Source organism: Bubalus kerabau, chromosome 17, assembly GCF_029407905.1.
Source record: "Bubalus kerabau isolate K-KA32 ecotype Philippines breed swamp buffalo chromosome 17, PCC_UOA_SB_1v2, whole genome shotgun sequence".
Taxonomy (NCBI): Eukaryota; Metazoa; Chordata; class Mammalia; order Artiodactyla; family Bovidae; genus Bubalus; species Bubalus kerabau.
Window position 1 is genome coordinate 56,268,503 of NC_073640.1, and position 104,347 is coordinate 56,372,849.

Here is a 104,347-nt window from a genome sequence, read left to right on the forward strand (position 1 = left end):
CCCTCTAAACATAATTGCAGAAAGAAATGGTGAGTCAGGAATCAACGGGGGAAAGAAAGCTGAGCAAAGGTCCATCACTGTAACCAGGCTGCATCAGCAGGAGTCAATGTCAGGGTTAGGGACTCTGAGGTGGAGCAGTGACAAGTGTTTATGGCTATTCCCCCTTTGTACATATCACCAGGTTTGATTCAGAAGGGAATCCGGGAATAGAAGAATCCGGGAATCCAGAGACTCTCGACAGCTTGAATGGAGGCAGACGTGGTGGGTAGACATAAATCCTCGGAGCCAAGGGTAGGCAGTCATACCTGTGTCGATTAAGAAATCCATGGAAGACTTCCCCAGTGGTCCAGTGGATAAGAATCCGCCTGCCCAGTGCAAGAGACACGGGTTCAGCCCCTGGTCCAGGAAGATTCTCCATGCAGCGGAACAACTAAGCACGTGTGCCACAACTGCTGAGCCACGTGGTGTGACCACTGAAGCCCGTGGGCCTGGAATCCGCGCTCTGCAGCAAGAAAGCAGCCCCCACTCTCTGCAACTAGGGAAAAGCCTGAGAGCCGCAGTGAAGACGCAGTGCAACCAAATAATAATAATAAACAAATAAGTAAATTAAAAAATAAATCCAGGGAGACTTCCCCAATGGTCCAGTAGTTAAGAATCCACCTTTCAATGCAGGGGACCCGGATTTGATCCACATGCCTCGACGCAACTAAGCCCATGCGCCACAACTAGGGAGCTGGCGCTGCAGCTACTGAGTCTGTGCCCTCTAGAGCCCAAGCTCTGCAATAAGAGAAGCCCAAATGCCAAAATTAAAAAAAATTTTTTCTTAATTAAGAAATGGAATTTAAGGCGTTGGCTCTTGCCCTCTGCGGTGGTCCCCACTCTGCCTGTGGAGTGTGTTTCTCTCTGAATAAATCTACTTCTTCATATCAAAAAAAAAAAAAATGGAATTTAAGAAATCCAATTCCTGATCCTCTATCTTAAGTTCAATGGTGGGTGCCAGGGTGTGACTCAGGATAGGACTGACCTTGTCCTTGAAGGGGAATTGCCCCCGAAGGAGGAGAACTTGACCCTCTGTGGGCTCAGGGTTCTAGGATGATTGCTTTGTAAGCTTTCCTTTATTTGACGTACAGGACCACTGTTTTTCCAATGTCCCAGACTTTTACAGAATGTACAATTGTCTTGGGACAAAGGCAGGGACCATTGATTTTAACTGCCTTTTCCTCCTGCTTTCCTGAAGGCTATTGTAAAAGAACCGAGAAGCAATTTCTGTAATACCATTGAGAGCCTGTCCATCCTGGCCAATTACGCTATTTTGGATTTGCTCAGACAGTAAAGAACCTGCCCATCCCTAGGTAGGGAAGGTCCCCAGGAGGAGGGCATGGCAACCCACTCCAGTATTCTTGCCTGGAGAATTCCATGGACAGATGAGCCTGGCGGGCTACCGTCCAGAGGGTCGCAAAGAGTCGGACAAGACTGAGTACACACACATGTGTGCTAACACACACACGTTAGGGAGATTTCCAACTGAAGCAGACGTGTTCTGGGGCATCTGAGTTTGATACAGTGTGTCTTTGAAAAGTCTGTGTAACACCTTTCATGGAGATTTGGGGACACTCTTCTTTCTGAGCACACAGTTCAACCTGGGACCAGTTGACCTTTGGAGGAAAGCCCTTTAGCATCACTCCTATGAGACCTGGAACATCAGGCTCCACTTGGGTCATTTCCTGGCCATTTGCTGAAGCACCTGGGAAGGGTTCTGGCCACCCGTTTCCCCGGTGTGGGGAGTTTCCTGCAGGAGCTCTTGGCATATGGCTTTAGTATCATCAGAGGGCCTTCCCTGGAAGCTCAGTGGGTAAAGAATCTGCCTGCAGTGCAGGAGACACAGGTTCATTTCCTGAGTTGGAAAGATCCCCTGGAGAAGGAAATGGCAAACCACTCCAGTATTCTTGCCTGAAAACTGCCACGGACAGAGGAGCCTGACGGGCTATCGTCCACCAAATTGCAAGAGTCAGACATGACTGAGCGACTGAACCACCACCACAGTATCATCACCAATGGAAAGAACACATCTTACAAGCTGCCTCTATGAGCAGGGTTATATATATGGCCACTAACGTTTCTAGCTCCTCTCTGCATTTGGCAGGATCTTCTGGAAGTGGAAGTTTAAAAGATCTGCTGGTATCCAGGGAACATGGATGCTTTCCAGTGGAATCCAGGATACTTCTTTCTTTTTTTTGGCCGAGACAGGTCTTAGTTTCAGCATGTGAGATCTAGTTCCCTGACCAGGGATCGAACCCTCACCCCTGCGTTGGGAGCATGGAGTCTTGGCCACCGGACCACCAGGGACATCCCCATCCCGGATACGTTTATTTATTTATTAGCTCTGGTTTACCCCAAGCATAATCTTACATTTTATCTGTTTACTTATTTATGGCTGCACTGAGGCACTTTGCTGCCTGAAGGCTTTTCTCTAGTTACAGGGAGCGGAAGCTGCTCTTCACTGTGGTGCGTGGGCTTCCCGCTGCAGTGGCTTTTCTAGTTCTGGAGCACAGGTTCTAGGCCCGGGCTCAGGAGTTGTGGCACGCAGTCTTAGTTGCTCTGTGGCACGTGGGATCTGCCCAGACCAGGGATTGAACCAGTGTCTCCTGTACTTGCAGGGGGATTCTTAACCACTGGACCACCGGGGAAGTCTGAGTCCAGGAAACGTCTGACCAGCCCTTTGCCTGGGAAAGCCTGAAGCTGATGGATTTTGATTACAGAGCCCTGGGAAGTACTCCTGATTACCAGAGATGGCAAAACCAGTACCGAAGCCTCTACCAAGTTTTCCTCCTCCATATCAGCATTTACGTAAATAACCTATATCCCCCAGTCCAGATATCGGGCCCAAGTGCTCTCTGGATTCTTTCAGGGAAGGGGAAGTTAATCCTGGCAGCTGTGTGTTTGAGGGATTTTCTGGGGAAGCTGGGGTAATTTTAGAAATTAAAGGTATTTGCTGGGGAGGTGAGGCTAGATTTTGGGGAGATGGATTTGAAGCAGAGACCCAGAGATGCAGAAGACCTTCTGGAGGGTCAGGGACAGGGAGTTGGGTATGAAGAGGCGTGTGGGAGAGTGGAATTTATGGGGGCTGTAGGTTTTTGTTCTAAGTCTGACTTCTGTTTTTTTCAGTCTTGTTGAAGGGACCCCTAGGGCTAGCCAGGATGCTCTTTTGCTTCCTTCTATCAGTTTGATCTTGGTTCCAACAGGACATTTATTTAGGATGAGAAGTCTTTAAAATCTTTTAAAAACATAAATGTTTTTCCAAATCAAACAATCCCTTATCTCACCATTGATGGGTAGACTATTCAAAGGTGTTGTTTAGTCACTCAGTTGTATCTGACTCTTTGCAACCCCATGGACTGTAGCCCACCAGGCTCCTCTGTCCACGGGATTCTAATACTGGAGTAGGTTGTCATGCCCTCCTCCAGGGGATCTTCCCGACCCAGGGATGGAACCCATGTCCCCTGCATTGGCAGGCGGATTCTTTATCACTGTACCACCTGGGAAGCCCAAAACCCAGAAAGAGACAATAATTACAAGAGTCACTAGACTCCAAGAGTTAGTTCACACGAATGTTTTCTCCAGCTAATGTAAAGTTAGAGGGGAGAAACACAGTAGAGACTTGTACTGCTGGGCTTGATCAGACCACATGCAGAGGTCCAGGAAACAGAAAAGAAGCCTAACGTTTTGCTGCCTTTGTCAGGTCCCAGGATCTCTCAGTTGCAGCCTCCAGAGTGGCAGAAGGTTCTAGGCAATGCAGTCTCTCCACACTTCCAATGCAGGAGGTAAGGGTTCGATCCCCAGTCAGGGAACTAAGATTCCACATGCCAGGTGGTGTGGCCAAAAATAAATAAATGGTTAAATATATAATTACTATATGATCTGGCAACTCCACTTCTAGGAATATACCCAAAAGAATCGAAAGCGGGGACTCAAACAGATCCTTGCACATGAATGTCCATGGTAGCATTAGTCACAACAGCCAAGGAGGTGGAAGCAACCCAGACGTCCGTCAACAGAGGAATGAATAAACAGAATGTGGTATGTACATACAATGAAATAGTATTCAGCCTGGAAAAGGATCGGAATTTTGATACATCCTGCAGCATGCGCAAGCATGAAAACATTACACTCACTGAAATAAAACAGACACCAAAGGACAAACAGGTATAATTTCTCTTATATAATGCATCTGGAATATGCAAATTAATCAAGACAGAAAGTAGAATAAAGATTACATAGACATTCAGTTCAGTTCAGTTGCTCAGTCGTGTCCGACTCTTTGCAACCCCATGGACTGCAGCACTCCAGGCCTCCCTATCCATCACCAACTCCCAGAGTTTACTCAAACTCATCTCCATTGAGTCGGTGATACCATCCAACCATCTCATCCTCTCGCCTTCAGTCTTTCCCAGCATCAGGATCTTTTCAAATGAGTCAGTTCTTAGCATCAGGTGGGCAAAGTATTGGAGTTTTAGCTTCAGTGTCAGTCCTTCCAATGAATATTCAGGACTGATTTCCTTTAGGATGGACTGGTTGGATCTCCTTGCTGTCCAAGGGACTCTCAAGAGTCTCCTCCAACACCACAGTCCAAAAGCAACAATTCTTCAGTTCTGAGCTTTCTTTATAGTTCAAATCTCACATCCATACATGACTACTGGAAAAACCATAGCTTTGACTAGACAGACTTTTGTTGGCAAAGTAATGTCTCTACTTTTTAATATGCTGTCTAGGTTGGTCATAACTTTTCTTCCAAGAAGCAAGCGTCTTTTAATTTGATGGCTGCTGTTACCATTTGCTGGAGAAGGCAATGGCACCCCCCTCCAGTACTCTTGCCTGGAAAATCCCATGGACGGAGGAGCCTGGTAGGCTGCAGTCCATGCGGTTGCACAGAGTCGGACACGACTAAAGCGACTTAACAGCAGCAGTAGCAGCAGTCGCCATTTGCAGTGATTTTGGAGCCAAAAAAAAATAAAGTCTATCACTGTTTCCATTGTTTCCCCATCTATTTGCCATAAAATGATGGGACCAGATGCCATGATCTTAGTTTTCCGAATGTTGAGTTTTAAGCCAACTTTTTCACTCTCTTCTTTCACTTTCATCAAGAGACTCTTCAGTTCTTCTTTGCTTTCTGCCATAAGGATGGTGTCATCTGCATCTCTGAGGTTATTGATATTTCTCCCAGCAATCTTGATTCCAGCTTGTGCTTCATCCAGTCCAGAAGTTCTCATGATGTACTCTGCATATAAGTTAAATAAGCAGGGTGACAATATACAGCCTTGACGTACTCCTTTTCCTATTTGGAACCAGTCTGTTGTTCCGTGTCCAGTTCTAACTGTTGTTTCCTGACCTGCATACAGGTTTCTCAAAAGGCAGGTCAGGTGGTCTGGCATTCCCATCTCTTTAAGAATTTTCCACAGTTTGTTCTGATCCACACAGTCAAAGGCTTTGGCATAGTCAATAAAGCAGAAATAGATGTTTTTCTGGAACTCTCTTGCTTTTTCGATGATCCAACGGATGTTGGCAATTTGATCTCTGGTTCCTCTGCCTTTTCTAAAGCCAGCTTGAACATCTGGAATTTCACAGTTCATGTACTGTTGAAGCCTGGCTTGGAGAATTTTGAGCATTACTTTACTAGCTTGTGAGATGGGTGCAACTGTGAGGTAGTTTGAGCATTCTTCGGCATTGCCTTTCTTTGGAATTGGAATGAAAACTGACCTTTTCCAGTCCTGTGTCCACTGCTGAGTTTTCCAAATTTGCTGGCATATTGAGTGCAGCACTTTCACAGCATCCTCTTTTAGGATTTGAAATAGCTCAACTGGAATTCCATCACCATAGACAAGGGTTAGGGAATGATTGTTTAATTGGCACAGAGTTTCTATTTGGGATGTTAAATAAAATTCAGATAAGTAAATTAAAAATTAATTTGGCTTACTCAACAGTTCATGAATCAAACTACATTCCATCCACCAGCAGAAAGGTGCTGCATGAAGCTGTAAAAAGGAAAGATTTTTTGTTTGTTTGTTTAATGTTTATTCATTTGTTCGGCTCAGCCGGGTCTTAGCTGCAACACACAGGATCTTTAGCTGTGCCACGCAAGCTCTTAGTTGTGGTGTGTGGGCTCTAGTTGTCTGACCAGGGATCAAACCTGGGCCCCCTACATTGGGAGCATAGAGTCTTAGCCACTGGACCACCAGGGAATCCCAAAAGAAAAGTCTTTTATAAGTGGAAAGAGGTGGGGAAAAAAAGTTATTAGAAAAAAAAACAAACATTTTTTTCAGACATAGTAACCCTCCTAATGGGAATAGAAGGATCTATTGGGCTATGAGCTCAGTGGTACTGACCAGGTAATTCCAGGTTGACTGGTCAAAGGTCACATCCCTGGAGATTGAGACTACAGTTGGGTTAGATATTGTGTTGTTTTCCTGGCATGGGGTTGAGCACAAGTGACTCCATTTTGAGCCTGCTATCTTCTTTTTAAGGGGGCTTCCCTAATGGCTCAATGGCAAAGAATCTGCCTTCAGTGCAGAAGACTCATGTTCGATCCCTGGATTGGGAAGATTCCCTGGAAGGGGAATTGGCAACCCACTCCAGTATTCTTGCCTAAAAAGTTCCATCAAAAAGAGTAGGACTCGACTAATCAATTGAGCATGCATGTCTTCTTTTTAACCATCCCCTAATTTTGATTAGATTCTCAGCCTGAGAGATACGATTAAACTTTAAGGCATAACACCACTCGAAGCTACTGTTGTGCAGTTCTCCAAACTCCTATTGATCCTCTGTGCCGTATCCCCAAGTCCTGATGTTTTCCCTTAATCTGTGATACTCGCAGCCACAACTTCAGATTCACGATTTTTAAGCTGGACATTTTCTTTGTTTCTTTTCTTATATCTCAGGGAGAACACTTGTTTGGTGATTATCGGCTATGAACACACAATTAAAGCTTTTGAGAGAGTATGAGAGGGTACAGTGTACCAGGGAGATGACTGTGGTTTTTATAAGCAGGATATTTCTTAGTGTTCTGAGTGCACTTTGGAGATATGATCCTCAAGACCCAAACCAATCAAATCAAATAAGTCAAAGAAAAACTCCACTAAAAGAATGATCTTTATATGTATATATTGGAGAAGGCAATGGCACCCCACTCCAGTACTCTTGCCTGGAAAATCCCATGGACGGAGGAGCCTGGTGGGCTGCAGTCCATGGGGTCGCTAAGAGTCAGACATGACTGAGCGACTTCACTTTCACTTTTCACTTTCATGCATTGGAGAAGGAAATGGCAACCCACTCCAGTGTTCTTGCCTGGAGAATCCCAGGGACGGCGGAGCCTGGTGGGCTGCCGTCTATGGGGTCACACAGAGTCGGACACGACTGAAGTGACTTAGCATGTGTATATATAAAGATGATTATATTATATATTATAATATATTATATAATTTTATTTATTTATTTATCGGCTGTACTGGATCTTTGTTGCTACTTGGGCTTTTCTCTACCTGTGGCAAGTAGGGGCTACACTCTAGTTGCAATGCACAGGCTTTTCTTTGCAGTGGCTTCTCTTGTTGCTAAGCATGGGCTCTAGGGTGCATGGGCTTCAATAGTTGGGATTCCCCACCACTAGAGTGTAGGGCCGATAGTTTTGGCACATGGACTCAGTTGCTCCGAAGCATGTGGGATCTTCCCGGACCAGGGATCGAACCTGTGTCTCGTGCATTAGCAGCAGATTCTTTACCACCGAGCCACCTGGGAAGCCCAGAGAGTCATCTTCTTAACCCAGGTGGCCTCCTCAATGATTGTATGTACCTGAGTTTCAGCTTCTCCAAAAGTGTTAACCCAGGTACAACAGGTGGTGTTGGCCATAGACACTGCCTCACTCAGCTAAAAGATAATCAAGGGCTGTCCTGTTATCAGGAACAACTTTGACCAGGGTCTAAGGATCTTTGTTGGGCAGCTGTGGTCTTAGCAATGGAAACTACAGTATCTTCAAGAGTTAAAGAGATGTTTGAGGTCATATTCCCATTTATCAGTTAATCCTAACTGGAAAAGAAGGGCCCTGCCAAAGGACGTGAACCTTGAATCATGAATGCCTCCTGGTTAGTTCCTTTCTAACTAAACAATGTAGGTCAAGGGGATTCAATCAATGAAATGTCTTCACTCCTTTGTCCACAAAGTTAGAGGCACAGTTAGATAATCTAAGAGGCATTATCCAGCTGTACACAGTCATCTAGGCATTCATACACCCTACGAGAATGATAACCATTACAGACAAAGAGAAAACTTGTTTCAGGACAGACCATTCCCCTTATGGGAGTACTATAAATAGAGGTTTTTAGTGCATACGGGAAGAAAATCTCCTAGCCTGAAACAGAGTCGTTTTAAATCCCTTGCAAAGATAGGAGCTGCTGGTGAGAATGTTTAGCGAGTGGCAGCAGATCTGATCCAGATAATCATGAGTAGGTGGCGGGTGCAAGTGTACAAAGATTTACATAGGGGTGTGTGTGTGTGTGTTAAGTCACGTCAGTCGTATCCGACTCTGTGGCCCTGTGGACTGTAGCCCACCAGGCTACTCTGTCCTTGGGATGCTCCAGGCAAGAATAGTGGAGTGTTTTGCAATGCCCTCCTCCAGGTTACATAGGTATTCCTGTGTAATCGGGCACGCACGGGCATAACAAGAGAAAGGGAAAGACAAGGCACTGGATATTCTGGCCACAGCAGCTGAGATTTCTAAGGGGAGTCAGTCATGGTTTGCAGTGACATTGTGAACAGAAGAGAAGTGGGCCACAGGAAGGATCAGTGCGGATCTCTCGCCTCATGGACAGGTGAGTTTTTGATGACAAATTCAGCAGTCTGAAAGGTTGCTTCACTTAGCAATGGCCTGGGAGATATGATGAGGGCATTATCTTGCTAGGCCAATGCCAGAGTAAAGAGAAGAAAGGGTTTCACATTTAGCTAAAATATGAACTGGTCTTTTTTTTTTTGGCAGCTCTTGGGTTTTCTCTAGTTGCAGTGCAGAGGCTTGGTGGCCTCATGGCATGGGGGATCTTAGTTCCCTGACCACGGATGGAACCCAAGTCCCCTGCTTTGGAAGGCAGATTTTTTTAAAACATAATAACAAGCTTTTAGTTTTTCTTTTTTTTTTAATTTATTTTTGGCTGAACTGGGTCTTTGTTGCTGCACACAGACATTCTTTAGATGCAATATGCTAAGTCCTTCAGCCATGTCCTACTCTTTGTGATCCCATGAACTGTAGCCCGCCAGGCTCCTCTGTCCATGGGATTCTCCAAGCAAGAATACTGGAGTGGGTTCCCACACCCTCTTCCAGGGGATCTTCCCCACCCAGGGATCAAGCCCAGGTCTCCTATGGCTCCTGCATTGGCAGGCCGATTCTTTACCACTAGCGCTACCAGGGAAGCCTCATTGCAGCAAGCAGGGGCTACCCTCTAGTTGCAGTGTGCAAGCTTCTCATGGCGATGGCTTCTCTTCTTGTGGAGCACAGGTTCTAGGGTGCACGGGCTTCAGTACTTGTGGCACACCAGCTTAGTTGCCCTGAGACATGTGGAATCTTCCTGGACCAAGGATCGAACCAGCGAACCCTGCATTGGCAAGTGGATTCTTTACCCCTGTACCACCAGGGAAGTCCCTGGCACAGGTGTATTTTAACAAGGTTGCTTGCTACCAAAAGACATCTCTACTTCAAAAAAAAAAAAAACTGAACTCTGAAGTTCAGTGGCACGTGGTGAGGGATATCCAGGGGACAGTCCCTAAAACAAAGGGACCAGGCAGCTGCTCAGATTTGTCCACAGACTCTCAGTGTCAGCAAGGGGCCAACAAATAACCGGCAAAAAGTCCGTCTGGACCTTTATCTCCAGGATGGCTCACCAAATTTGTTACTGAATCAGGTTCATTTGCCCACAGTGAAGCAAGCCAAAGGCCGGGACACTAAGGTTTGCAACAGAAAAAGTTTATTCACAAAGCAGCCAAACGAGATCTCAAATCCACAAATCCTGCTCCTCATTGGTGAGGAACTTGGAATATCTGTGGGTGAAAAAGTTAGGGTGGTCATAAGCGTGGGGAAAGGAGATTGGAGGTAGGGGAAAAGGTGAAGTAAGTGGCATTCTGCACAGATGTCTCTGAATTATTAACACATGAGATGCTAATTATTAATACATAATTCTTCATGAGATGCATGTTAAAAAATGGAGGTGATTTAGCACAATCTGAGGGGCTTCCCCAATGGCCCACCAGTAAAGAATCCACCTGCAATACAGGAGACACAGAAGAGGAGGGTTTGACCCCTGGGTTGGGAAAATCCCCTGGAGGAGAAAATGGCAACGCACTCCAGTATTCTTGCCTGGAGAATCCCATGGAGAGAGGAGCCTGAAGGGGTACAGTAGCAAAGAGTTGGACACGACTACACACACAGCGTACTCTGAGACTGGGGTTTTTGCCCTTTTGATGTCAAAAGGGCATCTGTTGGACACTTGTGCAGGACCAGTTTTAGGGTCGGTGGTCCCAATCAGTCTCAGCTGACTCGGACAGGACAAGAGCTGACTCCAAGTTCCTGAAAAACAGCTTAAGTCCCCATTACTATAGTGACCCGTCGGTCAGTAGTGTTATCTATAGGGGTGGTTAAGGCATTAAAAAAAAAAAAAGGCAAGCTTGATCAGTGAAGGCAAGTTACAAGTGGAGATTTGTTTATTTTTTTAAACAAGGTGTTTCCTTAGTTGCTGTTCTGCAAGACCAGCTCAAGAATTTGTTAGTCACCAATTTCTGTTAACCCTGTGGAGCACAGTTTTAGTTATAGCCTTATAGTTGGGGTAGGCAGTAGCCACTGAGTCCGCTTGTGTGCTATAAAAGGCAAGGAAAGTCTAAAAGTGTTAGTTGCTCAGTTGTGCCTGATTCTTCGCAACACCATTGACTGTAGCCCACCAGGCTTCTCTATCCATAGAATTCTCCAGACAAGAATACTGGAGTGGGTTGCCATTTCCTCCTCCAGGGAAATCATGCCGACCCATGGTTCAAACCCCACGTCTCTTGCATCTCCTACATTGGCAGGCTGGTTCTTTACCACTGGCGCCACCTAGGAAGCCCTTAGTAAGTTTATAGAGAGGAAAATTAGGATCTGCAGTAGCCAGCCAGGATTAGAAATCCACCAAGCTGTTGCCTAGTTGTGGGTCAAGGAAATTCTTGGGTTGACTTAATCTGTTTGGGAGACAATGGGATTCCTTCAGCACTCCGATTATGACCTAGATAATAAACAGCATCTAGAGATAGTTGTTATTTTGCATTAGAGACTGCATGTCTCTTTTCAACTAACTGTTGCAGCAAATAAATAGAATCCTCTTGGGGGACACTGAGCACAGCAAGAGTTCATCTACTTCCTGGGGAAGTGGAGGGTGCTCAGACCCTGGTGGAGCACTTGGGAGAAATAAGAAGGGGTCTCTGTGGACCCTTGCCACATGAGTGTCCAAGTATATTGTTGATTGTTCCAAGTAAAGGCAAATAGATGTTGGCTGTTGGGGTCCACAGGGATGCTGCAAGAAAAGACGCCAGGCAAAGAGCTACAGCAGTGAACCATTGTGAGCCTGGTGGAATTAGTGACAAAAAGAATGTTTGTGTTTGAAACAACTGGGAAGCAGGGAATAACTATCTTGTAAGCAGCTTCCCAACCATTAGATTTTTTTCCCCCCCTGTGCTGGGTCCTCACTGCTGTGCAGAGGCTCTGGCAAGGCTGAGCGGGGGCCACTCTCTCGTTGTGGTGTGGTGGCTTCTCTTGTTGCAGCTCACAGGCTCTAGAGAAAGGGGGCTCAGCAGGTGTGGCCCACGGGCTTAGTTGCTGCATGATACCGGGCTCCAGCCCTGGTTGGATCCAGGGATTCCCTCGGGAGGACGGCATCGGCGATTAAAAGAATAGATAAAGAGATAAGGAAAGAATTTTGCATTTAAGAAAATAGAGTAGAGAAAAGAGGCTGATATTCCTTGGTTTATCCAGAAAGCCAATAAAGCCCCAGAACGGGACTTGCTCTGTTCACATAGGCCGCGGGCGCCCTCTCCAATCACAGAAGGTGCCCCACCCTGGGCACCTTCTCGAGTGGGTCTTAGAAGCCCAGGAAGGAACGTGAACGCAGAGAGCCCCTGCACTCCATGGAATCAGCCTGAATAGGAAAAGGAAAGAGAAAGAGCAACATGGGGAGACCAAGCTTCGGTAAGCAAGGCCTGCACTTTATTTTCCAAAGTAGTTTTTATACCTTAAGTTGTGCATAGAGGATAATTGGGGAAGGGGTAGAGTCATGCAAGGTCAGCAGTCCTTGATCCTTATCGAAGCCAAGCTTTCTTTCTGCAAACTTATCATATGCAAAAGCTTTAGGTGATTTACATCATCTTCTGGCCAGGAGTCCTGTTAACATTTTATGACCCTTTCTTCAGAAAACTTATTTTTCTCTAAAGGTGATTATTCTAAAGTCAGGCACCACCCTCCGAAAGCATTAGATAAAGTTGCATTCCTATAGGGCAAAAGTGTGGTGGGCTATAACAAGAAAAGAATTAACTCGAGGGTCCAAGGTTACAAACATTAAAGCTACTACTTACATTTCTATACACCAACTATATTAATCAATACACTCCCAGGGACACAGTAGGTAAGGGATATGGAAACTTGGCAGCAAGCATTAGCTCAACAAAGAAATCCTCTACTAGTTCTATTTTAACAATTTTAACTCTCTGAGAAGCTCTGCATTGCTAGAATATCTTAAGCTTCCCGTGCCTCTCGTGGTTGGGAGGCTGTGAATTCTGAACAAACCTGTCAGGAAAGCTAGAAAGTCATCAGAGGGGTTTGAATTGAAACACTCCTATTATGTCCAGGAGACCTATTAACTAGAGTTTTAAGTTGATTTTCTTACAGAGAAAAGTGGTCGGGGATAGCCCCCTGTTAATGTCAGAAGAGTTGGTGAAAGTCATAAAATAGTAAAACAGATTCTGGTTTTGGGGTAGATGCTCAGGCAGGCCCAGAGGGACACCCCTTGAGTTCTGGCTTGCCTTGTGATCTCTCCCACATGACCTTGTCATGGGGTGGGGACTCCCATGCTGGCTCCCAGCACCATGACACGTGGGATCTTCCTGGACCAGGATCATATCTATGTCTCCCACACTGGCAGGCAGATTCTTAACCACTGGACCACCAGGGAAGTCCTCATTAGGGTTTCTAATCAGCCAGATCACTGTTATAGGGGCTTGTACAGGAAATGATTAACCCTTGGTGATTAGATTGTCTATTGTTGGTATGAGGTCTTGTGTGGATTCAGGCTTTAATGAATATTGAGGCAGTTTAGAAAGAGGTCTAACCACATATGTCAGAAATTTTACCGGCTCTGCAGTTTTTGCTTTCCCAAAGTCAGGATTAGAAATAGCCTATAGATTGAATATTCTTGCCTGGGAAATTCCTATGGACAGAGGAGCCTGGCGGACTACAGTCCATGGTGTCACAAGACTCGGACACAACTTAGCGACTAAACAATAAAAATGGTTTAGTTATGAAGGCAAGTTACAGTAGACAGACCAATTCTTGTAAGTATTAAATGCTAATATAAAAGAGAGCATCTCACTGTTTCATAAATAAAGCATAAAATGCAAAAAAAGAAAAAGAGAGAGAGAGAAATAACCTATATTTGGGGGGCACCTCTGTTAAACTAGAGATTTTTTGTTGTAATTCTTTCCCTTCTATAACAAGGACAGATTGTAAAGGACATAAAAGATCAGGTTTAAGCCATAACCTGCCAGCAAAAAGCCCTAACTTCATTAGCCAGAGTAGTACTAGACAATAAGATTGCTTGTCATTGCAAGAACATGGATTCAGTCTCATAGGAAACACTTTCTCATGGATCCCATAGGAATAAGGCCTACATTGGAAGGATTGCTTAAATTCGGTAAGTGTCTTGTGCTGCTAGGATTTATATTCCTTCTCATCATAACTCTGTTCTTGCTCCATCCAGACCCGTCAATTTTTGCAGCTTTTGACCTCTGACGTCCCAGTTAGCAACAGCCCTCATTGATTCAAAACAAGACAAGCAAAACACATGTACCTTAATATATCGGTGAAAACCAAGAGATGTTACTGCATCCTGGCCCAGAAAAGGTGCTGTGTACACCATGACCAATTCCCAACATGGAACTAGGCACTGGGGAAAGGATTGAACCAGCAGACTCTAAAGAATGAGAGTTGCAGGCTTCTTCCAGACAAATGGGAAACTGCAGTGGTCACCGGCTGTTCCCGACATGGAACTAGTAATTCCAGACAAATGGGAAAACCGACTGGTACCGGGAACCAGCACGGGAGTCCCCACCCCATGACAAGGTCATGTGGGAGAGTTCTGGTGGGCAAGGTGAGCCAGAACTCGAGGGGTGCCCCTCTGGGCCTGCCTGAGCATCTATCCCAAAACCAGAATCTGTTTTACTATTTTATGACTTTCACCAACTCTTCTGACATTAACGGGGGCTATCCCCGACCACCTCTCTGTAAGAAAATCAACTTAAAACTCTAGTTAATAGGTCTCCTGGACATAATAGGAGTGTTTCAATTCAAACCCCTCTGATGACTTTCTAGCTTTCCTGACAGGTTTGTTCAGAATTCACAGCCTCCCAACCACGAGAGGCACGGGAAGCTTAAGATATTCTAGCAATGCAGAGCTTCTCAGAGAGTTAAAATTGTTAAAATAGAACTAGTAGAGGATTTCTTTGTTGAGCTAATGCTTGCTGCCAAGTTTCCATATCCCTTACCTACTGTGTCCCTGGGAGTGTATTGATTAATATAGTTGGTGTATAGAAATGTAAGTAGTAGCTTTAATGTTTGTAACCTTGGACCCTCGAGTTAATTCTTTTCTTGTTATAGCCCACCACACTTTTGCCCTATAGGAATGCAACTTTATCTAATGCTTTCGGAGGGTGGTGCCTGACTTTAGAATAATCACCTTTAGAGAAAAATAAGTTTTCTGAAGAAAGGGTCATAAAATGTTAACAGGACTCCTGGCCAGAAGATGATGTAAATCACCTAAAACTTTTGTACATGATAAGTTTGCAGAAAGAAAGCTTGGCTTCGATAAGGATCAAGGACTGCTGACCTTGCATGACTCTACCCCTTCCCCCATTATCCTCTATGCACAATTTATGGTATAAAAACTACTTTGGAAAATAAAGTGCGGGCTTTGCTCACCGAAGCTTGATCTCCCCATGTCGTTCTTTCTCTTTCCTTTTCCTATTCAGGCTGATTCCATTGAGCGCAGGGGCTCTCTGCGTTCACTTTCCTTCCTGGGCTTCTAAGACCCACTCGAGAAGGTGCCTAAGGTGGGGCACCTTCCGCGATTCGAGAGGGCGCCTGCAGCCTACGTGAACAGAGCAAGTCCCATGCTGGGGCTTTATTGGCTTTCTGGATAAACCAAGGAATATTAGCCTCTTTTCTCTCCTCTATTTTCTTAACTGTAAAATTCTTTCCTTATCACTTTCTCCTTTTATCTATCCTTTTGCCAACGCTGTCCTCCCGAGGGAATCCGTGGATCCTACCGGGGCTGGACCCCGGTAGACTGGAAAGGCCACTAGGTAAGGAACTTGACACAAACAGAACAGAACTCAGAACCAAGAACTCACCCAGGATCCTCGGAAATGGCCAGAAAGACAGTGAGCCCAAAGGGTTCACGAGGCATCACACCTCTGTCTCCTGCTGCCTCCAAAGCCATCAGAAATCCTCTTTGTCCTGCTCTTGCCACCAAATCTGTTAAATAGCACAAAGTCCCAACTCAGTAAACTTAAAGATCAAATTGGCTTTATTCAAGGATTCATGCATCAGGCTACATCCCATCTAGCCGTAGAAAGGATGTCCACTGAGCTGTAGAAAAGGGAAGTTGTTAAAGGCAGAAAGGGAGTTGAAAAAAGGATCTTTTCAGCAAAGAAATTCATTGTTTGAGTCAAGGCTATCCTCCTAAGGGGATAACTCTAGGATGTGGTAACAGATGCACAATCTTGTGAGTGCACCTAATGTCACTGAATTATGTCTATACTTTAAAAGGATTAAAATGGTAAAATTTATGTTACATATATTTATTTTACCACAGCAATCGTGTCTAACTCTTGAAAACCCATGGACTGTGGCCTGCCCGGCTCCTCTGTCCATGGGATTCTCCAGGCAAGAATACTGGAGTGGGTAACTATTCCTTTCTCCAGGGGATCTTCCCGACCTAGGGATCGAACCGGGTCTCCTACATTGCAGGCAGATTCTTTACTGTCTGACCTACCAGGGAGGCCCATTATTAAATAATAATACTATTTATTATAAATAATAAATATAATTTATGTTATTAAAGAATATCCATAATTATTAGATGATAATTACAATTTATTATTGTCAAATAATCGCTTTCTAATTGTGGCGCTGGAGAAGACTTCTGAGAGTCCCTTGGGCTGCAAGGAGATCAAGCCAGTCAATTCTAAAGGAAATCGATCCTGAATATTCATTGGAAGGACTGTTTCTGAGGCTGAAATTCTAGTACTTTGGCCACCTGATGTGAAGACCTGACTCACTGGAAAAGCCCCTGATGCTGGGAAAGATTGAAGGCAGGAGGAGAAGGAGGCAACAGAGGATGAGATGGTTGGGTAGCATCACCAACTCAGTGGACATGAATCTGAGCAAACTCCAGTAGATAGTGGAGGAGAGAGGAGCCTAGCATGCTATTGTCCATGGGGTGGCAAAGAGTTGGACGCAACTTTGGGACTGAACAACAACAAATTATTCAATAATAAATGCAAAGAACAAGTGAAAAAACCAGAATTTGCAAAGGAGAAGTGAGGAGAAAGGTTACATAAAGCCATTGTAAGGCCTCTGGCTTTCATACTGCCCCGGCACATAAGTTGTAGGTGAGGTTCTTCTGACAAACTGTATTGACAAACCCTGCCTGTGGGACACAACTTGGCGCCTGAACAACGACGTGATTGGTTCCTCGTTTCAGTTCTGGCCTTCACCCACTAACAGCGATATTGAGGTCAGTGACCCAAATAGAGGTTATCTGTGGGTACCCTTTGCCCAGCTCTGTAGATTGAGAGGAGGCTGGATGTATGCTGGCTCTGCAGGCATTGGGAGTGGACTTTGAGCTCAGGGGTGGACCCATCAAGGGGCGGTGCTAAGGCTATGGGCGTGGCTGTTGGTTAGACTAAACTCTCATTGGGCGTAGCTAGAGAGAGAGAGAAGGGGTGGGATGCTTGACTGGCAATGGGCGGGGCTAACGCCCAGGCTTCTAATAGCTGGCCCCGGAAAAAACCCCCTTGGTCCTAGGTCGGGTGATCTGTTGGTTGGGGTTGTGATGGAGGCGGAGTGGGATGCGCTGAGAGTGCTGGGAGCGGTTACAGCCCTGTTCCTGCTGCTGCGGGCGACCTGGGCTGTGGGCTCCATAGTCTATGTTTACCTGCTGCCTCAAGCACGCCAGAGCAACCACTGGCTCCGGGCGCACGGGGCCTGGGCAGGTAAGAAAGAAGGGCTCTGCACTAAGCAGGTAGAGGTGGGGCAGCAGGAACACGGACAGATGACTGGTGAGGACCCCTAGTCAGGGCAGAGGCCAGGGACCCCTGGAAGCATGACGGCTGAAGGCTGGAGATGTATGAAGTCCTCCAACCTGTCCGAGGTGTCAGAGCCCCTTGCCGATGAAAGAGGAGGACGAAAACCAGGAGGGTTGGGTCTCAGTGAGGGGGGTTCCCAGAAAAGGTGCAAAAAGGGACAAGAGGGACATGAAGTGGATGACGGGGGTAGGAGAGGGTGGGGATCCCCTCCTGCCCTTTCCTCCTCTCCTTTCTAGTGGTGACAGGAGCCACCAGCGGCATCGGCAAGGCTTACGCACATGAGGTGAGCCAGGGCTTGGGTGGGTGATGGGAGGGCTTCTCCTGTTTGCCTGTTGTCAGCTAAGTCTATCAGACTGAGAATGGTGTGCTCTCTCTGGTTCCCACAGACATCCTCTCCAGGGAGCCTTTCCTCTGCTCCCCAGGGTGGGGGCAGGTGTTTACACTGGGCTTCTTCTTATTTATTCATTCCAAACATATTTATATAGCACCTCCATGCATCAGGCATCTTCTAGATACTAGGGGGTACAACAGTAAACAAAATAGATTTAAAAAAAAAACCAGAAGACCTTGTCTTCTTGAAGCTTATGTTGTAGTGAGGGGAGATATGTGTAAGATAAACAAATGAAATGTATAATGTATCAAATACTGGAATAGTTGCTATCTTCTTCTCCAGGGGATCTTCCTGACCCAGGGATTGAACCCAGGTCTTCTGCATTGCAGGTGGTTTCTCTACTGCTTGAGCCACCAGGGAAGCCCACCAAATGGTTATAAGAGTTAAAGAGAGGGACTTCTGTGGTGGTCTAGTGGTTAAGACTGTGCTTCCACTGCAGGGGGCAAGGATTCCATCTCTGGTCCCTGTTGGGGAACTAAGATCCCACATGCCACACGGTGTGGCCAAAAAAAAGAAAGAAAGAAATAGATTTAAAATTTTAAAAAGAGTTAAAGAGAAAAATAAAGCAAGAAAGGAGAAGAGGGAGCCCTGGAGATGTGCAGGTTCCAATTTTTATATAGCGTAATCAAATATGTCACTGAGAAGGCAGCATTGAGCAAAGATGAGAAGGAGATGAGGGATGGAATCTTGTGAATACCTGGGAGAAGGAATTTCCGGGGAGAAGAAATCACCAGTGCAAAGCTGCCGGGAGCCAGCACGAAAGTTCCCACCCATGACAAGGTCATGCGGGAGAGCCCTGTGGGACAAGGCGTGTCAGGGCTCAAGGACGCCCTCCCTGGTCTGCCTGAGCATCTACCCCAAAACCAGAATCTGTTTTACTATTTTATGACTTTCACCAAATCTTCTGACATTAACAGGGGGCTATCCCCGACCACCTTTCTCTGTAAGAAAATCAACTTAAAACTCTAGTTAATAGGTCTCCTGGACATAATAGGAGTGTTTCAATTCAAACCCCTCTGATGACTTTCTAGCTTTCCTGACAGGTTTGTTCAGAATTCACAGCCTCCCAACCACGAGAGGCACGGGAAGCTTAAGATATTCTAGCAATGCAGAGCTTCTCAGAGAGTTAAAATTGTTAAAATAGAACTAGTAGAGGATTTCTTTGTTGAGCTAATGCTTGCTGCCAAGTTTCCATATCCCTTACCTACTGTGTCCCTGGGAGTGTATTGATTAATATAGTTGGTGTATAGAAATGTAAGTAGTAGCTTTAATGTTTGTAACCTTGGACCCTCGAGTTAATTCTTTTCTTGTTATAGCCCACCACACTTTTGCCCTATAGGAATGCAACTTTATCTAATGCTTTCGGAGGGTGGCGCCTGACTTTAGAATAATCACCTTTAGAGAAAAATAAGTTTTCTGAAGAAAGGGTCATAAAATGTTAACAGGACTCCTGGCCAGAAGATGATGTAAATCACCTAAACTTTTGCATATGATAAGTTTGCAGAAAGAAAGCTTGGCTTCGATAAGGATCAAGGACTGCTGACCTTGCATGACTCTACCCCTTCCCCATTATTCTCTGTGCACAACTTAAGGTATAAAAAGTACTTTGGAAAATAAAGTGCAGGCCTTGCTCACCGAAGCTTGGTCTCCCCATGTCGTTCTTTCTCTCTTTCCTTTTCAGGCTGATCCCCTGGAGCACAGGGGCTCTCTGCGTTCACTTTCTTGCCTGGGCTTCTAAGACCCACTCGAGAAGGTGCCTAAGGTGGGGCACCTTCGCGATTCGAGAGGTCACCTGCGGCGTAAGTGAACAGAGCAAGTCCCGTGCTGGGGCTTTATTGGCTTTCTGCGTAAACCAAGAAATATCAGCCTCTTTTCTCTCCTCTATTTTCTTAAATGCAAAATTCTTTCCTTATCTCTTTATCTATTCTTTTAATCACCGATGCGTCCTCCCGAGGGAATCCCTGGATCCAGCTGGGGCTGGACCCCGGCACAAAGCCCTGCGGTAGGGAGCATCACTTGTTGGAGAAGCAGGAAAAGGCCTGCTGTGATTGTATCAGAGTCACAAGGAGAGAGAAGCAGTAGGACATGAGGGCAGAAATGCAATTTCAGGACAGATCATGGGGTATCTGGTAGGTTATTGTGGAGACTTTAACATCTACTGAGTGAGATGGGTTCTGAAGGGGGATATGATAGATACTATGGGGGGGTGAGGATGCAAGCACGGGGATCCTGCTTATGCAGGCTCTTGCAAAATCCAAGCAAGAGATCTTGATGACTCATCCAAGTGTGATAGCATCGGGGCATGAGAAGTACTTGCACTTTGGTTTTATTGAATTGTCAGCTCGTTTATTTTGGCTGCGCCAGGTCTTGGCTGACCTGCATTAGATCCCCTTAGCACAGGGAATCTTTGATCTTCATTGCAGCATGCTGCATCTTTTAATTGTAGCATATGAGATCTAGTTCCCTGACCAGGAATCAAACCTTGGCCCCCTGCATTGGGAGCACAGAGTCTTAGCCACTGGGCCACCAGAGAAGTCCCAAATTTTGGATTTATTTTGACATTAGTACTCATGAATTCTTTACCAGTTGAGCCACAAGGGAAGCCCAAGAATACCGGAGTGGGTAGCCTATCCCTTCTCCAGCAGATCTTCTCAACCCAGGAATCAAACCAGGGTCTCCTGCATTATAGGTGGATTTCTTTTACCAACTGAGCTAAAAGGGAGCCTTGCACTGACAAGATTTATTCTAAAGATTGGAGGTAGAGTATGACTCCAAACCTCTGACCTTATATAAACTGAAAATTTGCTAAACCCTCTTAATTCTTGTAAACATTTTGTAGATATCTTGAGATTTTCTATGTAGACAGACATGTCATCCAGGTACAGACACAATGTTATTTCTTCTTTCCAATCGGCATACATTTTATTTCTTTTCTCTGCCTTATTGTACTGCCCAGGAAATTAAATAGGACATTTAGAGAAGTGTTCTTAGAGGGAAAGCACTCAGTTTTCAACCATTCAGCATAATGTTAGGTTTTTAAAATTCATGTATGTGTGTATGTATGTATTTATATGATCTTTATAAAGTCAAGAGAGGCCCTTTCTATACCTAGGTTGCTAAGAGTTTGTTTTTTTTTTATCATGGATAGTTGACTTTTGTCAAGTAATTTTTTTGTCTATTGAGGTGTACCAGGGTCCAGCCCTGGTAGGATCCAGGGATTCTCTCGGGAGGACAGCGTCGGCAAAAAGGATAGAAATAGAGAAAGGAATAAGGAAAGAATTTTGCAGTTAAGAAGACAGAGGAGAGAAAAGAGGCTGATATTCCTTGGTTTATCCAGAAAGCCAATAAAGCCCCAGCACGGGACTTGCTCTGTTCACGTAGGCCGCAGGGGCCCTCTCGAATCACAGAAGGTGCCCCACCTTAGGCACCTTCTCGAGTGGGTCTTAGAAGCCCAGGCAAGAAAGTGAATTCAGAGAGCCCCTGCGCTCCATGGAATCAGTCTGAATAGGAAAAGGAAAGAGAAAGAACGACATGGGGAGACCAAGCTTCGGTGAGCAAGGCCTGCACTTTATTTTCCAAAGTAGTTTTTATACCTTAAGTTGTGCATAGAGGATAATGGGGGAAGGGGTAGAGTCATGCAAGGTCAGCAGTCCTTGATCCTTATCGAAGCCAGGCTTTCTTTCTGCAAACTTATCATATGCAAAAGCTTTAGGTGATTTACATCATCTTCTGGCCAGGAGTCCTGTTAACATTTTATGACCCTTTCTTCAGAAAACTTATTTTTCTCTAAAGGTGATTATTCTAAAGTCAGGCGCCACCCTCCGAAAGCATTAGATAAAGTTGCATTCCTATAGGGCAAAAGTGTGGTGGGCTATAACAAGAAAAGAATTAACTCGAGGGTCCAAGGTTACAAACATTAAAGCTACTACTTACATTTCTATACACCAACTATATTAATCAATACACTCCCAGGGACACAGTAGGTAAGGGATATGGAAACTTGGCAGCAAGCATTAGCTCAACAAAGAAATCCTCTACTAGTTCTATTTTAACAATTTTAACTCTCTGAGAAGCTCTGCATTGCTAGAATATCTTAAGCTTCCCGTGCCTCTCGTGGTTGGGAGGCTGTGAATTCTGAACAAACCTGTCAGGAAAGCTAGAAAGTCATCAGAGGGGTTTGAATTGAAACACTCCTATTATGTCCAGGAGACCTATTAACTAGAGTTTTAAGTTGATTTTCTTACAGAGAAAGGTGGTCGGGGATAGCCCCCCATTAATGTCAGAAGAGTTGGTGAAAGTCGTGAAATAGTAAAACAGACAGATTCTGGTTTTGGGGTAGATGCTCAGGCAGGCCCAGAGGGGCACCCCTCAAGTTCTGGCTCACCTTGCCCACCAGAACTCTCCCACATGACCTTGTCATGGGTGGGGACTCCCGTGCTGGCTCCCGGCAGAGATGATCATATGGTTTTCCTTCTTTAGTCTGATTATATGGTAAATTACATCAATTGATTTTGCAAAACTTGAACTAACCCTGCATTCCTGCAATAAGCCTCAGCTTGAGCATTACCTCTTATCCTTTTTCTATATTGTTGGACTTGATTTACTCATATTTCATTGAGAATTTTTGTGTCTAAGTTTATGAGAGGTATTAGTTTGTAGTTTTCTTGTCATCTTTGTTTGATTTTTGCTTTTGGGATAACGATGACCTCATAAAATAAATTACTTATAGGATTTGTGACCAGAATACCTCAAAGAATGGAGCTGCCATTACTGCAATGGAGTTGAACTGAGGAGAAGACCAGGTTTGGGGGAAGTGGAAAGGACTCTAGTTTTGGACATTCTAAATTTGACATTTTGGACATTCTATCTTCCTTGGTGGCTCAGATTATAAAGAGTCTGCCTGCAATGCGGGAGACCCAGGTTTGATCCCTGGGTTGGGAAGTTTCCCTGAAATAGGAAATGGCAACCTCCAGTATTCTTGCCTAGGAAATCCCATGGACAGAGGAGCCTGGCGGGCTATATATCCATGGGGTTGCAAAGAGTTGGACATGACTGAGCGACTAACACACACATTTGAGACACCAGTTAGCTATCCAAGTTGTGAAGTTCCAGAAGTTGGAAATGCCATTCTGGAGTTCAGAATGGGTGGAGATAGAAATTGAAGCATCAACATCATAACAATGCCATTTAAAGTCCTAAGACTAGGGGGCCTCCCTAGTGATCCAGCGGTAAAGAATCCATTTGCTAGTGCAGGAGACGTGAGTTTGATCCGTGGTCTGGGAAGATCTCACATGCTGAGGAGCAACTAAGTCCATGCCTCACAACTACTGAGCTTGTGCCCTAGAGCCTGGGAGCCACAGATACTGAGCCCATATCCTGCAACTACTGAAGCCCATGTGCCTACAGCCCGTGCTCTCCAACAAGACAAGCCACTACAAAGAGAAACCCGAGCACTGTGACTAGAGAGTAGCCCCTGCCTGCCACCACTAGAGAAAAGCCCACACAACAATGAAGACCCAGCACAGCCAAAAATAAATAAATACATAATATTGTAAAAAATAAAGTCCCAATACTAGAAGAGATGCCCATGGTAGTGGGTGTGGATGGAGAAGGGGAGCATAGTCTGAATCACCCCAAAGTGCTCCCTGGAGCACTCAAAGTTAAGAAGCACAGAAGATGAGGCACATGATCTGAGCCAGAGCAGGAGGGAAACCAAGGTTGGAAGAGATGTCTGGGAAGCCAGGGGAAGAACGTTGCCTGGAGGAGGGGGTGATCGTGTCAGCTACTGCTGGGAGGTGCTGAGGACAGCACTGGGTTTACGACTGTGGAAGTTACTGTTGACCAGAGTGGTTTGGGTGGCACAGTCGGGGCGGGAGTCCAACTGGAGTGGGTACAAGCAGGCCCGGGAGAGAGCCAGGGTAAGCAGTTCTTAGAATGTTGAGTAAAGTGGGGTGGCGTGATAAGAAACGGGGAATACGGGAACAAAGAAGACCTTCTGGCAGGTCTGCATGTTGAACGGGAATCATCCAGAAAAGAGCGTGATGCAGGGGGAAGAGGGGAGAAAGCTGCAGCGATGTCCCTGAGTGGGCACGAAGGCAGGGGAGGCTAGTCGTTGTTTAGTCACTAAGTCATGTCCGACTCTCTTGTGACCCCATGTAATGTAGCCCTCCAGGGCCCTCTGTCCATGGGATTTCCCAGGCAAGAATACTTCATTCGGTGCACCCTGGACTGTGTGCTGTCCTTTAAGCTAGCCAGCCTTTGTGCAAGGGCCTCTGCACTTGTTGTTCCTTCTGCCTGGAATACTCTGGCCCCAGAATGCATGCTCCGCGAGGGCCGACTTCCCTTATTTCTCTTTTATTCACCTCTGCATCGGCAGCGCCTGCAACAGCGCAGCACACTGTCAGCACACAGTAAATATTTATGGCTTTCGTGAATAAATAAACGAATGCATCTCCTGCAGCTCGCCTGGAGAGGTCTGAACGTCGTCCTCATCAGTCGAGACCTGAGCAAGTTGAAGCACGAGGCAAAGGAGATAGGTGAGTAGAGGAAAGGAGGGGAGCTCGGAAACGCGGCCCTCCTGGCTTAAGGGCTGAGGTTGGACTGGGGGTGATAGGGGCGTGGTCGGAGGCGTGGTCGGGGCGTGGTCGAGGTGGGTGCAGGGAGCACGCTCCCACTGCCTCTGGGGCCTCCGAAGGATGGGGTAAGGGCCTGGGGCTGAACTGAGACTGGAGTGAGATGCAGGCAGAGATGAATTACAACCAAAAGCCTGGCTCCCACTCCGCCTCTCCCCCTCGCCCCCTCAACCTCTCACACACTTCCCAGAGCGGCTTTACGGCAAAAGCACACGAGTGATTCAGGTGGATTTCACCGGGGGCTTGGAAATCTACGAGACCATTGAGGCAGGACTGAAGGACCTGGAGATCGGAGTATTGGGTATGTCCCCGAGCCCGTTGGGAGAAGCACTGCTCTCAGTCGCCCCCACCCCCCCAACCCCCGGGCTCACCCTGACCCCGGAACACTCTCCTGGTCGCCCTCTCTGGCAAACACTCCCCTTTGCCCCCGCCCGGTGTCCCTGGGACTGTTGGAGTGACACAAGCACTTTGTCCCCTCTCATTCAGTAAACAACGTGGGCCAAAAATATACACCCCACATGAGTAAACTGCTCGACTGTGAGGACGTGGCCAAAGTGAGTAACACCGAGAACTAGTCCGTGGGACCTCCGCCTTACACTGCTCCCTCTGTTGGAAAACCCCGCGCAGTACACTAGCTTGATCAAGTGGAGAGCTAGGGAATCTATGTTCTCCTTCCACAGGGCGCCCTTCTGCAGTGCTCAACCAGGACCGCTGTCTAAATTGAGTCTGGTTCTGCCCGTTTTATATTCTCCGATGCTAACTTTCTGGAGAAATGACGGACTTCCCTGGCGGTCCAGTGGTTAAGACTCCATGCTTCCAATGAAGGGTTGGGGTGGCGGGGGGTGGGTTCTGTCGCTGGTCAGGGAAATAAGACCTCACATGGCCAACAGTGTGGCCAAAAAAAGAGTAGGGGGCGGGGAATGAGCCACGTGGGAAAATCAGCGCTTCAGTCTCATATCTATAAAATGGGCATCAGTGTTTTTTGCTGACCTCGTAGAGCTGATAAGATAATATCAGCTGATAAGACAACATAAGGCACATAAACCTAAGTTGTGTGCTCCATAAACAAAACAGGAGATCAGGATGGCTTTTAAATTCTCTATTGTTAGTTCTAATCATGTTAGTTTAAGACGTATGTTGTGGGAGTGGGTCGGGTAAAAGTATCTAAGGCCTTGATAAGACTAGAGAGTGGGGGCACTCTCCGTCCCCCTTCTGATGTCTATGTCAGAAGCTTTCCCTGTCCCTTTATCGCGTTAATAAAACTTTGCTACACACAAAAAAATAAATGAATAAATTCTAAATATTATTATTTCAAGAGGAATGCATAAGGGAGTGGGAGGGAGGTCCAAGAGGGAGGGGATATATGTATACACAGAGCTGATTCACTTCGTTGTACAGCAGAAACTAACACAACATTGTAAAGCAATTATGCTCCAATAAAAATTAATCTGTGATAACAGAAGTCAGAAAAGGAAAAGAAGGCACAGGCTCATTTTAGAAAATGCAAGGAGAATCAGCCTGTGTATTCTGCCTCTGGTATTAGAGGAAGTTGTGACTGAAGACTAACCCTGCAAATGAGAATGAGTAGGAGAGCTGGATAAAATAGTTTTAAAATAACTGTTTGAAGGCATCAACCTACTAAGGCAATGAGGAATTGTCACATCAAGATTTGAGGGAAGAGAGAATCCAAGAGAGGTGAAATCTGACCTTTGAGAATGTAGAGTCTTAGCCACTGGACCACCAGCGAAGTCCCAATACTTCCTTTATGTGGGTAGAAGCTTAAGATTTGTGTTCAGCTTTTACTCTAAGATTTGTGCACTTTGGTATGTATATGGTATGCATTTATAAATAGTTTACTGATCAGAAAATCCAAAGAGAGAAGTTTACGAAATGAAGGTGAAAATCTCCCTTCTCCCTTTAATCTTCCCCCAAAGCGCCCCCCAGTTTAAAATAGTGATAGATTTTTCTCTTTATGCCTACAGAAGGATGTATGTGTAATTTTTACCCAAATGGCGGCAGCCTATTGTTCTGCACTTTACCTTTCACAAGTAGACATGTATCTTGGGGATCATTTTAATCAGAATAATTAGCTGATCTATTCTTTTTACTTGTTGTTCAGTGGTCTATCCATGGGCTACCCAGTGTTTATTTATTCATCCCAGTATTGAAGGATATTCAGGATGTTTCCTGGTATATCTGACTACAAATTGTGTTATAATGTATTTTTGGACATATGCATTCCCCACATATGTGAGTGTCTTAGAAAGGAATACATTTCCAGAAGTGGAGTCGATGCGTTGAAGTTTATGTGTATTTTAAATTCTAGTAGATGCAACTTTTAAAAACTGTGTTCCACATTAAAAGAAAAGTAAGCTAGAAAATATGGGAGTTGTGGCAGAGTTGTGGTGAAGGAAAGGACTGATTGGTTCCATTTTCTTCCCTTAGAAACTCCAGGATATTATGAACTGCAACATGATGTCTGTGGCCCAGGTGAGTCAGGGCTAGGAGGGACTGGGTTCAGAGTCAGCGTAGCTCTGACCACTCTGGGTGGTCCTCAATATCCCCCAGTACTGGACTTGGCATGGAGGCAGTGCCAGCGGAATAGTCCCTGATGGAAAGTAGGGGGACAGGAGTGAACTTGAGGAGGGAGCAGGAGTCTGGGCAGGTGAAGGCAGTGGAAAGAAGGAAAGACAGGATCCTCTTCATTTGTCCTGCAGATGACTAGAATCCTCCTGCCCCGAATGGTTAGCAGGTAAGAGGCAGTCTCTTTGCTTTTCACTCTGGATCTTTCCCCATCCAACCTCTGGCTATTTCTATTCTCCAGCTCTCCCATTCACATTTCCAACTCTTCCCTATCTCTCTGATCTTTCTGATTAGCATAGCGACTAAAGGGTGGGGAGGTGGGTAAATCACTGAGACCCTCTTCCCCGTTGGTAGTGACTGCCTTCCAACTAATGCTTCCTCCTCCAGGGGCAAAGGCATCATCATCAACATATCTTCAGTAGCTGACAGGAGGCCCTGTCCAAATTTATCTGTGTATGCGGCCACCAAGGTACCCAGACCCAGAGACCGGGCACAGGCTGGCTGCCATGCTGTTATTCCTACAGTAGCCCTTAATTCTGGCCCTGAGGTTATGGTGGAAAAGACCCGAATGTGTGTGTGTGTGTGTGTGTGTGTGTGATGTTTCACCAGAGTCTGAAGCTATTAATAGGTCAGATATCTGGGGCACAGTCCAGTGCGCAAGTCAGATTTTGTGTTTTTTTAAGAGCAAAGAAAGCTAGGATTTCGAGAACCGGTTAGGTGGGAGGAGGTCAGGGAATACACAGAGAATGGCGCGGCTGGAATGGAGAGTGAGGAGTATGGGAACAAAAGGAGGGCTTAGAGCAAAGAAACTTTCGGGTGTTAAGGTGAGAACTTGAGCCCTGAGGGAGGGGCCCCTCCGGGAACGGGGGAATGTTCTAGGATACGGATGGCACGACGGGACAGGGGGCGGGCTGGAGGACTCGACGCGGAAAGCTCGTGGTCCTGGGACCCTCCTTTCCTTCTCCGCAGGCCTTTGTGCGAAGCTTCTCCGTGGCCTTGGGGGCAGAGTACCACTCCAAAGGTGTCATCGTGCAGGTGCCTGACTCCGGAGGGAAGGAGCTCGAGAGGGGCAGGAGTGGCAACTCTTGAGGGGAGGGCTCTGAGGGAGGAGGAGCTTGGATTCTGTGGAGGCTCCTAGGAGGAGGGGCGGGCTGGGAATGAGGTGGGGGTGAGGTCTGAAAGAGGACCACGACTCAGTCTCAAAAAGCTTCGGTGGATGTAAATCAACTATACGTCAGTAAAATTTAAGAAAGAAAGGAAGGGAAGGGAGGGAAAAAAAGAAAAGAGGGAGAGGTAAGAAGGGAGGAAGGAAGGAAAAGAGAGAGAAAGAGGGAAGAAGGAAGGAAGAACCTTTTTTAAGAAAAAGCTTCCGTGGCAGGAAAGTCGCAAGGGGTGGGTTCTCGAGGGGGCGTGGTCCTGGAGGCGTGGTCAGCACATATCTGGGGGCGTGGTCCGCAAGAGGGGTGGGATTCAGGGATTCTCGGAGAGGGCCCGGGAGTTTAGGCTTGGGCGGGAAGGGAGTTCTTATCTTGGCCCCTTTCCTACCTGCAGACAGTGAGCCCCTTTTTGGTTGAAACAAATATGACCTATCCCTTGAAAAAGGGACTGCTCGTAGTGAGCTCCGAAGACTTCGCTCGGCAAGCATTGGACACGCTTGGCCTCACTTCCGAAACCACTGGGTGCCTCAGCCACGCTGTACAGGTGCTTTCCTGGGGGCAGTCCTAGGGTGCGAGCTGGATGGAACAGCCCCTGGTGCGGGTCCACTAGTCCTCAGAAAGGGGGAGACGGACAGAGAAGGGGAGGGCCCCTAGCCCGGGCTGGGGAGCCGGGAGAGGAGAGGGGAGACTCAAGAATGGGGCGTGTCTTGATCCTTGGTACCTCTCCTTCCCAGGATTTCCTGCTGACCATGCTCCTGCCCAGTTGGTTTATCAGTCCTAGAGGACTTTTACTGTTGGAGAGCCGTAATGTAGCAGGATTCCTTTCTCAAAGAACTTGACTAAAGGCCTTGAAGGCGTGACCGCATGTCTGTCGTCCCCCACCCCTTACCAGAATCCTAAACCAGAATCGTTGTTAGGGAGACCTCCCACCGGACAAACAGACCAGTGGAATGGAATTGGTCTTCCAAATACCCGGACATTAGTGACAACCGCAGCAGCTCAACTCTCTGGCAGCAAAATGGAGCTCTTAATATGTGCCGCTAAGACTAGATAGATATTTGGAGAAAAACAAATATACACACACACATAATATATATGTACAAATATAGCTTGTAGCCATGATGGCTGCACAACTTTGTGAAATACTAAAACCCACTAAATTGTACACAATTAAAAAGGGTGAATTTTATGGTATGTGAATTAAATCTCGATAAAAATACTTTTAAAACAGAGAGCCCCTGTGTATGTATGTATGTGTGTGTATATATATATATATATATGTATAAAGTTGGGTTTAGTTCTCACACCATGTACCTGCATAAACTCCAAATAAATTAGAAATCCCTAAATCTCTGTGTGAAAGTGGAAACACATCAACTAGAAGAATCCATGAATGAATTTCTTTCCATCTTGAAAGGGGGAGAATCTTTTATTATTAATATTGAAAATTAAAAGCAGCAAAAAAAAAATTGAACTGTAGTTAATGACATACAGGCTGATTATTTAGGAAAAGTGTACTGATGTCTGCAATTTACTTTGAAATGCACTGAAAAGTTAGATGGATAGAATAAATAGAAATACGGTTAAACAAGTATGGCAAAGTGTTGGTAACAGAATCTAAGTGGTAGACACATGTACACCTCTTTCAACTTTCTTGCATCTTGAAATTTTCCATAATAAAATGTTGGGAGAAATCCAGGAGCAATAAAATTAAATTTTTAAATAAAACGACTTAAGCAGATTTAGAAGTCACTTAAGATGATATGCTTTTTATCACATTTCCGGTGAAGGACAGGCTCGGAACCCTGGAGAAGAAACGGACTTCTTTGAGGCGAAGCGCGGATGTAGACCATCTAGACCATCGAAGAGCCGTCGTTCTTAGCACTCCTTGGTGCGGGTGGTTGTGGGTAGCGCTCAGAGGAAGGAGGATAAACAAGGGCGGGCACCAAGCTGAAGCAGGTGGAGGTGGTCGTGCGATCTGGGTGGCACTGCAGGCCTTGTGTCCGGACCTGAACCTGGACGAGGGGAACACAAGCTGACTCCGCCGCCATCCAGGACATCCTAGAGGAAGTTACACACTGGTCGGCTTGTTCGTTATCTGTCGCCTGCCTCAAAAGCATTATCCTCACAGTTGGAAACCGTACCTTGGAAGGAAATTAAGCGAAACGCAGTTTTGATGTGTCTACTGTAATTTTCAAAAAATTTGAGCCAATTTTTAAAGATGTGTTTCAAAATCCATGTGAGGAGCCACCAAAGTTACCACGAAGCAGGAAGCAGAGGATTCCTTGCAGTGTTAAGGAGCTTTTTAATTTTTTTTTTTTTTTGGACACTTTGTTTATACTCAGGATAATTTTCATATGATTGGAGATGATTCAGTAAACTTTTATCATTTCCTTCTGTGCTGCTTGGATCTGATTTTCGCCAGTGACATTATATGCCCAAATAGATGAGACTCCTTGAACTAATCTTTAAAGGTTTACCATCCTGGTTTTCATATTGCTGATTTTAGAGCTTCTGTGTAGCCTCGCTGCATCACTGCTATACTGTGTGAACTATAGCCAGAGGGATAAAAGAACACTACTTTAAGCCGTGTGTTTCAAAACTATTTGACAGGAAGACTTTAAAGGAGAGAATGCCTCCGGGGCCTTTCCAGTTTACTGACAATAGCGAAGCAGTGAACACGGAGTGTGAAGAATATGTTTTATCTGTTGGTGGTTATGATGAGAAGCTCTTTTGGGGAGAATATGCAGAAGAGGAAATAAACTCCTGGAAGGTTCACTGGTGATGCCCTGTTTGGAAACTGACAACCCAGACTACTGTGGCGTGTAACCGTCAACAATACTTTGAGACAAACAAACGTTATTTATACCTTCTACCCTACTGACAGGACAGAAGTATTTAAGAAAAAAAGTAGAATCATTAACTCCTGTTGCTTCAGTCACTCAAAGTGTGAGCTGATTACAGAGTATTGTGGCTGGATTGAAAAATGCACCAAGTAACCAAGTTATAAATACTTTTGAGTCTTGTTTGTGTAATCCTAGGGAAAACATAATGAAACATAATGAAACTCTGCCAACACTATACTCAATCAACAGATGAACAGCCAGAATCTTGCATATACTTCGCTGTAAACAAACAGGAACTTGCAGAAATTTTGTATTATAAAATATTAGAGACCGCAATGGTTCAGGCAACACAAAAGACTTCATGGAATAGACATGTCAGTTATTTTAGAGCAGGATATATATTTTTCAACATTCCTTGATGGCCTGTTGTTTGGAAATTGTCCTCTTTGCCTATAGCTCACTTCATACTTTTCTCTGGATTGCTAAAGTTTTTAATCTGTGGCCATTTTATTTTTATAAGGTTATAGAGGTGGTGGAGTGACAGTGGAAACAGTGACAGACTTTATTTTCTTGGGCTCCAAAATCACTGCAGATGGTGACTGCAGCCATGAAATTAAAGGATGGTTGCTCCTTGGAAGAAAAGCTATGACAAACCTAGACAGCATATTAAAAAGCAGAGATATTACTTTGCCGACAAAGGTCGTCTAGTCAAAGCTATGGTTTTTCCAGTAGTCATGTATGGATATGAGAGTTGGACTATACAGAAAGCTGAGTGCCTACTAATTGATGCTTTTGAACTGTGGTGTTGGAGAAGACTCTTGGGAGTCCCTTGGACTGCAAGGAGATCAGACCAGTCAGTCCTAAAGGAAATCAGTCCTCTGGGAAGACTGATGCTGAAGCTGAAACTCCAGTACTTTGGCCACCTGATGAGGAGAACTGACTCATTGAAAAAGACCCTGATTTGGGGAAAAATTGAAGGCAGGAGGAGAAGGGCATGACAGAGACTGAGATGATTGGATGGTATCACCGATTTGAGGGACATGAGTTTGAGCAAGCTCTGGGAGTTGGTGATGGACAGGGAAGCCTGGCATGCTGCAGTCCATGGGGTCACAAAGAGTTGGACTCGACTGAGCGACTGAACTGAAGTGATAGAGGTAGTGATCTGCTCAGAAGAGGGACTCTCCAGGGACATGGTGAAACACCTGAACAGCATCAAAGAACAGATTTTAGAGAATTTAGTATGGAGTCATGATTCTGCACTGTGGGAGGCTCTTCATGCTTCTGCAAAGTTCCTACCTGTGATGAAGTTATATTCCCAAATAATTTTGAAACAGGAGGTAGGGACATCTTTCCCATGATGCCAGTGTCTCCTGGGTCAAAGAAATGGATGACCTTGTCATCCAAGGGTCAAAGAAATTTGGACTGACAGTGGAAGTCTTCAAAAGGGTAGGGAGCTGTTGTCTCCAGTTTCTGTCCATGAACACTACAGTTCTACAGCTGGGAGTGCTAAGACACTTTGTGGGGAAGACTCCCCACAAAGGAAATGCATAAGGACAGGATCATAACAGAGGGAACAAAATAGAAATTTGTTCCTTCTTCAAGCATTACCACTGAAAATATGTCAGTTTCACCCAGGCAGAGTCTTCTGTTAATGGCCAGAGACATAGAATAGGGACAACAGGACATAAAATTACAGTCCCATTGCATACAATCCAGCAAATGATGCTGGATCGATCACACTGATATCAGTTTCCATGGATGGGTCAGTCCTTATGCCAAGGAGTGCTCTGCTGTCTAAATTCAGTGCAGCGCTTCTAAGAGTTTGAAAGATATCAACTACGTGATAAGGCAAGGTGAGCACAGAACCAAGAAATGGGCAATAGGGACTTCCCTGTTGGTCAGCAATTAGGACTCTGTGTCTCCAATGCAGGGGACACAGTTTCCATCCCTGGTTGGAAAACTAAGGTCTTACGTGCCTTGGCCAAAAAATATAAAAGCAAGCAATAGCTATTGATGGTGTTGTAGAATGATGATGTGTTACTTAAATAACTATAGGATGTTGTCAGTGAAAGAGCAGATCATTAGCCCCTCCCCATTTCTATGATAAAAGCACTTTCAGGATGTTTTGCAGAAAGTTGGGGCTCTGTTTTGCAAAACATTCAGCTCTTGTAAGTAGTAAATATCACTGAGTTACAAGAAAACTTGCATCAAAATTAAGCGGGATTTTTTTAAACATTTGTCCAAAATGTAGTTGCAGATATATTTGAGTTGGATTGCAAACAAATGTTTTAAGTACCTTCTAAACATGTTAATAGTCATAGTTTTTCTTTTTTTTTTTTTGGCCACACCATGTGGCCTGAAGGGATAGATCTTAGTTCCCTGATAAGGGATCAAACTCTTGGCTCCTGCAGTGGAAGCAGGAAGTCTTAACTCCTGGACCACCAGGGAAGTCCCAAAGTTTTTAACATATTTGTTCTTTGGGTTTTTCAGATGAAGTAAGGGGAAACTTTATCATTTTATAGCCCACTTTTTAAAATAATCAAATGTCTTCTCCTTCTAGGCTTCATACTATGAGGGTGAATAATCCGTTTTTGGCAAGTATGCTTTGAGAGGCTTATGTTCCCAGTTTAATGTTGGGCAGGAGTCGGGTCCCATAGCATCTAGGGCAGAGGAGATGCACCAGCCGTCTTTGACCCAGTGTGGTAACTGTACATCCAGGTGCCAGGACCATTCTGGGCTGTCCAGACTCTTCTCATGCCCTTCCTCTCCTTGAATAGAGGTAGATTTATACCTGAACCCCTTCACAATCTCCACGACTTACTTTCCAACCCTAAGCCCTCTTAGCCTGGTGTCACAACCTAGCAAGAGAGATACTTTCTCCTTTTTAAAATTACTATCATTTTGTTTTCTAAGCCATTAACTTAATTATATATGATTATATTATGTCATATCGGAGAAGGCAATGGCAAGCCACTCCAGTACTCTTGCCTAGAAAATCTCATGGATGGAGGAGCCTGGTAGGCTGCAGTCCATGGGGTCGCTAAGAGTTGGACACGACTGAGCGACTTCACTTTCACTTTTCACTTTCACACAATGGAGAAGGCAATGGCAACCCACTCCAGTGTTCTTGCCTGGAGAATCCCAGGGACAGGGGAGCCTGGTGGGCTGCCGTCTATGGGGTCACACAGAGTCGGACACCACTGAAGCGACTTAGCAGCAGCAGCAGCATCTTATGTCATATAATTCTCAAAATAGGAAGCTGCTTCTCAAGCCAGTAGAGTAAAATACAGAAAAGAGTTGTTAGAAACTGAATTTCCTATTAGTGAGATAACACCATGAAAATAGGGGAGATGTTCTTTCTGAGGTCTTAATAGGATTGTTCATTCTCAGTGTCTTAATTGATCCCCTAAGAATAGTTGAAACCTTGTCCAAAACCACAGTAATATCACCTCATACCTTTTAATTATACTATATACATCAATGAAACATCTGCATATTACTCCCCTCTCTTTGTTCTCAGAATCATTGCTACTTTGTAAGTTTCCTATTAGGGTTTTTATAAAGCAATTCTTTTTTTTTTTCAAACTTTAAACTTTTATCTTGTATTAGGGTATAGCTGATTAATGGATTTCCCTGGCAGCTCAGACAGTAAAGAATCTGCCTGCAATGCAGGAGCCCCAGGTTCAATCCCTGGGTCAGGAAGATCCTGTGGAAAAAGGAATGGCACCCCACTCCAGTATTCTTGCCTGGAGAATTTCATGGACAGAGGAGCCTGGTGGGCTACAGTCCATGGTGTTGCAGAGTCAGACACAGCTGAGCAACTAACACACACACACACACACACATACACACATAGCTGATTAACAATGTTGTGATAATTTCAGGTGAACAGCAAGGAACTCAGCCATATGTACACATGCCCCCCAAGCCCCTCTCCCATCCAGACTGGCATATTACATGGAGTAGAGTTTCATGTCGCGTGTATGTTCAATAGTCCTTGTTGGGTATGCATTTTGAACATAGCAGAGTATATGACCTTCCCAAGCCCCCTATTCTTTTTTTTTTTGGCTGCACTGGTGGCTGTGTGAGGCTTTCTCTAGCTGCAGTGTGCTGCTTCTCATTGTGTTGGCTTCTCTTGTTGTGGAGCACAGGCTGTAGGTGTGGGGGCTTTAGTAGTTGCAGTTCCTGGGCTCTAGAGCACAGGCTCAACAGTTGCGGTGCATGGGCTTAGCTGCCCTGCAGCAGTGTGCAATCTTCCTGGACGAGGGATTGAACCTGTGTCTCCCGAATTAGCAGGCAGATTCTTAATCACTGGACCACCAGGGAAGTCCCCCATTAGGGTGTGATCCCTGGACCCCTTAAGGATGTTTTCCAGGGCTAGGGGTGCAGCTTTCCAAAGAATCAATGGTTCAGTATTCACGTTTTCTAGTGTGTTTCCAGGATCTAGAATGACATGGATAAGCAATTCTTAATTTTGACAAAATGTTATCAAATTTACCATCTGAGTCACCAGGGAAACCCTATGTATGTTTATTAAATTGCAAACCTTGTTTTTTTAATGCAGAGTATTTAACCCTGGCTAATTTGAATTAGTCTAAGATTTGTCTATGAATTAGTAATTATGACAGGAAATTTATTGTTAAATTTTAAGAAGAAAAGTGACATTTTACTTTTCTGGAAATTACATCCTCATTTTTTGTGTAGTATCTACCTGTTTTATAAGTCAAATAACATTAAGTCATCTTGAATCCATATAAATATATGTTATACTTTTATTATATCAGTTCAGTTCAGTCGCTCAGTAGTGTCCGACTCTTTGGGACCCCATGGACTGCAACATACACCAGGCTTCCCTGTCCATCACCAACTCCCAGAGCTTGCTCAAACTCATGTCCATCAAATCGGTGATGCCATCCAATCATCTCATCCTCTGTCATCCCCTTCTCCTCCTACCTTCAATCTTCCCCAGCTTCAGGGTCTTTCCTGAAGAATGAGTCAGTTTTTCTCATCAGGTGGCCAAAGTATTTGAGTTTCACCATCAGTCCTTCCAATGAATATTCAGGGTTGATTTCCTCTAGGACTGACTGGGTTGATCTTCTTGCCTTCCAAGGGACTCTCAAGATTGGATCTTCTCAAGCACCACCGTTGCTGCTGAGTCGCTTCAGTCGTGTCCGACTCTGTGCGACCCCATAGACGGCAGCCCACCAGGCTCCCCCGTCCCTGGGATTCTCCAGGCAAGGACACTGGAGTGGGTTGCCATTTCCTTCTCCAATGCATGAAAGTGAAAAGTGAAAGTGAAGTCGCTCAGTCGTGTCCAACTCTTAGCGACCCCATGGACTGCAGCCTACCAGGCTCCTTCATCCATGGGATTTTCCAGGCAAGAGTACTGGAGTGGGGTGCCATTGCCTTCTCCACCAGCACAATTCAAAAGCATCAAATCTTCAGCACTCAGCTTTCTTTATGGCCCAACACTCACATTTATACATGACTACTGGAAAAACCATAGCTTTGACTAGACAGACCTTTGTTGGTAAAGTTACTATATATATATATATATATATATATATATATATACACACACATATATATATATACACACATATATATATATAATCAGTTCAATTCAGTCGCTCAGTCATGTCCAACTCTTTGCGACCCCATGAATCACAGCACTCCAGGCCTCTCTGTCCATCACCAACTCCCGGAGTTCACTCAGACTCATGTCCATGGAGTCAGTGATGCCATCCAGCCATCTCATCCTCTGTCATCCCCTTCTCCTCCTGCCCCCAATCCCTCCCAGCATCAGAGTCTTTTCCAATGAGTCAACTCTTCGCATGAGGTGGCCAAAGTACTGGAGTTTCAGCGTTAGCACCATTCCTTCCAAAGAAATCCCAGGGCTGATCTCCTTCAGAATGGACTGATTGGACCTCCTTGCAGTCCAAGGGACTCTCAAGAGTCTTCTCCAACACCACAGTTCAAAAGCATCAGTTCTTCGGCACTCAGCCTTCTTCACAGTCCAACTCTCACATCCATACCCGACCACAGGAAAAACCATAGCCTTGACTAGACGGACCTTTGTTGGCAAAGTAATGTCTCTGCTTTTGAATATGCTATCTAGGTTGGTCATAACTTTCCTTCCAAGGAGTAAGCGTCTTTTAATTTCATGGCTGCAGTCACTATCTGCAGTGATTTTGGAGCCCAAAAAATAAAGTCTGACACTGTTTCCACTGTTTCCCCATCTATTTCCCATGAAGTGATGGGACCAGATGCCATGATCTTCGTTTTCTGAATGTTGAGCTTTAAGTCAACTTTTTCACTCTCCACTTTCACTTTCATCAAGAGGCTTTTTAGTTCCTTTTCACTTTCTGCCATAAGAGTGGTGTCATCTGCATATCTGAAGTTATTGATATTTCTCCTGGCAATCTTGATTCCAGCTTGTACTTCATCCAGCCCAGCGTTTCTCATGATGTACTCTGCATAGAAGTTAAATAAGCAGGGTGACAATATACAGCCTTCACGTACTCCTTTTCCTATTTGGAACCAGTCTGTTGTTCCATGCATGGCACACCAAATGACTTGTGGGATCTTAATTCCCGGACCAGGGATCAAACCCAGGTCCACAGCAGTGAAATTGCTGAGTCCTAACTGCTGGACCACCACAGAATTTCCAAATCTTTGTATATATTTTTATGTAGCTATAACTGTTGTGTCATTTTAATTATTGTTATTAATATGCAAAATGTAAATGAACATTTGCACATGTCTTTATAAGAAACTCTGGACATATTTTATCAGATTTCAAGACTGGATAGCAATGCACATAAAATAGTTAACAAAACATTGGAGTGTTGAGATTATTGAAAAAGAAGATGATGCTATAAGCAAAGTAAAACTGTGACAATCTCAGAGAAAATATTTACAACTTTTGTTACACAAAATGTTTACCTCTTTATAAGGAAAAGACTAAAACTCGATGTTTTAAAATGTGCAGAAGAAATAGATCACAGAGAAACAAATATGAGCCATCATTAACTACATGAAAAGATATTTAACTTCACTCATAATAAGAGCACTTCCAATGAAAAGTACCCTGAAGTGGCAGTCTTCACCTATAAAACTGGCAAAAATTTGCTGGTGGACATGCAAAATGATACAGACTTCATGGGGAGAAATCTGATGATCGCTAACTAGCTGAACAACATGTCTTTACTCTCAGACCTAGCAATGCCACTCTCAGGAATATACCTTGCAGACCCATCTCCACAGAAAGAGCAAGCCATCACCTTGGGGTCAAGCTTGAAAACCTTCAAAGAACAGAAACAGGTATCACAGGCTGGGCCATTCTTAATTTTCTATTTTGAAAAGTTTTAAGCCTATTTAAATTACAAGACTAGTATCTTTGTTCGCTGCTTCATCTAGATTCACTGCTCATTAATGTTTGTTTAACTTGCTTTTATTTCTCTCCGTGTATGTGTGATGATGATGGTCGTGGTGTTGTTAATGAATGGGCCATTTGAAAATAATTTGAGACCTTAGGATTCTTTACCCCTAAATGCTCTAGCAGGTAACTCCCAAGAACAAAGACATCGTTCTAATAACAACAGTTCAGTGATTGAATTCAGGAAGCTTCTAATTGACATACACTATTTTTTAAACAATAATTTTATTTATTTTTGGCCGTGTTGGGTCTTTGTTGCTTGTTGGGCTTTTCTCTACTTGCAGAGAGCGGGGGCTACTCTCTAGTCGCGGTGGCTCCTCCTGTTGTGGAGCATGGTCTCTAGGACTTTAGTACTTGCAGCTCCCAGGCTTAGTTGCCTCGAGGAATGTGGGAGCGTCCTGGACCAGGGATGTGACCTGTGTCCCTGGATTGGCAGGCGATTCTTAACCACTGGACCACCAGGGAAGCCTTATATATATATAAATAAATAAATAAATATATATATATATATTTCTTTTGAATAAATACCCAAGAGGATTCTGAATCACACAGTAAATGTATATTCAACTTGACAAGAAAATGCCGATCTGTTTTTCAAAGTGGGGGTATTATTGGGTTGGGCAAAAAATTCATTTGGGTTTTTCCGTTACATCTTAAGGAAAAATCCAAGCAAATTTATTGGCCAACCCAATATTTTGGACTCCCTTCAACACTATGTGAGAGTTCTAGCTGCTGCGTATTTTTCTAGCGTTTGGTATTATCAGTCTTTTAACATTTTAGCCTTTCTAGATGTATAGTCGTATCTCTTCATGGCATTAATTTGAAAATCCCTGGTGATTGTAGATGCTGACTGTCTTGATATGTTTGTTGGCCTTTAATATATCTTCTTTTGGGAAGTGTTCATGTCTTTTGCCCATTTTAAAGTTGGAAATTAAAATTTTTTTCATTATTAACTTGTAAAGATACTTTATATATTCTGATTTCAACCAATTTGGTGGAAAACATATTACACATATTTTCTCCCAGGTTGTGGCTTACAGTTTCTTTTTCTTAATTTTATCTTTTGAAGGACAGAAGTTTTAAGTTTTGTTAAGTCCCACTGATCTTTTGTTTTTTTTTCCTTTTATGGTTAGTGCTTTTAGTGTCTTGTCTAAAAAACCTCGCCTACCCCAAGTTTATGAACATTTTCTCCAATTCTTTTTTTGAAATTTTATAGTTTTAGAGTTTATATGCTAGGTCTATGATTATATGTTAGGTCTGTGATTCATTTGAGGTAATTTTTGTGTGCCCTGTGAACTGGGTTCAGTTTGATTCATGCAGATATCTAGTTGTTTCAGGATCATTTATTGAAAAGACTTCCCTCCCCTTGCATTATACTCCATGTTTATAGAAAATCAACTTTGGGTCTATTTGGCACTATTGTGTTTGTATGGTATGTATCCTTATTCCAATACCACACTGTCTTTTTTAAAGTGTTTACTCGTTTATATGCAGCTGCACTGGGCCTTTGGTGCTGTGCACAGGCCTTCTCCAATTGCAGCGAGCAGGTCCTACTCTAGTTGCGGTGTAAGGGCTCCACACTGCCGTCGCTTCTCTTGTTGCAGAGCGCAGGCTCTAGGCACTAAGGCTTTCTTAGTTTCGGCACGTGCATGGGCTGCGTAGTTGTGGCGCGGGGATTCGTTGTCCCTCGGCATGGGGGCTCTTCCTGGACCAGGCATCAAAGCCGTGTCCCCTGTATTGGCAGACAGATTCTTTGACACTGAGCCACCAGAGAAGCTCCAGTACCACACTGTCTTGATTACTGTAGCTTTAAAACAATTATTGAAGTATAGGTGGTATACAGTGTTATAAATACGTATTCTTCATATTCTTCTCCATTATGGTTTATCACAGGGTATTGAAAGTAGTTCCCGGTGTCACAGATTGTTGTTTAACCATCCTACGTATGTACTAGTTTGTATCTGCTAATCCCGAACTCCCGATCCTTCCCTCCTGCACCCCTCCTCCCCTTCGGCAACCACGTGTCTGTTCTCTATGTCTGTGAGCCTGTTTCTGTTTCACAGATATCTTCATTTGTGTCATATTTTAGATTCCACATGTAAGTGATGTCCTGTCGTTCTGACTTACTTTGCTTAGTGTGATCATCTCTAGGTCCATCCATGTTGCTGCAGTTGGCATTAGTTCATTCTTTTTTGTGGCTGAGTAACAGTCCATTGTGTATATATACTGCATCTTCTTTATCCATTCATCTGTTGATGGGTATTTAGCTTGTTTCCATGTTTTGACTATTGTAAATAGTGCTGCTGTGAACATAGGAGTACCTGTATCTTTTCAAATTATAATTTCTTAAAGCAGTGTTTTGTTTTGCTTTTTATATCCCACTTCTGGATCCCTGATGTGAGGGGTTGGGCCAGCTGTGTTGCAGCAGCAATCTGGGGTGCCCTGGGGTGCCCTGGGGTGCCCTGGTGGGGCGTGGTGGTGGTGGTTTGGTTGCTAAGTTGTGTCCGACTCTTGCGGGTTCATGGACTGTAGCCTGCTGGGCTCCTCTGACCATGGAGTTCTCCAGGCAAGAATACTGGAGTGGGTTGCCATTTCCTTCTCCATTACAGCAGTGCTTTTTTAGTTTTCAGTGAAAACTTACTCCTAATTTCACTCCCAGGCGAAATTTACTCCTAATTATTACTTTGTATGCTTTTGTAAATGGAATTATCTCTTAATTTCTCTTTTAGACTGTTTATTGCTAGCGTATAGAAATACAACTGGTTTGTGTGTGATGATTTTATATCCTACACACTGCTGAATTCATTTTTAGTTCTAATTTTTTTTTATTCTTTAGGAGTTTCTACTTATAAGATCATGCTACTGCAAACAGATTTTATTTCTTCATTTCCAGTCATTTATTTTTCTTGCCTTTTTCTAGAAGCTGGAACTCTAGTACTAGATTGAATAAAAATGGTGAAAGCAAATATTCTCGGTTTGTCTCTGATCTTAGGGAGTTTCAAAAAGATGGAAAGTTTTAAATCTTTCCCCATTGCATGTAATATTACTTATTTTTTAATATATTGCCTTTATCATGTTGAAGAATTTCCCTCCTATTCCTAGTTTATTTACTGCTTTTTGTCATAAAATGTGTCAGTTCATGTCTAATTCTTTTTCATATCCCCATGAACATGAATGCAAAAATAATAAAATATTAGGAAAGCAAAGCAAGCAATACATAATAATAATACATCATGATCAAGTGGGTTTAACCTTAAAAATTCAAGATTGTTTGAACAATCAACCACCAATCTAAGTAATCCATCTTCCATTAATACAATAAAGAAGAAAATAGTTTAATTACCCTAAAAGATACAGGAAGAGCATCAAGCAAACTTTATTTTCCATACAAAAACTCTCATCATGCTGGGAATAGAAGGGATCTTCTTCCTTCTAATATGGAGCATCTATGAAAAGCCTACAATTAACATGATATTTGGGCTTCCCTGATTACTCAGCAATAAAGAATCCACCTGCCAATGCAGCAGAATCGGGTTCCATCCCTGGGTTGGGAGGGTCTCCTGGAGAAGGAAATGGCAACCCACTCCAGTATTCTTGCCTGGGAAATCCTGTGGACAGAGGAGCCTGGCAGGCTACAGTCCATGGGGTCGCAGAGTCAGACATGACTTATCGACTAAACAACAACAAGAACAACATGATACTTAATAATGAAAGACTAAACGCTTCCCTTCTGAGCTTGGGAATAAGATGAGAGTGTCAACCTCCAATCTTTTATTTGTTATGTTGTATTCCCCTGGGGACTGTACCTACTGGACCCATTTTAACCAGTCACTTATTGACTGTTTTCCATAGTCGCCACTTTGAACAGCGTAGCAGTGTCTGTCTTGCACCCGTGAGTACTGCAAAGGGACACATTCCTAGAAGTGGGGTTTCTACGTTCAAGGGTATGAGCATTTTACATTTCCCTTTGAAAACCGTTCCATTTAAATTTCCCTTTGAAAACCGAACATTACAAAGTTCTTTAGGCAAGACTACAAGAAAATTTGGGGGAATCTATTGATTCCATTTTCTTCCTCAGGCCCTCTGGGGTATTACGAACTGCCCGATGTTATCTGTGGTCCAGTGGAGGGTTGGATCTCAGAGCAGGTGCCTCTTCCTCCAGGAAGCTTTCCTGATTCCCAGACAAAGTCAGGGAAATTTTGAACTTCCCCTAGACGGCTCCCCAACTCTAGCCTTGACCACTTTGGATGACAGACACGTCTCCCCCCGGACTGTCAGTTCCGTCAGGGCAGGGCCAAGGCTGTTGAGGTCACTACAGTGTCCCCGGCATCACCCTGTACAAGGTTGGGTGTACAAGATGAACTCAGTGGATGAATGGATAGAATGAGTGATTTTATAGTGACAAAAAGAGAGGGGACCCAAGATGGGGACAGGACTCAGCTTCCAGGGGCTCAGAGAGGTGGTAAGGAGGCTCAGAGTGAGAGATGGAGACTTGAGGATTGGAAGGGGGCTTCCAGAAGGAAACAAGGTCTCGAAGAGAGAGACAGTCAGAGAGGGGTGGCATCTCAGGAAGAGGCATGGGGACTCAGTGGTGACTGGGGATTAGAGAGAGCAGTTAAGGCTGGCAAGGATGACGGGTGCTCCGACGGGGGTGGAGGTTACAGAAGACCTGGGAACTGAGGCCCCTAGGCAGGGTGGGAGTTTGGTAGGTTCCCACCTTCATCCTCCTCCTCTTGCAGACAGCGACAACCAGGCTTGCCTCCTCCAGCTTGACCACCTGCTTGGTTATGGAGGGCTTGAGAGGGGCTCAAGGGCTTTGCTAGGTCAGCATTGGACACCACAGGTCTCTCCCCCAGACCTCAGGGGCCTCTTTCACACTGTCTGGGCGCTTTGATGGGGCTGCCTTAGACACAGGGCTCAGTGAAAAATGACCAGGCCTCAGTGGGCAGCTCATCAGAAAGGCATTGGGCAGAAAAGGAGGGTCCCCACCCACTCTGGGTGGGGCTGGAGGGGTGGGTGCGGGAAGCCCCAGGGTAGGGGTGGCTACTGACCCCGGGCCCTCTCCTTTCCCAGAATTTCCTGCCCTGGTGCCTTTATGGTCCTGGCTGCAATTTCACGTTTTGATGAAGCCGAATGATCCTGGTCCCAACTGAACCAAGTCCAGTCCGAGGGGAGGGCATGTCCCCCTGGAGGCCACCTGCCTCCCTTTCTCTCATCTGGACCGTGGCCATGGCCCATATGGACAGTCCCCTCCCCGGCCAGCGTTGTCTCCTTTCTCCCCTTCCCAGGAAGGCGCTGCTCAGCCACTTCCTGGCTGTGTGACCAGAGTGTCCATCAGAGCCTTGGGGACCTCATCAGTGCACGAGGAACAACAACACCATCCATCTCCCAGGGGTTGACGGGGAGGCTGGCCCGCGGCCAGGCAGCGAGGCATGGGTACAGTGCGTTAGGCACGTGCTTGGCCTGGCGCACAGCAGGGCCGGCAGACAGTGACGGAGAGCTCTTGGAATCTATCTGATTGGGGTTTAAATCCCAGCCACCGCCTCTAACTGTCCTAACCTCTGAGACTGCTTCCTGCCTGAGAGGACCAGTCTCTTCTCCCAGGGCCAGGGGGACGGTGCCATGAGACACTCTGCATTTGTTAAATATTTTTTTTATTTCTGTCTTTATTTAGGCTGCACTGGGTCTTAGTTGCGGTATGGGAACTCTTAGTTGCGGCATGTGGGATCTAGTTCCCCGAACAGGGACTGAACCTGGGCCGCCTGTACTGGGAGCAGGGAGTCTTACCCACTGGACCACCAGGGAAGTCCTGAGATGCTCTGCATGTAAGATACATTCAGGGAGCCCCTGACACAGAATAGGTAGGTACCCAATAAACAGTTACCACCCAGCCCCAGTCCCACAGTCCAGAAATCAGCTCTGTGTGAACCCAATCAGTTCAGGGTTTTCCAAGCACTTCCCCTGGGTCAGGATCTGAGCCATATGCCTCACACACAATCTCCTCGGGAGCCTGGGATGAGGTGGGGTCTTGCCCCCAGCACTCTTTGGATGGTGATTTGACATGTTTTATTACTTTTTTGACCACACCACACAGCACATGGGATCTTAGTATCCCAACCAGGACTTGAACTCATGCCCCCTGTGTTGGAAGCGCAGAGCCTTCACCACTGGACCACCAGGGAAGGCCCTGGATGGTGACTTTAGTGGCACTCCTGTCTTCGTCTGGGCCTCTGTTTCCAAATCTGCACGTTTGTTGAGTGAATCCTCGGGAGCATGCCACTGGCTGTAGGTGCCACATTAACACTGCTGTGAGGACTCCTCCCGTTTTACAAAAGTGGAAACTGAGGGCATTCCCTGGTGGCATCATGGTTAGGGCTCCTGGGCTTTCACTGCTGTGGCCTGGGTTCAGTCCCTGGTCAGGGAACTAAGATCCTGCCAAGCATGCAAGAAAGTGAAAAAAAAAAAAAAAAAAAACGCGGTGGAATGAAGCTCAGGGTAAGGTCAGAACTTCTCAGGGAACCAAGAAAATGTTTGTAATCTAGAAAAAAAAAAAAAAGTGGAGCACAATACTACCAACTAAAAAGTAGAAACAGCCTAAATGTCCATCAGCGGCATGTGTGTGTGCTAAGTCGCTTCAGCTGTGTCCGACTCTTTGCAACCCCATGGACTGTAGCCCGCCAGGCTCCTCTGTCCATGGGATTCTCCAGGCAAGAATATTGGAGTGGGTTGCCATGCCCTCCTCCAGGGGATCTTCCTGACCCAGGGATTGAACCTGCATCTCTTATATCTCCTACATTGGCAGGAGAGTTCTTTACCACTAGCGCCACCTGAGAAGTCTGTCCATCAGCTGATACATGGATAAATACGATGTGGTATAGCCATACAGTGAAACATTATCTGACAATGAAAAGAAATGATGTACTGACACGTGCTACAACATGACGGATCCTGAAAATACTTTGCGAAGTGAAAGAAGACAGGCCCCCAAAAAATCACTTCTTTATTCACAGTAGCCAAGATATGGAAACAACTCAAATGTCCAGCAGCAGATGAGTGGGTAAAGAAAATGCTGTAAAGCCATACAGTAGATTATTATTCAGCCTTAACAAAGAAATCCTTCCATTTGTGACAGTCATGACGTGAAGTGAAATAAGCCAGTCAAAAAAGGACAAATTCTGCATGATTCCACTTACATGAGGTATCCAGGACACTCAAACTCGGGGGGTGGGGGAGGGACAGACTGGGAGTTTGGGGTTAGCAGATACAAATGACTACATAATAAAACAGGGAAGCAACAAGGTCCTACCATATAGCATAGGGAACTATATTTAACATCCTATAACAAACCATAATGGGAAATATGAAAAGACTATGTATACAGATACGTGTAACTGAATCACTGCTGTGCCGCAGAAACTAACACAACACTGTACGTCAACTATACTCTTCAATAGAAAATAATAAAAATTAAAATAGCTCAGTCTTCGCAGTAGAGAACAGATGGGATGGAGGAGGTGGGGGAGAGTTGTTTAAGGAGCACACAGTTAGAGTTCAAAGACCTGCTATTCAGCGTGTGACAATAGTTGACAGCATTGTATTGTGCACTGAGAAAAGTGTGAAGTGGGTAGATCTCACGTCATGTTCTTAACACCCATACACACGTATACACACACACAAAGACCCCATGTTCTGTGATTCCATTTACACAGAAGCGTTCCAGAACAGGCAGATCTCCAGAGAGAAAAAGGAGCCCAGTGGTGACCAGAGCCTGAGAGGGATAGAGGGGTTGGGTTGATGGTTAAAGGGGTGCAGGGTTTCTTAAGGGGGATGAAGTGGTTCCAAGATTGACTGCAGAGGTGACTGCCCTGAACTGTGCACTTTAAATGGATGAATTCTCTGTTGTGTAAATTCTATTTCAATACAGCCATTTTACAGTGGGGCACCAAAATCTCGAAAAAGAATCCTGCCAAACTGAGATGAATACATCTTTCATTAAATGCCCACAAACTGCAGCCGGTTCGTTCCTCAACTCCCCACTTGTATATCTGTGACACTGAAAGTATCACTTGAGGATGTGAAGTGAGGGGCATGTATCCTCTGGACATCTCACCTTGTCCTAGGCAAAGAGAGGTTAAGCAGTTCCTCAGAGAGGGACAGGAACTGCAGCCCAGAGAGGGTCAGCTTCCTGCCTGGCATCACACAGCCCTGGGGCTCCAAGAGACCATCAGACGTCAAACGTGAGTTCAAATGTGCATGAGGTTCCAACCCCAGCCTCCACTCTGACCCCTGGCTGCCTCCTCCTTCCGACTTTGCAGAAAGAAAAAAAAAAAAAGCCATGCCAGGAAGCATCCATCACAGCCTGTCCAACTGGGCCGGAGGGGCAGGGGTCAGCAAGGAGGTGACCTCAAGGTCTCTGTGGGGACTAGGATCCGGCAGGGCTGGGGGTGAGAGGCTGGAATTTTTCCCACCCTGCGATTTTCCTGCGTCAACCCAGGAGGGCGCCCTGGATGCCGCCAGCCCTGCCCCCAACCTCCTTCCTCTCTTGATACCGCTTCCCGCCTGAGGATGGGGGAAGGGGGTGTGCCAAGGTGGAACCACTGGGCCCAGGAGAGAAGGCACTTGGGGATGGACAAAATGAGGGTCGCTGGCCCAGAGAGGCCGAGGGCCTGCCGTAGAGTCATGCAGCCTCAGGGACCTCGTGTAAATGGGGCAGCAGGGCTGCTCCCATTCTGCAGGGCTTCCCGCGGCCTCCACTGCTCTGCCCAGGAGTTGGACCCTAGCCCGGCCTTGGGTGTGTGAGAAGCCCTTGGCCCTGGGCCCTGCCCCAGTCCTTCCTCCCCCCACACACTGGGGACTCAGCCCTTCCTTGTGTTAAATAGAAACCTCTTTATTCTAAGTATCGTACGTTCCTTAATACATTGGATTGAGGCCAGACCTTGAGGTGAGGGGAAAGGGGGGGGGGGGCTAGGATATTTGTGTACAGCCTTCCAAAACGCCACCCACCCCACGCTGGGCTGGGGAGCTGGTGCTGGGAACGGGCTTCATGGCCTTGGGAAAGTCCTTGCTCCTTCTAGCCGGTTTCTCCTTGGAACAGGGAGTTTGGGGGTAGGGGAGAAGACTGCTAAGGATCTTGCCAGCCCAAGGGTCTGTGGTGCCAGGCTGGGAGTCGAGTCGGGGTGAGGCGGGATGGTCTGTCAGCAGCAAAGATGGGGGGCACTGAGGTGGGGTTGGGAGAGTCTCAGCGTCGGGCCTGGGGCCGCCGTAATGCAGACGGAGCCGGAGGCCGAGGCCAGGGCAGGCAGGCCAGCCGGGAGAGGGTGAGGCGGCCCAGGAACAGAGGGAGGCTGAGGCAGATAGGCGGCCGGGGCACGGGGATGTCTGCGAAGAAGGCACGGTCCCGAGGTGGGGACAGGGCTGCCACCTCGCAGAGTTCCAGGTCCCGGGTCACCGCCAGGATCTCCTGGCGGGTGGCCGTGTGGCGCAGACCACGAATGTCAAGGAGCGTTGCCACGTGCTTCTGCCTGGGGGCGGAGGAGGGGACAGGTGCATGGGGGCCTCCAGATACACTCCCAGCCCACCTGGGACACCCACGCCCCCCAGCCGTCTCTTCCAGAACTTGTCTCAGCTCTGGAGCCCCTTTGCTCTCTCCATATCCCTCCTCCATATCAGTTCCCCCCAGATCCTCCCTTCCTACCAGCCCCCCTAGATCCCACCAGCCCCCCTCCAGAACTTCCCTCCCAACCAGTCCAAATCCCCCTACTCACAGTGGATTCCAGAACCCTCACCTCCAAAACCAGCACAAGAATCTTCCTCTTCATCCCATCTCAGCTCTTGATTAAAATAACCTTCCATCTTCACCCCTTCAGGAGCTCAGACCACTCCTGAATGACCATTCTGCTACTCTCATGCCTGTTTCAGCTCTGGACTCTGTAGCAACCCTTAACTTCATCTTCACTTTGATCTCACACGGCTCCACATCATCACTCAGATCTAGCCTGGAAGTGCTCACCCCCATCCCTATCCTAACCCTTACCTCACCCCAACACCTAGTCTAGAATATTCTCCACCACTGCTGTTTGGACTGTCGTCCAAATTCAACCTCAGAACACTCACTTCACCACTAGCCCATTCCTGACATTGTTATCAAGCAAAATTCTCCCCCAGAACCCCAAATTCACCTTGGGGACCCTTACTCCCACCAGAAACTCTGTGCTCAAAACTAACTCTATTCCACAACCCTCGCCCCTAAATGCAACACATCGGAACCTTCCCTTCTCCCGATCTCAGCTCCAGATCCCGGATCCAAAACTCAATTCCAGAGCCACCATATTTCAATTCACTATCCTGCACCCAACATTCATTTCCAGAACTTTCATTTCAAACAAGGTTCTGGGGTCTTTACCACTCCCTTCAATCCAGCTCAGCATCTTCACCTGTCCACATTCCAAATTCGAAATCCCCATAGCTCCCAAACTCTAGTCTAATATGCAGCTGGTGGGCTGTATATCCAAGTTCAAATTCAAGTTCAGAAACCCCAGCCCAGCAGGAGTGCCGGGACCCCTACTGCCATGCAACTCTGGGATGTTGTGCTTTCCCACACCTCACAACCAGAACTATCCATCCTGAATCAGTTCCAGAGTCCTTACCTTCAGCCCCAAGTCCTGACCCTAAACCCAGCTGATGCGGCACTCCAGGGTCCTGTGGGGTGGGTCTCTCTGAATACAGAATGTCTGTCTGCCCGACCAATGCTGTAGGACTACACTCAACACCACCTTATGCAAGTGGCGGTGTTGTGTGGTGGTCAGGAGTACCAGCTTTAGAGCCTACCGCCTGGGTTCAAGTCCAGACTTTGCTGCTGGCTAGCTGTGACATTTGGGGTCAGCTAGTTAATCTCTGCCTGCCTTGGATGGTGCTAAGCTCTCAGAACAGTGCTTGCCTTTTACCTGCAAAGAATTTCTAAAATAGCTTTCATTCTAAAATAACTTACTTATAGAGTGGGTGTGTGCGACGCTGTTTTACGTCTGACCTGAGGACTCAATAAGCAAGAACTGGTGTTGTTACTGCTGTTACCACGGATGATGGTAAATCATCCCCCGCTAATCATGAAAAGAGAACTATTGTCCCCATGGATTAGAGGAGGAGACTGAGGCTCAGAGAGGATCACAAAGGAAAGAGTCCATCAGGACCTGAACGGCCCCTGCCACTATCCCAGTGCGTGTGCGCCCGTGCGCCCCTGCGTGTCCCCGAGTCCCCCGCGGCTCCCCTGATGGGCCGGCCCTTCCTGCCGGCCGGGCGGCCCCGCGCCCCCCCTGCCCCGGGCTTCCTGTGACTGCTTGTTTGTTTGTGAGCCCTGGTGGCGGCGGCGGCAGCGACGGCGGCGGCAGAAGGAGGGAAATCGTATTAATAATGCCCTGGTTTCCAGCAGGAAACGGCCGTCAGACACGCTCGCCGCCTCCCTCCCTCGCCCAAGAGGCAGGAAACGCACGGACGGATATGCCAGGGCTCGCGGGAGACCTCGGCCCTGCAGGCGGCAGAAAGGGACGGGGCGGCCATGGGGGGTGGGGATCTCACCTGATGTCCGGGTAGTCCCGCACCAGCACCCCCACCTCCATCTGGATGCTCGGCGTGTCTTCCAGGCGGAGAACTTCGGCCAAACGGGGCACCACGGCGTCCAGCCACGAGGCCTGGGACTCCTGCAGTTAAGAGAGGACCCCGGGCTCACACCCTCGCCCCCAGTCAACGCTTACCCCCTCGAAACCACCCTCTCCCGAGGCCCCGCAGTTTTCTCGTAGGTAAAACCAGGCAGAGGGCGGGCTGTAGTCAGAGATTATCTGGAACCTTTGGAAATTTGAAGGAAAATCCGTAATATAATCTACTGTTTGTAGATAATTTGGGGCTCAGGGACAAAATGTTACCACTGGGGGAAACTGGACAAAGCGTGCCAGAGATCTCTCTCTGCGCTCTTTCTTATAAACACATGTGAATCTACAGTTATCTCCCGGCAAATTAACAAGAAAATTCCAAGGACTCTAGGTTAGAAACTCCCGGGATAGCTTGAATGAGACTCTTCCGGTCTTGATGATTATAACTGGGTACAAATAAGATTTGCTGATTTTAAATGCTTGGATTTGGAAGCACTCAAGTTCTGAGTTTCTGTTGCATTTAGCGACTCTCTGTGCTCGTAATAATAGCTAGTGTTCAGGATTCCAGGTCCTAAGCCCCTTTGATCTAATCGCCACAACAACGCATAGGGACCTTTTTTTCTCATTTGAGCCCAGACTGAGCTCTCGCAGCCGGGAGAAAGCCCACTTTTTACCCGCCTCTAGAGAGCAGAGATCAGAGTGTTACAGTTGGGTACAAGTTGGGTGAGGGTCTCATTCTAAGCCCCCGCCCCCGGCTATCGAGTCCCCAGATTCCCGGTTTTCCTGGTTTTGGAGCCCCCTGCCCTCTGACCGCACTGACCAGTCGTCGGAACAGCCTCTCCAGCTGCGCGGCGTCCTCCCGGAGCCTTCCGGCCACGCGGCTGCGGGTCCGCGCGGAGCCACAGCGCAGGCGCCCGCGGAACAGGGGCCGCACGTACTCGACGAGCGCCCGCCGGTGCAGCTCGGCCACCAGCGCCTGGGGACCGGGGAAGCCGCGAGGGGGTGTGAGCCGCCGATGACCCTCTCTCCCCGCTTCCCACCCGCCCGCGCCCACTCAGGGTATCCAACGGGAACCCCTCCCAGCCCCCAGTCCCCAGGCAGTCCTCCTGACTCCTTATGGGGAACCCCTGACCTGCTCCCTAATCAGCCCGCGAGCCCACCGGCCCCCAAAGGATGCCCCATCCCAGCCCTCTCCGGCTTTCTCCTGAGCTCCACCTCCCAGAGGCCCCCACCCTGCGGGCAACCCTCTCCCCCGCTACACCCCGATACCCGCGGGCACCCACCGCGCAGACCCCAGAATGAGCGCCACCTATCTCTCCCTGATAGAGTTGCTCCCCACCTAGAAGAGGTCTCTCCCTGCCGAGCACTCTGGCTCCTCTCCGCCCTCGCCTCATGGCTGCCCGGGTTCCACCCCGCACCCCTCCCCCCGCCCAAGCAGACGCACTTGGTAAGGCTCATCCTGCATTCTGCGCAGCGCCAGGGCCTTAGCGCCCAGCGTGCCCACGATGCCGTCCAGGGCCTCCGAGCTGCTCAGCCACTTCCTGCGCATCAGCTTGCTAAAGTGCGGCTGGGTGGGACAGAGTGGGCAGAGGTTCGAGGCTCGCCTCCTTTCCACCCTCTTTCTTCACTTAGCAATTCAATATTTGTTCCCCCAACTCTGCTCCTGGCACAGTGCTGGGGACACAGCAGTGCCGGAGACAGTCCAGCCCTGCCTCCCTGGGGGCTCACAGTCCAGAAGGGGAGACTGACGGACCCACTCCCAGGGGGTTAGGAAATCCAGAGGGGAATGGCTGAGTCAGCATAGAGAGTCAAGGAGGGCTTTCTGGAGGAGGGGTCCCCAGAGCTAAGGCCCAGAAGATGGTCACTGTTACCCAAGTGAGGAGTGGGAGAGGGGGTGGTTGAATCCAGGGGAAAGCCAGTGTGAAGATTCAGATTTCAGATGGGCCTGCAGGTCAGAGGGCCAGAAAGGTCAGTGTGGCTGGCAAAACCATCTAGATAATTCACAGGCCCAATGCAAAGTGAAAATGGGAGACCTTTGTTCAAAAACAATTACTTAAGAGGCAGCAGAGTGTTAAACCAAGCTAAGGGCCAATCTAAGCAGGGAAAGGAGTTATGGTTAGCAAGGAGGGGGAAGGTCATGTATGACTGCCCAGTGGACAGATGGGGCTGGTCAGGTGAAGGCCGCAGAACACACAAGCCTCCCGGGCTGTGTGAGGATTTCCAGATTTCTCCTGAGGGTACTGGGGAGCCATGGAAGGTTCTGAGCAGGAGAGGGAGCAGATCAGCTCTGTGCTTCACTGAGATGGCTGGGAGGGGGCAAGACTGAGGCAGAAATGGGGGGTCTGGAAGGAGGGGGAAGGGATGAGGAGGAGGCAAGGAGAATACAGGTAGTAGCTGCATAGGATGTAGTGGGTGGTCCCCTGTCAGGGGAGGGGCGGGAGGCATCTGGATCCTGGAGGTGGGATGGGGAGTGGGTCTGTCCCTGAGATGCAGGCTGGGAGGAGCGAGGGGAGATGCTGCTGTTGGGTGGACACTGGGAGCAGGAGGTCCCCAGACACCTTTGAGGTTGGTGTCCATGGGGGCCCGAAGCAGGATCCGATCCCATTCGGCCCTGCACCCCCTTCCTGCTTTCTCATCCCACAGTAGCCCAGTTTTCTGATCCTCCAAAAATGTGGGCTTTTGTTAGAAAGCAGGTGTGAATCAAACGAGCCGTCTCTCTTAGTACAGCACTCGACTCAGGAAGTATTGCTGTTGCTATGAACTCTGTACATCTACGGAGATCACAGTGGTCAGTACCTGAGAGCTAAACACTTTATGGCCACAAGCCCATTGCTTCCTCACAGCCATCTGAGAAGGCTGTGCTCATTTTCCAGATGAGCAAACAGTGACCCCAAAGGGAAAGCCATTTGCCCAAGACCCCATACCTGGAAGTGGTACCGCCAGGCCTGGAATAAAGACTGTACCTAATTCCCCCACCACACTCACTTACTTTCATTCTCATACTTGTCCATTTAGTCATTCAACAAACATTCTCTGAACCTTTCCTGCATGGCCCAGCCCCGCGTGGATCACTGGGAACACATCAGAGAACTCTTGGGGACACAGCGCAAAATGAGATAAACAAAACTCCAAGCGCGTGATCATCGTAAGCCTTTGGGGGGAATCTGAATTCTGATCTGATATGTGATGATATTAAGGACTACTTGTTCCATTTGTTAGGTAGGAGAGTGGCAGTGAATTATGTTTTTTTAAAAAGGCCGGATTCCTTATCTTTTTGGAGATACAGGTTGAAGTGCTGATGGATGATGACAGGATGTCAAGGATGTAGCTTTAAAAGAAACCAGTGGGCAGGAGAGGTGGGGGAGAGGTGGAGCTGATACTTGCTGGAGCTGGTCCACAGGAGGTCATTCTGCTGACTTTTGTGTATGTTTGAAATTTTCCATTACAAGAAAGTTATTTTAGAAGCATTCCAACAAATCCTTGCCCTTGAGAAGCTAACATTCCAATGGGAGGAGACAGATTGGAAAAAAAAAAAAAAAAAGCAAAGGATATAGCATGGCAGGTAGTGATAAGTGCTTTGGAGACAAACAGAGCCTGGGGGTGGAGGGGGAGTCTCAGGGGGCTTCTATTTTAAATAGGACAGTCAGAGGAGGTCCTTCTGAGAAGGTGACATTTGAGCCAAAACTTGCAAGAGGTGAGAGAGGGAGCTCTGGGGCTATTGAGGGAAGAGAAGTCCAGGCAGAGGGACTGGCAGGTGCAAAGGTACTGAAGTTGGAATGTGTCTGACACATTAAGGAGCAGCTGGCGCCGGATGTGTCTGGAGTGGAATAAGCAAGGAGGGAAGTGGGAGGAGATGAGGTCAGAGAGGGAAAGGGCAGACCATCCAGGCCCTTGGGGGGCCACCGTGAGGACCATGGCTTTTGCCCAGAGTGAGCTGGGAGCCATGGAGGGTTCTAAGCAGAGGTGGGACACAACCTGATACACAACGTGGACTGAGCACAAATCGCAACCAGGGACACGCACAACACTCAGTTCTGTTCCCCGGTGTTCCCACCAGCCCCCCACTCCTTCTGAACCTTGTCCCCTCTGCGCATGTGCAGGAGCCCAGAGATGAGTAAATGGGGCTCTTGGGACTAGGAGAGGCTGGGCAGGGATTTGGGGGACCTCAGTGAGGAGGAGCTCCACCCAGTCCCCAAGGCCCCTTCCTGCTGATGGCTATCCTCCCCCGACCATGTCCTCCTGCCTCTTCCTTCCTGCACCCCCTACCCCCCTAAACCACCCAGATATAGCCGTTACCCCACCCCACCCCTCCGCTTCCCGAACACTGAGTCATGGGCTGAAGGAGCTGCAGGATGAGGTGGGGGCGCCCCCTTACCCTGGCCCCACCCCAGCCCACTGCCTCTCACCTGCAGCTCCTGGAACAGCAGGTCGGTCAGGATGCGGTGGCAGAGTCGGATCACACGGTCCAGAGCACTGGCAGCCGCTTCCCGGGCTGGCTCACTCTCAGGGGGCCCCACTCGGGCCAGGCGCTCCGCAAGAGCTCTGCAGGGATCCATGGAACCAAAAGTCATGGACCCAAACATCTCGGCCCAACTGTCTGGACCTGTCTCCCCTTAGACGGACCCTATTTTGTGGGTCACAGGGGTGACAGGTCAGAGGGGGGAGCTGGCGGAAGTCAGGGGCTCTGGGGAGGGCCTGGGGTGAGAAATATCAGGGGATGTCTGGAGGATTGGGGATTTGGGGAGCTCTGTGGACTGTCTGGGAGTCTAGGGGGATGTAGTGGAGAGAAGCGGTCTCTCTGGGTCTGTTTCTCTTGGTGCTTTCTGGGTGAGAGTGGGGATGCCTCCATCCTAAAAGTCTGTGATTCTAAAGAACTATAATCCTAAAATTCTACCTTTCTCATTTTCTGTCATTGTAACAACTGATGACCATCTCCATCACTGAAAGGAGAATAACCTGGTTTGGAGGGCACTTGGCACTTTCTGCCCAAATTCCAGCAGACCCCCTTCTGAGAACATATCCCTGAGTCCCCACACTTGTGCCAGGTTTTTCTCTACAAAAGAGTGGAGGCCACTGTCCACCCACTGCGGACAGATTAAATGAATGATGGCAGGTCCAGACAGTGGACAATAGTTCAGATACTAAAGAGGAATGTGGGAACTCCTCAGGTGCTCACAGAAAGACCGCCAAGGTGTAAAAGGGAGAAGGACAGAGTGTGTTCAATATTCTACTATCTGTGTTCTGGGGGGAGTCATCCCCCTTTTTTTTTGGCTATGATGCAAGGCATGTGCATGTGGGATCTTAGTTCCCCACCAGGGATCGACATTTCACCCCCTGCAGTGGAAGCGCAGAGTCTTAACTGCTAGGGAAGTCCCTGTATTTCTTTTTTTTTAAGGGAAGAAATAATATGTATGTACATAGTCATATATTTACTTGTGTATGTATGAAATATGCATATGCATGCACATCTCTGCATATGCATGAAGCGTGCCTCTGCATATATACACTTATTTACACGTATTTACTGGAAAATGTATCAAATAACCCTGCAAAGATATGGGAGACGTTAGTAATAACTGGACCAGAGGAGTAACGGAGGGAAGCTTCTCATTGTATGCCCTATTGTATCTTGAATGCATTCCCGATTTAAAAAACTCAGTTAAAAATAAGTCAATAAAAAAGGAAGTAATATAACTGAATCACTTTGCTGTTAGAAATTAACACAACATTGTAAATCAACTATACAAGTAAGATAAAAACATTTTTAAAAAAATGTAATTCCTAGAGTCTGGCTTCTAGGTTCCTGTAATTCCAACACCCCCAGGTTTTCATTACTCTATAGTCTAGTGATGCTGTGGTTCTGTCTAGGACTCCCAGGTTTTAGGATTCTCAGGTCCCCTGTGTATGCCTCTCGGGGCCAGGTGTGCAGTCCCCACCCAGGATCCAGGCACCCCAGTTGAGCTTGTCACCCTGGACTGGCATCTCCCCCATACCCGGTGGATGCTCTCACCTCAGAGGGGGCCCACAGTTGACCAGGGAGATGGTCCTGCTGATGTAGGTGTCGGGTGGCAGCTCGCGGACTCCTGGGTTCTCATGGAATCGCTCCACGCGCTGCTGGAAGCTGGTGGGAGGAGAAAGGGGAAATGGCAGACAGATGGAAGCACCACAGGATAAGGGTCCCTGGCTGGGCAGTCAGCCCTGCAAAACCTGTGATGCCTACAGAGGCGCCCCTGCCCATCTTGACTCGATTCACTTTCATCTGTCCTCTCTCTGTTGGGTCCCAGGTCCAGATGCCCACTCCCCATCCTCAGTCCTCCATACCTCTGCAGGAACTCTGCCAGCCCTCCTAGGCAGCAGTGGGCCATCCGCTCCCCGAACTCCTGGCTGATGCGGGGCGCTCGCTCTGTATGTTCTTCCAGCAGCTGCATGGTCCAGGGGGGTGAGGAGGGGGTGAGGAGGGAGCCAGGTCCCAGTTGCCCACCCCAGCTGATTCTCCCTCCTCTTCCCCGCCCCGTACCTCACACACGTCCTGGGCTAGGTTGCTGGACCAGTCCTCCGTGCTCCCCCAGTGCTCACCGTCCTCCTGCAGCACTCGGAGCAGGGCTGCCCGCGTCTGAGCCTGGAGGAGGGCAGAGGCAGGGGTCAGAACCCCGGGAGCCTCTCCCACCACAATTCCCATACCTTAGGCCCCAGCAGGTCCGGAGTCTACCTGTGAGCTCATCAAGGCAACACCCGAGAGAGGGACTGGCCCAGAAAACTGCCCCAGCCCTTTCCATTCCTAAGCCTACAATTTGGCGCCTGATATTAAGAGTCTGTGGTTTTAAGGCACCTCCATCTAATGGCCAGAGGGCTTGAGGGTTTATTCTCTCATTATCTGATGATTCTAAGGCTCTGCTCTCAGGTTCCGCAAAACAGTTCGCTCAGGGTTTCCAAATTCTGAGAGTCAAGAATTCCAAGAATCTGAGGTTCTCAGGTTTACACATCTCTGATTCTCTAGTCCTGCCCTGTCTTCAGTTCAGTGAGTCTGAGAATCTAGACTTATTCGAGTCTAAACTTCAAAGCTTCAAGTTTAGAATCGAACTGATTAGAATCAGAATTGCAACTAGAATTAGAGTTGCAAAGATTCTGATTTCTGTGGCTGAGGCAGGACTGGCTTTTAGACCAGAAACACAGCTGTGGCTGGGATGGGTGTTTCCAGCAGGGCCATTCTGCTTAGTGATAACTATGCCCGGCCAATCATTAAGCATGTTTATTTACTATCAGCCCTGCTTATATGCAAAGGTGTTTTTTTTAATATAAATTTATTTATTTTAATTGGAGGCTAATTACTTTACAATATTGTATTGGTTTTGCCATACATCAGCATGAATCCTGCAAAGTTGTTTCGATGCCCTCTTTCTGTGAGTCCTTGGGTCTGTGAGCTGAGGTCCTGTGACCGACTCTGTCTTGCTGTAAGATTTGAAGTGTCCAAATATATTGAACCTTTACCGAGTGTCCCTATGCCCGGCTGGGTGCTTGAGATACACTGAACATGAGACAGAATTGATCAGTATGGGCTTACATTTCTCTCTTTTGGACAAAACTCAGAAGTCCATAAAGGGAAAAGGGAGATGGAAATAGGGAAATGGGGAGGGGAGAGGCCCCCCAAGCCCAGTGTAACCCCCACCCACCTCTGCAGAGTGCCTCCCGCTTCCTGATCACCAATGCCAAGTTCTGGGTACCTTCACGTCTGTGACACATTCATCCTCCAAGCCACGAAGGGTGCCGGGCGACAGAAGGGGCCCCAGCTCCCCGTTCTCCAGAGCAACCATGTCCACCAGACCCAGGACCTCTCTAGGGGTGGGGGAAAGAGGCAGGGGGTCTGTGAGAGCTGGGGCTGGACAACTGAACCCCTCCCCACACTCACCCCTTCACGATCTCTGTGTTTGTGACCTGAGCCACTCCCTTCCTCCCTTGGGGCCAGCTTTGCTCATCCCTCAAAGGAAGTCTCTGGAATTGTTGCTCCCTTGGCTCCAGCTCTCTGAGTCAGCTCCCTGATGGATGGTGTCCGGGCAAGACTTGGAGGGATCAAGTCCAGACGTGATGATCTGGCACGCAAGGTCTCACCCACCAGAGGTTCACAGGACAGCTCCCTTCCACCTCCTCCCCTAGTCCCTGCGGCCTCGCCTCGCCTGGTAGGCCTCCCCCATCAGCCCTCACCCCTGGCTTCTGCCCTTCTGCGTGCCCCGGCCTGTGCCATGCCATGACTCTCACCACACTTCCCCACTACCCCCACACACACCAGTCTTTGGCTCATGGCATCCCCTCAGCCAGAAGCCCCATCTCCCTAAAAGTCAGACTTAACATCTCACATCCTAGGCTCCCTATTCTGCCTCCCCCTCTGACAGTCGGCATGTGAGTGTCATGAACAGATATTCCCAAATGGGATGTGGGTTGGGGGTAACTGTTGCCTTACTATTCTTCTGGTGTCAGCACCCTGATTTTGATGAGGAACCACCCACTCCCTCTCCTTCCAGTGCGTGGTTTGCGCGTGGCTGATCCCTTTTCCCTGGAGTCCGTAGTGACCCAGTTATCGCTAATCATGGTATTCCATCCTCTGGCCACAAGGATGGAATGTTTTAAGGTCCAAAGCCTCGATGGTTATAAAATTCTAGGACTGGAGGTGTCAATGGTACTCAGGTTCTAGGTGCTAAGATTATAGAATTCAAGAGGCTAAAACTGTGAAGGATCAACAGTGTCAAAGTTCTAGGATCCAAAGAAGGGGATAGTGAATTTCCTAGTGGTCTAGTGCTTAGGACTCAGCTTTCACTGCTGAGGGCGGGTTCAGTCCCTAGTCAGGGAATTAAGATCCCACAAGCCTTACATGGCAGACCAGAAAAAAAAAAAAAAAAAAAAGCTAAGGTATAGGACTCAAAAGGCTCATCAGCACCAAGGTTCTAGAATTGAAAATGTCATCAATTCTCAAGTTCTAAGATTGGAAGAGTCATCGGTGGTAGTGCCCTAGGGTTGAAGGCTAGAGTGCTGTATGGGTTCTAGAATTCTAAGGGTCAACAGTGCCAAGATTTCAGCAGGACAAGGGTCACTGGTGCTAAGAGTCTCGGATTAGAAGGGTGGGCAGTGCTAAAATTCTAAGAGCGCAAGTGTTGAGGATTCTAAGGTTCGTGTATGGTGCTAAGGTTCTACGATCAGAGGCTTGCTGTTGCTGAGCTCTAGCGTGGAAAGCGTGCTGAGCCGTAAGATTCTCGGACTGTAAATGTCACCAGCGCCGAGTCTGGAAGGGTCAAAGATGTTCAGGTTCTAGGAGTGAAAGTCCAGGGTCCTTAGGATCTGAAAAGGCCGGGACTGGACGGGGTGGAGGGAGGGGCGTTCTGCGCGACTTCGGGGCAGCGATCGCTGCTCCCCAGCTCACCTGGGGTACACCTGGTTGTGCCAGTGCAGCAGCGCGTAGCGGTCGGCCAGCGGCAGCCTCCGGCGCGCGGCGGCCCCGATCCACTCGGCCAGCGCGCCGTGGTAGCCGCGCAAGTAGATGCCAAAGGCGCCCAGGCCGGCTGGGTAGGAAGGCGCCAGGCGGCCCCGCACGACGCCCATGTCCTCCAGCAGCCGTCCCCGCAGCGCCTCCAGCTGCCCGGCCAGGCCCCCGGGCGCCCCGGGCGCCGCCGCCTCTAAGCGCTCCCGGGCCGCGCGAGCCACCGCCTCGGCCCAGCGGGCGCGCAGCTTGCGGGCAGCCTCGGGTCCCCGGCGCCCGTCGGCCGCCTCCTCCTGCACCAACACCTGGCCCAGCTGCGCCACGGCGCCCGCACCAGAGCCCGCGCCCAGCCCGGGGCCCGCCAGCGTCTCGCGCACCAGCGCCCACATCTCGCGCTGCAGGGCCTCGTAGAGCAGAGCCACGTCCCGTGCCCGGCGGCCGCCGCCCGCGCCCTCGGCCTTGGGCGGCCCGGGCGCGCCGCCCCCCGACGACGCCAGCTCTTCGGCCTCTAGCTCCAAGATGTGCTCGTCGGCCCGCGCGAGCTCACGCTGCTGGATCAAGCTCAGGATCTCCAACACTGTGGGCGCAAAGCGGGAGATCAGGGGCTGGAAAACGGGGCGGAAGGAGGCGAAGAATGGGAAAGGGTGGGAGGCGAGGGGGAGAAGGTTCGGGGTGGTGAGGGGGTGGGGGCAGAGATGGAGGAGGAGGTCAAGGGAGGAAGGTGAGGAGAATGGAGAAAATGAGGAGAGGGATCAGGACTTGGGGACGGGAGGATGGGGGAGAGGGAATGAAGGAGGGAGAGAGAGAGTCAGGAAAAGGAGGAGACAGAAGAGGGTTGGGGAGGGAAGAGGGGGTTTGGTGATGGGAGACGGAGTCTGGATATGGGAAGGAGGTCAAAAGACTAGAGGGTGTCTAGGAAGAGGATAAGATGGGGGAGTCAGAGTAAGATGGGGGTAGGGGTTGAGGAAGAAGGAAAGGATTAGGGCTTGGGGTAAGGGGTCAGCGCTGGGAAGAGAGTATCAGGGGGTGGGTTAGGATATGGGGAGGGGTCGGGGAGCTGAGGGCGGATAGGATAGAAAAAGTGCATCAACATTTTACAAAAGGCATCAGAGAAAGTGCAGAGGCTGAGGGAGGGCAGTCAGGTCCAGGTGAGGGGAGAGATGGGGGCCTGGAGGTGGGAGGAGGATGTGAGGACCAGAGGTGGGGCTTTTGGGGTGCAGACAACTGTGGGGGTGATCTGGCTCTCTGGTGATTTCACACTCCCCCAGGAGAGGGGAGTCCTCTGAGGCCTCAGAGTGAAGGCAGAAGCAGGGTCCCAGTGGCCCAGGGTTACCCCCAACACCTCCCCCCACTCCCCTTCCTCCCTGGCAGAGAAACTATTTCCTGGCTAGTGCTATTTCTGCCCATCCGTTTCCAGAAGGCGGGGGCTCCACTCACCCGCTTTGCACCTCCCTGCAGTGCCCTCCCAGTCCCTAGGGCGCCAGGCTGAAATAGCCTCTGATGCAGGATGTGGAAGGCATCAGAGGATGAAGAAAGGGGACTCCGTGCTGGGGCAGCAGGGGCTGTCCGTTGGGGGAGGCCAGGGGTGGGGGTCGGGGAACAGAGACAGGGCCGGGGGTGGAGTTGGATGAAGGTGGGGATTGGGACAGGGTTGGGGTTGGGATGGAGTGTCGGGGTTGGGGCTGGAGATGAGGATGGGGTGAACGTGGGGGTTGGGATGCGGGAGTTCAGGATGAGAGCCAGGGTGGTGCTGCAATCTGAAGAGGGAGGTGGGGAAGGAGTTGAGGATGGCGTCTGGCTTGGGGTAAGGATGGGGCTGGGGATGAGTTGAGGCGATGGTGAGGATGGAAAGAAGGAGGTGAGTTTGAAGAAGCCTGGAGGTGAGCTGGGGTTAGGAATGCGGAGAGTGAAGTTGGAGGCTGGAAGTGGGTGGTTAGGATTGGGATTGAGAGGATGAGTTTGGGTTAAGCTTGAAAACAGGGGCTGGGAATGCCACTCAAACCAGGAAGTCGGGGAAGGGAGTGGGGTTGAAGGGGGACACTGAGATAGACCTGGGGTTGGGGGGTGGGAGTGAGATGGAAGAGGGGAAAGAGTTGCACACAGGGACGGGATTGAGGGTAGGATGAGAGGAAAGGGACGGGCCATGGCATGGGACTGGACCGCTTGGCAGTTGTCATGGTGTTGGGCATAGCTCTCAGGTTAAAGATGGCATTTGGAAAAAGGGATGGGTTGAGAATAAGCATGTGGATGTGTCTCAGGGTGGAGACAGATGATGGAGTTGGAATAAGTGTGACTGGAAACCAGAAAGGCACCAAGGAAGACATTGGGGTTTGGGGTACAGCTGGGGTTGAGGATACAGCTAGAGTGGCGTTGTGAGTTGAATTGTGTTTGTCCCCACCAACCTCAAAAAACAAACAAACAAACAAAAACAAAGATATGTGAAGCCCTAACCCTTAATACCTCAGAATGGGATCTTATTTGGAAATAAGTCATTTGCAGAGGTCATCAAGTTAAAATGGGATAACAGGGTGGGCCCTGATCCTGTGTGACTGTCGTCTTTGTAAGAAGGGAAATTCGGACACCAAGACCAACAGGCACAGAGGAGATGAGGTGAAGATAGAGAAGGCCACAGGGGGATGGAAGGCAGGAGGGATGCAGCTACAAAGCCAGAAACGTCCAGGAGTGCCAGAGTGCCAGCAGGTGGCAGAGGCCGGGCAGGCCTGAGAGTGGGCGTGGCCCTGCCAACACCTTGATTTCAGACCTCTTCAACTGCAAGAGAATAAACGTCTGTGGTCTTAAGCCAGCCAGTTTGTGTACTAACAGGAAACTAACCCAGGTGGTGATGAGTTTGGGGGGATGTAGCTGGGAGATGGAGGGAGACATCAGGCATGGGGGTGAGCTTGAAGATGAAACTTGGGTATAAGTGGAAGTAGGGATGAAGTTGAAGGTGGAGGCTGGGGCTGGGGGTTTAGGACTGGGGTGGAGTTAGGGCTGGGGTTCAGAGTGGGATGGAAGAAGAGATTGATGATGAAGGAGGAGGTTGAGGTGGGGGTTGGAGTTTGGGGCCAGAATCAGGGCTAAGGATGGGAATGGGATGGACTGTGGAGGTCAAGGTCAAATGTAGATATTTTGAAAGGAGATGGGATTGAGGCCGAATTTGAGGGGAGTAAGGGAAAGAGGTTTGAAACTGGAGACAGGGAGGGCATGGGAGATGAGACCAGAGTTGGTGATTTGATTGTCGTTGGACCACGGGGCAAGGTTGAAGGTGGCAGGTGGAGAAAGGGACAGACTGGGGCTGGGGGTGGAGGTGGGGCTGAAGCTGGAGCTTGACGATGGAGATCAGGACCGCAGAAGGGACGGGCTGGCCCTGTCCATGGAGGTGGGCGGATGGAAATTGGAGATGTGAATGGCAATGATGTCACAGGTAGAGACACTGTGATTCTCTCAGGTCTGAGCCAGGGCTCCGAACTCACCTGACAAGGGCTCTTTCACCTTTGGGGGCTCTGGGACCTTGGGTGGGGGCTCGGGAGCCGCCTCACCTGCAGGCACCACCCTCTCAGCCAGTGATGCCCGCCGGGGCTTGGGCCCACGCCCAAGTCTCAGGAAGGCCAGTCTCCGTGCAGCCTCTCCAGCCGCCTCCTCGTCCCCCTGGGCTCGGCTCCCCTGAAGCCTGGCCAGGAGGCCGAAGTCTGCTGAGCTCCTGCGAATCCCTGGCGACAGCACCCGGCCCAGGAAAGAGCGAGGCTGCCCATCCCTGGGGCTGCCTGCCCGCCGGCCGGGGGTTTTGCCCAGCCGGAAGGGGGACAGGCCTGCCAGCTTCTCCAGGGTGGCTCGACGACGACATGACGTTCCATTGGGCAGAGACCCCAGCTCCGCAGCCTCCTCTTCTTCCAGTCCTGAGACTTCCTCAAAGGGGTTCCGAGAGGACCTCAGAGGCAGTGTCCCTGCCCGGGGCACCTTAGAGTCTGCCACCCCTAGACTCTTGAGGATGGGCATTTTGGCAGGAGAGGACCTGGGGGCGGGAGGCGGGGAAATGGGCCATCAGTCGGTATTGTTGGTGACGGATGGCATTGATGACAGAGCCTTTGTGTCCCCAGCACTTTGAAGCATGTGTGCCAAGCACTGGGCTGAGCACTTACACACCCCCAGAACCTGCACAACCTCCTGCGGTGAGCACTGTCACTATGCCCATTTTGCAGATGAGGAAACTGAGGCTCATAAGAGCCTAACGTCCCATAGCGATTCAGGGACAAAGCTGGGATCCAGACCCAGGCCTGTCTGATTCTAGATCCTGGGCTCTTTCCCTGGAGCACTGGTGTTCAGACCCTTCCCCTGCCTCACTCCTGCCCTGGGACCCTCCTGTTCCAGGAGCAAACAGGCTGAGAGGGGAAGGTCCCCTCCTACATGGGGACCCAGACTGCACCCCACCATCTACCCAGGCATCCTGTTCACACTCTCGGGCACCTTCGTCTCCTCCCCATCCAGTCAGTACTCCCGTCACCTCTACCCTACTCATTCCACCAGCAAACTTTTACTGGGAAAGATGCAGAACAAGCAAATCCATAGAGACAGAAAGATTAGTGGTTGCCAGTGACTGGGAGAAAGGGACTGGGGCCTGACCACTTAATGGGTACAGGGTTTCCTCTTAGAGGGATGGAGATGTTCTGGAATCTGTGGTGATGTTTGACCACCCCTGTGAATACATGAGATGCCACTGAACTGTACACTTTAAAATGGCTAATATGGTAAATTTAATGTTGTATAGATTTTACCACACACACACGTACATGCACACATGTACACACACACACACACTTATTAGGTATTTGTATCAGTCCAGCCCTGTACAGGCACTGAGGACACAGCAGTGGCCAAGGCAGACCCAGTCTCTGCCCCTGTGGGGCTGGAAGCTTCCAGAGTCTGGCCCATTCCATCTCCTACATCCCTGTCTCCTCCCTCTTCATGGCTCCTACCCTAGTCCAAGCCCCCTCTTGCTTCTCTACTTCAGCCTCCTCCCTGATCTCCAGCCTAGTCCTCCAGTGCACCTTTGAGGACCTTGTTAGGGCTCAAATTCGCCCCTCCCCTTCTCTTAACCCTCCATGGCTCCCCAGTGCCCTCAGGACAAAATTTGGGCTGGACAGCTGTATCCCTCATCAGCACTATCCCACATTTTCCTCCTTCTTCCTCCAGGCTCCTCTGGGCTTCAACATCTGCTTCTACATGGAACTCTGTTCTCCATGGTCCATTCAGGCTTTGGGACCCAGCTCAGATGGTGCCACCTCCAGGAAGCTCTCCAGGATATCCAGGATGAATCAGGTGCTCCCCTCCCTGATATTCCCACTCTGGGTCATCGCTGTCTGGGGATGGGTCTGTGAGCCCCGAGAGGGCTGAGTCAGGACTGTCTGGGTCACCACTGTGTCCTCAGCTCCCAGGGCAGGCACTCTGGGAATGCATGAGGGCCAAACAGGAAACGAAGGAAGGGGGCAAGGACTTCATTTCTCGTGGGGGAGGAAGAATGATAAGTCAAACTGGAGAGGTCAGCAAGAAGCAGGCTAGGCAGGGCCTCAGAAGTCAGAAGGAAGGGCCTGAGCTTTCTCCTGAGGGCACTGGGGAGCTGTGAAGGGCTCTTTTTCCTTTGTTTTAACTTTTGGCCATGTGTGGGACCTCAGTTCCCCAACCAGGGATTGAACCCACACCCCCTGCATTGGAAGGCAGAGTCTTAACCGCTGAACCGCTGGGGAAGTTCCGGAAGGGCACTTTTGAAAACAATGAAATAGTCCAAACATTCAGAAAAGTATAGAAAACAAATTTACTAAACACCCTTGTGCTTATGATCCTAGCTGCATCTAACGCAAATATATGCTCTCTTGGGTTCAGTTTTTGTTTTCTAAAGAAATAAACATTGCAGAGCATTCCCTGGTGGTCCAGTAGTTAGGGGGCTGCCCAGGTGGCGCTAGTGGTAAAGAACTCGCTTGACAATGCAGGAGATGGGAGTGATCAAACGCAGGTTTGATCCCTGGGTTGGGAAGATCCCCCTGAGGAGGGCATGGCAATCCACTCCAGTATTATGCCTGGAGAATCCCATGGACAGAGGAGCCTAACAGGCTACAGTCCATGGGGTCGCAAAGGGCTGGACACGACTCAAGTGCTTTAGCACGCACCAGTGGTTAGGACTCTGCGCGTTCACCGCGTTCACCGCCAAGGCCACAGCTTAGACACAGGTCGGGGAATTAAGACTCAAGCGTTGCAAACACACTGAAGCCGCCCACACCCCTCCCTGATCCCTCTCCCAAGGAAAGCCATCCCTTTGCCTACCCAGACTAGTACCCAGAAATATCATATTGTTTTGCACGGTTTCAAACTCTCTATAAACACTATCTTACTACATGTGTCCCCTGCAACTCGCTTTTTTCTTTCCTCACATTTTGCACGTGAGATTTGTCCATGCCTGTCGCTGTGGCTCTAATTCGCGCTACACACTGTGTTCCACTGCGCAACTATGACAAAATGTGTGAGGCATCGGAGGTTCCCACAGACACATGGGCTGCTTTCAACCGGGACAGGGTCGGAGCAGGCTAGGGCCAGGGTCAAGATGGGGCACTGGGTGTGGGGCTGCATGGGGGCACTGGGAGGAAGCCGATGCTGAAGGGGCCCTGAGTTGGCTGGGCTGTGGGCACAAGCCTCTCCTTTGCTGGTGGTGACCCCACTTCTTTCCTCCCTGACTTCAGCCTCTAGACCTTAGCCATTGACTCTCAAGCCTCCTGTTCCTCAAAACACCATCCTAGCCTCTCTGTAGTCTCCATGGTCCCCGATCCCCCTGGGAGGCAGTCACCATGGCAACCCTTGCCTGGAACCCCTGTGGCTGTGGGCAATTGGTGCCAGCCCCTCCACACACACACAAACACACACGCATGCACACACCCCACATACTGATTCTCTTTCATCTTCCAAGCTGGGCTCCACAGGCCTCATCTTCAAAATGGCTCTGTCATTCCTAGAACTGGCTCCATCATTCCTCCCCCACAAAAAACTCCACCTCCCCCTCAAAACAGGGGTCTTTGCTTTCCCTCCAGCAGAAGTCAACACCACTCAAACTAGATCTTTTTTCACCCAAACGAGATTTGACATTCCTACGCCAGCTCCCACATCCACCCCTAAACTGGGACCCCTCCCCCCCAAATCATTTCCAACATCCTCAGACCTGTCTGCAACATTTTCCCAAAACTGACCCCGACGTCTTTCCCTTTCCTGGCTCCAGCACCTACCTCTGCAACCTGACTCCAACATCCTGCCCCCTCCAGCCCCTTCGTCAGCCTCCGGGTGCTGGCCCCTGACTCACTTCCGAGGGATCCCTCAAGCCCCCCAGCCTCTGTGCCCCCCGCAGGATGTCTTGGCCACCAGAGCTTCCCTCTTTGGGCTCCTCCTCCTCTTCCTTGCTACCAGCCTTTCCCCAATGCCCCGAACGTTTTGCAGGCTGGCCAGCCTGTTTGCAGAAGTTGTTGCCTCCAGTCCCATGCCTGTGATCAGGGAACTGCCCTGACCAGCTGTGTCCTACACAACCCCAATTCAGACCCTGCCCGCAAACAACTCCGTCACTAGACCGGCCTGTTCCAGGTTCACCTACATCTTCAATCCCAGCCTCATCCCGCCTCCTGCTCTATCTCTATCCCAACCCTGGTCACCGCTCCCATCTCTGGGACCCCATCTCTTGGGGGCGGAGCAGACCGCCCATCCCTCTCTGGCCTCAGCCTTCCCACCTGAACTCAGAGCGCTTCCGACCCAATGACACTGTGTCTCTCTGCTCCCTTGGTGCTTCCAAGCTCTCCATGACTCCCTGGCAGCCTGGATCGGCAGAGTCCCCATGGCGTGCCCTGCACCCTCCTCCTCCTGCCCCCTCCCTCCCCCCAGCCTCGTGCTGGCTGACGCCCCCCCACCAGGTCAGGCCCTAGAGTTTCTCTTTGCCCCCAGCCTCTCCTGGCTTCAGGGCACACGCTCTCCCCAATTCTGGTCCAGCACCCAGTTCAGAGGCGCGGGGCGTGTGACTCCCCTTCTCCTGCAAACTCACCTCCTCGTCACCGTCCCTCTGTCCTGGCTGCTGTCCTGTGTTGAGGCTCCTTCAGCCAGGACTGCCAAGAGCTTGGATCTGAGGAGGGGGGGTTAGAGGAGGTCAATTTCCTGTCAGGAAACCCCTCCCTCTCTGGGGCCAGGGGCGGGAAGGACTTGTTATCTGTCTGCCCTTTTAGGCCAGGCTGTGTTGGGCTGGGAAGAGGGACAAGGCTGCGGTCAGGCCCCACCTTCATCCACCCCAACCGGAATTGGCAACCCCCCCAGTCTGCTCTTCACACCTCCCAAGGTGACAACACCCTCCTGGGTACCCCCCAGAGACACCCCATGCTGGCTGTGGGCCCCGAAGTTCTCTCCTGGTTTCCCCGCTCTGGGGTGAAGACATGGAGGAAGGTTCTGCTGGGACCGGGGGCTGGTTGGAGGCCTCAGGGGGTGGCCCTGGGCAGGGCTTTGCTCTCGTGGTTCTCTCTGCCTAAAAGCCCGTGTCTCCAGGTCTCTGTATGCCTGCCTTCTCGTTATTACCCAGGTCTCAGCTCCAGCGTCCTTTCCTCCAAGGAGAGGTTCCCGACCAACAAAAGCCCTTCTGCCCGTCCTGTACTCTCCTCCCTCCTCAGAGACATTGCTCTGGACTTCCCTGGTGGCTCAGATGGTAAATTGTCTGTCTACAATGTGAGAGACCTGGGTTCGATCCCTGGGTTGGGAAGGTTCCCTGAAGAAGGAAATGGCAACCCACTCCAGTACTCTTGCCTTGAAAATCCCATGGACGGAGAAGCTTGGTGCAGGCTACTGTCCATGGGCTCGCAAAGAGTTGGGCACGACTGAGTGACTTCACTTTAGAGCACTTTCTACAATCTGAAATGATCAAATCCCTCTGTCTCCCTGGTGGATTTTCTGACTGTCCCAATCAAACGTAAATTCAATGCAGATTTTGTTTACTGTGTTCATTGTGATAACCCTAAATACATGCCTGGCACATAGTAGGTGCTCAGTAAAGATCTGTTAATGGAATGCGCCAGTGGGGATAGAGCAGTGCTAAGGAGGGGAAGTTGTGGATGAAGATGGCAGATGGGTTGGGGTGAGAAATGGGCTGGGGGTTGGATGGAGTGAGATGCAGGATTAGGGTTACTTTCAAGGCTGGGTTTTAGGCTTAGGTGGCCCTTTGGGTTCCCAGGCATAGTATCTCAGGTGTTTGGCCTGAGAGAATGATCACTTGCCTCAGCTTGATTGGGGTTGGGATGAGGTAGGGTTGACATTAGGGACAGGAGCTGGGCTCAGGGGTCACTCCTTCTCCCCTAGCCCCAGTGAGGGTTCATTAGGTTGGGATAAGTGCATCAGGGGTTAAGATTCCAAGGTCTGAAGGCCTCCATTCAAGGATTGGATTTGTCAGCAGAGGGCCCTGGGGAAGGGGCTGATTTGGTGGCCAAGAGGGCAAGGGAAGAAACAGGCTTTGTCCTCCCCAAGTCAGTGTGGACCCATGATAATGAGAAGGCAGGCCGGCTGGAACCAAGCATCTGTTATGGGCCATGGACACTGTTGGATTTCTCCCTCTATTTTAACTTAATTTTTTATTGAGCTGTAATTCTTACGCCATAAAATTCACCCTTTTAAAGCATATGTCAATGGTTTTTGGTATATTCACAAGGTTGTGGCAACCATCCCCACTATCTAATTCCAATTCACCACCCCAAAAAGAAATCCTTAAATCCTAAAACCTGTTAGCAATCGTTCCTTACTGCGCTCTCTCTCCAGCCTTTGGCAACCCTGAATCTACTTTCTGTCACTAAAGATTTACCTGTTCAGGATATTTCAAATAAATTTATTGTGTTTAGTTGTGAAGTTGTATCCAACTCTTTACAACCCCATGGACTGTAGCCCTCCAGGCTCCTCTATCCATGGAATTTCCCAGGCAAGAATACCAGAGTGGGTTGCCATTTCCTTCTCCAGGAAATCTTCTCGACCCAGGGATCAAACCCTCATCTCCTGCATCGGCAGACAGATTCCTACACAACTGAGCCACCTGGAAAGCCTATTTCTTATAAATGGAATTATACAGTAAATGGTCTTTTGTATGTTTCTTTTGATGAGCATAATTTTTTAAGGTTATCCATGCCACAGCCTCCCTCCGCTCTTTAAGCCTCAGTTTCCCCATCTGGGAAATGAGGTGGGGACTATACTGGGAACTACGGAGCCAGGGTGAGCCCTGGAGTGGTGGGCAACCTGTGTAGGGAGGTGATCTTCTGCCCTCGTGTGGTGTTTTGGAGAACTGCAGCTGTCAGCGCTAGGGCTGGGAAGGGATTGGGCGGATTCAGCCTCTATCCATTCCCAAGACCCCACCCCTCATCCCGCAGAACCCTTGGGATCCCAAAGCTCCCAGAACAACATTCTGAGCTCCTCCCTCTCTGCCTCCCACCATCCCTGAGACTCCTCAGGCTCCATTTGTTGAATAGTAATAATATCACCCGTTTAAGAAATTCTAATCTGTTCCCGCAAGAACTGCTTTCCTTACATAGTATCATTAATTTGTCACAGAGCTAGGCTGCTACTTTTACTGTCCAGAGACAGGAAGCCATAGTGGACAAGAGCCTACCTTGTGGAGTTTGGTGACGCTTGTGTTCAAATCTCAGCCCTGCTGCTTACCAGCTGTTTGAACTTCCACATGTGGTTTTTCCTCTATAAGCGGGGGAGACAATGATGGTCCAATCTCATGCTGTAGCAGAAAGGATGAAGCGCTCAGAGTCTGGCACAGAGGAAGCCTCTGTGAGTAGATGTAGCTGATAGTATCAAGCAGTGACATACAGGTCAAGACGTTACAACCAGCTGAGTGAGGGCGGAAAGCCTTTCTTTGTAGCATGTGCCAATTTCCATGGTGTAAATATTTCCACCATGGCTAATTCCAGGCTACCAGGGAGAAGTCATTGAAAGCGTTTGGGGGGAAAGAGATGTGCAGTCACCCCTTACATAGCAGTTTCAATGTAACAGAATACAATAGATGTAAATAACCTCAGGATCACACATAAGAACCAAACGTGAAATAATTAGGACGTGATGACTATTATCTTTGCTTTAAATATAATTTATTTAATTGTATGTTTGCATAATTTAATTTTTAATAATGACTTTAACAACCAGCTCCAAAATCCCTGAGACTTCAACAATCAATCAGCTTGCTGAGTTGGCTCCAGCAGGCTGCTATTATTGTCAAACCAGTTTTTTAGGAAGGGAAACTGAGGTTCAGGAAGACATTCAGATATCAATCCCATGCAAGGGCTGAATCCAAGGCCAGGGCAGTGTCCCTCTTCCTTTCATTCCACCCTGGTCTAGAGGGGACGCGTGGTCCCCACGGCGTCCCCACTGTGTGATCTCAGCAAAGCCCTTGACCTCTCTGGTCTCAGTTTGCCAAGCAGGAGAACGCTTGCACCAGGCTCTTTTGCACCTACTTCAGCCCCGCTAGGAAGGCAACATGCAGATCCTCCCCCTCCCTTTATACAAGTGTGAAACTGAGGCCCAGAGCCAGTGCCTGTCCTGAGTGTCAGAGCTGGACACAGAGAGTCTTGAGACCCCAACTGGGTTGCAAAGGAAAGGAGACTGCAACCCACAACCTCGGGGTCTGGAGTTTTCTGGGAGGTGGGAGGCAGCATTGCTAGAGAGGTTGGTTACCCTTCCTCAGTGGCTCCGCCCAGACACCGTCCCCCCAAGCATCCTTAGCCCGCGGTCCCCAGAGCTTCCTGGACTGGGGAGGAGGCGGGGCTGGGAGGGAGAACAGGGAAGCGCCGTCGGCCTGGTTGTTGCCTTTGGGGGCTTCTCTGTCAGTCCTGTCTCTTTGTCTCCGTTCTCTTCTCAGGTTTGTGCATCTCCGTCCCTCCGTCTCTGTGCGTGGATCGATCAGTCTCACGCTCTCTGTGTCTCTGCGTCTCTCACCCATGCCTGTCTGTCTGTGTCTCTCCCAGCGTTTCTCCCTCGTTCTGCCCTTCTGTATTTTGGCCACTCCGTTGTCTGGCTGCCTGTTCATCTCTTTGTGTCTCTGTGTTTCTCCCTACCCCTGTCTCTCTATCTCTTTGTGTCTCTTTGTCTCTCTCTTCCTGAGCCTCCCCGTCTTTGAGCCTCTCAGTATCTTTCTCTGCGTCTCTGGCGCCGTGCCTCGGCGTTTCTCATTCCTTCTCTTCCGGTGAGTCTCAGATCTCGGGTGAGAACCTGCTCCGAGCCGACGCGCCCAGACCTGCCTCCGCCCCCGGCTGGCCCCGGCCTGCGCCTTTAAGTGCCGGCGGCGGGGGGCGGGGTCTCTGCGGCCCCGCCCCCGCGCGCCCCGCCCCCTGACGTCCCTTCCTCCCCGGCCCCTCCGCCACCTCCCTCCGCCGCCGCCCGGGCCGGCTCCGCGCCCCCTCCCCGGCCCCCGCCCTCCCGCCTGCCCGCCGCCCCCATGGCGCCCCGGGCCCCCGCCGTTCGGGGCCACTAGGACCCTCGGCATCCCTTTCCCTCCCCCGCCCTGCCCCCTCTCCCACGGTGCGAACCCGGGTGTCCGCAGCGCCCAGCTTTTGAGCTCGCGTCCCCAGGCCGGCGGGGGGGGGGGAGGGGAAGACAGGGGACTCCGGGACCCCCGCCCCCCCCGACCCGGCCGCCCAGTCCCCCGGGACTCGGAGAAGATGTCTTCGCGGACGGCGCTAGCCCCGGGCAACGATCGGAACTCGGACACGGTGAGTGGGGCCCGGCCCCTTGGGGAGCCCCGGCCGGGTCTGGCCGCCGAACCCCTCGCCCTGCTGTGCCCCTGGCCACACAAGCCCCTACCTTCGTTTTCCGGCCCGGCCCGCCACCCCCCGACCCCCCGCCCGGACTTCCAGGCCTCTCGACCCTCCCCCACTCACTCCTCAGCCCAGCCCGACCCCTGGGGGCGCCCCTCTCTCGGGACCCCTCTCTTGTCCCTCTGCAGACCGCTTCCGCTTGAGTCTCTTCTCTCCAGGAAGCCCCCCTCCCCTGCCTTGCAGGAGCCCCTCCCTTCTCCGGCGTGTTCTTAAGCCCCTTCCCCTCCAGGCCGCCTGCCTCCGACAGCTGGCCCCCTCCCGGATTTGCCGGGCTCCTGACACCAAGGCCCAGCCCCGGGCCCCCGCTCCCCCACCCAGGGAGGCCTGGCCCGGTGCTTCCTCTGCCCCCTGGCCTTCCGCGACTGGATCTGGGTGCCGGGTTCCCCATGATCCCCTCTTCTCATCCACAGCTTTCCGGCCCTCCAGAATGCTCCTGGCTCCTGTGGGCACCCCCTCACAGGAAGCCAGTTCCACCTTTCCTGGGCCGAGGGCCCTTTCTAGCTTGTTCAAGGTCTCTCCACTTCCAAGGCCTGGTCCCCATCTTCCAAGCAGCCCTGTCTCTGGATCCTCAGCACTTCCCATCCCCACAGATCCCCCACCACCCCGGACCTTCTCTGGTCTTTTCCTCTCCCAGGAAGCCTTGGCTTCCAACTTCCAGGCACCCCCAGCTCAGTCTCGGATTTCTAGGCCCTGAACCAGTCTGACTCCAGGCCTCATCCTTCCTGTATCAACTCCTGTGCTTCAGGCAAGCCCCCTCCTCAAGCCCCCAACCCTGTGACACCCTCTCCTGACAGGATACTACCTCACCCCTTAGAGCTCCAGGCCCCCATGCCTTCTGCTGCCCCCAGGGCCTCCCTCTTCCTTGCCAGGGGGTCTGGCCTCCCAGGGAAGCCCCCTCCTCAGTGTCAGAACCCTTCCCCAGCTCACAAGGCCTGGCCCCAGATCTTTCTTCCAGAAGACTCCTGGGCTTGAAGCTTCTGGTTTTGCCCTGGTCTAAGCCCTCTTCTCTTGGTGTCTGTCCACTGGGAGCTTTCTCCCCAGGTTCCTAGGCCCCTGACCTCCCACCAGGCTTAGGCTTTGTTCCTTGGATTCACCGCTTGCCCGGGAAGCCCCTTCCCCAGGATTTCAGGCCCCTGGACCTCTCTCTGGTTCCAGGGACTGCTCCTAGAAACCCTCTTTTTTAACTTCTAGGAGTTTCCTCAAGACCCAGGCCCCTGGCTCAGGTATCCTTGGCCACTGACTTCCACTGCCCCATGGCTTGGACCCTTCCCACTGTTCCCAGGTCCCCCTGCCCCTATACCACATCCCGGAACAACCCCAGGGAGATTGATCCCCCTAATCCTCATTTCCCTAATTTCTGTTCACTCTCAGCTCTTCTGAAGACTCTCCCACCAAACAATGCCAGACTTTTCCCCAGCTGGGTTCTTCATCCCTTTCCCCCCAGGGCGTTCTGCCAGCTCCCTGCCAATCCCCAGCCACCCTCACCCTAGATGCCCACTGGAGAGTTTTGTCTCTGTCCCTTCGTCTCGCAGAACCCTGCCTCAGAAAGCTCTGTCCCTCATCACCATCACCCCTGCCGCCACCGGCCATCATGCTCCGGGCCAGACTCTGATTTGGAGTTTCCAATGAGAACCACCACTCCCCCAGTCACCCCAGGCTGTGACAGGTAGCCCACAGGCCTGGCTCTGCCAGCCGCTTTGCCCTGTGACCTCAGATAGCTGGTTCTCTCCTTCTGAGCCTCAGTTTCCTGCCCTGAAAAATGGGGGTGATCACTTGAATTCCTCAGAGGATTAGTCGAGATGATAGGGGCAAGCCTGACACACAGGACACGCTCCACACGTGTTCGCAGCTTTTGTGACCGTGGGTGCGAGTCAGACGGCAGTACATCCTCAGTGCACGGCTGTCATTGATTGCTGTGTGGGCCTGCAGGCCCATTCCCTGCTTGGAGCCTCAGTTTCTTCACCTCTAAATGGGATGGATGGTAGCACCTCCCTGTTAGGGATGTTGTTAAAGGAGCCAATGAGATTATGTGAGTAAGATGCATAGGGCCAGGCCTATTGTAGCTGCTATTGTTGTTGTTGTTGTTAATGATTTTGGTTATCCGGAGAAGCATAAGTTCACATCGAGTTTCTGTCCCTCCCTAGCTGTGTGACCTCAGGCAAGTGACCTCACCTCTCTGAACCTCAGTTTCCTCATCCAGCAAACAGGGCTCATACAAGCACTTCCTCCTCCTCATGTTCAGATGTGTGGGGAAATTTGGGGATGGTTAATTCTCCCCTCTCCTCCCAACTCTCGTCTGTAAGACCTGCTTGTCAGTCCTGGCAGAGGGTCACCTCTCTCCTTCTGGAATCTGAGGTCATCATACCCCCCTCCTTTGCCACCTGGACATGACGCCACCTACCATGACGACAGCCATGTGGGGTCATGCCCAAGTTCCAGGCCCCCTACCACCCAGCCTCTGGAGGTTCCCTAGCAACAGGCTCAGTGTTGGGGCGCCAGCCGGTCAGGAGGGAGCTGGGCCAGCTGGTGGTGCTCGCCAATTTTAGCTCCCGTCCCCAGCCCCTGGGGGCTTTATCACCCACTGCCCCAGCGGCCCCTTGCAGGGGTCCCTCAGCCACACTGCCTTCAGTGGGATGCCAGCCCAGCCCCAGTTGGCTCCCCTGGTGCCACCTAATGGAGATTCTTCTCCAAGCCCTTATCTGGGTGAGAATCAGAGCTGTTATCTGCCAGGATCTCCAACTCCTTTCCCACCTTCCCCTGGGAGGAGGCCCGGGGTTGTGAGCAGCCCAGCGGGGGATGTGGGAAAGAGCTGGGGGCTCAGGAGTCTGCAGAGCCGGGTTCAAATCCTAGGCACTCTGCTCCTTCTGCGCTGTGACCTTGGGCAAGGTACTGACCATGCCTCAGCCCTGGGGTCCCCATGTAGGGAGTGCAGATCGTAATCGGGCCCCCCTTGGAGGCCAGGGTGATGGCAGTGGGCCGCAGGCATGCGGCTAGGGCTCCAGCACTGCGGCTGTCTTTCTGCCCCTCATGGGGAACATTACCTCCCTGTTTCTTATGAATGAACCGTGTGACCTTGACAAGGCAGCATCTCACCACAAGCCTCAGTTTCTCCTCTGGAATATAGGGGTGCTGGTGCCACCCTCAATGGGCTGCTCTGGGGATTAAATGCAGATGACGTGCATTAAAGCCCAGGATTTGGCCGATAGTAAAGGCTACTTAATAAAAATGACAGGAACGTGAGGCAGCATGGTGTGGCGAAGGGGAAGACATAACTCTGGGGTACACCGTCTGGGTTCAGGTCCCAGCTATGAACCTCAGTTGAAAGTGAAAGTGTTAGTCACTCAGTCGTGTCCGACTCTTTGTGACCCCATGGACTGTAAGTAGCCCTTCAGGCTCTTCTGTCCCAGAAATCTCCAGACAAGAATACTGGAATGGGTAGCCATTCCCTTCTCCAAGGGATCTTTCCAACCAAGGGATTGAGCTCAGGTCTTCTGCATTGCAGGCGGATTCTTTACCATCTGAGTCACCCGGGAAGCCCTGAGCCTCAGTCTCCCTACCTGTAAAATGGGGATGATGATGCTTTAATGACCAGTGCTCATTAGATGTTGGTCCTCATCACTGTTAAGTGGCCTGGCAGAGTCCCTGCAAGGAGCTGCCCTGGGCCCTTCTCTTTGTTGCATATTTAGCCTTCTCTCTTCCTCAGTTCCCTGTCCTCCTGAGTCCCATCCCCCAGCCCTGGGAAGGGCTCAGGGACAGCACAGGGTCTGAGCTGAGCCGTCTTGGCTTGGGGCCTCTGTCTCCCGCACCCTGGGCCCCAGCTCTGAAAGGGAGGCACAGTCCCTGGGGCTCACAATGAGGGCAGGGCAGCCAGGCGCAGGCAGGTGACCTGTTGGGGGAGAGGCCCGGAAGGGACAGGACGGCAGGAACAGAACGTCAGGGACAGATTGTGGTGTGGCGTGGGAGACCGCAGGTCAGGGCGCCGATGGAGCTGCGGTGTTTCACAGGGCAGTGGTAGGGGTGGGGGGGATAGAGAAGGCAACAAAGTCTCCTACCAGAGGAAGGTTAACAGTGTGGCCTACAGTGTCAGGGTGGAATGAAAGATGGTTACAGTGTTTGGAGTAGAACTGGGGGCAGTAAGGATCAGAAGAAAACAGTAGGAGCAGGAAACTGGGAGTGAAATGTTGATACATGGGTTTGCCATGGAATTGAGGGGTTGGGTGGGGACAGAGATAGATAATATGGAAAGTTGGGAGCAGTGAGAGTTGGGGTAGAGGGTTGAGTTCAGACATGGGGGTTGAGGGCTGCAGCATTAGAATCAAGTATCTTGGAGCTGATGGAGGTCCCAGTAATTAGAAGAGGACGTTGAGGCAGGGGTAGCCTGATCAAAGGGAAGGGGAAAGAAGAAGACAGCTGATGTCTGGGGTCCCAGGTGCCTAAGAGTTGGGGGGCCCCCAGCATCTTTGTTCTTGGAGACGTATTTTTGGAGAGAAGGGTAGGGGAACCAAAGGTCTCTGGCCCGCGTGGGTTTGCAAAGGGCCTTGAGGGGGGCAGTGGCCATGGCTGGAGTTAGCCGCCCAAGCACACTGGTGGGTTGGACAGGCGCTGCCCGCCACTCACGCTCCGTCTCCGCCACTCAGCATGGCACCCTGGGCAGTGGCCGCTCCTCGGACAAGGGCCCGTCCTGGTCCAGCCGCTCCCTGGGCGCCCGCTGCCGGAACTCCATCGCCTCCTGTCCTGAGGAGCAGCCCCACGTAGGCAACTACCGCCTGCTGAGGACCATCGGGAAAGGCAACTTTGCCAAAGTCAAGCTGGCCCGCCACATCCTTACTGGCCGGGAGGTGAGTGCAGGGGGGTGGGGGGTGGGGGGCTGGGGGCAGAATCCTGCAGCCCTGGTGCTTGGTGGGAGGAGGTCAGGCTTGGCCCTCACTTGGCTTTGTGACCGCAGGTAAATCTCTGACTCTCAGAACATCTCCGATTTTTGTTCCAGAACAACCCAAGTAGGAGAAGAGAGCTAGTTTCAGGCGTCCCTGGAATTGTGGGGCGTCTCAGTCAGGTCACAGGCAAGCCATATGCAGGGTTTCTTTGAAGTCACGTGGCTTTTGTGCCTAAACCTAGGCCGTGTGCGCGTGCTCAGTCGCTTCAGTCACGTCCGACTCTTGTGACCCCATGGACTGTAGCCCACCTGGCTCCTCTGTCCATGGGATTCTGCAGTCAAGAATATTGGAGTGGGTTGCCATGTCCTCCTCCAGGGGATCTTCCCCCCCCCCAGAGATTGAACCCATGTCTCTTACATCTCCCACATTGGCAGGCGGGTTCTCTACCCCTAGTGTCACCTGGGAAGCCCCTACACCTAGGCCACCTCCCTGTTTTAATGGTGGACTTTGGTTCAGTGGAGTCTTCCAGTGATCTTGATTGAGAATGCAAGAGGTTTATTCATGTTTAGGCACCCTCCCCACCTGGCCTTCTAAGGTGGGTGTATATACACTGAGTGTGGCAACAGTGTTGCAGAAATGGAGAGGAGTCTGTAACTCACACTTGCTGCTGCTGCTAAGTCGCTTCAGTCCTGTCCGACTCTCTGGGACCCCATAGTCAGCAGTCCACCAGGCTCCCCCATCCCTGGGATTCTCCAGGCAAAAACACTGGAGTGGGTTGCCATTTCCTTCTCCAGTGCATGAAAGTGAAAAGTGAAAGTGAAGTCTCTCAGTCGTGTCCAACTCCTAGTGACCCCATGGACTGCAGCCTACCAGGCTTCTCCATCCATGGGATTTGCCAGGCAAAAGTACTGGAGTGGGGTGCCATTGTGGGGGATAAAAAGAGAGTGAGTGTGTTTATGACCCCTCTACTCCTCTTTCAATTTTAGAGAAGCAACAGGAGCAGTTTCTCCTGCTCTCACATTGTCTATGCCATACACACAAAAGATACCAGGCCCCAGTGGTTTTATGGGCAAATTGTACCAAACATTCCAGTTTTATGCCAGTACTTCCAGAGACTAGAGAAAGAGGTTCTGCTGCCAGATTTTATGTGCTTGTTCAACAGTGACAGTGAAACCAGGTAAGACTTAAAATTGGAGGCCAGTCTTACGTGTGAATATAGATACAGAAAGCTTCGACAAAATATTAGCAAATAGACTCTGACATGTCAATTAAAGAAAGCTGCATGGTGACAAAGCTGGGTTTATTTGAGGAATGCACAGTTCTTTTCAAATTGACAATTTATTCATGTACTTTGCCACATTCACAGATTCAAGGACAGAAACCATATGATCATCTCAATACTGGCATACAAAGTGCTTGTCGAGATTAAAAACCCATTTGTGAAAATATAAAGGAAGCTTAGGGACCCTCTTCCCCCACAAAAAGTGCATTATTCCCCTCACATGGGTTTTGAACGTGACTCCAGGGGTTTCTTAGGGAACAGAGCCTCCCAGGGGAAGAGTTCTATAATCCAGTGGATCTGGGGTGACTGAGGGTAACCCCAAAACTCTTTGAGAAAACCAAAGACCTAAGCTGGATTAAGACTTTTGAAGTGCTGTACCCTAATGTGTAATTCAAAATAAAAACTTAGCTAAACTGCAAGATAAGTATAAAGAGGCTTCAATAACATTTTGATTTTTCCCTAATGATGACTATCCCAAAACTCTTTCAGAACTAGCTATAGATTTTAAGTGTGTAAAAGGTTGACTCTGTCAAGTTGCATAAGTTCAACCCCCAGCCCACAAACTTCCCAGCCGTATAACCTTGGCCACATTTTGGAACAGCTCTGTGCCATTTGTGAAAATGAGGATAATCTCCTGGGGTTGTTGGGAGGATTCAAAGATTCTCATTTAGGGACTTATCCTGGTGGTCCAGTGGTTGACTCTGTGCTTCCAGTACAAAGGGTGCAGGTTGAATCCCTGCTTGAGGGACTAAGATCCCACATGCCAGGTGGCCAAAAAAAAAAAGTTCTCATTTATAAAGCACATAGACCATGGCTTGGCTCATGTGACTACTTGGTAAATGTGAGCTGTTATTTCTTGTTCCACAGTGTGAATGGTCTGAGATGCCCTCACACAGGGGCCCCCTCAGGGTCTCGGTCACCCTCACTCTGGACAGGCCCCTGGAGCAGCCCCAACCAGACCCCATGATGGCATAGGGGATATTTCCCTGCAGAAGTAAGGGTAGCACTGGACATGGTGAGAACAGCATGTGCAAAGGCCCTGCAGTTCCAATCCCCATCCACTAAGAATGGCCCAGGTAGAGCGCTGTTTCTGAAAGGGGACAAAGGAAGGACATACCAGGGTGTCTGGATGAGGGGCCCTTTCCCAGCTTGAGGCCCTGTGGTACCTTGACCTTTCCCCCTTTCTTCCATCTCCAGGTCGCCATCAAGATCATCGACAAAACCCAGCTGAACCCCAGCAGCCTGCAAAAGGTAAGACCCAAGGAGAGGGAGCAAGGCGGGGGAAAGGTTGGGGAGAGGGTCCTTGAAACCCCCCACCCTCATCTTTCTCTTTTTTCCTTTCTTCCAGCTGTTCCGAGAAGTCCGTATCATGAAGGGCCTAAACCACCCCAACATCGGTGAGGAGGGGAAGGGAGTGGGCTTGGTGGATACCAACCAGGGCACTTGGGAAAAGAGAATCAGGGGAAGAGAGAACTGGCTATTATAGCAGTTAGAAAGAAATGTTTTCTTATAGCAATATCCCTGCTTCCTGGCTGTGTGACCTTGGGTGAGTCACTCAACCTCTCTGAGCCTCAGTGTCCTCCTCTGGAGTGAGGGGTGATAAGAGGGCTTATTACTTCAAGGTCATTGTGAGGACCAGATAAGATCGTGCGTGCAGAACACTTAGTTCGGAGCTAAGCTGTGGGAGCCGCTCTGATTATTGTCAGCAGCATCCATTGTCATTGTCATTATCATTAGTCAGAGCCGAGAGAGTGAGGTCTTTACCAGAGAAGCAGGATATGGCCTGGCTTGAATGTGGCCGCAGCATTTATTTATCCGTTTGTTCATGTACTCAGTAAGTATTCCCTGAGTGGCTGCTCATGTGCCAGACTCTGGGGCCCAGCAGTGAAGAAAACAGGCACACATCCCCAGCCTCACAGAGCTGACATTCTTGTGAGGAAGTGGAGACGGTGGTCAAGTGGGGTCAGGGAGTTTGGACAAATCTTGCCATCAGTAGGGAGCCATTGACTGTTCTTGAGTAAGGGGTGTCGTGGTCAGCACATGTGCCGTTACCGAGTGCAGGTGGAGGCTGAGGGGTCTCTTCTCGCCTAACCCCTCTACCACCACCCCCTGGCCACTGCAGTGAAGCTCTTCGAGGTGATTGAGACGGAGAAGACACTGTACCTGGTGATGGAATATGCAAGTGCTGGTGAGGCCCCTCCCCTCCCCACCCTGCTCTCCGTGCCACCCCCCCACCATGCCCTGCCCCTCCCCTCCCTGCCCTGCTCTGTGTGCCACCACCCCCCCCCATGCAAGTGCTGGTGAGGCCCCTCCCCTCCCCGCCCTGCTCTCTGCGCCGCCACCCCCACCATGCCCCGCCTGACCCACTGGCCTCTGCCCTGCAGGAGAAGTGTTTGACTACCTCGTGTCGCACGGCCGCATGAAGGAGAAGGAGGCTCGAGCCAAGTTCCGACAGGTCAGGGTCATGGCTGGGGCGGGGCTGGGAGGGGCGGCCAGTCTGCAGAAATGAGAGTCTGATTGTGAGTCTGGGCTGTTGCAGGGCCTGGGGGTGTGGCTTAAGTTGGGGTGGGGGTGAGGGTGGACAGTTGGGTGGCCATGGGCATGCAGAGGCCCAGGTGTGAGGCTATTCAGATGGAGGGGTGCAGCTACCTAGCTGGGTGGGTAAGAGGACCAAGCCTGAAGGTGCCCAGGTAGGCCAGTGTCCGGTGTGTGAGTGTGAAGGTGTGCCCAGTATATAGGAGTGTGCCTAAGAGGGCACGCAGGTACCAGGGTGCTAAGATGCATAAGTAAAGGAATGTGGGTGTCCAGGTATATAGATGTGTAGCTCTTTGGGTAAAAGTGGAAATGGTAGCTGGCGTGTGTGGGTGAGGGAACCCCAAGTGTGGGTTTAAGTTTGTGGGTAAGAGGGCACAATATATATGGGTGCCCAGGCATGTGGGTAAGAGGGTGTGTGGTTTCAGCTCTGTGGCAGTGAGGATGCTCGGGTGTATAAGCAGGTGCGAGGGAGCCCAAGGGTGGGCATATAGGTTGATGGGCCAGAGGGTGTATGGCGCCAGGATGTCCAGGTGAATAAGGAGGTGTGTGGATGTACAGGTGTGTGGCAGTGAGGATGCCCGGGTATGTAAGAGGGTTTGGAGGGTGAAGAGACCTGAGCAAGAATGTTGATCCGGCACTGTCCAGCTGCTGGACACAGCTATGCTGGGTGCGCAGGGCGTAAGCCCCAGTGTGCTGGGGCTGCCTGTCTGTGTTTGGGTGTATGATGCTCTGGTGCGTGTTTCTCAACGTCAGGAGGGGCCGGTCCTGTTGCCTTGGGCTGATGCCCCTGCCAGGAGGGCGGCTCCTCCTCTGGGTGGAGGCGTGTGTCTTCGTTTCCTGCTGTGACTGGGTGGGGAGCGGGCAGAGTCAGGGCTCGGTGGGGACCCAGCGTCACGGCCCGTGCTTGGGGAGGCCTGGCGTCCAGAGCTCAGTCGTGGGTAGGTTCATGGGGCCTCTGAAGGAGCTGAGAGCTTTGGGGGCCCCGAGTAGCAGCCCCTCTTCTCCGCGCCTGCAGATTGTATCGGCTGTGCACTACTGCCACCAGAAGAACATCGTCCACAGGGACCTGAAGGTGAGCCCCCGCTCAGCCCGCAGACGCCCGCCGCAGCCCCCGGCACCCCGCAGCCTCCGCCGCCTCTCCCTTCCTTGCCTCCTCATGCTCTCCCTCTGCATCTAGAACCCCTTGACTTGTCCCCAGGCTTCTGTGGCAAAATCAAGGCCAGCCAAAGCAGGGAGCAGGTGGGGGCGGGGGCAGGAGGTGTGAACAAAGGAGAAAGAAACAAAGTGTCCCTGAACGGCCTCGGGCGGTTACACGCGTCCCAGGCAAGGTCGCTGGAACGCACACGGTACGGAACCTCACTCTCAGTCTCCAGAGACTTTAAAACATTCAGGAAGCTTCGAGAATTGAGATCCTAGAGCCCCAGCGTCCCACAGCCTCCAGGGTATCAGAGTCACAGGCATCTTTGAACTTGAGAGGGACGGCGAGTGCCTGGTGGAGACGGGAGACTCAGCAGGGCCTGCCCTGCTCCGCCGCACCACTGGGCTGGGCTCTGTGTCCCAGGGCCCCTGCTGCACACCTACCACCCGAGAGAACCTCCTTTCTCAGGAAACATGTGTCTGGTCCGAATCAGGTCATCCGTTGTCCTGATGGTGATTTCTTGAGCACCCACTGTGTCCCAGACCCTGGGCTAAGTACTTAAGGAACTGCTTCTCAAGGTTTCCAGCACAGAATATTGGGTTTGTTTGAGTGGTTTCAGCTCCCAAGCCGTTGTGGACAGGGGCTTGGGTAAAGTGTAATAAAAATAAAAGGAAAAAGAGATGTATAAAGTACAAGCCCAAGGAACGTCTGTGGTGGTCCAGTGGTTAGAACTCCACGCTTCCACCCCAGGGGGCACAGGTTCGATCCTTGGTCAGGGAACTAAGATCTCTGCATGCCACCCAGTGAGACCAAAAAAATAGAAGAAAAAATAAAATGCAAGCCTGATTTTAAGATGATTATTATTAGAGTAAAAAAAAAAAAAAAAAACAGAAAATTCTATCAAACTGCTGTAGAAGTTCGAAACACTGCCTCTGTGCTGCTCTAATCCCCACACAGCCCGCTGAGGAAGCTCCTCAGAGGCGTGAGTTTGCCCTGCAGGGGTGTGAGCGAGCCGTCGCCAACAGCCTGGGGGAGGCGCGCCCCCTGGTGGAGGGTCCTGGAAGTGGCTAAAAGGGGACTTGGGGATCCGGTTAGTGCACCCAGGGGACCTCCGAGGAGGAGCAACCCAGACGGGAGGGTGGGGCTGAACTCTGGAGCCTCCGATGCCACAACGGGGAGTGTCACCCCTGAGCAAGATGGAGGTGCCCCTAGATTGAGGTTTGGTGTATATCTGTACGGGTTCTGTCCCTTTGTCAGGTCAGAGGTGCGGAAGGGTGGTACCGAAATGTACCACCAGGAGGGAGGGAGACCAGGAGGAAGCCCTGCACGCTGGGTTGGGGAAAGGCGGAGGTTGGCAGGGGTCGGGCGCCAGCAGCATTCTGAAGGGTAGGTTTTTTGTGCGTCAAGTGTAGTCAACACACAAGAGGAAGAGGGATGCAGGAGGCCTCTTCCACACTCGGGCTATGGAGACGGCAGGCCTCTTCTGGGTTCCAACTCTGCTACTTTCATGCTCTCAGGGAGGCATGAGGTGGCCTCCCTGAGCCTCTTGTTTCCTCGCCTATGAAATGGCAAATACACAAACCCCTGGCACCAAAAATAGACAAAAGCCTATACATAGCATGTAGAGTATTTATTGAGTGCTGACTCTGTCCCTTGTGCTGCGATGAGCACTTTTCAGTGAACCCCAAAACCGCCTGTGAGGCCGGTGCCATAATGACCTTCGGTTTACACTTCAGAAACTGAGGGACAGAGAGGGCTGGTAATCCACCTGAATTCACACAGCGAGTGGGTGGTAGAGCTGGGATTCAAAGCTAGGGTGCTTCCAGACTCTGTACTTTAGCCCCGCATTATGTAGCTACTTTTAGAAAGGATAGTCTAAAAGCCTGGTGCATAGTAAGTTTTATATGAAATGATTTTCATTTTTATAAGTGTTGAGCAGTCATCCTTATTTTTTTTCTGCTGGGTGAACTGAGACTCAGAGATGGGCAGGGGAGTGCCTGAGGACCTTCAGCCCTGCAGGCCACGTGGAAGAATAAGAGCTAACATTAATTATATAGTGCTTGTTATTTAGACGCTCAGTCGGATCTGACTCTTTGCGACCCCGTGGACTGTAACCCGCCAGACTCCTCTGTCCAGGGGATTTCCCAGCCAAGAATGCTGTAGCAAGGTGCCATTTTCTTCTCCAGGGGATCTTCCCGGACCAGAGATGGAACCCACGTCTCCTGCATTGGCAGGCGGGTTCTTTACTGCTGACCCACCAGGGAAGCACATTACATAGCACTTACTGGGCGTGAAATATTGTCTGAAGCCTTTTGCACGGTTTGACTCACTTAATTCTCACACATCCCTGTGAGGTGGGAACCCTGATTATCGCTGTTGTGTGGATGAGGAAACTAGACCCAGAGAAGTAAAGTCACTGCCCGAGGTCACACGGGAAGAAGGGACGAGGCCGCGGCCACCCCAGGTTGGCTGGCTCTGGCACCGCACACATCCACCCTCTGCCCTCTCCTTGCCTGGCAGGCCGAGAACCTCCTGCTGGACGCCGAGGCTAACATCAAGATTGCCGACTTTGGCTTCAGCAATGAGTTCACGCTGGGCTCTAAGCTGGACACCTTCTGTGGGAGCCCCCCGTACGCCGCCCCGGAGCTGTTCCAGGGCAAGAAGTACGACGGGCCGGAAGTGGACATTTGGAGCCTCGGCGTCATCCTGTACACGCTCGTCAGCGGCTCCCTGCCCTTCGATGGGCACAACCTCAAGGTGCTGGGCGAGGCTGGCACGGGGGCTCTGATTCCCCTGGGGAGGGTGTCTCTGGCCTTCACAGTCCCCATCCCCCAGATCCCTCCCCTGCAGAGGCCCGGAGGGGCGGGGCTGAGTTCTCAAGGCAAGATGGGTCAGGGGGTCAGGCAGGACAGCGTGGGGGGTTCAGGCGTGGGCTCACAGCTAGCAAGCTTGGATTCAAACCCCGCTCACTCACCCATCCACTCCGTATATAGTTATTGTTTACTGTCCACGAGTCGGGCTCTATTTTAAGTTTTGCAGACATGGGGTGAACATAGGAGACATGCTGCTCCCCGGGTGATCCCTGAAAACAAGCTAAGTGGGAGAAGCCAGTCACTAAAGGCCCCCCGTGGTAGATTGCATGCCTATGAAGTGTCCAGAACAGGCAAATCACAGAGACCAAGAGCAGATCAGTGGTTGCCTAAGACGAGGGAGGCGGGGGGAGTTGGATGACGGGGTTTCTCCTGGGGGTAATGAAAATCTTCTAAAATGGATTTGAGTGATGACTGCACCAGCTCAGTGAATATACTAAAAACCATTGAATGGTGCACTAAAAAAAAGCCTTGTCTCATGCTGACATTCTTGCAACAGAGCCAGGCAGAAAATAAAATAATAAGCAAAATATATAGCACATTAGATGCTGGCCAGTTCTATAGAAGGGGGTGGGAAGTGTGGGGTGAGTTGTAGTGTTGGGTTGTTTCTTTTTTTTTTCTCCCTTTGAATTTTTAATTCTGAAACATGCTGATCAACAGAGAAGTTGTCAGACTAGAACAGAGGACAGAGTCCTTTTCGGGAGATGCTCTGATTGCCAGCCCGTGGCCACGTGTGCTGCATGTATGTGTCTGCATATGCCCGTGTTCTCACTGCCATCGCGGTTCCTGATGGAACACATGGGAGTCAGTTGTAGACACCACATCCCTTCCCCCTCTGAAGGTTGCGTACAGCCGGGATCCCCTGAGGTGGGGCATTTTCCGTCCATGATCACGCTCAGGAAATCCAGCGCTGATGCAGTCCCCAGCTCTAACCCACGGCTGGTGCTCGGGTTTCATCAGTCATCCCAAGAATATCCTTGGCAGCTATTTTCTTCTCCTGCCCCAGCGTCCCCTCGGGCACCCTCATTGCGTTCAGTTGTCCTGTCTCTTTAGTCTCCTTTCATCTGGAACAGCTCCTGGGCGGTTCTTTGTCTTCCGCGGCCAGCAGTGATGAGTTCAGGCCAGTCATCTTGCAGAAAGAGCCTCCCTCAGCCTGGGTTGCCCAGTGTTTCCTCCTGATTGGATCCAGGTGGTGCATTTCGGGTGGGAATTCCAAAATTCCGGCAGGAATGCTCAGGCCTGCTCAAAGTGGCCGAGAGGAGCAGTCAGGGGATTGGGGAGGTCATTGCCAAGGACAGGACAGCAGAGCCCTGAGTGATAAGTTGGAGGGGCCCCTTGTCACCATGGCGTCAGCCAGTCAGCCAGCCCCTTTGAGCCTCAGTCTCCCCCTCTGTTCAGTGAAGACCCTAAAGTACCAGCCTCATAGCAGCGATGTGAGGACTTGATGAGATCAGATAACAATCTTCCTGAGCCCCAAGCATGAAATCAGGAGATCGTCCCGAAGGGCCAGGCCAGGGTCTCACCTGCCCCAGGCTCTTGTCACTTGCTGCTGTCCTGGTTTCCCCACCAGGCACCCCAGGCCTTGCTGGCTTTGTGGCTGGGAGCCATCTCTGCTCTGTCATTTCCTTGCTGAGTAACCTTGAACAAGTCTTTCTGAACCTCTCCTTGTGGGGACACTTACAGCCAGGCTGGGTGTGTGAGGCCCTTCACCAGGACTTGGCATCAGGCCAGAGTGTCACCCCTGGGAGCTGCCCTGGTGGAGGGGTCAATGTCTCTTTGATTACTTCGCAGCATCACACAACAGAGGCAGTGTGCACAGCACAGGTTCCAGGGCCCGATTGCCTGGCTTTGAACCCTGGCCCTGCCACTTTCTGGCTGCACAAACCCAGAGCAAGTGACTTAACCTCTCTGGGCCTCAGTTTCCTCATCTGGAAAATGGGCATCATGACCCTGCTCCACAGCATTCTTGTGAGCATAGATGTCATATGTGTGAAGCGCTTAGAACGCAGCTGGCTCATGATGAGGGCTCTGAAAGCAGCACTTATCACTATGAAATATTCACAACCCTCTGGGCTGTGATAATGTGCAGTGTAGGAGGCTCCCCAGGCCCAGGCCTCATCCCGCCCTGTTAGGAGAAGGCACCCGGAGGGAACTCCCAGCCCAGGCCCTGGCACAGGGCTCCACCCAGAGACACCCCTTCCTCCCTTCACCTCCCACTCCATTTTCTCTCTCTCTCAGTTCTTTGTTCAGGATGGTAGGGGCTTCCACTGGTCTGCCATGCCATGGAGCATGGAATGTATTTTTTTCTTTTGTAGCCTTGGCAGGGCCCTCCTAAAAAGCCCTAAAAAAAAAAAAAAAGAGTCAGCATGTAAATCAGTGTTCATTCTTGGAGACTGCCAGGGCCTCATAGCTTTTTGGAAAGACAGGTGGGGGGCCCGGGCAGGATGCCCCTCTCTCGTCCCCTTTTGTAAACCTGGTCTTTCCTTTTGTTTTCCGTTTTGCCCGTGCCGGGTCTTCCTTGTGGCACACGGGCTTCTCTCATTGCAGAGCAGACTCTGGACAGTGCGGGCTCAGTTGTTCCAGCGCACAGGCTTTCTAGTCGCAACAAGTGGGCTTAGTTGCCCTGTGACACGTGGGATCTTAGTTTCCCAGACCAGGGATTAAACCTGTATCTCTTGCATTGGAAAGCAGCTTCTTAACGGGAGAAGTTCCCTAAACCTAGTATTTAAAAAGCACTTGCTCTGGGCCTGACTTGTACTAGGCATTCACTTCTCTAAACTCATTCCTACCCTGGAAAGTAGGCGCTATGGTCCCTGTTTAGAGATATGAAAACTAAGGCCCCCGAGGCCAACTCACTGGCCCACCTCCCCTCTTATCTGGCTCATAGAACTCACACACTCTGTAAGACTTCCTCAAAGTGAAAAGTTAAATTGCTTTAAAAAAAAAACAAAAAACAAACACCTGTTTGAAAACTTCTGCATCTGTAACAGTGTTCCCATTTTACAGATGGGAACCGAGGTCGAGAGAAAGTGGTGGGGTTTTTCCCATCACGTCAGGGTTACAACTTAGAGGCCCTGTCACTTCTGTCGGGGGATTGAGAAAGAGGAAGAGAAAGTGTGTGTGTGTGTGTGTGTGTGTGTGTGTGAGAGAGAGAGAGAGATGGTTGGGGAGGTGGGGTGGACCCCTCCCCCAGTAACCCCCGTCCCCCCAGGAGCTGCGGGAGCGAGTCCTCAGAGGGAAGTACCGGGTCCCTTTCTACATGTCAACAGACTGTGAGAGCATCCTGCGGAGATTTTTGGTGCTGAACCCAGCTAAACGCTGTACTCTCGAGGTGAGCTCAGTCCCCAGCCCCACACCACTTCCACTGAAGCCCTCTTGCCTGACACGGTTCCTCTCCCTGTCCAATCCACCACTGAAAGGTGAGGGGAGATGGGCAGCCCAGGGAAAGTATCCTAGACTCATCCTGACGCCACCGTCCCCCCTCAACAGCCTCGCCTACTCCCCGACATGCCAGTAATTAGCTAATGAGCTCCTAGGATGATTACAGGGTGCTGGGGGCCCAGATGATGCGGAGGAGGAAGGGTGGCTTCGGCAGGCTCCAGATGGGGGCTGGGGGTTGGGAGAGGAGGTGCTAGCTCTCAGGATGGCCTCGATTCTGGGGTGTTGGGCCTTGGAGGTGGGGGGCAAGGCAGAGCAGCCCCATTTGGGAGCTGTGTTTTTATCCCAGTGTCTTCTGACATCTCTCTCTTTCCCCTTCTGTGTCCTGCTCCCAATTCCCGCAGCAAATCATGAAAGACAAATGGATCAACATTGGCTATGAGGGTGAGGAGTTGAAGCCATACACAGAGCCTGAGGAGGACTTCGGGGACACCAAGCGAATCGGTGAGAGTCGGGGAAAGCAGGGCTGTGGGCCGCAGACCCGGGAGTGGGAACTTTCCAGCACCTACCTCTTTGGTTAGTGCATCAGAGAAGTTTGCAAGGCACCTGGGGAGAGCAGAGAAGTTTGGGCTCTGGTCTCTGCCCTGCTACTTTCTAGGTGTGTGACCCTGGGCCAGTGGCTTCCCCTCTCTGTGCTTCTATTTCCTTGTGTATAAACTGAGATAATCATAGAACCTGTCCTATAGGTTTGTTATAAATGAATGAGTTTATATAAAGCATTTACATTGGGCATGAAACAAGTGCTTTTGTGTCATAATAGACATGTGATAAGTGCTGTTGTCTAAGCTTTGACTATTAACACACAAGAACTCACAGGTGACTTCCAAAAGAGTTTGGACAAAGCCATCAGTAATCTGCATGCTTGAGAAAAACTCCCACCTTGGCACATGCCTCACTCACCACCCCTTCAGTCCCAATCCCTTCAGCCCAGAGCCCTCGAACACTTGGCCCTAAAGCATTAGCCCTGGAAGAGCCCCTTAGGAACCATCTAGTAAACCCTCACTCTGCAGCTGATGAAATTGAAGCCACCATCAGATCTGGCTGTATTAATCAGGACTTCACAGTTGCAGGTAACAGAAAACCCAAGCCATCCTGGCTTCAACCAGAAAATAATAATTGGTTGATCCATATGAAATCACCATTTTCATAGCTCAGAAATTAACATGAGCAATTTCATGTAGTTTAACCTAATAGTGATGTTATTTCATTCACATAACTGGAAAGGCCATGATATGTCCGCTTTCAGGCACAGCTGGATCCAGGTGCTCAGAGACACTTGTTAGGAATCTTCTCAGTGGTGACTTCTTTCCCAGGCAGCTCTCCCTGCAGGAGCAAAGTGACCACAGCATGTCCTAGTGGCCTGGACACCTCAGTAGGAAGAGAATCCACTTTCCTCATGTTCCAATGGAAGCTGTAGGGTGGGACCCATTGGCTACCCCTGAAGCAGTCAGTGTGGCCTTGGGGATGGAACTCTCTGATTGGTCAGACCTGAGTAATATGCCTGCCCCTGGGCTTTGGAGCAGGCAGGAGTCAGCTGGGGCATCTGAGCAGGGAAGAAATATTCTTCCAAGGAAAATCAGGGTGCTGCTGGCAGAAGGGGGAATGATTACTGGACAGGCCAAAGTGCAGGCATTACTGTGTGATGCAGAAAAGAGTGGAAGGGAAGGATCTGGGGAGACTGAACCTCCTCTCCATCCCCCTCTCCCAGAGGTGATGGTGGGTATGGGCTACACGCGGGAAGAAATCAAAGAGGCCTTGACCAGCCAGAAGTACAACGAAGTGACCGCCACCTACCTCCTGCTGGGCAGGAAGACTGAGGTCAGAAGGCGTCAGGGACATTCGGGATGCGCGATACCCAGGGTGGAGGGAGACCTCTGGGACAGAGGGGAAGGGGCTGAGGTTCCTCATCTGTCATCTTCCTGCAGGAGGGTGGGGATCGGGGTGCCCCGGGGCTGGCCCTGGCACGGGTGCGGGCGCCCAGCGACACCACCAATGGAACAAGCTCCAGCAAAGGCACCAGCCACAGCAAAGGGCAACGGAGCTCCTCCTCCACCTACCACCGCCAGCGCAGGCATAGCGACTTCTGTGAGTATTGCCCCAGCACTTGCACATGCCACCCCTGGCCCCAGGGCCCCAGACCTGCATTATGTCAGGGTTCTCTGGCTGGTAAGCAGCAGAAACTGGCTTGAACCAACTGCAACAAAGGGAGAAACATCCTATAAAGGTGCAGGGACATTGTATGGAATGTGGAGGCAGCCAGGCTCGGGAAGGGATTAGAAACTGGAAAAGCAGCCAGCCCTAGAACAGACACTCTGTCTTGCTTCTTCTTTGTTCATTTGGTTCTTCCTTTCTTTTTTTCATATCTTGCCTTACCTTTTCCCCAGTCTCTTAACTTCTTACAACTCAGTTTTAGAGGCCAGCTCAATAGTAGCTGAAATCTCTTTGATCCACTTGATAATCAGGGTCCAGTCAGGATTAATCCACTTGACTGGGACACAGGAGGACACATTGTACAAAAAGGCTGCTGAAAGCCTGCCCTCTTGCCTCTCTTCCAAACTTACTACTGGGAAGGGGTTGGGGAGACACCTGCTTGCATCCTACATTCTTCAACTAACAGATATCTCATTTCCTGCAGAAAATAGACCCACAACCACTGCCACCATAAATGAGACATGGGAACTTAGCAAGAGGTCTCTACCTATACCCTCATCTTAATCATCTGCACTATATTTTTTAACAGCTTTATTGAGAGATAATTCACATACTATGCAGTTCACCAATTTAAAATATACAATTAAGTGGCATTAGTACGTTCACAGATTTGTGCATCTTTCACCACAGTCAACTTTAGAACATGGTCAGTACCCTGGAGACTCTACAACCCTTAGCCATCTACTTCGAATCTCCCATCCACCCTAGCCCCCACCCCTGACAACTACTAATCTACTGTCTCTCTAGATTTCCCTATTCTGGACCTTTCTTATAATTAGAATCATACAATCTGTGGCCTTTTGTGACTGCCTTCTTTCACTAAGCATGTTTTCAAGATTCATCCACGTCATAGCATGTATCAATACTCCACTTTTTTATTGCCAAATAATATTCCATCATATGGATATACCATATTTTGTTTATGCATCACCAGTGGAGGGTCATTTGGGTGTTCACCTTTGGCTATTGTGAGTAATTCTCTGTGTGGGTCTTTGTTTTCGTTTCTCTTGGGTGTGTGCCTAAGGGTGGAATCGCTGGGTCATATGGTAACTCTGTGTTTAATAGTTAAATAACTGCCAACTTGTGATTTCCAACTTGCTATTGTTTTGCGTCCCTCCTTCTCCTGGGGGTGATTCCTTGCTCTGGGACAGGCACTAGTACAGGAAGAGGGAAGTCAGGGAGGCTTAGTCTTGAGCAGGAAGTATCCTGGATGGTCAAGCCATTCCCCTTCCCTGGGTTTCCTTTTCCCCACCTATACAATAGTGAGATTGGCCCAGAAAGACCCTGAGAAGCTTGTGATTCCAACAGTCTATGATTAGAACATGTTAACCTTTAAAAACAATCCACATGGAGACCTTCTGGGTTCCGGGCTTCACGGGATGAAAGATGGTCGATGGGAGCCCGTGTGCCACTGTAGAGCCTGTGATGCTTGTGGGGCTTTTGAGCGTTAAGTTTTCTGAATTTTAACACACAGAAGTTCCGACTCTCTGAAGTTCTAGAACACCCTTAACCCCTGGGTTCTAAAACCGTAAATTTCGAAGATGTTCTAAGGGACCAAATTTGTTTTTGTTTTTTTTTTAAATATGGAACGCTTCATGAATTTGCGTATCATCCTTGCACAGGGGCCATGCTAATCTTCTCTGTATCATTCCAATTTTAGTATATGTGCTGCCGAAGAGAGCACCCAAATTTGTTTTGTTTTTGAAATTAATAGTCACATCCTTCAAAACTCGATAGTGCAGGAAGCGTAGACAGTAAAAACATCTTTGTCTTACACGTCTCTCCCAACCCCCAGTGCCATTTGGAAACAGCCACGGTTACCAGTTTTATATGAACTCTTTTGGAGAAGTTTTATTCATATATAAATATGTAAAGAGAGAGACATGAAAAGAAGGAGAAAGATATGCAAATGCATAAAGATGTATAAATGCAATATTAATATATTAATATACCATAAAGATATTCTCCCTTTTAACAGAAGTGATAGTCTTTGTGCAACATTCATTATAAACAAGTACAGATAAGTAGATATAGATAGGTGCGTACTTTCTCCTCATTTTTACACACGGTAGCCCACTGTAGACCTCATACCTAGCCTTGCCCTTTCTACCTCACAGTCTGTCTTGAAGATCTTTCTGTATGGGAACATTGTTTATAGTTGCACCGTATTCCATTGGGTGGCAATATCTTGACTTATTCAGTTATTCCCATATTAAGGGGTGTTGAGGCTGTTCCCAATCTTTTGACCTGAAAAAAAGAACAAGGAGTAGGATTCAGTGAATAACCTGCACAAGCATTGTGTCATTTATGTGGAGCCTCTGAGTCCGTGAACACGTGTCACCTAGATGTTGTCAGAGTAGCCTGTGCGAGGAGTTCTGAGGTTCTCAGGATCACCCAGAGCAGATTTTTGCTTTTTCTAATGATGCCAGCACAAAACTGTCCCCTCCCTCTCCCAGGTGGCCCATCCCCCACACCCCTGCACCCCAAGCGCAGCCCAACCAGCACGGGGGAGGCGGAGCTGAAGGAGGAGCGCCTGCCCGGCCGCAAGGCAAGCTGCAGTGCTGCGGGGAGCGGGAGCCGAGGGCTGCCCCCCTCCAGCCCCATGGTCAGCAGCGCCCACAACCCCAACAAGGCAGAGATCCCAGAGCGGCGGAAGGACAGCACGAGCACCCCTGTGAGTTGGGGGGTGCTGGGGGGATGGCACCCGGGCTGCCCCCGCCTGTCAGTGCCACCTGGGTCACATTTCCCGCACGCCGTTACTTCCCATCCCTCCTGTTCCGCAGACCACCGCACAGGGTTCTGTTATATCCATTCAGTCATTCATTCAACACACATGAGCGCGCGCTCTGCCTCAGCTTGTACTCAATTCTAGTGTATAAGTTAGGATTCAATGTCAAGAAGAAATTCCCTGTGCTTTCAACTTGAAGGATTTAATATGGAGAATTAGCTGTGGTGCTTACACAATTATAGGAAGGGCTGGAGGAGCAGGCACTGGACCAGACCTACAAGAAAGGCATATTACCACGGCAGAACTGACCCACCAAGGGAGCTCCCGCCTTTGAGGCCCCCTCGAGCTCTGCTCAGTTCAAGAACATACGTCAGGGCTACGATGCAAGACTCAGAAACGTCATCCTCCACCAGGAGAGCCTCTTGCTGCCCAGAGGTCTGGAGAAGCGGCACTGGTGCCCCAGAGACCCTCATCCCAGTCTTGCCTGTGTGAGCAGATGTCAGAGGGGGCAGGAAGGTGGCTGCCACCCCATTTCCACCTTCCAGATCTCCACAAGAGCAGAGGTTGCCAGATCCCATTCATACCCAGAGCCTGGGCTGCCGAAGAGTTTCTGGGGAATGTAGCATTTGGCTTTCTGGCTTCTGCAGCTCCCTAGAATGCTATAATACAAGCTGAGGGAACCAAAACATCCTTAACATCAGGAGACAGAGGTGGAAGCAAGTTACAGGAAGGTGGTCCGGATGCAGAAGCCGCATAGACCAGTGTTTGAATTACATTGATGAGCTGTGTCACCTCGAGCAGGTGACTTCCCCTCTCTGAGCTTCACTGTGCCACCCTGTGAAACGAGCTTACCAAAGAGCTTGGGTTGTCGGGGGGATCTTGTGCCATCCTCACACAGTGCCTGGCTCAGTAAGCACTCAATGAATGAAAGCTCTTGTTATGGCTGAAATACATCCACACTTTTAAGACACTAAAAAAGGATAGCAAATTACCCCCTCCCCCAAAAAAATAGAAGGAAGGAAATAATAAAGAGAAGAAATCAATACAGGAGAAAACAGATATACACGAGAGAAAGTCAACAAGCCAAAAGCTGATTCTTTGGAATAATAAAGTCAGTGGACCCTAGCAAGACTAATTAAGAAAAAACCACAACACTGTAAATCAACTGTACTTCAATTTTTAAAAAGAAAGAAGATAGCAAGCGCAAATCACCAGTATCAGAAGTGAAAAGGAGAGCTTCATTGTGACATAAAAAGAAAGATGGTATTAGGAACTACTTTATGCCAATAAATTTGACAGTTTAGACAAAATGGACAAATGTCTTTTAGAAACACACCAAAACTGACCCGAGAAGAAATAGAAAACTGGAGCAGTCTCAACACTTCCCCATAAAGAAAACTCCAGACCCAGATGGCTCTAAACTGGTGGAAGTCTTCCAAACATCGAAAGAAGAAATAATACCTATCTTAGGCAGACTTCCAGAGGAAAAAAGGATCACTTTTCAGCACATTTTATGAGGCAACAAAATCCTGGTATGCTGTTCCTGTCCTCAGCTCAGTGCAGTGCAGGGTGGAGATGTATGTGTGAACAGAGGTGGTCAGTACAAAGCAATGTGGCCAATACAATACAAGGCTGTAGCTGGGAGTGCAAGGAAGGTAGCTGACTCAGCCAGGGCCCAGGGCGGGGATATGTTGACCTGACACCTGAGAGATCCCTAGGAGTGAGTCAGAGGGAAAGGTAGGAGGAAGACCCAAGCAGAAGAGACGGCCTGTGTGAAGGCCTTTAGGAGGAGAGATGCGACTTCCCTGGCAGTCCAGCAGTCATCACTCCGCCTTCCCACGCAGGGGGCCTGGGTTCAATCCCTGGTCCGGGAACTGAGATGCCATATGCCTCTCAAGGTGGCCTGAATAAGTATGTTTTTAAAAGCTTGACATGGCTGGAGGTGGGCAAGGCTGCCCCCTGGGAACTTTCCGTGACCTTCTCTCCTCCCAGCTCCAAGGCCCCCCATGACTCTCAGCCTGCATTGCTGGCATGACCCCTTGACCTTTCATGTCTTTAGCCAAAGTAAACCGTCATCTACTCACTCTTGGTTCACATACAGGCCCCTGCCTCGTTCCTAATGAGGGAGGCCAGAGAGGGTAAAAGGGATTAAGGAGGGTCCCTTTGCCCCCTCACTCTCCTCCTGGCTTTGTCTCCTACAGAACAACCTCCCTCCCAGCATGATGACCCGCAGAAACACCTACGTTTGCACAGAACGCCCAGGGGCTGAGCGCCCCTCCTTGTTGCCAAATGGCAAAGAAAACAGGTATGAAGGGAGGGCAGCAACAGGGAAGGAGTGATGGGGTGTAGTGAGCAGCGCCCCCTGATCTAAGATGTTAGACGTTGTGGGGAGGGATGGTGTGGGGACAGGGCAGTCTGCGTGTCTGCCGTTCCTTTGGCAGAATCTACCCATGTCCTCTCGGTCCCAGACCCCCCTGAAAAATCCTCCCCCCTTAATTAGTCATCAGCACCAGCAAAGCAGTCTGCCCCACTCTCTGCCCACGAGCTTGGGGAACCTAAGTTCATTTTTTTTGAATGATCCATTTTTAGAGTTGGAGAGAAGCCCTAGAATGTCACAGCTTCAACATCCTCTAGTTGGCGGGATTTCAAACTTAACTTGCCTGAGTTGGTTCAGGCTCCTTCAGCTGGCAAGTGAGGAAACTAGTGCAGGCTGGCTGGAACATACAAAAGGAATGAATTGGTTCACATCACAGTTCAAGTCCCAGAGTGGGGTGGGCTTCAGGATCATGACACTCCCACCCATCAGGACTAGAGGGCGTGACTCCCAGGTGCACTCTGGGAAACACCCAATAAAGGGATGCAGGTATCCCTCTTTGGTGGGGGCAGGGGGTAGTGTTTGGAAGCGGTGATTCAGCTCTGAGTTCCGAATCTCGCCTCTGCACTCCACGAGCAAGATGACCATCGGCAGGTGTCTGAGCCTCCGTTTCCTCCTGTGTGAGATGGAGCTGATGTTCTCTGCCTCCAATCCCATTAGAGGGATCCGGTGGAGATCAGGTGTGTCCTGTACCTCACACAGGGTCTGAGTCATAGTAGGCATTTGATGAGTCAGAACTTATTTGGGGGTTATTAAATAAAAATAATAATAGCCAACATTTATCAAGCAGTAGCTGTAGGCTGGGCCTGTGTATGTTAGCTGGTTGAATGCCCCTAACAATTCTATGAGATCAATCCTGGTGTCTCCATTTTACAGCTGAGGGAATGAGGCACAGATAGGTTAAGTAACTTGTCCAAAGCCACACAGCTGGTAAGTCAAGGAGCAAAGATTCCAGACTGACTCCAGAATCTGTACTTTTAATCACTATAATATATGGCCTCCAAGTCCTGGCCAAGCGATAGCATATAGTTAGGTTATAGATTCAGGAGTGAAGAGATCATAAGGCACAGGAGATGAGGTGGAGGTTTAGTCCTCTGTGATCCAGAAGTAGGAGGCAGGGTCCTCCAAGGATTCAGGACCACTCTTAACATGAGACTGCAGCTCTAGATCTGAGGCCACTGCACCAGTTGCCACCATTTCCCAACCAGCAAAAAGGGTGGAAAGACAGTGGAGTGCAAACTGCTTTTCTGTTCAAAGACATGACCCAGAAATGGGCCAAAGCACTTCTGCTTACATCCTATTGGCCAGAACATGGTCATATGACCATACCTAGCTGCAAAGGAAGCTGGGACATGTAGTCTTTGGCTGGGTGGCCATGTGCAATGTTTATACTCTTAAGGGGTTTGGTTACTAAGAGTAAAATGTTGTGTATGGATTCTGGGTGAGAGGTAATGGTATCTGCCAATCAGGGCTCCCTCTTTGAGATCTGGCTGGTCTTGAGGTCCCTAGAAGGATATTAATTGGAGGTCTGGCTTCTGCTGTGAGGACTGGGAGGGTCAGAGGGCCTGAGGAAGGTCCTAGGATAATAGAGCCACCCCTGCCTACACAGAATCTTGAGAATTAGAGAGAGGGTTCCTTCCTCTTTATTATTACCTGTTGAAAATTTTCATAATGAATGTAAGTTTTCTTGATGTCCACGTCTATTTCTCTCCCACGTTTGAATAATGAAAGTTCAGATAGCAAAGTGTTTGCACAATTGATGTGGTTCCTGAGGTTTGGATGGCAAATAGCAGGGGATTCATTTAAAAGTATATCTGAATCTATTCAATTGCCAAGTTTAGAGAGAGGAGAGTTGGGATAGGGGATGGTTTGGAGGGGACAGAGCTTGAAGAAAGGATGGTTTGAAGGAAGACTGATTTAGGAGGTGCGAAGAGTCAGTCAAATAAGGCTAAGGGTGTACAGGGCATAGCCTGCACAGCTCTGCACCACAGCCCTGTCTCTGAGTTCCAGCTTGGCAAAGGTTTCTGATCTCAGGACAGACCAGTGAGCAATCAGAGGGACTGAGGACTCTGGCCTGCCTCAAAGCTCCACCCTAACTTGTACCTCTCTGCCCACAGCTCGGGTACCCCACGGGTGCCCCCCGCCTCCCCCTCCAGTCACAGCCTGGCTCCCCCATCAGGGGAGCGGAGCCGCCTGGCACGCGGCTCCACCATCCGCAGCACCTTCCACGGTGGCCAGGTCCGAGACAGGCGGGCAGGGGGCGGGGGAGGTGGGGGCGTGCAGAATGGGCCCCCCGCCTCCCCCACACTGGCCCACGAAGCCACGCCCCTGCCCACTGGGCGGCCCCGCCCCACCACCAACCTCTTCACCAAGCTGACCTCCAAACTGACCCGAAGGTGAGCCCCACGGGACATGGGGGACAGGGAGAGGGATGGGGGGCTGATGGGACCTAACCTGTCTTCTGCTCTACTCTGCCTCCTGTACCCCGACATCTCCGTCTCCTTTTCCTCCTCTTCCTCCATCACTCTTCACCTCCCTCCTCACACTACAGGGTTACCCTCGATCCCTCTAAACGGCAGAACTCTAACCGCTGCGTTTCGGGCGCCTCTCTGCCCCAGGGATCCAAAATCAGTAAGTCCCCTCCACCTCTGCTCTCACTGGTTCTGCCTCCCTGTCTGCATGTCTGACCCGTGTGTGGGCCTGGCGGGAGGGGGCGCTGTGAGTTGGGTAGGGGGTCTGTATGTGGGCTCTGGTCGTTCACTTACTCAGATAATAATAGTCTGGCCTCTGGAGCCAGACTCAGGGTTCAGACCCTGAGCTCTTCTGAGAGACCTTAAGCAAATGACTCAACCTCTCTTGGCCTCACTTTCCTTTCCCCTAAAATGGGGATAGTAATAACAGTATCTTCCTCATAGGGTTGTTGTGCAGACTAAGTGAGGTGATACATGGACTGGGCTTTGAATGTTGCCCCAGAAAATACTTTATGTTTTCTATCATTTTTATTCTTTGAGTGTCTACTGTGTGCTTGGCACCATCGTGAGCCCAGAGTAAAGTGAACGAGAGGGATAAAATCCCTGACCAGGGCATTCTACTAGGGGACCCAGACAGTAAACAATAAATAAAGTGTGTAGACTATCAGGTGGTGGCAAGTACTAAGGAGAAGAACAGAGCCGGGAATGGGGGTGGGTGGTGGCGGTGGTGATGTGCCTGTCAGGGTATGGGAAGGAAGGGTACAGTTTAAATGGAGCAGGCCTCGCTACAGAGGCATCATTTGAGCACAGGCTGAAGGAGGGGTTTGTGTGTCTGTCTGTCTCCTATATGTAGGTGTGTCTCTACCCACCCTGCCTCTCTTTTGTCTTCCAAATTCTTCAGTATCTTTCCTCCAACCTGCACTAACCATTTCCGAATGGGCTCCCTTTCTGGGTATGGAGAGGGAGATCAAATCCTGACTTCCAGCTCAGCTCCAGCCCTCAGGGAGGAACCAGGGCTGAGGCAAGGGCTACCCGAGTCCTGGAGGCAGTGGATTGAGGGAGGAGGGCCCCTTTATGTTCAAATTAGACACTCATCCCCCCACTCTTCCTGTAGGGTCACAGACGAACCTGAGAGAATCGGGGGACCTGAGGTCACAAGGTGAGTGTCTGTGCCCCCGCTTTTGCCTCAGACCCCTCTTGTGTAAGTGCCTCTCCTTACCACCCCTGCCAGACTCCTGGTCGGGGCCCGAGCCTCATCCTCCAAGGCCAGTTTCCTGAAATGCTTCTATGACCCCATCTTCTCTGCCACTTACTCTTGTGCACCCCTGCATTGATTTCCTCTCATGTCCACCTCCATCCCTGAGCATCATCCCTTGACCATCTTTAACTTCAGCCTCTCCCATCTATAACCCACTCCTCCCCCTGTTGACACCACACCACCTTTCCCCTCTCATCCAGTGAGGCACAATGCTTGCCGAGAACCCTGGGCCAGTGTAGAAACCTCAGTGAAAATAGGGAGCCTCCCCAGCAGGGCCAACAGTCCCAGGACCTAATCTCATTGGCTGGAGTTGGGTCACATGTCCATCCCTAAACCAATGCCTGTGACCAGAAGGGTGGAGTACTCTGATTGGTCAGACTTAGTCACATGCTCATCTTTGAGCCAATCAGAGTGTGGAGAAAGACGTGGACTGCTCTCTTTGCCTGGAAGTGACTCACGTGTTCACTCTTGGAGCTAAGAGGTGAGTCTGCCCCACCTAAACCAGAAGGACTAGATCTGCAGTGCTTCTCAAGGAGAATACTCTTGGAGTTTTAGGAGACACATTTCTTTGTTAGCAGGGCCCTTTCACACACTGCAGAATGTGTATCATTCTTGAACCATCCCTCCACCCTGATAAATGCAGGCAGCGCTCCCTTCCCAAGACATTTTGACAATCAAAAAGCCCTCAGAAATTTACTAATATCCGTTGGAAGACAGTACTGCTCCTAGGTGTGAGAAATTCCTAGAGTGAGAATTGGTTCTCCAAGGGAAAAATTATTACCAGAAGAAAGATATGTTAGGAAACAAATTGAGCTGCTATAGGGAAGAGACCCCAAAATACAAACAGGAATAAGTTTCTGTCTCACACAAACCGTGTGTCCAGGCCAGGCTGGCAGGGCCACTCTGTTATGTGAGATCCTTCGGGTACCCAGGGCTCCTACATCCTCAGCCCTAGAGCCCTGTCATCTTCACAGTCCACGCTAGCACGTGCTGCAGCCTCACAGGAGGTGGGGCAAGAGAGTCCAGGGCACACAGTTTGCTTTGAAAGAGGTGATACGGAGTTACACGGTCACTTCCACGCACGTCCAGGCATTTGGAGACAAGACCACACCTGGCTGCAGGGGAGGCTGGGAAATATCGTTTCCAGGTGGACAGCTGTTTGTACAGCGGAAAGACCGTCCCCTGGAGTAAAAGAGGTTTTGAGAAGACGTCTAGGAAAGCCTGTCCCAATTTGGGAACTGCGGGTTATCTTCCTCTTCTCTCCCATCTCTAACCCGTCATATCTTCCCGCCTCAGTTGCCATCTACCTTGGGATCAAACGGAAACCGCCCCCCGGTTGCTCCGATTCCCCTGGAGTGTGAAACTGACCAGCTCGCGCCCGCCCGAGGCCCTGATGGCAGCTCTGCGCCAGGCCACCGCGGCCGCCCGCTGCCGCTGCCGCCAGCCACAGCCGTTCCTGCTGGCCTGCCTGCACGGGGGTGCGGGCGGGCCCGAGCCCCTGTCCCACTTCGAAGTGGAGGTCTGCCAGCTGCCCCGGCCGGGCCTGCGGGGAGTTCTCTTTCGCCGCGTGGCGGGCACTGCCCTGGCCTTCCGCACCCTCGTCACCCGCATCTCCAACGACCTCGAGCTCTGAGCCGCCACGGCCCCGAGTCCCCTCCTCTTCCTCGCCCTCTTCACTTCGACAGAGAAAGGGGGTCAAGGAGGGGATTCTCCCTTTGTCATCACCTCAGTTTCCCTGAAATGGATTTGGGGGCAGAGGTGGTCCCCTCTGTGTTCTCCGGGGCCCGCTGAGCAGGAGAGAAGAGTGAAGGGGCTTCACAGGGGGGAGCTGGCACCTTCCTGGAGCCCCCAGCCCACCCGGTCCCCCCTCACCCTGCCATGGGGCACCTGAGGAGACTTTGGGGGCAGGGCGGGGCAGAAAAGGAAACTGAGGAAACTTCCATTCCCCGACAGCTCAAGAATTAGGCCTTGGGCAGGGACAAGAAGAGTTGCTGAGCCTAAAGACTGAAGAATTGGGGGTGTTGGGGGGGGCCGGGAGTGGGGGTCAGAGAGGCAGATTCCTTCCCCTCCCCCACCCCTCCTGCTCGAATCCCCCCTTCCTGCCCCAGGCTGGCGCGGGGCACTTTGTACAAATCCTTGTAAATACCCCCACACCCTCCCTTCTGCAGAGATCTCTGGAGGAGCTGCCGCTCTCACCTCTGGTTTTTAAGTTATTACACCCCCCACCCTCCTCCTGTCGGCCCCCTCACCTGCAGCCTGATGCCCAATAAACTTAGGAGAGTCCCCCCTCCCCCACGCTGACCCTGGGGTTTTCCTTCCCTGCCCTCACCTGCAAGTGAGATGAAGAGGTGTGTGACTTTGGGCCAGTGGTTTCTCCTTTCTGAGCCTCGGTTTTCTCATATGTAGAATGGGAGCAGTGGGGGTGTGGGGTCAAGGGTGATTGTGGAAGGGGGCAGGAAGGGACTCGGCCTCATCCACGAGGCCCCAGTTCCTATATCGGACCCCTGTTCATCCACTCACATACCTACCCACATGGTATACTGGACTCTAAGCCACTTCTTACTCCAGTAGTACATTTATTCAATAAACAGTCATTGACCGGTGCCTACTCCATCCAGGCCCAGTGCTGGACACGGAGATGCAGGGAGCCCCTGTCTATGGGGGACATGGGTTCTGATAGACACTAGAGAAACCATTGCTTTTGGAGGGGGTTGGGCCAGAAGAGAAAGTGAGAGAGTTTGGGGAAGGCACTCCAGAAGAACTGATGCTGGAGTTGGGCTCTGAAGGATGAGTAGGAGTTGGCCACGTATTGAGCATCCCCTGGGACAAGCCTGGAAGTGGGAATGCATGGTATAGCTCAGAGAACTGTGGGTAATTTCAGTATGGCTGCTGTGTTGGGGGCTGGGTGGAAAATTAGCAAGAGGAATGCTGTATTAGGACTAATAATCCATCTACATTTAAGCAAAAAGGTATTTGCTTATTTCATAGGCCAGGGGTGCCTGACCAGGTACAGCTGGATTCAGGCCACAGGCTGGCTCATCTCTGCTTTTTTCAGTGGAAGTTTCATTCTAGTAGTTTCTCCAATAGGTGCCTGGTGTCAGTGGTGACACCAGCAGTCCAAGCGTTTATCCTTCCAGTTTAGTGGCTATAGCAGAGTTCCTCATTGCCAACTTCAAGCAAAAGTCCCAAGACAGGCTCTCATTGGCCTGGATAAGTCATGTGATCACCCCGAACCAGTCACTGTGACTCTGGAGTGGCCTGTACCTAGAGCTGGACTTAAAGGGATTCCTCAAAGAAAAGTCAAGGTGTCACGATAAGGGAAGTAGAAGCATGATAGACATAAGCAGAAAAGGGCTGTCCCGTGCAGGAGGGCAGTGCACTTCACCAGAGCCTTGTGGGCCTAAGCGCGCAGTCTGGGCTTTCATCCGAGGGCACTGGGAGCCACGGAGGGTTGCTTGCAGGAAAGAAGCTTAGTTAAACTGTCTCACTTGCCTGTGAGGCTGTTGTCATGGTAGGATCAACTGTTGTATTCTTCATCTGACAGGAAAGTCAAATGAGAACTGAAGGGGGCTAAAAATTAAGAGTGGCTGGCTCAAGAAAAAAAAAGTGGTCAGTGTTGAAAAATTCAGGGTCTGAGGCAGAATCAAAATCCTATCATGAGTTAGGCCGTAACATGACTCTGCAGAAAGGTGCTTGTAGTTGAGAGGGTAGAAAAAAAGGTGTGAGGCAGGGGAACCAACCCTGTCACAAAAACCTCAATTCCTGAGTTCTTCCTTGGTTCCCAGCCCTAGGCTGGGGACACAGTGGTGGCCAAGACAACCCCACCTCTGCTCTCTTAGGGTTCACAGTCCAGGGGAGGAGGCAGCCGTGTCCTCAGTGATGATTCTGGAGTCCGTGAGGCGGGTTGGGGGAGTGCAGAAGGGGAAACTGCCCTCGCCAGGGAGGACTTCCTGGAGGAGGAGGCACAGCTCCCCTGAGACAGGGAGAATGGTGAGCAGCTAACCAGGCATGGCAGAATCGAGGGGCCTGGGTTGGGGGCAGGCATGAGTTCTAAGCAGAGAGAAGCAAAACTACAAGTCCTTCAGCAAATGGCATATGACTTGACTGAGTGTGGAGAAACTGAGGGGTGAGGCTGGAGGGCTGGTTGGCCTTGAAGGTCATGGAGATTTACCTGGGCTTTGTACTGAGGGTACTGGGGAGCCACAGCAAGGTTGTTGAGTAAGAGAGAGCTGGGCAGGTAGGTTTGTACTGTGAAGGGAGGAAGGGAATCAGGTCAGAAGGGCAGGGTGACAGAAGGTGGGGAGGAAAGGGGTGGACTTCAGGCTTAGGAGGCAAAATGGGAGGGACAGACATGGTAGCTGACAGGTGCCTGGATGGCAGACTTGGCTGGCTGGGACCATGGTCTGTGCTCTATGTGGCACTGCAGATGGAGCTCGGATTAGTGATGGGAGCTTCAGTTGGGGGCGGTATTCTAAAGGATATCCCAATGTCTACCAGACCTTGAATACCCTGACCTTTGGGG

At 50.0% G+C, this 104,347-nt stretch overlaps 3 protein-coding genes, 1 non-coding gene and 1 pseudogene across 7 annotated transcripts; 3 read left to right on the top strand and 2 right to left on the bottom strand.

The window, feature by feature from the left end:
* The first annotated feature begins 17,307 nt into the window (after positions 1 to 17,307).
* LOC129631700 (very-long-chain 3-oxoacyl-CoA reductase-B-like) lies at positions 17,308 to 30,146 on the top strand. Of its 2 annotated transcripts, XM_055552879.1 has the most exons (11): positions 17,308 to 17,538; positions 17,868 to 17,914; positions 24,483 to 24,558; positions 24,845 to 24,955; positions 25,141 to 25,208; positions 27,100 to 27,144; positions 27,372 to 27,406; positions 27,625 to 27,706; positions 28,207 to 28,272; positions 28,789 to 28,938; positions 29,129 to 30,146. In XM_055552879.1, exons 1-11 carry the CDS (start codon positions 17,379 to 17,381, stop codon positions 29,231 to 29,233), a joined length of 945 nt encoding a protein of 314 aa, XP_055408854.1. In that variant the 5' UTR covers positions 17,308 to 17,378; the 3' UTR covers positions 29,234 to 30,146. The 2 variants fall into 2 exon arrangements, with proteins under 2 accessions (XP_055408854.1, XP_055408855.1); XM_055552880.1 differs by lacking the exon at positions 17,868 to 17,914 and having other exon boundaries at positions 17,347 to 17,538.
* Positions 30,147 to 30,157: 11 nt separating this feature from the next.
* Positions 30,158 to 33,066, top strand: LOC129630676 (retinoblastoma-like protein 1; annotated as a pseudogene).
* Positions 33,067 to 47,568: 14,502 nt separating this feature from the next.
* Positions 47,569 to 63,782, bottom strand: EXOC3L2 (exocyst complex component 3 like 2). Its single transcript, XM_055552514.1, has 11 exons — positions 63,260 to 63,782; positions 59,730 to 60,363; positions 58,042 to 58,153; positions 56,838 to 56,939; positions 56,642 to 56,742; positions 56,331 to 56,441; positions 54,727 to 54,862; positions 51,765 to 51,887; positions 51,141 to 51,296; positions 50,250 to 50,371; positions 47,569 to 48,199 (listed from the first exon to the last, which is right to left on the bottom strand). The coding sequence occupies exons 1-11, from the start codon at positions 63,780 to 63,782 to the stop codon at positions 47,917 to 47,919; spliced, it is 2,403 nt and encodes an 800-aa protein (XP_055408489.1). The 3' UTR covers positions 47,569 to 47,916.
* An 8,453-nt stretch (positions 63,783 to 72,235) lies between these two features.
* Positions 72,236 to 103,629, top strand: MARK4 (microtubule affinity regulating kinase 4). 3 transcript variants are annotated; one of them, XM_055552254.1, is made up of 18 exons: positions 72,236 to 72,541; positions 77,284 to 77,484; positions 80,000 to 80,053; positions 80,151 to 80,199; positions 80,925 to 80,990; positions 81,187 to 81,257; positions 82,353 to 82,409; positions 84,996 to 85,232; positions 88,557 to 88,676; positions 89,128 to 89,227; positions 90,492 to 90,601; positions 90,709 to 90,868; positions 93,451 to 93,668; positions 95,924 to 96,027; positions 98,214 to 98,492; positions 98,648 to 98,727; positions 99,682 to 99,726; positions 101,122 to 101,325. In XM_055552254.1, exons 1-18 carry the CDS (start codon positions 72,491 to 72,493, stop codon positions 101,184 to 101,186), a joined length of 2,067 nt encoding a protein of 688 aa, XP_055408229.1. In that variant the 5' UTR covers positions 72,236 to 72,490; the 3' UTR covers positions 101,187 to 101,325. The 3 variants fall into 3 exon arrangements, with proteins under 3 accessions (XP_055408229.1, XP_055408228.1, XP_055408227.1); XM_055552252.1 differs by lacking the exon at positions 98,648 to 98,727 and having other exon boundaries at positions 72,237 to 72,541; positions 101,122 to 103,629; XM_055552253.1 differs by lacking the exons at positions 82,353 to 82,409; positions 98,648 to 98,727 and having other exon boundaries at positions 101,122 to 103,629.
* On the bottom strand, positions 92,572 to 92,678 carry LOC129632646 (U6 spliceosomal RNA). Its single transcript, XR_008704634.1, has one exon. It is a non-coding gene; the product is annotated as a U6 spliceosomal RNA (small nuclear RNA).
* Positions 103,630 to 104,347: the final 718 nt, after the last annotated feature.

Bases quoted from the DNA above. Each gene is read 5' to 3' on its own strand.
- EXOC3L2 (XM_055552514.1), bottom strand. From the start codon at position 63,782: ATGCCCATCCTCAAGAGTCTAGGGGTGGCAGACTCTAAGGTGCCCCGG. The intron at 58,154-59,729 runs GTGAGCTGGGGA...CCCCACCCCTAG, and splicing joins CACAACCAGGTGTACCCCAG to AGAGGTCCTGGGTCTGGTGG. The intron at 56,940-58,041 runs GTACCCAGAACT...GCCCTCCTCCAG, and splicing joins AATGTGTCACAGACGTGAAG to GCTCAGACGCGGGCAGCCCT.
- MARK4 (XM_055552252.1), top strand. From the start codon at position 72,491: ATGTCTTCGCGGACGGCGCTAGCCCCGGGCAACGATCGGAACTCGGAC. The intron at 90,602-90,708 runs GTCAGAAGGCGT...ATCTTCCTGCAG, and splicing joins TGCTGGGCAGGAAGACTGAG to GAGGGTGGGGATCGGGGTGC. The intron at 99,727-101,121 runs GTGAGTGTCTGT...TTCCCGCCTCAG, and splicing joins GGGGGACCTGAGGTCACAAG to TTGCCATCTACCTTGGGATC.
- LOC129631700 (XM_055552879.1), top strand. From the start codon at position 17,379: ATGGAGGCGGAGTGGGATGCGCTGAGAGTGCTGGGAGCGGTTACAGCC. The intron at 27,407-27,624 runs GTAAGAGGCAGT...TTCCTCCTCCAG, and splicing joins CTGCCCCGAATGGTTAGCAG to GGGCAAAGGCATCATCATCA. The intron at 27,707-28,206 runs GTACCCAGACCC...CCTTCTCCGCAG, and splicing joins CTGTGTATGCGGCCACCAAG to GCCTTTGTGCGAAGCTTCTC.